Raw genomic sequence first — 144,179 nt, forward strand, 5'->3', positions numbered from 1 at the left:
TTTATTTAGATACATCTAAAAACATAATTGTTTTTTAAAACAACACACATTTTTTAAATTTAAAGACAGACTAAGTAGAGTCTAATTTTACAGTGAGAGAGGGCAGAGTCTCAGCGGCAAAAACTGGGACTTAACTGTTCATTTACATCCTTTAATTTACATTTGGTGCACTGACTTGCTGCCCTTTCTATTGTCTCCCATTGGAAAAAAACAGTCATTCCTTTGCATTTCTTTTGTGTAGCATCTCAAAGGCTACCCTGACACCCCAGTGTATGTTTGAGAAAACATCATGTTTAGCTGCTGTTTGGCTCCTGGAGCCCAAAACAGAGAGACAGACTTGACTCCCTTGTAACCATATAGTATCTCAAGTACAGGGCAGCTTTAATGCAGAAGTGTAAGCATGCATCGGATACAAAAGAACGCAAGAGCAAAGCTTAACAAATTGCCAGATGCATGAAAGAAAAGTCAATTTAATAAGGTCAGTTGGTTTCTGTACAACAATGTTTTTTTTTTTCCTAGCATCGGGGAAGCGGCGAGAGTAGCTCCGCCCCCCCCAACGCATCAGCAGTAGGCGCCGGGCCCCTGTGAGCCGACGGTCCGCCACTGCACAGGGAGCCAGGCGGAGAGAGGGCAGTTAAGCGCAGTGCCTGCGCGGAAGGATGCAGCTCGGGCGACTTCGTTGTGTGAAATGAAGTTCGTTGTGGGAAGCAAGACCTGAAGTTCGTTGTGCGCAGCGTTCGCTGTGCGAGGCGTCCGTTATGCGAGGCACCACTGTAGTTTAAATGTTCAGAGAATGCCACAAAATGTTATTAAAGATCAAACGAGCCATGCAGGGACATTTTCAAAAATAATATTAGTCCAAAACAAAACATCCTGCTCATAATATCCATAAAACTGGCCAACTCACAGCCATAATACTATGTAACATAATTTTATTTTGCTGTTCTTGGTAATAAGTGCTTTTTCTTAATTGCCTATGCAACAAAAGTATAGAAAATGGCTATCATTCCCCTCAAACATAGAAACATGATGGCAGATAAAGGCCAAATGGCCCATCTAGTCTGTCCATCCGTTGCAACCATTATCTCTTCCTTCCTCTAAGAGATCTCACGTGCCTATCCCACGCTTTCTTGAATTCAGCCACAGTCTTTGTCTCCACCACCTCTTCTGGGAGACTGTTCCATGTATCTACCACCCTTTCTGTAAAAAAGTATTTCCTTAGATTACTTCTGAGCCTATCACCTCTTAATTTTAGCCTATGTCCTCTCATTTCAGAGCTTCCTTTCAAATGAAAGAGACTCAACTCATGCACGTTTACGCCATGTAGGTATTTAAATGTCTCTATCATATCTCCCCTCTCCCTCCTTTCCTCCAAAGTATACAGATTGAGATCTTTAAGTTTATGATGCCTTATGATGAAGACCACGTACCATTTTAGTAGCCTTCCTCTAGACCAGTGGTCTCAAACTCGTGGCCTGCCAGATACTATTTTGAGGCCCTCGGTATGTTTATCATAATCACAGAAGTAAAATAAAATGGTTTCTTGATCATATGTGTCTTTAGCTATAAATGACAATATTATTATTAAGACTTGGCTAAAAGGAAAGATTTATAAACTACAAAGAGTTTTATCTCATACAAAATGGTCATTTCTTAAGTAAGATATTAACTGTTTTTTTTCTGAGGCCCTCCAAGTACCTACAAATCCATAATGTGGCCCTGCAAAGGGTTTGAGTTTGAGATAACTGCTCTAGACTGACTCATAAGAAACGCCTTCACCGGATCAGACCCTAGGTCCATCTAGTCCGGCGGCCCACACACGCGGAGGCCAAGCTAGGTGCTCCCTGATGGAAACCTTGATTACCCGTATCCCTCAATGTGATTTGCAAGAAGGTGTGCATCCAACTTGCGCTTGAATCCCAGAATGGTAGTCTCCATCACAACCTCCTCCGGGAGAGCATTCCAAGCGTCCACCACTCGATATGCGAAACAGAACTTCCTGACATTTGTCCTGGACCTGCCGCCCCTCAGTTTCAGTCCATGACTTCTTGTTCTTGTCACATTTGACAATGTGAATAACGATGTTTCTTGCTCTATTTTGTTGAATCCTTTTAGTATTTTAAAAGTCTCTATCATATCCCCTCGCAGTCTCCTCTTTTCGAGGGCGAACAGTCCCAGTTTTCCGAGGCGCTCTTTGTAGCTCAAATTTTCCATTCCTTTTACTAGTTTTGTGGCTCGTCTCTACACCCTCTCCAGCAGGGTTATATCCTTCTTTAGGTATGGAGACCAGTGTTGGATACAGTATTCCAAGTGTGATCTGACCATTGCTCTGTAAAGCGGCATTAGGACGCCCGCTGATCTACTCGTAATCCCCTTCTTTATCATGCCCAACATCCTGTTTGCTTTCTTTGCCACCACCGCACATTGAGCTGAAGGCTTCAGGGTCCTGTCTATCAGTACCCCCAGGTCCCTTTCTTGTTCGCTTTTGCCCAATGGTACACCTAACATTTTATATTCATATTCCATGTTTTTCCTACCCAGGTGCATCACTTTGCATTTTTCTATGTTAAACTTCATCTGCCACTTTTCCGCCCATTTCTCCAGCTGGTTCAGATCCTTCTGGAGATCCTCGCTGTCCTTTTGTGACCCAACTGCCCGACATAGTTTTATATCATCTGCAAACTTGATTATATTACTTGTTGTTTCCTCTTCCAGGTCATTAATAAGATATTGAAGAAGATGGGCCCAAGAACCTGGGGCACGCTGCTTGTTACCAGTCCGAGAAATTCCCATTTATGCTTACCCTCTGCAATCTATTCTCTAGCCATTTGCCTATCCATCTGAGTACGTCCCCTTCAATTCCGTGGCTTAGAAGTTTCCTCATAAGCCTTGCGTGCGGGACCTTGTCGAACGCTTTTTGGAAGTCCAAGTAAATTATATCCACCGGGTCTCCGCTATCGATTTGTTTGTTCACCTTCTCAAAAAATTGAAGTAAATTCGTCAAACATGACTTCCCCTTCCTGAAGCCATGTTGACTTGCTCTCATCAGATCATGATTTTCCAGGTGTTGCACTATGCTATCCTTGATTAGTGCTTCAATCATCTTCCCAGGAACCGATGGAAGACTCACAGGTCTATAATTGCCCGGTTCTCCTCTAGATCCTTTTTTGAAGATTGGGATGACATTCGCTATCTTCCAGTCATCTGGTATTTGCCCGGTTCTAATTGACATGTTAGCTAGGGTTTGTAATAGTTCTCCAATTTCAACCTTAAGCTCCTTTAATACTCAATCCTTTTTATATCTTTTTGAAGGTGTGATCTCCAGAATTGCACACAATATTCTAAATGAGGTCTCACCAGAGTCTTATACAAAGACTTTAATACCTCCTTTTTGCTACTGACCATACCTCTCTCTATGCACCTTCTAGCTTTCACATCACCTTTTCAACCTGTTTAGCCACCTTAAGATCATTACATACAATCACACCCAAGTCCCGCTCTTCTATCATGCATATAAGTTCTTCACCCCTCAGATTTTTAAAGTCCAAATGCATGATCTTGCATTTCAGAGCATTAAATTTTAGCTGCCAAATTTCAGATCATTCTTCAAGTTTTGCTAGGTCTTTCTTCATGTTATTCACACCAGCTGGGTTGTCTACTCTATTGCAGATTATGGTACCATCCTCAGAGAGGCAAATCTTACCCAACAGCCCTTTAGTAATATCACTTATAAAAATGTTAAAAAGAACAGGCCCAAAAACAAAACCTTTAAAAAGGGATGGTTAACAAGACTAAGAATGTCATAATGCTTCTGTATCGCTCCATGGTGCAACCTCATTTGGAGTATTGCATTCAATTCTGGTCTCCTTATCTCAAAAAAGATATTGTGGCGCTAGAAAAAGTTCAAAGAAGAGCTACCAAGATGGTAAAGAGGATGGGGAAAGACTAAAATGGTTAGGGCTCTTCAGCTTGGAAAAGAGGTGAAATGAGTGAAGTCTACAAAATCCTGAGTGGAGTAGAATGGGTACAAGTGGATCGATTTTTCGCTCTGTCAAAAATTACAAAGACTAGCGGACACTCGATGAAGTTACACGGAAATACTTTTAAAACCAATAGGAGGAAAACATCTGAAAACTTGGCTATTCTCAAAAATGTAAATTTTGCTGTTCTCTTTATAATCACTGATTCTTATTATTTTTTTTTTCCTTACTTTAAAGTACATGTAAACCGTGCTGAGCTCTATCTTTATAGAGAGGATGCGGTATATAAGCTTAAGGTTTAGTTTAGTGTAGTTAAGCTCTGGAATGCGTTGCCAGAAGTTGTGTTAAGAGCGGATAGGGTAGCTAGTTTTAAGAAAGGTTTGGACAATTTCCTGGAGGAAAAGTCCATAGTCTGTTATTGAAAAAGACATGGGGGAAGCCACTGCTTGCCCTGGATCGGTAGCATGGAATATTGCTACTCCTTGGATTTTGGCCAAGTACTAGTGACCTGGATTGGCCACCGTGAGAACGGGCTACTGGGCTTGATGGACCATTGGTCTGACCCAGTAAGGCTATTATTTTCTTAATTATGGCTGTGAGATGGATGCTTTTGCACTGAAAACAGCCAAAATGAAAAGCCATTTTCCAAAGTGAAACATCCAGCTTTTTAATGACAAAAGATCCAGGGACATGAACATCTGTCTGGTATAATTTTCAATACTAAGGCCAAGTACAGTAGATGGCACTGCAGAATAGAGGAGTAACCTAGTTAGTTAGAATAGTGGTCTGTAAACTAAGAGACACTGGTTCAAACTAATCTAATCTAATGTAATCTTTTTTTTTGTAAATGTGATCCCTTCTGGATGTGAAAAATACCTACTGTATCTGATTGTCTGAAAGTACATCACTTCAATAACCTGAAGACTTGTAGGTGTCATATATTTAGGTATGGTAGGTATTTTTTTGTTTCTGGAAGGCTCCAAATTATATAAATAATTTAAAAAAAGAGCTGAAGTGGGTTTGAACCTGGATCCTTTGTTTCATAGGCTACCACACTAACCGCTAGGCTATTCCTCTGACCCGCTTGTTACTTTGTCCAGAATGGCCATAATACCAGCTGACATAGAGCCTGATTCTCCAGTATCATGTTCAGGGGAGAGTGAAGAGAATAGCAACCACCAGGAGCTATAAGAGGGTAACATGTGGTGCAGTGGTAAAAGCTACAGCCTCAGCACCTTGAAGTTGTGGGTTCAAGCCCACACTGCTCCTTGTGACCCTGGGCAAGGCCCTTAATCCCCCATTGCCCCAGGTACATTTAATAGATTGTGAGCCCACCAGGACAGATGGGGAAAAATGTTTGAGTACCTGAATAAATTCATGTAAACTATTCTTAGCTCCCCTGGGAGACCAGTATAGAAAACTGGATAAATAAATGCCTTAATCCCTCCATGGTCAGCTGCTCAATTAGAGCAGCTATTTGTGACTGTAATGGTGTTGCAAGAGAAGGAGGCACCTGGCATTGCCATGTTGTGTACCCCCACCCCCTTTTTTCAGCTGCAGCATCTCTTACACCAGTGTTTTTCAACCGCTGTTCCGCGGCACACTAGTGTGCCGCGAGATGTTGCCTGGTGTGCCGCAGGGCCGCCGGGCCCGGAGCTGACAGGGGGCCCGAGGCAGGGGCGCCAGTAGCTCGCCAAGGCAAAGTGAGTCGATCACCCAGGACTCACTTTGTCTTGGCGATCTAATCTATCGAGCCGATAAGTCTTCTTCTCCCCGACGTCAATTCTGCAGTCGGAGAGGAAGTTCGGGCCAGCCAATCGCTGCCTGGCTGGGCGGAACTTCCTCTCCGATTGCAGAATTGACGTCAGGGAGAGCATGCGTCGGCTTTGGGGCCTGTTATCCATTGGTGGGTCCTGTTCCCCGATGGCAGCGGCAGTGGCAGTGGCTTGGGGAACGGCAGGGAGAAAGAAAGAAAGGGGGTAGGCAGGGAAACAGAAGGAAAGAAGAGAAACAGAAAAAAAGAAAGAAAGGTCAGGGAGAGAGGAAGAAAAAGTTGGGGGAGGGAATGAGGTGTGGAGGAGAGAAAGCATACAGGCTGATAGAAGGGAAGAAAGATTGGATGCACAGTCAGAAGAAGAAAGTGCAACCAGAAATCACCAGACAAGGTAGGAAAAATGATTTTATTTTAAATTTAGCAAAGTGGAGGCAGTATTACCACAGTTTTCAAAGGAATTTGCCCAAATAACTTAATAGTTAACTGGGTAAATTCCCAGAGATGAAAACTTCCCTTCACTTACTATGCACAGTTCTGAATTTATATCTGCTGTCTATATTTTACAATATGGTCACCTTTTACTAAACCGCAATAGTGTTTTTTAGCGCAGGGAGCCTATGAGCGTCAAGAGCAGCGCTGGGCATTCAGCGCAGCTCCCTGCGCTAAAAACTGTTATTGTGGTTTAATAAAAAGGATGGAGGGTATATTTGTCTATTTTTGTATGCTATAAAAACCAAATACAGAGAGAGACTGAGAGCTGTTGACGAAGAGCTACGTGTGTGTCTTTCTTCGATTCCAGCCAGAATATCAGCTTTGTGTTCAGCCAAACAGGCCCAGGTTTCGCACTGAATAAAGTATTTTATAATTTTTATAATTTTTATTTCGTAATAAAGTAATTATAAAATACTTTCTTTGTGTTTATTTGATTCCTATTCAAGAGAACTACTTTATATATACTCAATATAGGCAGAGAGTTAAATTTTTTAACATTTTCTAATGGTGGTGTGCCTCGTGATTTTTTTCATGAAACAAGTGTGCCTTTGCCCAAAAAGGTTGAAAAACACTGTCTTACACATTGCCCATGCCAGCCTTATCCTTCCCTCTGATTTCACTTCCTGATCTCCACAAATAGGAACTGATGTCAGAGAGAAGGATGATGCTGGCGTGAGCAGGGGCTCAGAGATGCTACTCATAGCCAGCAAAAATTTGAAGAGTGACATAGTAGATGACGGCAGATAAAGACCTGAATGATCCATCCAGTCTGCCCAACCTGGTTCAATTTAAATTTTTTTTAATGTTTTCTTCTTAGCTATTTCTGGGCAAGAATCCAAAGCTCTACCTGGTACTGTACTTGGGTTCCAACTGCCATTAAAACCTACTCCAGCCCATCTACACCCTCCCAGCCATTGAAGCCCTCTCCAGCCCATCCGAAAGGGGAGAAGAAGAGAGATGCCGGTGCCCCTGTCAAGGCAGCACCTGGAGCGGACCACCCTCCCTTACTACACCAGTGTGTGACTGAAGCAGGTCTAGATAGAAAAAGCACATCTCTTTTAGACAGATGATGTTTCTTCCCATTTGAAAATCCATGTTGGACGTCCTAACTTTTGGGCCCTCCCTAGTCCCTCCTTAAACATATCCACAGCATATTCCCTTGCTATTTGGACAAACTGCAGTGTAAAACGTCCAAATTCTGACTTTCCAAAATCAGGATCTGGACATTTTTAGCAGATGGACATTTAAGGCATTTTAAGGCATTCACCTGCTTCAGTCTTTTGGCGACCAGTCAAGATTGGTCTTTTGAAAATTACTCTTATTGAGGACTATGACTCCTTGTAGTAGAACCCCAAGTGCTATTGCATATACTTATAAGTACACAGGTCGATGTGGTTACTGGGATAGAGATATGTGCCCACTGAGCGGAAAGGTACCAGAAGTGGGGTTACAAATAACAGAAATAAAGGCTATAAAATCTTGGATCAATTTGGGCAACTTTCATTTTTTAAATTTGATCACAGTCTATTCAAATACATGGTCAAAACTTTATCCATAACTTCCTATAGATTATTACAGAGAATAGATGATTTAAGTTTGCTATGTTTCAAATGCATTTTTAACACAATTTTTTGATAAGCATTTCTCACTTTGTAAAGATGTAATTAGTCCATACCTGAAGTTGAAATTTGGCAGGATTATGCAGTTGATATCCCTCTATTTTGTGATATAATTAAGTCACGATGCCACTTTTTGCTCAGTAGGTCTCATATGGACATTATGGAGAGTGCCTGCACTCCTGAATTAGCTATACTATGGGCTCCTTTTACAAAGGTGCGTTAGGACCTTAACGCGCGGAATAGCACGTGCTAGCCGCTACCACCTCCTATTGAGCCGGCGGTAGTTTTTTGGCTAGTGCACGTTAATCCGGTGCGTGCACTAAAAACACTAGCGCACCTTTGTAAAAGGAGCCCTACGTGGGTCCCTTATTCAGATATCAGAGTCAATGGAAGAGCAGTGCCTGCCTTATTTCCCAGATACTTATTTGACACCTTTTTTATGTCAGTCCTTTCGTAATTTGCTCACTGCCCTGCTGACTCTTCTGAAAGGCAGTCAGAAAGAATCAACATTAAACACTACATTAAAAAGCCTGAAGCTCTTCTGAGAACAACCATCCTTTCCAGAGTACCACAGCTGAGTTTAGGAAAATACTTTAACCAGCTCTGTAGAAGCTGGGAACCAGGATGTTTTAAAATAGTCTAAATTCAAGAGCAAAATATTTCATATTTAGAGTCCAAGAGTTTGACTTATGAAATAATTTTCCCTTGGGCACAGTCTGGCTCCAATTACTCTACTTTCCTTTATAAAATGACTGAGGCTGTATGTCACATCACTGGACACAGGAAATCATGTGATGGTATGGGCTCATACACATAGACCAGCCACTAAATCGTCCATCTTTATACCAAATTTCCATCCAACTTTCCGTCCAAGTCCAAAACGCCTAGAACAAGCCCTGTTGGACATGGGAGGGGTCTGCAAAGTGATGGACTGCACACCCAGACATGCCACCTAAATAGTGGGGTACCTTACAGGGCACTGCTGTGAACTTCAAAAAAAGGGTGCCTGGCTTCTCACTACAGCTCCCTTATAGGTGGCGGTGAGCCCCCCAAACCACCTTCAGAATCCCCTAGACCCACTAATCTACCACCCCAATAGCCCTTATGGCTTCAGGATTCGGGGGTGTATAGGGCAGTACACATGTTTAAGTATCAATGCAGTGATTACAGGGGCTTATGGGCATGGGTCCTCCTCTCTATGGGTCCACCCCCAAGATGACTTAAGCTGCCTCTGGGCTGGACGACTAGGCTTTCCTATGCCAGGCGGCCAGGTGATGATGGTCTGGAGGCTGAAATTTAAAGTTGTGAATAAAATTTTTATGGGGGCGGGGGGTTAGTGATCACTGGCGTAGTGTGTAGGGGTCTGTGTTATGTGTTTGCAGTGCTTATCTGGTGAGTTTAGGTGAGTTTTTGTGACTTAGACCATGTTTTACATGGTCTAAGTCACAACGCCCAAGTTCCGTCGATCCTGGGCTGTATAACTTTCGGTTATACATGCTGTACGACTAAGTCTAAGCCAGCCCACGTCCCGCCCAACTCCCGCCCTCGACACGCCTCCCAAAACGCCCCATTTAGCTTTGGACATTGAGCGGCACTATGAAGGCCTTGGTCGTTTAGAAATACATCCAAAACCCATTTTTATTTTCGGCGCTTGGATGTTTTTGAGAAATGTTCATCCAAGTGCCGACTTAGGCCGGTTTTTGGACACTTTTCTCTTTCGATTATGAGCCCCATTGTCTTTAGAACATAAGAGTAACCTTACTGGGTTAGACCAATGGTTCATCAAGCCCAGTAGCTTGTTCTCATGGTGGCCAATCCAGGTCACTAGTACCTGGCCAAGACCCAAAGATTTGCAACATTCCATGCTACCAAGAAAAAATGATTTGGTCTATTTCCCTTGCAGGAAAGCAAAATTAGCCTTCTTGTTCTTCAGTGACATTAAATATATTGCTGCATGAATCAGCAAAAAAAAGCCAATGCCTATTATAAATATAAATTACATCCATGACTGGGACCCCGTAATGTAGGATGGTGGACTATCACCAATGTCTCTGTGAATAATTAAAAGTTTAAAATACATTTTATAAATCAACTTAGAGGGGCATTTTCAATAGGATGTCTGTCTGAGTTTGGACGTTTTGGGAAAGATGTCCAAAAATCCAGTAGAGAAAATGGCTGTTTTTGAAACTGCACATCTATCTTTTTTTTTTTTTTTTAATGACCTATTTAGACATTTTGGCCCCTAGTGTGTCTAGCTTTTTAGACTATTTTCGTATATGAAAATATCCAAATGAAAAATGCACAAAACAAGTCATTGGAACATCCAAGCAGCCAGCATTCTTAGCAAACTGGCCACACAGACGTCTGAGCAGAGCAAAGGAGCACTCTAGGGGGTATTGCAGTGAACATCACACTAAAAAGTCCCAGGTACACGTCACCATAACCTGCTTATATTGTATGGTGAGCTCTCTAAAACCCACCCAAAACTTACTGTACTCATCTGTACACCACCATAGTCCTTATACCTGCAGGTATCATCTATATGTAGGTACAGTATGGTTTATGGTTTATTAATTTATATTCTGCCTTTTATCCAAAGCAGATAATTTTAAAAACAGACAAAACATTATACATAAACCAGCATAATATAAAGAAGTCCAACTGCTGAAGCCTCAGTAGGCTTTGGGTTGGTTTGGGAGGGTTATGGTTATGGTGACATGTGTACCTGAGACTTTTTAATGTGATGTTCGCTGCTGTACCCCTTAGAGTGCCCCTCTACTCTGCTGAACTATGTCTGTGTGACCATCTGAAGTTGTAATACAGACTGGAATGCACTGTTTCTTTCATATCTTTGGATCTGCTCAGAATTATAATACCAAAGTTCTTGTAGTTGTCGGAGACAGCTAGCCCCCTATTTCTATAGGCTTATCAAGAAAAGGGATCTTAGAGAGAGGTCAATGGTTTTCTGACTTGGAGGCTTCAAAGGTTAGGCTTTTCATTTGAAGGTACACAACTATCTTTTTCAGCAGAGTTGAAAGGTAGCCTTTCTGTAAATAAATGGATCAATCAAAAACGGATCTTTTAACAACCATGTACTGTAGGTCAAAGATCAAATATAAAGATGGGGGGGGGGGCACCCAGCAAAAATCTATCTGAGAGGACATTCAAAGAAACAGTAAGAGACGCCTCTCCACAGGAAACATCAGGCAGGATATATTCAATCGAGGGAGTACCCAGATCTTAATATATATATATCTTAATATATATCTTCAATGCTATCAATAAAAATAATGTGCAGATTTATCACACAGTCATCTGAACACAATACTACTGCTATTTCTGATGATAAAGCTGCTTAGATTCAGTGGCTTCTAAAGTGCTATCCTTGCTGTTTTGAATGCCTTAGTTCAGCCATGGAACAACATTATTAGAAATAATAAATTATGTTAAACAGGGACTATAGAATTGAGAGCTCTGGAGATTTCAGCATGTCGTTTATTTGTTGGCTCAGCTAGCTGATGATTCTGAACCACATTTCCACTGGATATCTTGTAATGAGCTGATAAAGTTTTCTATGTAAAGTTTACCATGAGAATGAAGTCTCGGAAGGGATTTGATTTGGATCAAAGCGACTCTGTTGCATTCCAAAGTAAACGTCAGAAGAAAGCGATTTGCCCCACAGGACTGAGTCAATTTTATATTTGACATTTGCAGATTAGAATAAAATCAGATTTCAGCTTTGGAGAGTGAGTGGAAACATTAATTACTTCAGCCAAACTCAAATAATTATTTGCATTACCAAAAGCATCAGCAGGCCCATCCAGAGATGTATCATAGCAATACAGTATGAAGAAAGGCTAAAGCGGTTAGAGCTCTTCAACTTGGACAAGAGACAGCTCAGGGGGGATATGGTAGAGATCTATAAAATAATGAGTGGAAAGGGTAGATGTGAATTGCTTGTTCACTCTCCAAAACTACCAGTACTAGGGGACATGCAATGAAGCTACTACGTAGAAGATTTAAAACAAACCGGAGAAAATATTTCTTCACACAACGTGTAATTAAACTCTGGAATTTGTTGCTGGAGAATGTGGTGAAATCAGTTAGTGAAATTTTTAAAAAGTTTGGATAATTTCCTAAAGGAGAAGTCCATAAGCCATTATTGAGATGGTTTGGGGAAATCCACTGTTTATTCCTAGGATAAGCAGCATAAAATCTGTTTTACTACTTGGGATCTAGCTAGGTACTTGGGACCTGGATTGGCCACTGTTGGAAACAGGATACTGGGCTTGATGGACCTTCGGTCTGTCCCAGTATGACAATTCTTATGTTCTTATGACAGCGGATAAAGACCTGCATGATAAAGACCAGTCTGCTCAACAGTCTCACACTCATCATCTAGCAATTGTTAATTTTACTTACTAAGTTCCTCTATAAGAAGTCCTCCCCCCTCCCTCCGCAATAAGCAAGACCTGAACTCTGATGATATGAATGTGGTTTGCAATATGCATACTTTGCTCCTGATCTGTCTTGGCAAATAGAGGACACAGATCCTAGAAGTCCGTCTGGCATTGGCCACATTGCCTCAGTGCTGGAGTCGCTGTCAAAGCAATACACGGGACAAAGACCTTAGAAGTCTGTCCAGCAAAGACCTTAGAAGTCTGTCCAGCATCAGCTTCACTTCCCCACTACGGGGGCTGCATTTAAGCATCATTCCTGCACATCATAAACAAAGTTATAGTTGTTGATCTGATGATCTTTTGAGTTTTATATCGATACTATCCTTTCTATTTAGGGATCCTTTGTGTCTATCCCATGCATTTTTGGAACCTGTTCACTGTTTTTGCCTCCACCACCTCTGAAAGGAGGGCATTCCAGACATCCACCACCCTCTCCATGAAAAAGTATTTCCTTGCATTAGTCCTAAGTATCTATATCAGAAGGTCTCAACCTTTTTTATGTGGTGAAACATCTGGCAGGCAATACCCAAGCATATGCAGCACCACAGGAGGGAATGGGAAGAACCTTCCAGAGACAAGGCAGGCCAGTCCTCTCTCATTCACACTGTCAGTCTCTCAAATACACTTTTGAGCTCACCAACTTTATCTCTCCCTAGTCTCTCTCATTTGCTCTAGAGTCTAGACTTCTCCCAAGCTAATTCCTGCCTTGCCCTCCCCTCCACCCCCAACAATCACTACCAGCATAATAACTTTCCTTTTCTCTCCCCTGTCAAATTTCCCCTGCTTGTCCAATTCTTAAAATTATGCCGCCTCTACAGCATGGGAGATAAAACATGATCCAAATTTGTCATCCAGATCAATGGGGAAGCAGTGATAAGAAGTGGCAACAGAGATGAAGGATCTGGTTCCCTGCTTTGTACTCTTTTGTCAATAAGCACTTGTGGCTGTTAAGAAAGACACACATGACACTTCCCACCTCCCAGCTTTTGGTGACATACTAGTGTATTGCAATACCTTGGCTGAGAACCACTCATCAAAATGTAGGTTAAAACCTATAACTATGTAAGAGTTTAGAAAAGAAAAGTAGCAGTGATAAAATTAGTCATTACTGATAAGAGTTAATATGGTCACATGGTGCTCAATAGATTACTAGAATTCCAATAGGCTCAGTTTCATGAAACTTCATAAGCAAACATTCGAATCCATCAGTTTGGTGAATATTTCATTATTAAGCAGGCAAGTTCTCTCGGAAGATAAGAACTTTATCCACCGCCTGGCATTACAAGACTGTAGAACTATAGTAAAGCAAGGCGCAGGAATTGTGGACTAAAACCCTCAACTAACTGGTCAGTCAAGTATGATACTAAAAGATCAATACACTCACCCCTAAGTATATTATCAAACACTCATAACGTTGCCCCAAATTTATCACGAAAGTGGATCGCCCATTACATATCACATCTCTGTTTGTTTTCCCTCCTGTTCAAGGCTGCACTTATAAGAAGTTTCTGCAACGTTTGCTCACCTAGTTGGAGTTACTTAATCTGTTTGCGAGGTCGCGCTCATACATATATTTCAGAAAGCTATTAAAATCGCCTTTATTTGTGAGATTTCTAGAAAATTAAATAGGGCTAATGATTATTTTGTAGGTCACGGGGGTTATCCAGTCTCTTATTTTTGTGAACCGCATCAATCCAAAAGGTTTTGCAATCTAGAAATAAATGTAATGTAATAATGTAATGTAATGGTGTTGTTTCCCTCATGGACTGTGCACCAATTTTCAAAGGGCAAGACCTTCTCTTTGAAAATTGTACAACAAAATGTACTTCCAACGATTTGCACCTGCTTTTGTTGTGAGTACTTATTCCATGAAAAATAAGGTGCAGAGCTCTGAAAATGCAAAACTACACATGATATTGTCTTCCCAGACCTATTCCTGCCTTAAGTCCACCTTCTCTTTCATGAACATATGCTTTTCAACTCCACGTGTACTTTTATCTGTGGAAAAGGTAAGCAATCTTCAAACAACCCATTTATCCATGTAAACAGCATTTGAAAATTATAGGAGTAATTTAATAAATAACAATGTTACTCTTGCCTTGGAACCAGTGTAACTTTGTGAGGTACAACATGTGGCTACTGATAGGGTGACAATTACCCAAACATCCAGCCTCAAAGTCAGAGCAAGGGAGCTGGGCACCTTAAGTAAACCTTCAGTCTTACACTCCCCTCAACTAACTTTCAGAACTCTAGGCTGCAACACCCCTCCAAGATTTTGACAATTAATCTTAATTTTGAGCATTACACAAACGTCCTATAAAAATATGGGTTATGTATGCATTGATGGCTCTTTGACTTTATTGGGTTGTCTGGAGGATCTATTATTTTGCTTTGACTGCAGCTGCTCTTTGCTGCCAACCGCCCCCCCCCCCCCCAGTTGCTGCAATAGGCAACTGCCTAGTCATGTCTAATGGTTAGGCCAGCCCCCCTTAATTCTCTACATAACTGTTTCTGCTTCAACTTCTAACATTCCATATTACCCTCTGCCACTCTTTCAGGAAACTGCAAAGCTGATCTACTCATAGAAACATAGAAACATAGAAGATGACGGCAGAAAAAGGCTACAGCCCATCAAGTCTGCCCACTCTGCTTACCCACCCCCTGTCTATGCCCTAATGACCCAATTTCCTTATCTTGACCCTCGTAGGGATCCCACATGGGTATCCCATTTATTCTTAAAGTCTGGCACGCTGTCTGCCTCGATCACCTGCACTGGAAGCTTGTTCCAATGATCAACCACTCTCTCTGTGAAGAAATACTTTCTGGTGTCGCCATGAAATTTTCCGCCCCTGAGTTTGAGCGGGTGCCCTCTTGGGCCGAGGGTCCCTTGAGAAAGAAAATATCATCTTCCACTTCGACACGTCCCATGAGGTACTTAAATGTTTCGATCATGTCTCCCCTCTCCCTATGTTCCTCGAGAGTGTAGAGCTGCAATTTGTTCAGTCTCTCTTCGTACGAGAGACCCTTGAGCCCCGAGATCATCCTGGTGGCCGTCCGCTGAACCGATTCAATTCTGCGCACATCTTTACTGTAATGTGGCCTCCAGAATTGCACACAGTACTCCAGATGAGGTCTCACCATGGCCCTGTACAACGGCATTATGACTTCAGGCTTTCGGCTGACGAAACTTCTATTGATACAACCCAATATCTGCCTTGCCTTAGATGAAGCCTTCTCCATTTGATTGGCAGTTTTCATGTCTGCACTGATGATTACTCCTAAATCTCGTTCTGCTGAAGTCCTAGTTAAAGTTTCTCCGTTCAAGAAGTACGTCCTGCATGGATTTCCGCTTCCGAGGTGCATGACCTTACATTTCTTAGCATTGAAGCCTAGCTGCCAGGTTGAGGACCAACTTTCCAATGTAAGCAGGTCCTGCGCCATATAATTCTGTAAACTGCATTCACTTACTATATTACATAGTTTGGCGTCATCGGCGAATAGTGTTATTTTACCTTAAAGCCCTTGAGTCAGATCCCCTATGAATATGTTGAAAAGGAGTGGACCCAGGACTGAGCCCTGCGGCATTCCACTGATCACCTCCGATGTTTTAGAGAGGGTACCATTAACCACCACCCTCTGAAGTCTGCCAATCATTGACCCGTGCAGTTAGTGTCTCTCCTAACCCCATCGATTCCATCTTGCTTAGCAGCCTGCGGTGTGGGACACTGTCAAAAGCTTTACTGAAGTCCAGGTACACGACGTCCAAAGACTCTCCCAAGTCCAACTTTCTTGTTACCCAGTCAAAGAAGCTGATGAGATTGGATTGGCAGGACCTACCCTTGGTGAATCCATGCTGACTGGGATCCCGAAGATTCCCTTCATTCAAGATTGTGTCCAATTTGCTTTTAATTAGTGTTTCCATGAGTTTGCACACTATTGATGTGAGACTCACCGGTCTATAATTTGCAGCCTCTGCCCTGCAACCCTTTTTTATGCAGAGGAACGACATTAGCTAATTTCCAGTCCAGGGGAACTTTCCCCTTACTTAGGGAGAGATTGAATAGCTCAGCCAAGTAAGTAAGGTTATCTTGAAACACTTACACATGTGCCACTGGTTTGGGCTGGTATTGTGTATTCACTTCATTGCAGTAGTTAGGACTGAGTGGAGATCTGGTGGAGAAACCAAGATGGGCCGCCATAGAAAAAATGTTACCCACGGTAGTGGGGGCTGGGAGGGTCCCCCTCAAACTCCAGGAAGCAAGTGGGGGAGTGGAGATTTGGGAGTTTATGTATGAGTGAAATGATGTAGTTGCCATGTTAGTCCACTCTTCAAGGTAATATGTAGAAATAAAAAAAAAAAAAACATACAGGAAAAAATAATACCTTTTTTATTGAACTAACTTAATGTAGTTTATGATTAGCTTTCGAAGGTAGCCCCTTCTTCTTCACATCAGAAACTGAGGGATGTCTAGGGCAGAGAGTATGTGAGTGTACATTGGGACAGGGATGGCATCTGGGTGGGTGTCTGGTGTAATAGTATGTGGGGGAACTGGGGGCACAGTATGAGTGTGGGGGGGGGTACATGTAGAACAGTGTTTGTCAAATAAAACTATGCCAGAAGTGAAGAATAATAATGCACTTATGAAAAGACCACCTAAGTTGTGACACCAGATGTGGGTTCTGTGCCCACTTGGGGTTCCAACCCACAGTTTAGGAAGCTCTAGTGTAGGGTTTGTATAGGGCGTGTGTGGCACAGTAGTTAGAGCTACAGCTTCAGCTCCCTGAGGTTGTGGGTTTAAATCCTGTGCTGCTCCTTGTGACCCTAGGCAAATCACTTAATTACATTACATTACATTAGGGATTTCTATTCCACCCTTACCTTGCGGTTCAAGGCGGCTTACAAAAGATTAATCCCCCATTGCCCCAGGTACATTAGATAGAGTGTGAACCCACCAGGACAGATAGGGGAAAAATGCTTGAGTACCTGAATGTAAACTACTTAAGCTATAAGTGGTATATAAATGCTTAAATAAAAAAAAAATATGTAGGGGGTATCTGGGATGGATAGGCTGTGAGTGAAATATCTAAGGTAACAGAGTAGAGGCGACAAGAGTATGTATTTGTGAGTGTATGAACGTGAGAGTTCTGAATTATAGGTGTAGTGCATGGGGGAGTGGTGCAACAGAGGTGACTGAGGTGGGGTAATTGGGTATGTCGGGTATGAAGGATAGGAGTGTCAAGGGCACAGCAAGTATGTGAGTAGATGGGGTCTGCTCTGGGAAAGCTTACTGAGGCAGTAATGCAGATGGGGATGCCTGAGGGTGTTAGGGGTGCAGAGAAGCATTCAGGGAAATACTCCCTTCCCCTTCCTCCAAGGGCAGATAAAGTCTTAGTCAGTTTGGGGCAGTGGGATGAGGTGAGCATGGGAGACACTATACTTAGCTCTAACAATGTTGCTATGCCACTTCTGATCCACTTGTTCAATAACCCATGCAGCCTGGCAGCAGGAAGAGTGTTTAAGCACCATCTCCTGCTGCTGCAGGGCCAAGTCTCATGCTATAAAAGGGGATGCTGAAAAGTTCTCAACCCAACCAACTTCCTAAATTTTAAGTGGTATTTTGCCACTGTAGCTGAAAAGAGTGTTCTTTTATTTTGCAAAGTGACAATTTGCAGAATCGTAATGTTATGTTTTGACATTATTTCAGATCATTAATTGAACTATGTCAATAAAAAGTGTGGAACTCCGAGCCATCATGAAGCCTATTCCTGAAGAAGAAAACTCCAAAGGTGTGCAAACTTTCAGTGTGGAGATTTTGAGACCAAAGATTCAGCAAGGTCTGGGAGGCCTCAAACGGCGTCAACTCCTGAAACTGTTGACCATGTCCATGACCTGATTTGGGCAGATCAGTGAATATCGGCTACAACAATTGCTAAGATACTACAGATATCCAGGGAATGTGTTGGGTGTATAATTCACGAGCAGCTGGGTATGCAGAAGCTGTCAGCCAAGTGAGTGCCCAAATGTTTGAATGCTGATGAGAAACGACGTCAAGCGGACACTTCCAAGTTGATTTTGCAGCATTTTCAGTCGAGCTGGTGCCAACTTTTTGAACTGTTAGTTACTGTTGATGAAACATGGTTACACCACTATGATCCTAAGACAAAAGAACGGTCCATGCAATGGCGGCACTCAGGTTCTCCAAGGCCAAAGAAATTCAAGACCCAAAGTCAGTAGGAAAGGTCATGGCAACAGTGTTTTGGGATCAGGAAGGTGTTGTAATGACTATCTTCCAAGGGGCCAAACAGATAATGTAGAATACTACTGTAACTTGCTGTGCCTTGAAAGAAAAACAGAGAAGGAAGATGCAGAAAGGAGTTCTCTTTTTGCAAGACAATGTAACCACTCACAAGGCTAGCATAACGATGGATGTTTTTATTTATTTAATTTGTTTTCTATCCTGTTCTCCTCAGAGAGATCACTATGGGTTACAGGTTAACATACATAATACCAAAACAAAAAATAGGAACTTTGACTATTTCAGCCTTTGTAACCAAAGCGGTGCTCAGAACCGTGTAACGGTGAGAAAATCACGAGTCGGGGAACGTTCCCCTGTGAGTGTTTTCAGTCCTGGCTCTTGCAGACACTCAACTTGTAACTAACTTGTAAGTTTCATGGCTCCACTTCATTCCCTTCTTGGTTGGACTGAGAACTTTCAAGCACCCCCTTGTAAGCCGCAGAATCACACAGATCGGCACAGTAGCACTCTGGGAGTAATGTGTAAGCATGGAAGTATGAGACCCATGTCTCAATCCGTCCTCCTTTTTCTGGAGCCATATGATAACCCTAAGCATGGCACTCCCAATTAGTGTCAGCACAACCCCACCCTCCCCCCACTATGCTAACCTTGATTAATGTGTTCTGCTGACCTTGACACTCCTTAACCATTTACTATGTGCAGTATTTTGATCAGCAGCTCAGAGGATGCACATTGATCCTTCTTGTTGACTGCTGGAGGTGAGAAAGAGCAAGACCTGAGCAGGAGGAGCACCTTTCCCTCTGATCCACTGGAGAGACTCTTTCCCCTTATATGTAGTGGAATGGGGTGGGCCACTGGACCAGCAGGGGGGTGACTAGCAAAACTGTATGCGTACATGAAATACTAGGATCCTGGCTCTTGCCTTCCTCATACTTGACTTTATTCAGGTTTCTACTTCTTTCCATTTGCCGAGTTCAAAAATTCCAGAAAACCAAACCAAAGTCAGACAGAGAATGAAAAAGGAAGAAAAGCAGTTTCTTAGCAACCCTGGCCCCTGTTTTTTTCTCTCTCTCTCTCGCTCTCTCTCTGTCTGATTGAATTCTGATTCCTCTTCTAGAGCAGTTTTTATGTATATCGGTATGATGTGATTTCTTTATCACAAGGGGAAAGAAAAGCTTTCAAGAATTTATTTATTTTACTTTTACTTTATTCCACATTGTGAAACATTACTTGGAAAGCAGAAAACACGGTTTGAGCCCCTCCCCCAGCACCAAGATAGCTGAGACTCTCCATATTCCAAAAAACAGAATGAGTCTCCCCCCCCCCAATCCACCTCAACTTGAGTCTTTGTCTGCCTTCTCCCCAAGTGAATCTTCCTCCACCTTCTACCTCCCCCAGCATACAAGAAAGGCTGCTATGACTATTTAAACTTTTATAGCACTGAAGGGCATACGCAACGCTGTACATTTTGACATTAAATGCTGAGTCTCTTTTGGCCCCTACCAGGCAAGACAAGAGAGCCTCTCTCTGCCTGCTCCAAACCCTGAAGAAGAATGATTCTCTCTCTGCTTTCCTTCACATGACAAGCAGGCTAAACAATTTTCTGATCTCCATTCCCCCACCCCCAAACAAGAGAACTTTTCTCTGTTCCCCACATGCCCTCTCCGTGGAATGAATTATTCTTTATCTATGTCATACTCCACCTTCTTAAACAGCCTGACCCTCTCCCTGCCTCCTTTACACTCCAGAAAGGCTGGACTTCATCATACCCCCTCCCAGACTCCAGAAAGTGTGGTCCTCTCCATGCCCTTTCCCAAACTCCAAATAGGCTGAGCTTTTCCTTGCTCTACCCCCCCCCCCCCATACAAACACATAAGCTGAATCTTCCCCTGTTCCTTCTCCTTAACCCCTTCCCCAAAGCCTGTCCCTGACATCTGCATATGCTTAAGATAAGGGGAATGGTGGTTGTGCCTCCTGTCACCCCTGCTGTGACTGTGGTGGCGGCAAGAGGACTCCCCCAGGGAGATCGAGAGGCATCTCTATGCCATTTGATGCCCATATGTGGCTGACTATCCTGCTGTCCACGGAGAACCTACGTAACCTACGTAATTACACTTTCTCCTCCCCATAAGACAAGTTGAACCTCTCTCTGCTTCCTCCTCCAAACAGAATAAACCTCATTGTTCTCCTCTTGAGATAGTCTGGGCCTCTTTTCGTCCTTGTCCTCCCCACCTTATCCCTTCCTTCCTTTCACCAGACAGGGTAAGTCTCTCCCCACCTTATCCCTTCCTTCCTTTCACCAGACAGGGTAAGTCTCTCTTTTCCCTCCCCATCCCCACCCTCACCAAAAAAATCTGAACCCCTCTTTTATTACTATCCTCCTCAACAGACAAACTGAGCCTCTCTCTTTCTCTGAAATCTATTTTGTTTCAATCAGATGGTTTTTCCCCCCTCTTTTCGTTCTCAATCTCTGCTTCCAGTACTTTTACTTTCCCCTACTCCTTTCTCCCTCTCTCTCCTATTATCTCTATATTTCCCTCTTCTCTATTTCTCTCTCTGCCCCCTCTTTCTCCCTCTCTGTCCTTCCCTTCCCTCTCCCTGCCCTCTCCCTCCCCCTCCTTAAGACATCCCTTCTGCTGTCAGGGAGAGAGCATCCTCCTCCTTTTTAGAGAGGCAGCAGAAAGAGAAAGGAGAGACTGACGAGGAGGACGGCAGAGCCGCTGAGCGTTCAGTGGAGATCGGAGCTCAGGGGGCTCGGGGCAGGTGTATCGCATCCATGCACACAATGTGCCAGCAAAAAGCTCGGAGGTGAGTGCGTACAACTGCTTCAGCAATCAGGAATGCCCTAGTGACAGTTTCTGCATTTCAAAGATATAAAGGAGGGGTGAGCTAAAGAAAATCACCACCATCAAAAAGAAATCTAACCTGCAATAGGTAGGGGTGGGGGGAGAGAACAATCTGCTGAAATGCTTCTTTCACTCAAACTCAAGAGAGCTGTGCAGAGTGCAGTGCATGAGGCTTTCTACTCTCCCCTGGATTCCTGAGAGAGATTTGTGGAGCCATCAGAAGACAGCTGGACACCATGCACTTCTGGTCTTTTTAGTCTGAACCAAAGCTGTGCACTGAAAATGTCTGCACGCATGTATGGACCTACTCAGGTGTGCAGAGAGCTTTCCACACAGGTTCTTATGTATATGTGTGTATGTGACTTCATGTTTACAAATGTATTTCTGTGCTTATGTATGTGATCTCACATGTTCATGTGTTCTGGTAACTATGCTGAACACATATTGGTGCATCTATGTTATGTTCATATCTATCTATATATATTTGTGTTCATTTGTATTTATGAGTGCATATCTGTGCACCTGTTCTTATGTGTGCTTGTGTCTACATGTGGATATATTATCATGTATGTGCACATGCTCACAGTTGTACATAAGTGCTTGCATTTGCATATGGGGGAATGGATTCTGTGTGTGAGAGGGTGCAAGTCAGATTTTTACATTTCTAATAACTTGGGTTTGGACTGGATTTGTTAATAGTGGAAGGAGAGGTGCAGGGAGATGCTCTGTTTACATAAAGGTGTTGTAGTGAGCAGCTGAGTGGCGGCAGCCGGATTCCTGAATATCTGTGTACATGTACCTGAAACCTGATGTATTCAGGGTATCTATGCCAGCAGTAAAAGCAGTGGAGAGCACAACTGCTCCGTGCAGACTTAGCAGAGAAACTGGGAGGCTTCAGAGCACTGCAAGAATGGGAATGCAATTGTATAAAAGCAACAGGACAACAGCAACAAAAAAATCTATTTTTCTCCTTGGGATCTAGCTAGGTGCTTGGGACCTGGGTTGGCCACTGTTGGAAACAGAATACAGGGCTTGATAGAACTTTGGTCTGTCCCAGTAAGGCAATTCTTATGTTCTTATGACATGCAAACACATTGTGGAAACCTAGAATACTGTATGCTGCCATATGAAAACTGTCTGGGAATACTGTGTCCCATCCTAAAAAAATTAAAGGGAATAGAGTTTCACAGCCTTCTCTGGGAATGCCTGGCCCAATCCTACAGAGACTCTGTGGATAGTGTACCACACTTAGAAGACTCTCTGGGAATAATTTGCCCCTCCTAAAAAGACTTTGGGGACTAGTGTGAGGACTCTGGTAATATGGGGTCCCAGGCTAGTGTGTCCCAATCCAAGAGAACTCTGACAATAGAGTGAGTGCCCTGGGATAATACTGTGTTCCATCCTAGAGGACTTGGGATAGTGTGTCCAATTTTCGGGTATCTCTCTGGGACTTGTGCATTCCATCTGAGAGACAGAATTTTGGGAAATACTGCAGACACTGGGAACAGTCTGCCCTATCCTAGAAAGATTTTGTGAATACTATGTCCCATGCTAAGAGAATTTTCTGAGAATGCGGTATTAAGTCCTAGATAGATTTTATGAATAATGTGATCCACTCCATGGGGACTCTTTTATCTTAGAAAGATGTTAACAATAGTGTGTCCTTTTCTAGAGAAAATATTGGTATCTTAATAGGTTATAATAGTGATATAATAATAGGTTATAATAGTGATATAATAATAATAATAATAATAATAAATGTTATATCTTATAAGCTTTGTCTTTGCATGAGCTATCTTCTACAGAGGAGGCTCGAATCTTAGAGACTGTGAAAGTAATCTGTTTTTATCACTACACAAACCTGTCCTCAGGGGCCCATATCCACAATGTTCCTGATGATAGGATGTGTTTACGAAATAAGTGCTGAAGTGTAAGAGGTGTTTGTGTGTGTGGAACATAGAAAGGGTGTGAGTGCAGTAATTTATGTAGTAAAGAAATAAACTTTATGTCAGAGTGCTATAAATTGTCACTATGATATCCTAGAATCCCGCAGACACATTATGCTATGGATGTGTACGGTGTAAAAGAATATAACATGTTACAGTTAAATAAAGGACACGAGGGCTCAAATTAGATTAAACGTAAGAATCACCATACTGGGTCAGACCAAAGGTCCATCAAGCTGAATATTCTTTTTTTCAGCAGTGGCTAATCCTGGCAGGATCCCAAAAGATATCAAGATTCCATGATACTTAACGTACAGTGTAGTAACTTCATGACATGCCTCCTCATCTTTGTACTTTTTGAAGAAGTGAAAAATTGATTCATGTTTACCCATTCCACCCATTCTAGATTTTATACCCCTCAGTCATGTCTCCCCTCAACTGTCTGTGCTCCAAACTGAAAAGCTCTAGCCTTCCTATGAGAATTGTTCCATCCCTCTTATTATTTTAGTTGCCCTTCTCTGTACCTGTTCTAATTTCACTATTTCTTTATTGTGATGTAGCAGTCAGAAATTTGCACAGTACTCAAGGTGCAGTTGCACCATAGACCAATATAAAGACATTATGATTTTTTTAAAAAAATGTTATTCCCTGTTCCATTCAATGAAGTTATGGGGAAATACTTTTAAAACCAATAGGAGGAAATATTTTTTTCAGTCAGAGAATAGTTAAACTCTGGAATGCATTGCCAGAGGTTGTGGTAAGAACGGATAGCCTAGCTGGGTATTTTTTTTTTTTTTTAATTTCTTTATTCATTTTAAAACTTTCAACAAGTAATTCATTATACAATCATATACACTATAATAATACTTATTAATCATACATTCACTTTGCCTTCCCATCCTTCTTCCAATATAATCATATAATTTTATACATATAAAATCCTCCCACCCCACCCCCCCTTATACTTTAATAATTAAAAGGAGAGAAATAAATTATTAATTACTCAATTATAATTAATCCTTACAATAATTTGTTAATGGCTCCCAGACCTCCATAAATTTTTTATAACTTCCTCGTTGAACAGCTATTATTTTCTCCATTTTAAAATATGGCACAATGAATTCCACCAAAAACTATAACTTAATCTATCATAATTTTTCCAATTCCTTGTAATTTGCTGAATAGCAACTCCTGTCATTATGAGTAAAAACTTATTGTTTTTATTAGATAGTTGACTTTTTTTCCTCATTGAAGTTCCAAATAATATTGTATCATATGAAAGTGCCACCGGATTCTCAAGTAAATTATTAATTTGACTCCAAATAGATTTCCAAAAATTATATATTAAAGGGCAAAAAAACAATAAATGATCCAATGTTCCAGCTTCAAGATGACAGTGCCAACATCTATTAGACTTAGAGCTATCTAATTTTTGCAAATGCACCGGGTTCCAGAATGCTCTATGTAATAGAAAAAACCAAGTCTGTCTCATAGATGCAGACACTGTGCACCTCATCCTCCAAGACCAAATTTGTGGCCATTGAGACGTAGTAATTTGATGCTTGATCTCAATGTTCCAAATGTCCCAAAGACCATTTTTTGGTTTTTTATTTATAAATCCAGATATTAATTTATACCACTGAGCAGCCTGGTGCCCCAGGAAGTCCACCTGAAAACACAAGAAAGGCAAACTGTACTTATTATTGAGATTTTTCCATTCAGGGAACCCTGCCTGAATGGCTTGCTTCAATTGCAACCATTTATAATTTTGTAATTTATTAAGATCATATTTGTGTTGCAATTGTGAAAAATCAAGCAACTTTCCATTCGAAATAACATCATCTAAAGTACGTATGCCTGCCTTCATCCAATATTTCCAGATGATCTTATATCCGCCAATTGTAATCTTGGAGTTTAGCCATATAGTCTGATATGTTGATTTGAGGATTGAAGCCTAGCTGGTTTTAAGAAAGGTTTGGACAATTTGCTGGAGGAAAAGTCCATAGTCTGTTATTGAGAAAGACATGGGGGAAACCACTGCTTGCCCTGGATCGGTAGCATGGAATGTTGCTACTCCTTGGGTTCTGGCCAGGTACTAGTGACCTGGATTGACCACCGTGAGAATGGGCTACTGGGCTTGATGAACCATTGGTCTGACCCAGTAAGGCTATTCTTATGTTCATATTCCTAATAATTCCTAGCATTTTCTTTGCTTTTTTGGTCATTACTGCAATATATTGTTCACAATGATGCCTGGATTCTTTTCCTGGCTGGTGACTCCTAACATGGAACTTAGCATTGTGTACTTGTAATTTGCGTTATTCTTCCCAATGTGTTTCACTTTGCACTAATCCACATTAAATTTCATCTACCATCTGGATGCCTCTCAACAGTGGTGTACCAAGGAGGGGGTCCACCTTGGGTGCAAGCTCTAAGAGGGTGCATAGCTGACACACCAGGTCCTGGATCTCCTGTCATACTCTACTGCTTTGCCGAACCAGCAGCAGTGGCAGTAAACTTAAAATTCAGCCATCACGAGACCTTCCTGCACCTCCCTGTTGTGCCAGTTCACCCCCTTCTGATATTACTTCCTTGCTCTGGAACAGAGCCGGCAGCCACAGGGAGGTGCAAAAAGATCTCACAATGGCTGCATTTAAGTTTACAGCCGCTGCTGCTGATTCAAGAAGCATACAGCAGGGGTGGAGAGGTGAGGGGGTAGGATACTGGATGACATTGAGATATAGGGAGAGAAAAGAGAGCAGGATACTGGTATGGAAGAGTGGTGGAAGGAGAGGAAAGTGGGGTGGAGGGAGAGAGAGGGGGCAGATGCTGATGGAATTGGGGTGCAGGGAGAGGGAGAAAGAGAAAGGGAGACAGAAGGAGGAAGTATACTAGATGGAATTTGGTTGGAGAGAGGGAGGGAGGAGATGCTGATGGAAGTGGGGTGAAGGGAGAGAGAAGGGGCATATGCTGATGGAAGAGGGGTGGATAGAGAGAGAGAGAAAGGGCAGACATTGGATGTTGGTATGGAGGGGAGAGAGGGAGCCTATGCTGGATGGAAGTGGGGATGGGAGAGAGAAGGGATCAGATGCTGGATGAAAGTGGAGATGGGAGAGAAAGAGGGGAGAAGATACAGGAAGGAAGTTGGGAGGAGAGAAAGGAAAACAGACACTGATTAGAAGTAGAGAGTGGGGGCAGATGCTGGATGGAAGTGGAGAGGACAGAGAGAGGTGAAGATGCTGGATGGAAGGGGTAGAGAAAGAGGGCACACGATTGGAAGGAAGGAATAAATAAAAAGGGTACATTTTGGATGGGGAAAAAGGATAAAGTTAGTGAGATGCTGGAGGGGGTAAGGGAAAGAGGTGGCAAGCTGTAAGTACACACAGTAAAAGAGGGAAATCGAGGGCTGTATAATAAGAAAGAATTTAATCTAGACAGATGCAGAAAATAAATTGAGAAGGAGGATGAGAGAAGGGGAGGGGGAGGAGAAGGGAAGGGAGAGAAGAAGGGAAGGGAGAGGAGAGAGTGAAATGCCAGATCGGGGGGGGGAGAGGGAGAGAGAGAGGAAAGGAGAGGATAGAGATGCCAGACCATTGGGGAGGGGAGGGAAGGGAAGAATATGGATGCCAAACCAATGAGGGTGAAGAGAGAGATGGAAGGGGGAAGCAGACAGTTTCTGGAAGGGGCATAGAAGGAGATACGATGCTATATGGATGGGGCAAAGAGAGGCAGACAGTGGATGGAAGGAAGAGAGTGATGAGGAAAGCATAAACTAGAGAAAACAAAGGTAGAACAAAATTTTCTATTTCTTTTTTTGCTTTAAGATAAAGTAGAATTGTAGCTGTATTGATAAACGTGTATAAATAGAAAATGAAAATAAGGTAATCCTTTTATTGGACTAATTTTAATATCATGTGGATTATTACTAAAAATCATGTTTTCATATAAAGGAGAGGGATGTTAAAAAATGATGGGCCCCAGATGTCACATATGCTAGGTATGTCATGCCTCCCAGTCTTACAAGGTCCTTCTTCAATTTCTCACAATCAACATATGATTTAACAACTTTGGATTATTTGGTGTCATCTTCAGATTTCATGACCTCACTCACTGTTCTATTTTCAGCTATGTTCAAAAGAGATGGCATGCATACCGTGAATGAAAGTCTAATTATCGAGGTTTTAAAAAGATGAGTACAACAGTCCTTAGCAGGAAAAATAGCAGATATCATGTAAAAGAGGCTTTTACATGCATAGGTTAATAAATATTTTAAGGGTGTTATAACAGGGGCTCCCAACAGTTCTTGGGTCACATCAAGCCAGTAGGATTTTCAAGACACTTACAATGAATATGCATGACAGAGATCTGCATACAATGGAGGCAGTGCATGCAAATATATTTCATGCATATTCATTGTGAATATCATGAAAACTGGACTGGTTTGTTGTGTCCCAAGGACTGGGTTGAAAACCCCTGTGTTAGAGTGAAACAGGTCAATAGTGAGAAGAATTTATCTGCATGGCAACCCTTGCTATCCAAATAGGTGGAACTGTCAAAGGCCAAGTTCCACCTATTTGGAGAGCCAAGTTTCATTGATTTTCAGAAGCACTATCTAGACCAGAGTTTCCCAAGTTGATCCTGGAGTATCCCTTTGCCAGTCAGGTTTTCAGGGTATCCACAATGAATATGCATGAGATTAAGAATATATGAATAGCCTTACTGGGTCAGACCAATGGTCCATCAAGCCCAGTAGCCCGTTCTCATGGTGGCCAATCCAGGTCCCTAGTACCTGGCCAAAACCCAAGGAGTAGCAACATTCCATGCTACTGATCCAGGGCAAGCAGTGACTTCCCCCATGTCTTTCTCAATAACAGACTAAGGACATCAGAACAAGGGAAGGCCACAGGGGCCATGGCCTCCCCAAAAATTGGTGGTCACAGTTACTTATGGCTCTACTTGGTGGTCAGATTTAATTGTGGCTCTACTTCTCCTCTCACCTCCTCCCAGCCGCTGTAATTTTAAATCTTCTGGCAACCACTGCACAGCATTGCTACAAAATGAAGACTTCCAAGGCAGGCCTGCTCGTTGATGTTGTGTGGCAGCTGCCAAAATATTTAAAATTACAGCAACTGTGGAAAGCAAGGGGGGGATTTGGGAGCTGGAGAGAGGTTGTGCCACAGGATCCTTCTGGGGCTAGGACAGAGCCTTTGGACCCCACCAAAGGAAAAAGCGTTCTGCTGCCTGTGATTGTAGATATCCTGAAAACCTGTCTGGCAAGGGAATCCTCCAGAACCAACTTGGAAAACACTGATCTAAACCAGTGATCTTAACTAATTTTTAAGTTGAGTCTACTTTGAATCCAGATGAGCTGACAGAGAGCCGCAAATTATCTTTCCATGTGAGGCCGTGACACTGCTTACTAACAAGTGACAATGACATCCTCTTCTTCTATTAAGAAATTACTTGTCCTTCAAGCATCCAGTCCTTTCCCCCATCCACTTCCTGCTTTCTGTCACCAGCTTGGTAAGAGAAAAAGAGAGTGGTGAAGAAAAAACGGAATGATGATTGAATCTGCCAGTAGCCCCCAGCCTTGCATTGAAGAACACTAATCTAGACAGTGCCACTAAAAATCATTATTGGCTATCCCAGCACTATCTGCCAGTGCTGTGGTGGTGCATGAACGGAACTGTTATCTGGTTAAAGGGAGTAATTCTCAAAAAGTTGTCTAACATTAGATGCTGGGATGATCCATGCTAAGCACAAATTTTAGAAAGGCAATTATGCACGTAATTGCCATTATAGAATATGGGTCATTCCATGACAAGTGGCCCAGAACTCCTCACTCAACCATCTCAGAAATTGCTGAAATTTTTTCAGGGAATACATAGGGACATCTGATGAATATATCCAAAGTTTTGGAGCATGATCTCAACTAGGTCCAGAGTTAGGGGCCCCTTTATTTAGGTCTTTTTTTGTATCTGTGGAAGATGTCAAGTGGACCAGTTGACACAGAATTACCTGAATACTAGTGTAAGTCTGCTTTCCGTGAGCACTTAAGCAAGCTCAAAGGCTGGTGTAAATGCTCGTGTCTAACAGTTAAATGTGAACCAATTCTATTCTATAACCCACACATGTGTTAGGCATGCCCCTGACTCCCCCTTGCCTTCTCACATCCACACACCCTCTTGTAGTTGCACACTACGGAATTTGCATGCATAATTTGTAGAATCCCAACTAAGGGTTGTTATGTGAATAACTGATAATTATTTCCAATTAGCACCAATTAAGACTAAATATAGCCAATAATTGGTTGATGCCTCTTTTACAATTCTCAAAGTCTTTTGTTAGCCTTGTTGAAAAATTGCAGAATATAAGACCTATATAGTATAGTTATGCACATAATTGACCCTAGTCTATAACCTGCATGAGCAACTTTGCACACTAAGCGCAAAATTGAGTACACAGGTTTATAGAATTAGGTGGTTACATAGAAAAACATAAAAAATTAAGGCAGTTAAAGACTGTATGTGGTTGTAAAACTACAAAAAGGCGGTTTACAAGTCCCAATTCCTTTCCCTTTATATGGCCTATCCAGTCTGGCCATCCATGCCATCTAATCTCCCTTTCACTCCCTTAGAGATCCTATGTACATGTCCCAAGCTTTCTTAAATTCAGGTTAGTGGCTATATTCAGACTGCTAATCCACTCTACAGACTGGGGGTATAATGTCTACCATCCTTGAATGTCTCTGAGGGAATAATATATCTCACTATACAGACTTGGGGCATAATGTCCACCATCCTTAGAGGTCTCTCAGAGAATAATGCATCTCACTTTTACAGTCTCAGGTTATAATTCCCACCTTCCTTGAGGTCTCAGGTATAATGTCCTCTATCCTTGAAGGTCTCCCAGTATATCCCATCCTAAATCTCAAGGCATAATGTCCACCATCAAAGAGCATTCTCATGAAATAGTATCCCAAATCCTAAAAGGTCTCTCAGAGAATAATATGCCCTATTCTATAGCTTCAGAGAATAATGGGTCCCATCCTAGGAGGTCTCTCCATGAACACCGTCTCTGGGTATAATGCCTGTTCTATAACTGCACTGCTTAACTGTATTAGAATCCCTGTGAGTTTTCTTGGTAAGGCTGTGTTGCAGCTTGTCAGTGATAGTCCCTCTTGCACATTTGTCTGAGATAAAATATTGATCCAAGGAGCCAAATGTCAGGAAATCTCCTGGGTTCTAATCCCAGTTACTGTATATTAGAGCTTCTGACTTTGGCTAAGACATTGTGGGCTGTAATTGCGGATGCCTAGTGACACCTAACCTAAATCCATACGTAACTTATTTTTTTCTAATTGGTTAAATGGCGTGGTAATGACCACATTAGTACAAAACAAGAGAACAGATTAACCACTGTCGACAAGATCCACAGCCCGGATTGCTATATGGTATCACCCGTTTGCCTTGTATTACCCTGAGGAAGCCGCATGAGTGCGGCGAAACGGGTCCCCGTTGGTTGGATACACGGGTCTCTTACGGCTAGATGAATCTGCCGTCATTTACTGCATCATGTTTAAAAGATAAGTGCCAGTTTAAGGCCTGTTCATGATGTTCCATCTTTGCTATTTTGCACAGCCTATTTAAATCTTTATCTTTGCTATTTTGCACAGCCTATTTAAATTGATAAGCTGGATTTGCACTAGCCACTTTAAGAAATGTTTGCACTTTAGGCTTTTTTTGCACAGTAAAAAAAGATCGAAAAAATATAAAAAATAATACTAGATAAGTACTCCTCAAATATAATGAGATAACTAGTTTAGAGTGGTAGTATCTACAACAATTTTTTTAAAATTTGAATATTTAACATAACATAAGAATCAAAAATGAAGGTTTTTTTGATCAATGAAAGAAACCACATGCCACAATTCCCTTTTGGACAATAACAATATTATCCTGGGAGTGGCAACTCTGAGATCTTTTCCTTCATTTAATAATTAATGTATTACCATTAGAATTAATGGTTTGTTGTCTCCAGTAGATTAACCTTTTTTGTGGATCGTGGTAATGACCACACCATAAAAACTGATTGTAATTGTTTTTTAAATTGATAATTAGAGTTATGTGCAGATAAGTGTGCAGTGCTTACCTGACAAGTAGGGGTGGTTAGGAGTGGAGAATAGGCGTGGTAAACATAGGTGTTGCTAGGCAAGTGAGATAGACACTGGTAAAATTAGGCCAGGTTAAACCAGGCCGAATATACCAGTGCCTAACGATACCTATAAAGGTGCTGTTTATAGAATCAGGCTCTTTGTCTTTTTGTACCTCATTTATCAGCTTGTAATTATGTAATGTTAACAATGGCCTTATTGTTTTGCTCTGTATGTTCAGAATTTGTCATGTGATATACCCAGTTATGTACCCCGACACACATGAATTTTTGATGTCCTATGATAGTGCTTTCTCAACCTGTAGGCACACCTAGCAATGAATATGCATGAAATAGTCTACATGCTATGGATGTCCATTATACACAAATGTATTTCATGTACATTCATTAATATTGCACAGTTACAAGCAGATAATCCTAAAAAACAAATGAATTAGGTGTGTCTCCAGGAGAAGACTGAGAAGAATTGTTCTGTGACTTTGTAAAATGTGTTGAGATCCTCATCTAGGACAGGACTTCCCAAACCTGCCCTAGGATCTATTTGCATATCCTGAACCTTCAGAGGATATAAATGGATTTCATGCATATTCATTGTGAAAACTCAGTTAACTGTGGGATCCCCAGGGCAGGTTTGGAAAGACCCGATTTAAGGGAATATTAGTTTCTGTATCAGTGATTAAACTAAGTTGTGCTACTGGGTGATCTTTCATGTTAGCAAGGCACAAGATTCATTCGACTAAGTAGTACCACACTATTTAACATCATTCTCTGGTATTTTATTATACCAATATTTTTTCAGACTTTGGTTAGACCCCCTGAGACAGGCCTATTGACCAAAACATGGCCCATGTTGGGTCTGTTAATAAAATTCTTATGAGCATGTGTTGGTTTCACCGCCACTGTCTTTTCTTTTTTTTCTTTTAATAATTTATATTCCGCATATTCTACAATTCTATGCGGATTACAAATTATTCAGGTACTCAAGCATTTTTCCCTAACTGTCCCGGTGGGCTCCCACTCCATCTAACGTACCTGGGGCAATGGGGATTAAGTGACTTGCCCAGGGTCACAAGGAACAGTGCGGGATTTTCTATTTTTGGCAAGGAAATGCCCTCACTTAGAAAAAAAGAAACCTCCATCAACAAGGAGATGCTTGCTGGAATGTAACCATCTTGTCAAGGTCATTTTCCAGAATGTGACACAAAACCAAGGAATTGGTGATTGATGACACTGGGCTTTTTGCAAGGAAGGAGGAGTTCCTAGGACAATAACTCTGAGTTATCCTGTCTCTCTTTAATAGCAGAAAGCTGGCAGGGAAGTCTTCTCTCAAACTAAACCATCGAACATTGTTTTGCTGTAGAGTTGCCAGATATAGGATAATTATATTTGAATAATAATTTTATCCCATGCACAATATATGGTCAATAATGACAGTGGGAAAAATATATAATAAATTTTCTTTTTCTATTTGTAAGTCATCTTGTTGAAATTCAAAAAGGAAATAGCTATCCAACATTTCTCCCTCTCATCCTTCTATTCCCCATGCATCTCTACCTCACTCCTATCTCTCTATGCCTAATTTTCCTTTCTTCCTTTCCCCGTGTGCACCATCTCTCACTCACACACTCATGTCTATTAATTCTCACTTTCTATTCTCTCCCTCCTATGTCCCAAGTTAGTGACTATATACTACTGATTATACAATTAAAATCACCATACACTAAACTTAAAAAAAGTAAAAGCAACTTTAGTGGGAGGAGAATGAAGGGGGGAAAGGAGGAGGTGATCACTATTTCGAAGTGTACACTTGGATCCCGACCACAGCACAAATATGAACAGATCCTATCGGACTCTGGTGCACGGGGCCGGGGCTCGGGCAGGCTCCCGGCTGCTACAGCAGCGGAAGGCAGGAGCTGGGACAAAAGCAAGAGCGTGGACACCAGCGAGGAAGAGGAGGAGCAGGAAAAGTCCAGCCCACACACCCCTCTCCCCCGACGCCGACCCTGTTACTTTGTTGGAGCCAGACTCACTCCATCTTCCCCCAGCAGCAACTCCGTGCAGGGAATCGCTGCATATGGCTGGCCCACAAGCCTTCCCTCTGACGTCAATTCTGACGTCAGATAGAAGGTTCCAGGATAGCTACGCAGTGTGTTAGTTGCTGCCTGCATCCCTGCATGGAGTGCTACTGGGGGAGGAGGGAGCCAATCCGGCTCCAACGAAGTAACAAGGTCAGCTTTGGGGGGGAGGGGTGCAGCGGGCGAGCAGGCAGAGAGATATTCCCAGCAGTGGCTTTAGCAGAGAGTGGGCAGGGAGGGATCCCTGGTGACCAGGCCATGTACCCCTAACAAGCGGCCCTTGTACCCCCATAGGTACACATACCGCGTGTTGAGAAACACTGGTTTAGGTCATATCCTCATAAACAACAACTATAGCCAAACGTGTCTTCAAAGACCTGATGCTAGCATTCAAATCCTTGCACGACAGGGCACCAGGCCATGGCATATATGCCAAACTGGTCCCTCCACTCCCAGGATGAAATATGCCTCAAAACGCCCCCTGGTCGTGCCCTTCAACTGCAAACCACCAAACAATATTCCTACTCCCACTTCATACCAAGCCATTGGAATCAGATCAGGTCCCTTGAAGGTCTCCTCAACATACCTCTTTACCTAACTACCCTGCCTACAGCCGATGGATTACAATGAAATGTATATTAGTACTAGATCCTCGGTATATGTTGCATTAGGAAATATGCTTGTATTGATAAATCTTGCACCATAATTATGGCAAATTTAACCTGTAAACTGTATATTATGTATACTGATATTAGATCCCTAGTATGGAAGCTAAAATTTAATGCTAAGAAATGCAAGGTCTTGCATTTGGGCTGCAAAAACCTGAGGCAACGGTACAGTTTAGGGGGTGAAGAACTTATGTGCATGACAGAAAAGCGGGACTCGGGTGTGATTGTATGTAATGATCTTAAGGTGGCCAAACAGGTTGAAAAGGTGACAGCGAAAGCTAGAAGGATGCTAGGTTGTATAGGGAGAGGTATGGCTAGTAGGAAAAAGGAGGTATTGATGCCCCTGTATAAGATTTTGGTGAGACCTCATTTAGAATATTGTGTACAATTCTGGAGGCCGCACCTTGAAAAAGATATAAAAAGGATGGAGTCTGTCCAGAGGAAGGCTACTAAAATGGTGTGTGGTCTTCATCATAAGACGTATGGGGACAGACTTAAAGATCTCAATCTGTATACTTTGGAGGAAAGGTGGGAGAGCGGAGATATGATAGAGACGTTTAAATACCTATGTAATGTAAATGCGCATGAGTCGAGTCTTTTTCATTTGAAAGGAAACTCTGCAATGAGAGGGTATAGGATGAAGTTAAGAGGTGATAGGCTCCGGAGTAATCTAGGGAAATTCTTTTTTACAGAAAGGGTGGTAGATGCATGGAACAATCTCCCAGAAGAGGTAGTGGAGACAGAGACTGTGTCTGAATTCAAAAGGGCCTGGACTAGGCACGTGCGATCTCTCGGAGAGAGAAAGAGATAATGGTTACTGCGGATAGGCAGACTAGATGGGCCATTTGGCTTTTATCTGCCATTATGTTTCCATGTTCTATATTTTTATATATCAAGTATTGAGTACTGAAAATACCCTGAACTGTAACTATGACAAATTGTAAACTGTTAACTGTATATTACAGTATATATGTTAACCTGTAGCCTGATCTAAGCTCTTTGGGGAGAACGGGATAGAATTAAATAAATAAATAAATAAATGTGAACAGTCCCAGACACATGCATATGCACATGCTGCTGTTACGTTTTGAGGGGGCCAGTTTCAAGTGAATTGCTTTCTGCATATTGTGCAATCTAACAACACTTGATTCTTGGAGCGCTTATGTCATGGCAAAAAAATGTCTAGGTGGCGGTCCAACAAAAATGACCAGTCCCTGCTCTGACTCTCCAGAAAGAAAATATGTTTCCTATGAGCCTCAGGGTAATAACACAAACATCAGCCGTCAGGAATTCAGGGGATCTGGGGGGGGGAAAGAGGCTGGTGAGATGCATATCAACAAGACTATAAAACAATTTCTTGGCAAAAGAAATGTGGCAAGAGTGTTCATGACCCTAGAAAAGTAGTGAGAAGCCTACCTCACCCTTATTACTTCTCATCCAGCTCTCATCAGGAGCCATCACAAACAGCCTCTTACTGTTGTTATCCTGCTCTCTCAGCCATTGAATGTAGTGAAAGGGCCACAGGGGCCACACCCAGGACTCCTTATCCCATTGCAACCATTAAACCTCTCACAGTGCCCAAAATATTATTCACACTTGCCAGACATGCCTAACACGCATCCCACACACATCTGTCCCAAGTCTGGGCCCAGGAATCACCCAATACCCTTTTCTCTCTGAAAATAGCCTCTTTTATTTCCAGAAGCATAAATATACCACATACATACTTAAAAAGAAAAGAAAATATATGAAAACTACACAAGCAAGCATAAACATACCACATACATATGGTGTTGTAACCCAGCCACATGAGCCCCAGACAGACAGGAAACTCTGTCCCGAATCTCCTATCACATAGAGCTGTGAGTCCAGAGTAGAGAGTTGCACGGGGACAGAAATCCCACCCATCCCCGCCCGTGCCCGTCAGGATCCTCTCCGTCCCCACTCATCCCCACAAGGAATTACCTCCATCCCTACCCTTCCCCATAAAAAGCAGCAATTACTTCTGACAGGATCATCAATTCCAGTTTCTTTTGTGTTTGCGCTGCTGTTTTCCTTGTGGAATCTCTTTGGTGGAACCCTTTTTTTGTTTTCTGTTCAGGTAATTAACTCATAAACCTCTTCTTTTACTAAGGCTGACATGTCCATTATATTATATGAACGAACCCTGCTTCCAAAGCCTTCCATCCCCGTGGGAGTCCCGTTGGCTAGAGAAGGGTCCCCATGGGAGTCCCGTGGGTTAGGGGGGATTCCCGCGGGACCCACGGGATTCCTGCGATCCCCGTTCCCGTGCAGACCTCTAGTCCAGAGACTTTAGCAGAGATGTCCTGGAATGCAATACTGTATCTGAGCTGCAGGAAAGTCCTGACAGTAACTGACAATAAGTAGAATGGTTTTATTAAGTCTCTCATAAGACTACTGTTATAAGCACAGACTAAATGTAATTTAACTGAAGAAGATATATTGTGAGCCTCCCCAGGACAGATGGAAAAATGCTTGAGTACCTGAATAAATTCATGTAAACCATTCTGAGCTCCGCTGGGAGAATGGTATAGAACATTGAATTAATAAATATTTGCGGCAATATTTTCATTATACAAAAAAAAAAGGATTTCAGAGGGACTTCACAGCTGAATTCCACAAGTGCCCATAGGTTTTATTTTCTAATTTTTTAAAAAGGAACTGAAAACGTGTACCTCCCTGTTCTCATCCAGACAAACATACACAAGCAAGCACAAACATACCACATGCATACAAAGAAAAGAAAATATATGAAAAATACACAAGCAAGCAAAATCCTATAAGGCCAACATTTGTATTACAACTGCAGTATAACTACTGATTACAAGAGAGAGAGAAAGATACTTGCACAAATAAAATAAAAGCAAGAATTTTCTCTAACAATCCAAAAGCTTTCTAATGGCTGTCCCTAATTCACAGTATGCTGCAACACACACTAGCAAGAAAAGAAAAATTTGATAGGTCTCAGAAGGCAGGGAAGAGTCTGAAAGAATGCCTTTCTCTAAGGACCAAATCAAACACACAAACGGGGATGAACCTGAAGTAGCACACTGGTGAAGGGAACTACTGTATCAATTGTGTTAATTAGCAAAAAATACTGAACTCCCTTACACACTCATTTTGTATGTTTAAAAAAAAATTCTCATAAGATATATATCCATGCAAAAATATTTTATGCTGAGAGACCTGGAGGCCACTTGGAGACTGTGCCCTGGATTTGACCTCATCACCCAATCATCGCATATGTTGTAAATAAATATTACCGTATTTTCCCATATATAGGCCATGGCCTATACATAGATTTTGCAATACATCATCCCCCCTCCCTTAAATACCTCCCTTGCCGGTAAATGCCATCATCACTTTTTGTTATATTTATATGGCTATATTTAGATGGTTATTTTTATATGTCGCGAGAACTGACAGCAGCCAATCAGGAAGGGCGTGGGGCGAGGCTTGAGATTGCAAACGTCGCTCCTGCCCTGCACAGCGTGTTTGGAGGAGGCAGGCGTGGCCATCCAGGAGGTATTTAAGGGAGGGAATGATGTATAGGCCACCCCATTGTATAGGTCGATGTAGGTTTTAAAACTCTTACATAAGCTATGTAAATTTGACCATGTCTCCCCACTCCTGGCCAAGCTCCACTGGCTTCCGATAATCGCCAGGGTCCACTATAAATGCGCCTGTTTAGCTTTCAAAATCCTATATGGTATCCTCCCTCCCTTTATCCCTCTTTCTTGGAATTCCTCAAACCCTAATACCACCAGATCCTCCCACAAATTAAAACTATCCTTCCCCTCGCTAAAAGGCATTTCCCACACAGGAAAGCTAGGGACCTCCCTCCACTTCAAAATCACTGAGCTCTGGAAAAACCTTGCCTCCCCTCTTCGGAACTTGAGCTCTCTCCAAGTTTTCAGCAAACATCTGAAAACCTGGCTTTTCTCAAAAAATGTAAGTCTCCCTCCAACTTAGGAATCAAGGAAACTCTTATATCTTGGCATCCCAAGTCCTCTAAATTTTCTTCACACTTCTACCTCTAACCCTCTGTTGTAGTTCCTTCCTATTTCTCCTACTGTAAACCGCGTCGAGCTCTACGAACGTGGAGATGATGCGGTATACAAACCTAAGGATTAGATTAGATTAGATTAGATAAATTGCGGCTAGTAACATGGAGCAGCTTATCTAAGAGTTTTAAAACCTACATTGGCATTTCCTGCGGACTATACATGGGGGCGGCCTATTTATGGGGAAATACGGTACATGCACAGCTTTGCGTGGTGAATTTCAGCAAACTTCAATGTTTAAAATAAACTCTTAAGCTCAAACTTAACACTGTGCACATAAATACTCATTAATGTCAATTAGTGCTAATAATTGCTTGTTAGTGGCCAATTATTGGCACTGATTGGCTCATTAAACAATTACGTTGTGTGCGCAATTTAGTTGCCATATATAGAATCCAGGGATTAATGCCTCCTATTTTAGAAGCTAGTAAGTGGTCCCATGTTAACTCCATGTTAGGCAGTTACCGCATAGTAAGTACAACATGTTAACTGCCAAATACTTTCCATACCCGCTCTCCACCTATGCCAGTGGTTCCCAATTGGGGTGCTACCGCCCACCGGTGGGCACTGAGAAGTCTAAGGAGGGCATTTTGTGTCCAAGTCATGTTGAGGGGGTTGAGGACCAGCCGCCGCCCCCTTGAGCAATTGACAAATCCAATGGCCACTGATGGCAGCACTGCCCCAAAGCTTCTCCTCTGATGCAAGCTGCCCAGGCGGAAACAGGAAGTGCATCAGATGAGAAGCTTTAGGGTAGTCGCGCGGGACTTGGTGAGAACGTTGCCGTGTCCGGACATCTCAGAAAGAGAAAACTACAAAGAGCGCCCGCAAAGGTGAGGGGAAGGGAGGAAGGTGGCCCGATAAGGGGAAGAGGTTGAGTGGCACTGAAGGGAAGTGGAGGTGGGAGGGAAGGGTAACAAACGCTGAAGGGAAGTGAGGAGGGGGAGAGAGAGGGAAGCAGACACTGAAGGGAACTATGTACAATATAGTTTACCCAAAGGGGGGCGCTATCGAATCATTCCCTAAAAAAGTGGGCTCTGATTCAAAAAAGATTGGAAACCTATGACCTATGCCATGCCCCATGACACACAAAAAACAATGCATGGTTTGCTGCATGCTGACTGCAAAAATTCTGCAAAGCCCTTTAAATGTTATATATTATGCTATGTTATGTTAATCAGGTTTCCTATTCCGCCTTTACCTTTTCAGTTCAAGGTCAGATTGCACTAGAAGAGGTTGGGTCAGTGACCCAGGAAGTTACAAAGGACAGTTTGACACAGATGATCAATATAGTTGCTGGTACAGGTAGATCAGTACAACTATTAATACAATCAGGTTGTAGTCATAAATACATAGCTACAAGTACAAGTAGGCTCTTCATGTTGTCCCAGGAGTTGCATTAAACAGTTTAGAAATGGGCTTTTACAATTGCCAGTTACTTCAGGGCTGGCTCCCTGTCTTGATACAGAAATGCTTTTAAAAGTTTTCTAAACCTGAGATAGCATTTTGCTAATTGATATTGAATGGATAAAGTAATTTGCCTGGTGTACTTTATATTGTTGCATGCTGGGAATTTTAAGTGGAAAAGATTTCTGGTGGAATATTTGTTGGAGGCACCCTGGAGTAGGATGGCCAACTCTATCAGATAGTTGGGGCATTGCCTGTCAGGATCTTAAAGGCAATGATGCCTAATTTAAACTTGATCCTTGTGATTATGGGCAGCCAATGTAGTTTTTATTTAGTAGGGCTGTAGGTTCTGATTTCCATAGTCCTTATATGAGTCTTTCCGCTGCATTTTGAAAATGCGATAGTAAAGTCTGATTTCCATAGTCCGTATATGAGTCTTACTGCTGCATAGTTGAAGATATGATAGTAACATTTTAGCGCAGAGATGTGGCTTCCACACAATAAAATACGTATTAAGTACTTACAGCAAAGGATTTGATAAAATAGACCAAGAAGCAGCATTATTAACTTTTTCGGATGTGACACGGACAAGAGGTCATAGACTGAAAATGAGTGGCAGCAGGTTCAGGACGGATATCAGGAAGTAATTTTTCACACAGCGCGTGGTGGGAATTTGGAATGCTCTCCCGGAGGATGTTGTGACAGAGATTACTGTTCTGGGATTCAAGCGCAAGTTGGATGCACACCTTCTTGCAAATCATATTGAGGGCTACGGTATATCTGGGTCTCCATTCGGCAGTACCTAAAGGGGCCGCCACGTGTGTGGATCACCGGACTGGATGGACCTCGGTCTGATCTGGTGAAGGCTTTTCTTATGTTCTTATGTTCATGGAAGAGCTTGTTTGTGTGAAACTGGGTTGCAAATCCGAAGACGGAGCTGCCAAGTTACCCAGTTCTGAGAGGGAGATTGTAGGCCGGTCCAGAATTTGAATAACTCTATTCTGATGCATTCTTGGACCTGCAGCACTGATTCCATTGGGTAGAGTCAGAGACTACAAACACCACTCTGCTTTGGGATGTGAGTTCTAAACCAGGATTGGCCAAAACATCTCCCTGCTGGAACTTGTAACAAGGCAGCTCTGAGAAGATGCACAGTAAGGATGCATAATATACATGTTTGGTCCTTTCAATCCTTGCACTTTCAGAGGCAGACAGCCAGCCTGTCTTGGTGCCTCCTTAAAGAAGTTAGCTGCAAGCTGCTTGGTTTTCTGCAGGCAGATGGAAAGCCTGAGCGAGTAGAGACACACTAGGAGCAGGAGAGACCTGTAAAGAGATGCACAGGAAGGAGGGAAGACAGAACAGAGACAAACATGGCTAGTGAGGAAAGAAGAGGCATGGAGGAAATAGTGCAGTAGTTAAAGTACTGTATTTGGCTGAAAACTGGTGAAGTTGTTTCAAATCCTGCTTCTTCCAGAGACTCTCCTTCTGAATTTGGGCTAATTCCATCACCTTCCATTAGTTCAGATACAAACAGGGCAGGAGTTATTAACACTAGGGTTGCCAACTGGATCTAGATTTGTTTAATAGGGTTGATCCAGTCCTATCTAGTTCTGATTTCTCCACTGCACTCCCTATGGGAAGCAAAACTACAAATCCCTGCATGCAATGGGGTAAACCCAGAACTGGATCAATCCTGTCAAGCAAATCTGCATCCAACAGGCAACCTTAGCTAACACTGTTAAAGCATATAATTACTAAATAGGCCCCACTGAATAAAATGGAATCTGTGGTAAATAATAAAGTATGCCTCTGCCTTAACTAGCATTAACTCTAATCTTTAATTTGTAAGCTCTCTGAGGAAGGGACTTAACAAATGTATCTGAATTTATAACTCTCTTTAGCTTTGTTTTGGAAAGGTAAGTAAGTAAATCCAAGGACAAAGATACCTAAGAGGGGAAGGAAGAGACATACAGAAAGGGTAAAAGGTTGCCAAAGATGGGCTGATTTCTACTGCTTACACTAACCTGGAACCTTTTTGAACTTTCTTCTTTTTCCCATTGTAGCAGGAATGAAAAGTGTGTGTTGGAAGAGGGGGTGGTGGAGGACTACTGGCTTGGATCTAATACCGTTTCATTTTTCTAGAAAATTACCAGTGACAAAAAATAAAATGTAAAAATGTGTTCTTTTCCTTTAATAAGATTGCTTTGCTTACTGCCTGGTACAATGGAAGTAAGGAGGATAGATTGACCAGGTTTTACTTCCAACAATGGAAGTAAAACCCAGATGTCTCAATCCGTCCTCTTTTTTCTGGAGCAATATGGTAACCCTAGCCCAGATGGCATGTGCACACTGCACAGGACTGACAAACAAGAGCACTTAGAACAGGGAACGTCAAAAAGGAAAACGCTGGGGCTGGCATGAGGAAGCAGGCAGGAAGTCATCTGCGCCTGAGGTGGCAGCAGTGGTGAATATTCCCTTTGTAAATTACACTTCTCCCTCCATATTCGCTGTGATAGGGGATTAACAGAACTGCAAATACAGAAAAACCGCAAATAACTTTTTCATATGTTATTCGCTGTTTTCTATTAAAAACATCATGAATATGGTGAAACCATGAATAACATGGTGGGAGACCTGGCCTGTTCCTGAAGGAGAGGTAAAACACGGTGAAGAAAGTGCTGGGAATCGGCGATTTTCTCTGTAAACTCTTAGAATCAGCGATTTCTCTATGCAAGCTGATGTAATTTGGAGGGAGGAGCCAGCAAGCTAAAAAACGTAAATAATCGAAACCACGATTGCTGAAACTGCGAATACGGAGGGAGAAGTGTATTACAACTCCATTGGAGGGTGGGGGGAGGAGAACAAGCAGAAGGCACTCAAACCCAAAACTCTCAAGACAGATTCTGAAGGTTCTAAACCTGATCTGAAAAGAATGCGTGAGAGATTATTTTACTCTCATGGTTAAAGCTGAAAAGAACTTTCATTCCCTTTGGATAACAGCAGCAGCAATTATACAGAGTGGTGAAAGAGCTTTCTGCTAATCCTGAGGATTCTTTTGCTGAATCCTCCAATCTCAATGGCCAGATTGTGAATTGCTTGCTATTTTTTGTGCGTCCAAGGCATCAGAGCTGATTTGGCAAAGAACGTTTTGTTAAAACCACCCTCCTCCAGCAATATTGTGGTACTGAGTTCTGACATGGGATTAGAACTGAAGAATTTTGGATATTTGAAGAAGTGTTTTCCATTCTGGGGAAACTGAAGATTATTTTATTTATTTAAAAAATTTCTTAAATTTCTCACCCACTTATTTATTTAAAAAATTTCTCACCCACTTAAACTTAAGTGGTTTTCAAAATACAATCATAAATATGACATGATTATATTCTGTGACTCCGAACCCTGCCCTGCTTCCCTTGTATAAGCATTAAAGGCCCTGTTACAGTTAGCAAACTTCATCATCCTCTCTCTTTTTGAAGGTTATCTGCTTAGTCCTGACATTCCTTGAGTAGGCAACTTAACCCTCTTGTAAGGGGTCCCCTTATTTTCTGGACATCACGTAGAATGCTCCAAAAAGCAAGAAAAACAAACCCCACGGCAAATATGCAATGAAGAAAAAGTGGGGAAGGAACCGAGCACATCAACCAGAGATAATGAAATATTTGTTCAAACAGATAACGCATTAAAAACATGTTATATCATCATAAGGCAGTATATGAAATCCAATCTATCTTGCAGATGGAGACCTGACAGTCCATGTTTTAGCGTTGCTGGGAAGCCTTCCTCAGGGGTACAGATGATAATCCGATGAATGGTAGGCAGTCCCCTCTTGCGGGAAAATATATAGTGTTTCTGGAAAGATGTAGTGTTTCGCTGAAAAACTACGTGACTAAGTACACAGTGTCGGGTTCCCATCTGCAAACTAGATTGGCTTTCATATACTGCCTTATGATGATATAGCATGTTCATGGTTTTAATGTGTTATCTGTTTGAACAAATGTTTCATTATCTCTGGTTGACGTGCTCTGTTCCTTCCCCACTTTTCCACCATGTAGAATGCGCCATACTGTCCAGGAGGTCATCTCTTGCTGAACCCATTCAAAGTTTAGACAAGCTTCAGTTGTTTTCAGTGTGGAAGTGACAGGCATGCAAATCTGCTCCGTGCATATTCATTAGGGCTAGCCTGAAAACCCAATTGGCCTGGTGGTCCTCCAGGACAGGGTTGGGAACCACTGATCTAGACGGTTTACATTAGGTTAATACAATAAAAGAATAAAAGTATAATCTAATACATAAAGGGGTGGGAGACATGACTTGACTAACATAATCCAGGAGGGAAGTAGGGGGAGGGAGGTAAAGTTGCAATAAAATTTGCAGTAGAAAAAGGAATATGGAAGGAAGAGTACAGTAGGTGACGAAAAGCATATCTGAGAAATGACCATTTTTGAAACAAAAAGACGTTTTTCTGTTTTGAAAATGGTCATTTTTGCTACTGGATTTTTGTGTGTGTTCCACAAAATGTCCAAACTTGAATTTGGACATCATATCGAAAATGCTCTTTATAACCAAATTATGTAAGCTTAATAATTCACTATTTGTGATCAGAGCTTTATAAGAATAAAAAAAGGAATTCAGAGGACAGACACTACCCTCCTTCTATTGTGGCTTATTGTCCTGTATTGTTGTTTTCTGTACAAATCTAGTTTGCTGATAGGCCGGTGATTGCACTGGAAAGTTTTGCTCCATTTGTTTCTCCCCTTTAGAGATGCAGTCTCTTCCTTGCTCACTGCTTATATTTATTTAAGTATTTTATTGATTTCAATATAATATCAAGTAAAACTTGTACAGAAAGCAAATTTAACCAAACATACTACAATCATATAAATCCATACTTAACAAATTAAGTAATTTACAAGAAAAAAACTATTGTGGTGAAATTAGCTTAAGTCCTCTTTAGATCCAAGAATTAATTTGCGAGAAAAAACAAGAAGTAAAAGTGTGCCTATAGATCGGGTTGGGAGTTACTATTTTCTTTAGAGCTCAAGTTGAATTTTCTCCTTGTCCAGAGGAGACATAGCCAGAAAATTAATCAAATGTAGAGGCTCAAAGAATACATATTTAATGGAATGATAACAGACAATGCACTTACAAGGATGTCTTAAATAAAAGGTAGCTCCCAACGAGGTGACCCCCCAGTTTCAAAAGAAGAAAATTACGTCTACGTTTTTGAGTTTCCCTTGAAACATCAGGGAACATTTGAATTTTACAACCAAGAAATTCCTTCTGTTTATTCTTAAAGAATAGTCTCAATAACCAAGATTTATCTATAGAAAGAGTTAAAGTAGCTACTAATGTTGCAGGTGTTAACACTTCTTTGTCTGATTTCTCCAATATCTCAGAAATATTCAATGTTTCTCCTTCAGTAGGAACAGGTTGCTGTTGATGCGACTTTTTACTGGAAAGATAATAGACTTGAGAAAATGGTGGAAGATTATCTTCCGGAACTCCCAATATTTCTGTTAGATATCTCTTAAGCATATCTCTAGGTGTAATCATAGTTATTCTTGGAAAATTTATCAGTTGCAAGTTATTACTACGCGCCTGATTCTCTAATAGCTCCACTTTTCTTCTAAGATTTAAGTTATCTTTAATTATGGTTTCCTGGAGTTGTTTTGCTGAAACCATATCCTGCTGAGTCTTTTGAAGCAAATTTTTTGAAGTCATGTCCACTTTTAATTTTTCCAATTCTTCTGAATGGCAAATAAGTTTATTTTCAATCTTTTGGAAATTAGGACTAATTAGTTTCCCAAAATTTGCCACCGAGTCCCAAAGGGCTACTAGGGTCACCTGAGGAGGCTTATCCCAGAAAGAAGCTTGCACAGGAGTGCAGAGTCTCTCACCTTCCTTAAGGTATTTTGGTTTCTGTTCTCTCTGTTTCAATCCTCCTCCAGCTGTTAAATTCCCCACAGTGTCTTCTCCGGAGATAATCCGAACCGGGATCTCCGTTTTCAGGCTCTCCGATGTTAAATCTCCTGCCTCCGGGGAGAGTACTACTCCTTCTTCTGGGGTTTCCTGACCCCTGGGAGAGCTAGCCAACTGTGGTGGAGGAGGCAGTGCTCTGACATCCGGGCTCAGAGTGGTATCTGGCCCAAGAGGTATCCCGTCGGTCTCGCTCACTCGCAGGATCCTCAGCAGGCTGGCTTCCGGACTCTGCGACGCAGCTCCCTGCATCCTCCTTAGCAGCTCCTCGATGTTGCCAAGGGAGGGACCCTCGGAGTGCCGCAAGGCACCAGCAACGCTCCTGCCTCTCCTTTTCGGCATCGCTCCAAAGAAAAAAGTGAAACCCTGCTGAAAACAACCGTCTCCCGCAATAAAGCCAGGTACTCAGGAGCGCTTCAGTTGGAGCATTAACCCGATCGTTCAGGCAGAAGCCATCTTGGATCCTCCTGCTCACTGCTTATAAGCTGGGTTCCCACCCGGGCATGAATCCAGAGGAAAGTCTGACCCTGGCCTTTTTTAGGTCCCTCCTGACTTGGCCACGGTGAGTTCAGCTGTTTGAAGGGCTGGTACATCTGGTGGATCACATCAGTGCACCTGTCTTCTGCACATAAATATCAACCTTACAAAAATTTCTTGCACATAAAATTTTGCATAGAAGAACAGATACTGATGTGTGCTGAAGCTTTTGGATTTTTTTCACATCATGTGCATGAGCTCTGTTACCTCCTGTCAGTATTTAAACTTGTATGCACTTCTGATGGCAGACGACGACAAAACGGGCAGTTACAAACTAGCATTAAATCGTCTCCACTGGCCCTGACTTGGTGAAAAATTTCTCATGTTATCTGGAGAGCAAAAACCAGTTTCCTTCTGTGCTTTGTCCAGAATACTTAATGGCCTCGTTACCATACATTTAATGCAAATTGTGGCCGTATCTTCCACATGAGCCACACTGCTCTAGTCAGTCGTTAAATTTCGCACACAACCTGCAGTAATTGCTTCGCTAGGCTTTCTGCATGGGATCCTCTTTCTCTCTTCTCTGGCATCAGCTTCTGGGACCTGGGAATTGAATTAAACTATGGTGTTTTCCATGATCCGTGACTTTTCTGCTTTCCCATCATCTCTGGCCACCAAATCTATGGTAGTTAGGTATGAATAAATTCCAACATCAGAATTTGATAATGTAGACATTTGAAGGGGGGGGCTGTCAGGTATTGGATATTGTTATCTGGTATCATGCCAGGTGAAAGTGGTTGTAGTTTAAATTTTGTCAGGAATAAGTAAACAGATTACCTAATGGTTGGAAAATGGGGGGGGGGGAAGGAGAGTTGGGTAATTTTATCTGGATGTGGAATGATAACGATGTATATTTTCAATGTTAATTGCAATAAAAACAAAAGCTGCAAAAAAAAAAAAAAAGAATATGTCAGTCTGGGTTATTACCTCCTTTTTGTAATCCTCTTTGGGTTTGCTAGTTTTATAGATATGTTGCAATTTAAATCCCATTTGCATGAGCTATGCAAACGTGTCATATGGTTTCATGTGATTTAATGTTTGATATTTTTTACTGTACAACTCCATGCTGTAATTGTGTTAGGAAAGGCAATTCATAAATAACTAAATTCAATTCAGCTCATTCTGTTAAAGCGTAGTTAGCAATGCATTAAACTGGCAAAGTGAACAAGAGGGAGAAAGCAAATAAGCATGAAAAATGTATAAGGATACCTTTGTGTTGGACTAACAATATAATTCTTAATAGTTTCTGGAATCTAACTCTCTTGCTCAGGTCCAAACTGTGGGAGTGTGACGTTCCGAGAACTGCCATATATACTTGAATATAAACCGTCTCGAATATAAACTGAGGGAGCCTTTTTCCCCCAAAAAGGAAGAAAAAAAAAAAAAGGTTGACTCGAATATAAACCAGGGGGTTTACTTTCAACTGCCCTGCCTTGCACCCAGCCCACCTTTCTTCCCTTCCTTTCCCTTCCAACCCAGCCCCCAATGTCCACTACAGGCCTGCTTGAAGCTCTGGTGATCCAGCAGTGAGCTGGGACAGGAGCAATCCTTCCCATGTCTTGTCCCGGCCAACTCTAAACCACCTTACCTCCCTCTCATCTCCCTGACCCCTGCAGACTTTACCTTTAAAGCCCTGGTGAAGCAAGGTAGGAGTGATCTTCCTACACTCCTGCCCCATGAGAGCCATGAATAAAAATGCCTGCTGCAAATTCCTGCTGATGTCTCACGAGTTCCCAATCTCGTGAGACTGCAGTGGGAACTCGCAGAAGGCATTTTTGATCAAGTCTCTCAAGGAGCAGGAGCGTTGAAAGATTGTTCCTGCCCCACTTCACCACTAGATGACTAGGGCTTTAAAGGTAAAGTCTACAGAGGTCAAGGAGGGGATGGGGTGATTTAGAGTTGGCCGGATGCCGGAAGAATCGCTCTAGTCCTGGCTCACTGCTGGACCACCAGGGCTTCAGGCAGGCCCACGGGAGGCCTGCAACAGGAGCGGGCAGGGGTGGAGGGGGGGCACAGACCAGAGAACTCTAATATAAATTGAGACCCCCATTTTTGGGCCATTTTTTTTTGGCCCCAAAATCTCTGTGTATATTTGAGTATATACTGTACTCAAGAAATGTATTAAGTTAGTCCAAAACTAAGGTATCATCTTTTGTTTTCTTTCATCTTTTTGTTTGGCTAGCAATTATAGCAAAAAACAACTTCAACATCAAAGTCCTAGCCAAGCACTCCACCCCCCATTTAGACCTTCTAGCCTGCCAACTCTCTGACACCACCCTTACAGGAAATCTAAACTGCCTTCTATGCTACATCACCCCAGGAAAATGGAACAACACTAAACACGAGCTAGAAGAGTTCATCCTCCAGAATTCTCTTTCCTCTACAAACAATCTGATCCTTGGTGATTTAAACCTCCATCTAGAAGACCACACCTCAAAACAAGTAGTAGATATTATATCTTACCTCAGTACTCTATCGTACCAGATCCTCAATCCGGAACCAACACATGAAAAAGGTCATCAGCTCGATATTGCAGCATACTCATCCCCAAACCTCAATTCACAAAACATCCAAATCACCAACGGCACCTGGCAACCCACCCTATGGTCAGACCACTTTAAATACAACTTCACTATCAACTGGGTACATAACAAAAATAAACCCACTCCCCTCAAAACAAGCTCCATGACCAGACAGAAAATCGAACCGAACACATTCTGGAACGCAGTGGACCCAGAAATAGACTCCAGCAACCCTAGTGAATTCATAAACACCTGGCGTTCTCTCAGCGAATCGACCTTGAACAAACTAGCACCACTAAAAGAAAAAAACAAAATACACAGACAATCAGATAAATGGTTTGACACTGAACTCCTACAACTAAAAAGGAAATGTAGACAACTAGAAAGGGCATGGATAAAACAAAAACAAGAAATTACTAAAACAGAATGGAAAATCCAAATCAAACAATACAAAATCAAATTGAAGGAAAAACGCAAAGACTATTACTCCAACCTCATAGGCACCGACAAACCAGACACAAAAAAACTGTTCAACCTAGTAAGAAACCTTACCGACACTAAACCTTTTCTAGCCACCCAGGAAAACCTAACACCTACAGCCTCTCAGTTAGCAGACCACTTCAAAAATAAAATCATCTCAATTAGAACAACATTCAACAACTCACAAAACAACACAGACAAGATTCTAACAAAACCCACATCAGATGAAGCAATATCAGCGGACAGGTTCTGGACCGACTTCCCTACAACCCAGTGGACTGAACTGGACAGACTATACAAAAAATATTGCAAATCATCATGTGACCTGAATAACTGCCCACCATACCTACTAGCAACAGCTTCCATAAACTTCAAAGCTAGCTATACATTATGGCTACAAACCACACTCAGGGAAGGCCAGTTCCCACCAGAGCTCGGAGAAATTATAATCACGCCTATACTGAAGGATCCCAAAGGTCTAACAAATAACCCATCAAATTACAGACCAATCGCTTCTATCCCAACATACGTCAAAATAATAGAAGGACTAGTTGCACAACAAATGTCCACTTACCTTGAAGCCCACAATATCCTACATCCATCCCAATCCGGATTCAGAACCAACTACAGTACAGAAACTCTCCTGGTATCTCTACTAGATATAGCTCGAAGTCACCTCAGCCAAGGAAATAGACTGCTAATCATCCAATTTGATCTCTCAGCTGCATTCGATCTAGTGGACCACTCCATTCTTCTCCAAAAACTAGACGCAATAGGAATTTCAGGTAAAGTTCATAACTGGTTCCAAGGCTTCCTTAAAACTAGAACATACAGAGTCAAATCTAAAGACATTCTATCAGAACCATGGTCCAATCCATGTGGAGTACCACAAGGCTCTCCCCTCTCTCCCACACTTTTCAACCTATTCATATCCTCCCTAGGCACCACCCTAGACACCCAAAATATTACTTCTTTCAGCTACGCAGACGACATAACCATCCTCCTTCCATTCGACATACACAACCCAATCTCCACAGAACGCTTGAAAACTACATTAGAAACAGTGGATAAATGGATGACAGATCACAAGTTGAAGTTGAACTCTGACAAAACCAAATTCTTATTACTAGAGAAGGACAAAAAACCATCCCTAACAGAACTGGAAGTAAACTCAATCAAGTACCCTATACAGAACTCCCTTAAAATCCTAGGAATACATTTAGACAGATGTTGCACAATGCAAACACAAATCCTAAAAGTCACCCAAAAAGCATTCTTCACAATGCGAAATTTAAGAAAAATCAGGAAATTCTTTAACAAAGACCAATTCAGGATCATTGTCCAATCCCTTGTGCTAAGTATTGTCGACTATTGCAACAGCCTCTACTTACCTTGCCCGACCAACACAATAAAAAAACTACAGACCATCCAGAACACAGCCCTCAGACTCATATACTCACTCAGCAAATACGACCACATTACCAATGCATACCTAGAATCTCACTGGCTACCAATAAAAGCAAGAACACAATTCAAACTCTACTGTCTCATTTTCAAAGTAACCCATGGCACGGCACCCAATTACCTAATTAATCGTTTCCATCACTATCAACCACCAAGAAGAAGGAGAACACAGAACCTTTTCACCTATCCACCACTCAACGGAACTTGTCGTTAAGAAACTATACGACAACCTCCTGGGGACACAGGCAGCTAAAATAGACTCTGACATCTCAAAATTACTGACCAAAACAACAGACATAAAAGAGTTCCGCAAAGAAATAAAAACACTACTGTTCAAAAAATATCTCCCATCACTCTAACCACCACCCAATGAGTTCCCAACCAACGACTTCGGAAACACCCATCTATACTATCTCTTTGTCTGTGACCTAAAATGTAATGTAACTCTTCTACTTTACACCAGATTTAAAAGATCGAGTTGCCATGTATTACCTCTGCAAAATACACTATCTTCTGTTATATGTAATAACTTATGTGACAAGTATTATCTTCTGTGAACTTGAAGTATCATAACTCTTTACTGTTACTGTAATATACTCCTATCCTGAAATGTAATTCTACTGGAAATGTCCAGATATCTTCTACAATGTAATCCGCCTAGAACCGCAAGGCACAGGCGGAATAGAAATCCCTAATGTAATGTAATGTAATATTTCACCCTCTCCCCATTAGGTCCAAGGTGGATCATGTACAAAAAAAAAAAGGCTGGGAAATTGCACAATACTTAAAACAATTCTTATGATATTTCTAAATGTGTAATAAATATTTTACATTACCTAATTTTCATCTTAGATTGCCAAATGTTTCACAAATAAATTTTAAATTGTCGATGAAAAGACATATAAGACTGTAACCTAATATAAGATGGTAAGCTGGTTGAAATCTTAGGTGCCTGAGATAAAAGAGAAGTCTCCAGAACCCGTTTATATGGACCTTTACTTCTGTCCATTCACCAGACTAGCTCTGTGAAGAGATTTTCCCAGAAGCTCTAGCCACAGGATGGCCAGATTGTATGTTTGGTACCAGATTATATTTCATTTTAGTTGTGGCTCTGTATTGCCACCTATGGGCCAAACGCATTACCAGCAGGAAGCAACATAAGCAGTAAAGTTCTCGGCAAACATTGAGGTGGGAAGCAGAAAGTTTTGTGCTTCTTGCTCCTCTCTTTGCCTTCTGAACCATATTCTATTCTCATAGATTTTTCTTTTCCAGCAGTTTCCTCCTTTTGTTTCCAGCTCAATCAAAGCCAGGGCTGAAGTCCTATGAGCCTAGAGATTTTTGCCCCTAGTTTAATAAACTCTCCCACTGAGAAAAGTTTCTGAGGCTGGGAAGTTGTGCCCAGGGATTTCTTGTAGAACTCCAAATCCATGTGGGCCATCGATAAAAGCCCTGAGTCTCAAGATGCAACAACTCAGGAACCAAGTCAAAGTTTATTAAAAAAAAAAAAAAAAAACTTTTTGAAGTTAGGAAATGGTATTATTCCTCATTAATAGGTACATCAAGAACAAATCATCAGGTTTTATTCCAGGTAGTTAAATATCTAATTTTTGCTAAAGGTGATGTTTCAAATGCTGTTCAACTCAATGTTACTAATTTATCAACTTATTTTCAAGATAAAGTACTGACTCTTTGTGATAGGATGGAGTTCCTGTCACTGGCCAGCAGAGGAAACCTGAGCAGTAGAAAGAAGGAGCTAATCAGTATAATATCCTGCAAAGGCCGCTGGGAGCTGTCCATTCACCCTGAGGGAACAGTGGATCATGCTGAAAAGGACAGGTTCAGAGAAGAAAGCTGGGAAAATTGAGAAGCTCCTTTGTGAGCTAGGTGACCCTTGAGGGAGGGGAAAAAAGAATAAGAATGTTGATTTCTGACATAATTCTCAGCATGACAGACCAGCTTGCCCAGTAGATCTTGGGAGTGACCAGGAGGATACCCCAGGGTTGATGACCAGCAGGGGACCCAGGTGGATGTGTGTGTGTGTGTGTGTCTTGAGAACTCTCACAAAGGCAGTGGCTGAAGAACTGGAAGAAGTCCTCAAGAAGAGGCCTTAGAGAGAGACTAGCTGGGAAACCATGGAAGAGTCCCCAGGGTATGCATCCAGGAAAAGATACCTAAGTGACTGAAAGGGCCTGGAAGAAGGAGTAGTCAGAGGGCCCAGTAGAGCCTGGAGCCCAGGCTTGACAACCAGCATTGGGACCAGTGAAATATCTGGGCCCCTTGGAAACCCAAGAGGCTGGGGAGTGTAGGGACCAGCAGTGGCCTCACAAGAAGAGCCAGTCCAAGGCCCAAGATTGATGGGGGTCTGGCAAGCAACTGGCAGAGGAACCAGTGGAACTGGTGGTGACCGGTGGAGAGAGCAGTAATGGCACCAGAAGATGCCAAAGGAGCCCAGGGAAGCAGCCCAATAGACCTGAGTGAACATTGGTCAAAAGTCTGGTGAGCAACCAACAGACCAGCAAAGAGACCGGTAATGACACTGGAAGCTGGAGGGCCAATGAAGAGTTGGAAGAGGACTGGAAGACCGTGGAATCCAGGGAGGACCCAGAGATGATCAGAAGGAGCCTGGAGGGACCTGGTCAGGGAGTTTTAAGAGTGTATAAATGATGTGATGTTTAACTATTGTGTTTTAACAGAGTCTCAGCAAGAGGAAGACCCGAGAGGCCTGGGGACAGATATGTGATTGGTATTTAAAGCTTGGCCTGATCACATGATCACACCCTTCATAATTCCTTTAAAGGAAAATCTAGTTCTGGTCCAGATAGAAAATTTGCTACTTTCTATTTTTGTCCAGCTGATAGATTTTGTATTTCTTTTAAGGAGGTTTATTTGGATAAAATTAAGACTGTCTTGTCCAAATCAGCAAACTCGTCTTGTGCATTAGATAACTGTTCAAATAGTTTGATAACAACCTCCTTTGGACGTATTACTATGGATTACTGGTCTTGTGAATTTGATCCTGCAACATAGTTTATATTCTACATCTTTAGACAAGATAATACTTACTCCAATTTTGAAATCAATGAATTTAATAACATCAGAACCTGCCTTATACCGGCCAATTGCAAGTATTCCGCTTTTTGTAAAAGTTGTAGAATCACTGGTTGCCATTCAGTTGAAAGATTATTTAGAAAAATCTGCTATTTTAGCATCTTTTCAGCTTGGCTTTAGAAGTATGCCCAGTAACGAGGCATGGCTCTTTCTATACTAACTTCAGTAAAGAAAATCTTAAGTCAAGAAAGCCAAGTGGTTTTGCTACAATTCGATCTGCCAGTTGCATTTGATATGATCGACTATGATTTACTTGTATAAAGATTTAGTATGGAATTGAAGGTGTAGTACTAGAATGATTTCAAAACTTTTTGAGGAATAGATCATATGTGGTAAAGAAAGTTGGAGCTCTATCTAGCTTTTGGACTCCTCGTGGAGTTCCATAGGGCTTCCCGCATTACCTATTCTGTTTAACGTCTTTGTGTTTAAGAGCTGTGACTTTGGACAGGGGAGCACCTGTATTCGTATGCAGATGGCATATTTTTATTACTTACGTTACCTACTGACTACCTGTTATGGCAAGCTAAGATTGTGCCTTGTATTAAAAAGACTGAGTATTGGCCCAATATCAACAGGCTTAAACTTAATACGAAAACTAAGGTCATTTGGTTGGGACATACTCCCTCCCCTTTTACCTCTATTACCTGAAATGGGAAGAGTTTGGATATAATGACTTCATCTAAGGTCTTTGGTGTCATAGTAGACTCTAGCTTGTCTTTTGAAATGCAAGTGAATCATGTGTATAAGAAGTGTCTTGCTCTTTTGAGCAGGCACTGTCTTCTTTGTGACTCTGTATGGCGCTGCATACATCTGGTAGCACTATAGAAATAATTAATAATAGTAGTAGCAGTGTCTTTTTAGGATGAAACAATTTCGGATCATTCATCATTATTTTTTATGATTCATTTTGGGGGTCTTTTACAAAGCCACAGTAGCAATGCTGCTACGGTAAATGCACTGAAGCCCATTCAATTCTTATGGATTTTGGTGCATTTACCTTAGCAGCATTGTAAAGGAGCCCTTTATCATTTTAATTCAAGCTTTGGTTCTGTCACATTTAGACTATGCTAATTCACTTTATTCGGGAATATCAGCTAAGCTATTGAAAAAACTACAGCTTTTACAAAATACAGCAATTAGGTTAATGTTTAAGAAATAACATTTTGAACATGTAACTCCATTGCTAATTGCTGTACATTGGCATCCTATACAAACTTGGATCATGTTTAAATTATAGCATCTACAGGCAGTCCCCATGTTAAAAACATCCAACTTATGTCGGACTCGTATTTACGAACGGGGGTCCTGCTTCTTCCTTCCTGTGCCAACACACCCCTCTTTGCCTCTTCCTCCTGTCCCAATGCGCCCTCGTCATCCTTCCCTCCCTCTGTTCTGTGTCCCAAATTCGTGCCTCCCTCCTGCGGGTGTTTACCTCATCTGGCCGGCTCCCTCCTCCCAGCTACACTTCTCTTCATAAAGCTATGAGTAGCGACTCCTGCATGCTCTTCATGGCTGGCCTGGAAACCTTCCCTCTGATATTAAAGGGAAGGCTTCTGGGTCAGCCACATCTTTGAAGGGTGGGAGGGGGTTATGCCTTTAAACCTCCAGTGGTCATCTAGTCAGTTTATGCACCTTTTTGGCACTTGTTCATTATTAAAACAAGTCTAGCCCCAGACATCCAAATTGTGCTCTGAATGTATTCTTATATGTTCGATTATGGCAGAAAAATGGAGTTCAAAAGCTAGATAGAGTTCCATCCAAGTCATAAGCCTGTCCTAGTCCCACCCACACCTCTAACATGCCCCCTTGAGATTTAGACAAACTACTGATTAACAGCATAGATATCTGTGTAGAATATAAGTTTCAAAAATAGCGAATTGGAAGGGGTTGACAAGAAAAATGTCTAACTGCCCCTTCATGCCATTTTTTGGATATTTTTCTTGTTTTGAAAATGAGCCCCATAGTGATGTAACTGTAAATAGGCAAACAAGTCCTGAGATGGCACCTGGAATTCTTGTAGGGATTGAAAAGATTTGAGGAACCCATACTGTTTTAACACATGAAAAAGATAAACAATACCTTTTCATTCTCGTTTGAGAAATGTTGGATTATCACTGCCGGGATAAATTTCCATTGTGTTGAATAAGCAAAAGCAGAGTGCTCCTTGGATTGATATTGTGAAATTTGCAGATCTATATCCAGATGTGTTACAAAAGCTTAAAGATGACATAATTCCCAGTTATTGAGGGGACTGAAGGTACCACTGCATGTAAAAAGGCACTAAAGTGCTCGTCTTGTAAAAGGGTTAACTCCAATCTGGTATAAGAAAATTATTGAGTGTTGCAAAACCAATCATTTATGATCAACATACAACGCAAGCTCAAAAGGACAATATCCCCCTTCTTCACAAGCAGTGAGATAGTCTTAAGGGAAAGCCTTGACTGCTTCCCCTGCCAAAGACAGTTTTGAAGCAACTTAGAAATAATTTTTTTCATCCTTATCTCTAAAGTAAAAGGGTAACATTTGGAAAATATAAAGCCGGAGAATAAACAAAAACTGCAGACAATGTACACGATGCAGGCAAAAATTTATTATCCCAAAATAAAATGCAGTAATATAAAAACCTTATTACCAACCAAGGGACCCAACACGGTCCGTGTTTCGGACAAACACCTTCATCAGGGGTCCTAATAAATAAAATACAATACTGAAATAATATAAACAATACTGGCAATATTTAAAAACTTATAAACACTAAAAGAATATATGGTGATCAAAAAATAATGAAAAAAATTATATAAAATAAACTAAAAGGATGGTGTTGTCATGCCATGCCTAAAAGAAGTGTGATGATGTGACAAAGAGAAGAGAAGATAAATACTTGAAAAACATATTGAAAGTAATAGACATAAGTTAATAGAACAAAATGATTTACTAAACACAAGGAAAGAAACATGCAGTGAAACAAGGTTGATGAGAAATAAAAGTGAAAGCTAAAAGAACAGAAAAGCAGAAAAACAGAAAGATGTGACACAGAGGCGAACAAATGAGTAAAAGGGTAACATTTGGAAAATATAAAGCCAACATGGAATCAAAGGTTCTGTTCTTGGGCCTGTTCTTTTTAACATTTTTATAAACAATATTGCCAAAGGGCTGTCAGGTAAGATTTTCCTCTCTGCAGATTATACCAAAATCTGCAAAGAGTAGACACCCAAGATGGTGTAAATAACAAGAAGAAAGACTTGGCGAAGCTTGAAGAATGGTCTGAAATTTGACTGCTAAAATTTAATGCTAAGAAATGCAAGGTCATGCATTTGGGCTGCAAAAACCCAAGGGAACGGTACAGTTTAGGGTGAAAAACTTATGTGATGATCTTAAGGTGGCCAAACAGGTTTGGTTTATTTATTTATATCTCGCCCTTACCCAGGGCAGGTTACAAAATTACATACAAAATTGACAATAAATTACATAATTACAAAATTATATACAGAAATACATACAAAATTGACAATAAATACACACACAATACAAAAAACTATAACACAGAGAAAAAATACAAACAATAAAATACATAGGCGACCAGCATCTTACTGTCATCATCTCTTCCTTATTAACAACACAGTCTCATACCCTGTACTTCATCTGACAAAAAAGATGCCGTTTAAGCAGTCTTTTAAAATTCTGTATATTCTATTGCCAATGAATGTACTCGGAGATTGTCCCATTCCCTAGGCCCTATACAATGGAATATACTATCCCTACACATTGTTAGCTTCAGATCATTTACAGATGGAATTTGCAGCTCTAATTGTTCTGCAGATTGAAGTAGACGAGACGGAATATGTGGCAGTATGCTCTCAACAAGATGTTTAGGAGACAAGTTGTGCAACCACAAATAGAATGTTAGTAATAGCTTAAAGCGAATCCTATCCATCAACTTCAACCAACACAAACTCACATAATATTCTGTCACGTGTTCTCACCTCCCCAACCTAAACAGAATTCTGATCACTGAATTTTGGGCTACCTGAAGCGCACACAATGCTGATCCCGGTACACCCAGAATTACTAAAGTATAGGTTGAAAAGGTGGCAGCGAAAGCTAGAAGGATGCTAGGGTAAATAGGGAGAGGTATGGACAGTAGGAAAAAGGAGGTATTGATGCCCCTGAATAAGACTCTGGTGAGACCTCATTTAGAATATTGTGTACAATTCAAAAAGATATAAAAAAGATGGAGTCGGTCCAGAAGAAGGCTACTAAAATGGTATGTGGTCCTTATCATAAGGCGTGTATAGGGACAGACTTTTACTCCTTTTCTCTTTCTATTCCTAATTTCCTTGTGTCTTTGTCAATATAATTCACAACATAGTTCTTATATTATAAATATGGTCACCAACCTTACCTCAACAGAGGCTTTTTTATTGTACTCTGCGTTTTGCATTGATTTCACCTCATTTTTCACCTTCATTGAGCTTCTTTTATAGTTACCTTTATTATTTTTCATTTATTTACTTTAGTTTTATTAACTCATCACTGCACTAGCTCAATTTGATTCATTTCTTGCACCAATTTGATTCATTTCTTCCACCATATTATATTTTGTGCATGATGTCACACACATCTTTAGATCCACCATAAAAGATATTCTATCTTTTTGTTTACATATTATTTCATTGTACCCTTTTATTCATAGGACCCCTGAGGAAGACATTTTGTCAAAATGCGGACCGTGTTGGGTCCTGTGCTACCAGTGGACTAGGTCCTTTAGGTTTTTATGTGCATTATTTCATTTTTATGTGGATTGTTTTATTGTACAATTGGAACTTTGATTCTTCTATTCAAGTCCATTTCAGGATCATCGTCACTTCACAGTGTTTTCTTGGTTTTTCTTGAACTTTCTTCTCTGTGGATTTCCTGGGGTCAATTCTCTCTGGTTTGATTATATAAATGATGCCAAAACTGAGGTGATAAAAACGATAACTCCTGCACTGGTGAGATGCACTCACTTTCGCTACTGAGTGCATCTCACCAGTGCAGGAGTTATCGTTATTTAATCCACAAGCCTATTTATAGGATCTACAGGGACCCCTAAGGAAGACAGTAGTGTCGAAACACAGACCGTGTTGGGTCCAGATGTTTCCAGTGGTTTAGGCCCTAGACATTTTTATTTGGATTATCTATTTGCTCTAATAAAGCCTTCATCTTGGACATCATCTCTCCACAAGTTTTTTGTTTCTGGTTGCGTCCTCTTTGTGGAGAGAAAAGGGTTAACTTTCTTGTTCCACAAGGAGAGACTCACGCTGGTCATCTGTTCCAAAAGATGCGTCAATTGCAGTTCAAGGGCTTGTATGATCACTGATATTCAAGTTTATTAGGTTTTTATATACCGCCTATCAAGGTTATCTAAGCGGTTTTACAATCAGGTACTCAAGTATTTTCCCTATCTGTCCTGGCAGGCTCACAATCTATCTAATGTGTGCTACGGTCAGTGGGCCCCTTCACCATTTTGTCTTCTCCTGCCTTGCTTTAGACCAGGGGTGCCCACACTTTTTGGGCTTGCGAGCTACTTTTTAAATGACCAAGTCAAAATGATCTACCAACAATAAAATAAAAAAAAAAACCACAAAGCACACTGTATGCATAGAAAATGTTAATCATCATTCCTATTCCAGGGTTTTTCAAAGAGGTCAAAGCAGATGACTCTAAGCACTATCACCTCGGTAACAACCATACAAAAATAGACAAATATACCCCCTCCCTTTTTACTAAACCACGATAGCAGTTTTTAAGCGCAGGGAGCTGCGCTGAATGCCCAGCGCTGCTCTCGACACTCATAGGCTCCCTGCGCTAAAAACCTCTATTGCGGTTTAGTAAAAGGGGACCTTAGTGTAAAATATAGACAGCAGATATAAATTCAGACACATTTTGATCACTAAATTTAAAATAAAATAATTTTCCTTACCTTGTCTGGTGATTTCATGAGTCTCTGATTGCACTTTCTTCTTCTGACTGTGCATACAATCTTTCTTCCCTTCTTTTAGCCTGTATGCTTCTTCTCCTCCAGACCTCATTCCTTCCCCCCAACTTTTCCTTCCTCTTCCCTGCCCTTTCTTTCTCTCTGCCCTCCCCCAAGCCACTGCCACTGCCATTACCATCGGGGACCAGGACCCAAACGCCACCAATAACAGGCCCCAAGCTCTCCCTGCTTCGGCCAACCAGCATTCCTCTCCCCGACGTCAATTCTGCCGTCGGGAAGAGGAAGGCTGATCAGCCCAAGATCGTGATCAACCTATTGGGGGAAATGCTGCCGGGTCCTGCCTTCGCGGAAACAGAAAGTAGGCAGGACCCGACAGGAACAAGAACAAATGCTTCACTAACCTGTCTCCCGCATTAGCCCGTAGCGAACGCTTGCTTCAGGGCTCTCAACATGTGCGTGCAGGCTTCCCTTCTCCCCCCCTTCCCCCCTCCCCGGACATAACTTCCGGTTTCGGAGGGAAGAGAAGAGAAGCCTGCACGTACACGTTAGAGCCCGGAGCGTTCGCTAGGGGCTGAAATCTCCAAGCCGTTTTTTGGGGGGGTTTTTTTAATGTTCAGCAGCGGCAGATGACAGCTGGGCAGACCGCTCAGCTAAAAGGCCCTAGGGAGAACACTGGAGAGGAAGGCTGATCGGCCCGTAGATCAGGACGGCAACACGAGTGCGATCGACTCGAGTTGCCTTCCTGAGCTACTGGTCGATCGCGATCGACGCGTTGGGCAACCCTGCTTTAGACCCTATCTGCTCTCCACATTTACAAATATATTTGTCCATATAAAATCAAAAAATGTTCCAGTAATTAGACAGCGATTTCAAATAGTACCATGGTACCAATGCTGTTGAGTAAGTTTCCAAGGCCCAGAGCAGAATTAAAGCACATCTAGCTCACTCAACACATCACATAAACCCTCCATTGGGGCAATTGTATAACTGAGGACTGAATATTTGCATATCCATTATGCATGTGAATGCTTAGAATAATGGCCTTTAAGCACACAAATGCCAAATTCCCCTTAGCACTGTAAATATGCACTTAACTTACATAGCATACATTTGCAAGGGGAGTGCACACAGGCTGAGCATAGGCAGGGCTCAAGGGCATGAACGTAACTTAAAGTAGGGTATTTGCCGCATTTACAGGCTAACACTGAGTAAAAGAATTTTTAAAAGCATGGGATAAACACAGAGGATCTCTATATGGGAAGAGGTTGTAATAAAAGTATAGTATATTTTCAGTCAATGTAAAATAGAAAAAAAGAGACTGGCAGGCACACCCTGACCACCTTTCTGAGCAGACTGGATGGACCACACTGCTCTTTATCTGCCGTCACTTACTGTGTTAATATCTGTGTATGCAGTGGCATAGTAAGGGGGGGAGGGGGCCCTGGGTGCCATCTTTGCAGGGGGTGCCAGCATCTCTCCTCTTCTCCATGCCCCTACATACCTCTCTAAATGTGCGCCAGCTCGAGCAGCATCTTCCACTTGATGCTCATGCCGGCGTTGGCTCCCTTATAACATCACTTTCTGGTTGCGGAACCAGGACCCTGATCAAAGGGAGCCGACGTCAGCGCGAGCAGCAGGTGGAAGATGCTGCTCATGCTGACAAACATTTCAAGAGGTATGCATGGGGGGGAGGGGCACTCAAGCAGCAGGGAAGAGTGAGGGGGTGGGAAAGAGTGTGTGAGGGGAGGGGGGTGCACAGGACAGCAATGCCGGGCGTCAACCTCCCTCACTACACCACTGCATGGATGTCGGTCTTAAGTATCTGTCAGAATACTTTCACTATCCTTACAGTAAGTGCCTCCATTTCTCTGGCTCCAAAAAAAAGGAAAAATAAGGCAAAATGCAATGGGTACAACAGTGGGTGCATTTTAGCTGTGTGTGTAAGCAACATTTTAGAGATGGTGGTTGGAAATATAGGACTAAATTCAAGAAATATTGTGTTTTCAATTGCTAGGGACAGGCAGGTTTCCTGGAAACCAGCAAAGCTTGCCTGTCAATCATTGTTGAAATGTGATAGTGAAACAGCACCCCCCACTGGCAGGACTGTAAGTGGAAGACTCCTGTTCAGTTTAAAGGGAATAGAGGGTTTTATAGGGGTAATTTTATAAAGGATTTTTTATTTGTAAAGGCCAATTTATGCATGTGTAAGGGTGTTTATAAAATTATCCAAGGGATTATGGGTGTAAAATTAAGTGTGCTTATAAAGTGGTGCATACTTTTATACATCCCACGAGTAGGCATGTTCAGAGGAGTGAGGCAGAGTCACGATTCAGGGCTTTCAGGGGATTCAGTGAATCCCCAGTTCTACAGCCCTGCTTTTTTTGTTTGTTTACTTTTTGTTTCGTGCAGTTTGATTTGTTGAGCAGACAGCCTGCTCAATCAGTCAAACTACATGAAGCAAAAAGTAAACAAAAAAAAAAGCAGGGCTCTAGGGCTAGGGCAGGTGTGTCAAATTCAATCACATAAGGGGCCGAAATCTAAGACACAGGCTAAGTCAAGGGCTGAATTTTCTATTAAGATACTTAGTCTTAGTAGAAGTATAGATCCTTCCTCGCCCTGAGACACCTGTGGCGCAGTCAGGCACTTCTGTGGACCGCCCTGCTCTAACCTAGCTTTTACACTGGGACTGGTCCTTCTGCCTGCAAATGGGTACTGAGGCAGCATGGTGAGGAGTTTGGAGTGCCACTGGGAACAGGGCTGCACAATCAGGCACTTAGATGTGACACAGTCACAGCCAGGTGGGCCGGATTTGGCCCCCGGGCCTTGTGTTTGACATGTATGGGCTAGGGAGTCACCCAACCCTCTGAAGATCCTGAAAGTACTGATCTGAATTTGATTGGTTAAACAACTTCTGTCTGCTGCCTGCTCAACCAATCAAATTCAGAGTAGTGCCCTCGGGGCCTTCAGAGGGTTGAGTGAATCCCCTGAAGACCCTGACTGCATGCCATTGTATATGATATGCATGAATATTTACATAGAAATATGACTGCAGATAAAGGCCAATCCAGCAACATCCACTATCTCCTCCTCTCCCTAAGAGATCCCACTTGCATGTCCTATGCTTTCTTGAATTCAGACACAGTCTTTGTCCCCACCATCTCTACCAGGAGACTATTCTGGTTATCTACCACCCTTTCTGTAAAAAAAGTATTTCCTTAGATTACTCCTGAGCTTATCACCTCTTAACTTTATCCCATGCCCTCTCACTCTGGAGTTTCCTTTCAATTGAAAGAGACTAGTCTCATGCATATTTATGCCATGTAAGTTTTTATCATATCTCTCCTCTTCCACCTTTCCTCCAAAGTATACATATTGAGATTTTTAAGTCTGTCCCAGTACACCTTATGACTTAGACCACTGACCATTTTAGTAGCCTTCCTCTCGACCGACTCCATCCTGTTTATATCTTTTTGAAAGTGCGGTCTAAATGAGGTCTCACCAGAGTCTTATACGGGGCATCAATACCTCTTTTTTTCCTACTGGCCATTCCTCTTCCTATGCACCCAAGCATCCTTCAAGCTTTCGCCGTCGCCTTTTCAACTTGTTTGGCCACCTTAAGGTTATCACATACTACCACACCATAAACTGTACAGTTCCCTTGGGTTTTTGTAGCCCAAATGTATGACCTTGCATTTCTAAGCATTAAATCTTAGCTGCCAAATTTCAGACCATTTTTCAAGTTTCACCAGGTCCTTCCTCATGTTATCCACACCATCAGGGTGTCTACCTATGTTCTCTCTAAGCTGAACATGTGAGCAATAGCTCTTATGTTCTAGGGGTGTCACTCACAAATTTTACATGGTCGCTCACAAAAGTACTTGCAAATCTGAAAAATTGTTTGATTTTAGAACTTGTTCACATGAAAAAGATTTTTAGAACTTGTTGCTCACATGAGAAAAAGTTTGCACACACCTGGCCAATCTTTAGAGGGATTATTGGTCTCTAATCTATTTGCAAATTTTGGTATCATCCACAAAGAGGCAAATCTTACCAGACATCCCTTCAGCAATATCATTTACAAAAGAACAGGCCCAAGAACCGAACCTTGAGGCACACCACTGATAACAACTCCTTCCTCAGATCCTATTCCTTTTAATCTAGGTGCAATTACTGCCGCTTTTCTTCTTATATCTAATAAAGACACAAATTCCTGTGTGACTTTATAATGTAGTCTCTAAATAAGTGCCTACTTAGCCTTCCATGTAAGCTCCCTGTTATTTAATTGCCCTCATAAATGGAAATTCTATAACTGGGTGCCTGATTTGCACATTCTTTGTGTGCGTAAATTTACACTTGTGTGTGTAAATGTGCACTTACCCTGTAAAACCACTAGAAAGGCACCTAAGCACTATTCTGTAACAGCAGCCATATGTGGCACAATACAGAAATGCAAGGGGACATGCATAGAGTTGGGTTACGACATCCGGATTTACCCGGACATGTCCTCTTTTTAGAGGATTTGTCCGGGTGTCTAGATGGCTTTTCAAAACCCAGCACTTTGTCTGGGTTTTGAAAAGCTTCCAGCTCGGGACCATATGAACAGGTTGAGGGGGCAGGGCTGGGGACAAGGTTGGGGCCGAACGGGATGTGACTTTGGAAGAACGGGGTGGGCTGGGTGGAAATGGGCGGGCCTGGGACAGGGCCAAGGGTCTGGATTTTACAATAGTAGAGTCTGGTAACCCTAGGCATGCACATAGGCAGAACATGGATGATGGGTGGGACAGCCATTTACACATGTAACTTAGAGAATACTCCAGGTCTATGGCTGGTGTAACAAGTAAGGTTCTCCGATATTATATAAAGAATTAAATAAAGGATCTGGGTGCCCAGATGTGATTATAAAATAAGCTGTCACCATACTTCCTTGAGTCACCTACATGGAGGCGCCTTGTTATAGAATTGCCTACATAATCACCGAATTTTGAGCACAGGAAATTAGACATTTTAAACCCCCTTGAATATCAGATGAATTGAAAGAGATCCTTCTCCTGTGCATTTATTCCACAGGGGTATTTAAATGTCTCTATATCTCCCCTTTCCTGACTTTCTTCCCTCTCTGAACCCGCTCCATCAGGTTGTTTTTTTTCTAAATTATTATTTATTTCTTTTAAGATGCGTTCATCAGAACTGTACACAGTGCTCCAAATGAGATCTGACCAGAGACTTACGGTATATAGAAACACTATTTAAGGCAGTGTCTTGGTAGTGCCAAACTATTCTTGCTTTACAGTGACAGATCAAACTGTGTCCCAAGGGATAGTCAAACAGATTGAAATTTTCTTATAACTTCCTTCCCATTTGTACCTTTTGAATAACTTTATCCCAGAGTTTTTTCAGCAGCTCTATAATTGAAGTGTTTAGAGTAGGCCTTTGCTTTAAATTTTAATTAAATTTAATTTAGAATTTATATTTCATTTGTATCCTATAAGAGGTTCAAGATGCATTATAATTTAAGCAGATAATAACATAAACTTTAATTAAAACAACATAATTGCAGGAAATTACAAAACAGATAAAAGAAAAAACAGCAGTAAGCTTGATTCTTTCTCCACCTACTGTGATTAGACATAGATGGTCTCTCTTGAGCTTATCATAGACCTTGTTAAGACAATTTCTAGAAATTGAGCTTACTTGGTTTAATATGACAAAGGGTGTGAAGGCTTATGGAATCAAGATTTTGTGGTTTCTTTTTTGTAATTACTTCTTGAATATTTCACATTGAAAGTGTGGTGTATATTGTGTAGATCAGTTAAATAATTTCCTATCTTAATGCACTTTGAATTTTTTTTTTTTTCTTTTAGACACGAGAATATGAAAAACGTACAATAGAGTAAAGACTTTCACAAGGCCCTGTGGCATAAATATATTGGACAGGATTACTACTCTATCAAATACTGTATTTAGATTTCTAATATACTGAAAATTAACTCAGCACAACCATTGTAAGGCCATGACTCTAAACTGACAGTTCTCATGGGCATCTAACTTTGAGTACTTAACTGTGTTAACCTAGATCACTGTTTTATTTCTCCATACAGGTCTTGAGAATTAAGAATTTCACACCTCTTCAAGCTGGGTTCAGGCACTTCCTGCAACTTTGCTGACATAGGTAAAGAAGCAGTATCTGAGATACTCTCAAGATAATGGATGAGTTCCTGAAGCTGTTGTACATGAACATTTCCAACCGTCTCAATGCGCCCTGGGAAGAGGACAGTTTCTGCACTGACTCAGTGAGCAACATCACCTTCCTGATCATGGCTTACAGTGCAGTGATTGCTGTGGGGCTGATTGGCAACATTTGCCTGGTCTTTGTGATCATGCGGCAGAAGGAGATGAGGAATGTCACCAATATCCTCATTGCCAACCTCTCCTGCTCTGATGTCCTCATGTGCCTGGTATGCCTACCAGTCACAGTGATCTATACTTTGATGAACCGGTGGATTCTGGGAGAAACTCTCTGCAAGATAACTCCCTTTGTCCAATGCATATCTGTCACTGTCTCCATTCTCTCCTTGGTTCTAATAGCTTTAGAGAGGCATCAGTTGATCATCAACCCAACTGGCTGGAAGCCAATTCCTTGGCATGCATACTTGGCTGTGGCTGTCACTTGGATAGTGGCTTGCTTCATCTCCTTACCATTTCTATCCTTTAGCATCTTAACCAAGCTCCCATTCCAGAATCTCTCCTTGCCTTTTGACCCTTTTGTTAACCACTTTGTATGCATGGACCACTGGCCTTCAGAGAATCACCGACTGGCTTATACAACATGTCTTCTCATTTTTCAGTATTGTTTGCCTCTGCTTCTCATCTTGGTCTGCTATCTCCGAATCTTCCTGCGGTTGCGTCGTCGGAAGGACATGTTGGAGAGGTCCAAAGATGGCTGCCGCAAAGCTACTCACAAGAAAATTAACATCATGCTGGCAAGCATTGTGGTGGCTTTTGCCTTTTGTTGGCTGCCACTGACTGTTTTCAATGCCCTTTATGATTGGGACCATGAGAAAATTTCTGTTTGCTATCATAACCTCATCTTCTCCTTTTGCCACCTGACCGCCATGGCTTCCACTTGTGTTAACCCTATCATGTATGGCTTCCTCAATAATAATTTCCAAAAGGAGGTGAAGGCCTTGATTTATCGTTGCCGCTGCAATGGGGAACAGGATAAATATGAGAATTTTCCCTTATCCACAGTTAGCACTGAATTATCCAAGGCCTCATCATTACAAAGCAGTGGTTTCAATAACAATGGTTAATTGTAGAATGGTCTCTTGCTCAAGAAATCTCTTTTTCTGGTCAGTAGCTCATTGAGGACAATGACTTTAACTAAGAGCAAACAGAGAAGCTTCATCTAAATGTCCTGCAAATGATGGACTTTGATATGGTGTGCTCTTTCAGATAGTCCCTCAAGGCTTCTTTGTTTCATCCACAAAGACTGCTCCCCATGTCCTCAGTCTCGTGTGTCACGAGTTGACTAATCTGCTATAGGGCTCATTTTTTAAAAAAAAGATGTCCAAAAGACAGCATAAACTGGCATTTGGAAGTCTCACTAGTCAAAACGTCCAAGTGGCCATTTTCAAAACTGACTTTCTAGACATCTTTCTGGTCATTTTGTCTCCAGTGCATCTAAATCTTAAGGTGTCTTGTTAGAGGCATATTTTGGGTAGGCATAGGGAATGCTTAGGACTTGAATAGTCTGCAGGGATAATCAAATTTTTAACAAAATGTCCAGGGCACTATTTAAATATGTGGGGCTAGACCTGTTTTAAAAATGAATAAGGATCAAGAAGGTGCCCAAACTGACGATGACAACTGGAGGAATTAAGGCATGACCCTCCTTACTCCCCCAGTAGTCAATGACCCCCTCCCACCACCCAAAGATGTGATAGAAACAGTTCATTATTAGAACTTCAGATGGCCACACAGACAGCTAGGCATAGCAGAGGGGCATTCTAAGGGACACTGCACTGAATGTCACATAAAAAGTCTCAGGTACATGTCTCTATAACCTGCTTATATTGTATGGTGAGCCCTCCAAAACCCACTGAAAACCTAATGCACCTACATAAAGATGGCACCTGCAAGCATAAGGGCTATTGTTATGGTGTACAGGTGGGTAAAGTAAGTTTTTGGTGGGTTTTGGAGGGCTCACCATACAATATAAGCAGATTATAGTGGCATGTGTACCTGGGACTTTTTAATACCCCCTTTTTAGTGCCCCTCTGCTCTGTTCAGCTATCTGTGTGGCCAGTTTGCTAAGAATACTGCTGCTTGGACGTTGCTCTGCTCAGCTCAGCTGTTTGTGTGGCTAGTTTGCTAAGAACGCTGCTGCTTGGCCGTTCCAATGGCTTGTTTTTGTCTTTAATTTGGATATCTTCGTATTAAAAAATGGCCAAAAAAGATAGAAGCACTAAGGACCAAAATGTCTAGATAGGTCATTAAAAAAAAAAAAAAAAGATGTCCTGCGATTTCAAAAATTGATGTTTTCTTTACTGGATTTCTGGATGTCTTTCCCAAAACATCCAAACTCAGACTTAAACATCCTATTGAAAATGCCCCTCTGTGTCTCTAGCCATTTATATTCCACAGCAGAAGGATCTAAAGAAAACCCAGGTTAGGGCTCTTCAACTCAAAGAGGAGATATGATAGAGATGTATAAAATCATAAGTGGGGTAAAATAGGTACATAGAAAATGGGTGTTTTCCCTTTCAAACAGTACTAAAACTAGAGGGCATTCCATGAAGCTAGAATAAATTGAAAGGAAATATTTATTTATTTAAAAAATTTAGGCATAGCGAGGGTAGGAGGCGCCTGAGGTGGAGGTGCCCCCCCCGCGCCCTCCACTCTGCCCCCTGTTCCTTCCCCGTCCCCCTTGCCATACTCACATCCTCCCTTCCCTCCATACCTCTTTAAATATTTGCCATTGCATGCAGCTTCTGTGGCCTGCTGCTCGTGGTAGCGTTGACTTTCCCTCTGATGTCACTTCCTGGCCCTGCAACCTGGAAGTGATTTCAGAGGGAAGATAGCTTGGCGTGAGCAGCAAGCCTAAGAAGTTGCTTGCACTGGTGAATATTTAAAGAGATATGAGGAGAAGGGAAGGAAAGGCGTAAGCATTGCATGAGGGAGTGGAGAGGTGCCAGTGCCCCCACCAAGACAGCATCCAGATGGATCGCCCCACCCCAGCACCCCCTTACTATGACACTGCTTTCAGGGTCATCCCATATAACTCCTACCGTATGACAACAATATGACTTCTTGAACAGCAAGACAATTTTTTAGTCACCCTTTTTTTAACTCCCACCCTGAGGTATTCTGGAGACTATAGTCTTATGACCTTAATAGGAAAAAGAGGTCTACGTACATACTCCAAATTCTTTAGGGTAAGGTTTTTTTGTTATATGTCCAATTTTTGTTACCTTCCAATTATCATATTATTCACCTACCACTGCCCAGCCTCTTAACAGCCTAATACAGGAATAACCCTCTTCTGAATGCAACTCTCACAGGAGCTATTTCCAGTGCTGTTCCTAGATCAATAGGTGTCGAGCTTGGTTTACGCCTCTTGTGAGTGCACACTTTCTCTTCTCATGAACAAGTTTTCACTGCTGCTTGTTTTGCGACTACAGGAGGGATGAGATTCTTGTGCTAAAAACATATTACATTACATACTCATTTCCTTAAACTAATAGAGAGCAAGAGTGGTACAGGTAAGGTGGCCCTCACTCGGATCCTACAGCCCTGTTACATTCTGGCTCCTGTAGTTTTTTGCAAAGAAAAACATGTACTAAATCAACTCAAGAACAGACTATAGCATGAAGTGCACTGCAGTCCGATGTACATTGCAATCAAAGCCAACTTGTAAATGAAGTTTTGAAAGTAATCCATATAGAGCTTACTTAGCTTTAGAATGTTACAAAGAGACTCTTGAAATCATTACACTTATTACAGATGGCACATACAGTATAACTTTTCTTGTAGCCAATTTTTTTGTGCACTAAAAGGCACCACATGAAGGTGAAAGACACAGTGATGAAGTCCACTGAGGTGAATCAAACTCCAACCCTCATCGGTTGCCTGTGCCGGGGTCCCCCAGCCTTTGCATAACACTTCTGCTAGTAACTTAATTCTGCTGTGCTTCTTACAGACATATCCAGAAATAGTAGATAAACATGGTTCCCACCTCTGCTAAGATCAGGAAGGCTGCCTTCCTCTGTCTCATCAGTAGATCAAGACCACCCTTCTCATACTCAACTGATAGAGCTCCCATAATATAATAAAGGGAGCTGTGGCTGCAGAGTATAGGATCTGTGCAGTGTACTCATCATATTTCGTTTGGACTAGAATCTTTAATATTTTATAGTATTATTCTACCAAGTCTGAAAAATCCCAGATTTGAAAGAGTTGACTGGGTTATTTAGCTATGTATTTATTGTATTGAATCTCTCTTGTAGATTTGATCAGACATAGGTGTATAGCATTGTACCCATATCTTACAGTGCCAGTAAGCAAGTGCCAAACAGGCAAGATTTTCATTCATAAGAACATAAGAATTGCCGCTGCTGGGTCAGACCAGTGGTCCATCGTGCCCAGCAGTCCGCTCACACGGCAGCCCTCTGGTCAAAGACCAATGCCCTGAGACTAGCCCTACCTGCGTACGTTCCGGTTCAGCAGGAACTTGTCTAACTTTGTCTTGAATCCCTGGAGGGTGTTTTTCCCTATGACTGTCTCCGGAAGAGCGCTTCAGTTTTCTACCACTCTCTGGGTGAAGAAGAACTTCCTTACGTTTGTACAGAATCTATCCCCTTTCAATTTTAGAGAGTGCCCTCTTGTTCTTCCTACCTTAGAGAAGGTGAACAACCTGTCCTTATCTACTAAGTCTATTCCCTTCAGTACCTTGAATGTTTCGATCATGTCTCCTCTCAATCTCCTCTGCTCAAGGGAGAAGAGGCCCAGTTTCTCTAATCTTTCGCTATACGGCAGCTCCTCCAGCCCCTTAACCACCTTAGTCGCTCTTCTCTGGACCCTCTCGAGTAGTACCGTGTCCTTCTTCATGTACGGCGACCAGTGCTGGACGCAGTACTCCAGTTGAAGGCGCACCATGGCCCGGTACAGTGGCATGATAACCTTCTCCGATCTGTTCATGATCCCCTTCTTTATCATTCCTAGCATTCTGTTCGCCCTTTTCGCCACCACCACCACACATTGCGTGGACGGCTTCATCAACTTATCGATCAGAACTCCCAAGTCTCTTTCCTGGGAGGTCTCTCCAAGTACCGCCCCAGACATCCTGTATTCGTGCATGAGATTTTTGTTACCGACATGCATCACCTTGCACTTATCCACGTTGAACCTCATCTGCCATGTTGATGCCCATTCCTCGAGCCTCATTATGTCACTTTGCAGATCTTCGCAATACCCCTGCGTCTTCACTACTATGAATAACTTTGTATCGTCCGCAAATTTAATCACCTCACTTTTCGTACCTATGTCCAGATCGTTTATAAAGATGTTGAAGAGCACGGGTCCAAGCACCGAGCCCTGCGGCACCCCACTGGTGACGTTCTTCCAGTTCGAGTATTGTCCATTTACCCCCACTCTCTGTTTCCTATGCTCCAGCCAGTTTTTAATCCATGTGATAAGAACACATTCACTTTGTTCAATCATGCTATGCATGCTTTTTCAACAGTACAATGAATGTGTAAAGCCAGGAGGCTAAGCAGGGAAGGTTCTGTACCACCAGCCACCACACTGCTATACATCGGGTTACCATATGGCTCCAGAAAAAGGAAGATGGATTGAGACATCTGGGTTTTACTTCCATTTAAAGCAATGGAAGAACAACCCAGATGTCTCAATCCATCCTCCTTTTTCTGGAGCCATTTGGTAACCTTAGATAAATACACATTACCTAGGACAGTCATTTCACCTAGATCACCTCAAAGGCACTGATCCATCCTAGTTTTGTCCCTGTTGCATGCACAGAAGAAATCAGAGGAACAAAAATTCCCTGTTCCTTGGAACACAATCTTAACTGGACAGGGCTGGGGTTAAACATTCAGAGGCCCAGGGCAGAAACTGGGGAAGGGGAATGCAAGGCCTACCAGCTTGGGCCCTGCTGTGGCATGGGGACCCAGGGCAATTGCCCAATTTGCACCACTTTGGATTAACCTAGATCACTTGGCAATGCTAATATTACCTGAGAGTCTAATTACCCTGATGTTTATTCCTAACTGATTTTCTTTTCCCACTCTTGGAACTTTATTTTTGTCAATTCTCATTTTTTTGCACTGTATATACACATGAGGTTTTTGGAAATGTATTTATTATAAAAGCAGGGTTAAAACTGAAAAGACTAATCAGACAAGATCAAGGTTAAGATATAAAAGCAGTCTCAACATGATAGCTGGTCAATATCCAAAAGTAGTGCTTTTTTTTTTTTTTTTAAATCCTGCTGGGCGGAGGAGGGGCTAGGGGCATTCAAGATAAAGAGCTAAAACTTATGAACAAGATAAAGAGCTAAAACTTATGAGGTGCCTACTACTATTAATTATTTCTATAGCGCTACCAGACATACACAGCACTGTACAGAGTCAAAAAGAAGACAGTCCCTGCTCAAAAGAGCTTACAATCTAAATAGATAATACAGACAAACAGGATGTCATGAATACAGTTAAAGGAAATGGTTAATCTGCTGGCTAGGTTGGTGGGCATTAGATATATTGAAGATGCATAGCGACACCTAACTTAAATCCGTGCCTAAGTTAATTGTTTTTTAATGGGTCAAATGGTGGTCAAATTATGCCATTAAAAAACAATTATTTTAATTGTTAATGTGGGTTGCATGCAGAATACCAAGCAGTGCCTAGCAACACCTATGTCAAGGTACCCTGCAACACCTAACAATGCCTACCTGAAAAGTAGGCATGGTTAGGGGTGGAGAATAAGTCCAAAACTGAGCTGCTCCTCTTTCCTCCTAAACTCTCCGCTCCTCCTCCTCCTTTCTCCATCTCGGTAAATAATACTGACATTGCTTCAGTCTCCTCTGCTCGCAATCTTGGAGTGGTCTTCGATTCTGACCTATCATTTTCTACGCATATCCAACAAGCTGCTAAGACCTGTCGCTTCTATCTCTTCAATATCACCAAAATTCGTCCCTTCCTCTCTGAGCACACTACCCGGACCCTTGTCCAAGCTCTCGTAAACTCACGCTTAGATTACTGCAATCTACTCCTAACTAGTATCTCGCAGTGTCGCCTCTCCCCCTTGCAATCTCTGCAAAACTCTTCTACCAAGCTCGCTACGCTCATGTCACCCCTCTCCTTAGTCACTTCACTAGCTCCCTATCTGCCATCGCATATAGTTCAAGATCTTATTGCTGACCTACAAGTGTGTTAATTCTGCTGCCCCTCAATATCTCTCCTCGCTTCTCTCTCCTTATACACCTCCCAGAGAACTCCGTTCCTCAGATAAGCCTCTCTTAGCTGTACCCTTCTCCTCCACTGCCAATTCCAGACTTTGTTCTTTTCATCTAGCTGCCTCCTATGCCTGGAATAAATTACCCGAGCTTGTGTGTCAAGTCCCTTCCCTTGTTTAAAAACAGACTAAAACCCCATCTTTTTGATATAGCTTTCAATCTTTAACCCTATTCCTCTGCCCTCCAACCCAGCCCACTGATTAACCGTTCCCCTTAACTGTATCCATGACATCCTGTTTGTCTGTCTTGCCTGTTTAGATTGTAAGCTCTTTTGAGCAGGGACTGTTTTCTTATTCTTTGTGACTCTGTGCAGCGCTGTGTGCGTCTGGTAGCGCTATAGAAATAATTAATAGTAGTAGTAGAATAAATGTGGTTGACTTGGGTGTCACTAGGCATCTGAGATAGGCACCAGGAAAATAGGCTGGGTAAAACCTTCCTAATATACCAGCATAGGGTTAGGGACTTCCCTGGACATGTCTGGACAGCTTTTCAAAACCCAGCACTTTGTTCGACATTGGGACAGCATCTGCAAACACGCAGATGCAACACAGTGATGTCATTGCATCGCATGCGCGAATGCCGTCCCAACGCATGAACAGGTTAAGGGGGTGGGGCTGGGGGCGGGTTGTGGGCAGGATGTGGGCGGAACTGGGCGGGCCTGGGGGCATGATCATGGGTCCATATTTTCCTTCGGGAAAATCTGGTAACTCTATATCAGCGCCTACCTCTGGGACACCTAGCAATGCCTAAACCTGCTTAGGTGCCACTAGGTGTGTTTCTATAAACAGTGCCATGTTGTTGACTGACAAACATGCCAACCTGCACCTACAAATTAGACGCCATTTATAGGATCAAGCTCATATTCAGTGCTAGATTTAGACTTGGTGAAACCCTAAGCTATATAAAGCTTGAAGGCCCCTTCTTAATTAGTTACACCATATCGTATACCCTAGAAACAATTCGTAAAAGGAATTTTTAAAATAATTTTAGCAAACACTGATATATAATAGGGAGTTAATTCTTTCACACATGCTTTTTGGACAAGCCCAAAGGTTAATCACTTTTGGCAGGCGGTGGTCCGCTATTTGAAGCAGATAATACAGTGCCCTATTCCATTTTCAGTGGTGGGCCTTATTTTGGACAAATTTGAAGCCTTTAGAATATGTAACTGGGGATATCAAAGGGTGGGCTGTGGGAAAGCAGATTATACAATTGGTGTGAATGGATCCTGTCACCCATCATATTGGGCTTGGAGAAATTGTTTATATAACTTAATGTTACTAGACCTTAGCTATGCTACGTTCACTCCAAAATGGAAAAAAAAACACATTTTTTTCAAATTTGGGAAGTTTATATATTCATTAAATTCATTCATTAACCCCTAAAGCTAGAAGTGCTATCTTGAACTCATTATGAGGAGATGGTTTGGGAGGATTGATCTCTAGTATCCCATAAATTAGCATCAAATAGGGGAAGAGGGAGGAGGAAGGGGTAACAGGCTTGGGGGACAGGGAATGGGTGACTGAGTACCAAATCTGGACAGGCCAAAAAAAAACCCCAGAGGCTGTCAGAGTTTTTGATTGATAAGTGGGGGTTGGGGGGGGGTCAAGGGATTCCCACTCAGCTATACATCGCACAGGGTCTGTTTAGTTAAAATAATGTTTGAATTCTGTTTATTGGTCATGAACAGAGACCTGCTGGAGTATGTTGGCAGTACAGTACCCTTAGATTGGATATTAATTGTGAATTGTATGAAACACACTGTGCTATTGGAACTTGGTTGTTCATTATACTGTTTTTTTCATTCCAATAAAAAAGATTTAACATAAATAAGTTTGATTTTAAAAAAACAAAAAAAAATTTCAGCCCCCCCCCAAAAAAAAAAAAATTTAAAAAAAATCTGAACTTTTGTGAGGCCCCTGCAGATTGTGATGCTTATACAGTAGGTAAATTCAGCACAGCCGATAGTGGCGATAATAGCCCTTCATTATTATGCAAGATAACTTTATCCATTTAAATGGACTGCACAAATAGTATTCCTAACTTTGAATGATAACTTTATCCATTTACAATTAGTGCTGTATATTCAGTGAATAACTAAGCTTTTTTCCAGGGCCATACGAGGATCGAGGAAGAAGTTATCCAAAGAGTGACAATATTCAACCTGGCATAAAGATAACTAGTTGATAACTTTAGAACAGCATAAAAGCTGATTTGCAGAGAGCAAACTCAATATCACTGTTATCGGAAGATCATGGTCACTTGCCGCTCTGTCTGGATATTCTGAACTGCTTACAATTCAGAAAGCAGCGCTGAATATCTGGAATATTTTCAAATGCCGCAGCCAGTATTAAAAAAAAAAAATGCCGACCATGGTGTTTTAATGTTGGTCTATAGGTCTTTAGGCAAGACCAGAATATAAACATTTGGTTTATAGCAATCTATTTTTACTATTGATATTATCAGTTTTCCATTTCTATAATCTCCTCTAAAAGCCTAGATATCAATGTATGTAAATATATAAAGGTGTATATATAGACTTTATAAAAATGTATTTTCCTGTGGCGTTGTTTTTTCTCTCTGCTTTGCTCTAGCTGTAAGAATTTGAAAGCTTTGGGAATTTTCATATAAAGTTCTGGGAACTGTGGTTTTCTATAGGCCGGTGATAAATAAAAGCATAGGTCCATTCCACCAAATAAAAATTCTCTGTGGTCTGAAGAATGCTGCCTGGTGGGGGGGGTTTCTAAACTGAAATTAAGGGGAAAGGGAAGAAATCTGTATACGGAGCAAATGGTGAGTTTCTCTGGAACATGGAAAATTTGTTGACTTCAGATTCAGAAATTTCCCAAAATAAAGGGCCCGGTGTTAAAAAAAGACTGAAGGGTTGATATTTAGCAAGATTTAACAGGATAGGAGGACTTCTACCCAGTTAAATCCTGCTGAACAGCTCTGTTACTGAGATGTATATGCATATAATGGAAGCAGTACTGTACATGCAAATTTAATCTTATGCATATTCATTGTGGAGATCTTGAAAAGCCGACTGGGGGCTAGATGCACAAAACATAGTCGTTAAGACCGTATGAGTTGCTGTTGGACGATTTTTTGGCCGACTCTGGAACAGCGATTGATATTCCAACAAGTTTCCATGCAAATGATTTGCACGTAGGTTCACCCTAATCCCATCCAACCAGTCATGCTGAAAGTGACTTCGACACATGTGCAGAGCTGGTATAGGGAAGCCCAAACAGCTGAGTGGCAGGGAAAACCCCAAAGCAGCTTCAGGCCACTCAGCTGCTGGGGTATTTTTCTTTTTTTTTCTTTTTTTAATGGCACAGATTTACATGTGTTACACACGCACATCTATCTCGTTAAAAATTTTTTATTTATTTATTCAACTTTTTAGCCCTTTCTCTCAAAGGACCCCAGAACGGGTTACAAAGTACATCCACAATAATTGAGACAGGACAGAGATGACATAATTTACATAAATTACAATATAGACATGACAATAATTTACAATATAGACATGACAATAAAACATATATACTAAGTAGCATTTGGTGAGATTAGGTGCCGTAGGTGCGTTGACTGAGTGGCGGTTCTGGGTGCATGACTTTAAGGCGCTGGATTTGTAAAGAGGAAGGTTTTTACAGCTTTCCTGAAGCTCCAAAATCTATCTAGTGATCTAACAGATGGGGGGATGGTGTGCCAAGTCTGGGTATGAAATGTGAGTAGGAGCGTTTGCAGGCTGTTTCAGTTTTGAGGGAGTGGTCGGGAAGTATGGTCAGTCGTTTTTCTCCTTGGGACCTTGGGTCGCTTTGGGAAGTAGATTTGTAGTTTAGTTTTCATGTAATACGGAATTGTTTCATGGAAGGTTTTGAAAGCGAGAACCAGGGCCTTGAAGGTCCAGTGTTTTTGAATGGGCAGCCAGTGCATGGAAGCTAACGCAGGGGTAACATGGTTGTGGATGCCTAGGTTTTTCAGAAGGCAGATTGCAGCATTTTGCACCCTTTGAAGGCAAGAGAGAGTTTTGGTGGGTAGGCCCACTAGTAGAGTGTTACAATAGTCTACACGGGATAGTACAAAAGCATAGAGTAGTTGGGCAAATTCAGGTTCTGAGAAGTATGCACCTATGGTTTTTAGCTGGCAAAGGCAGTAGAAGGAGGATGATACTAGTTTGGATACGTGATCTGTCATTGATAAGTTAGAGTCAAGAGTTACTCCTAGGCTGCGGAGGTTGTCTTTGGGTGGAAGGGTGTTTGCGCCCCAGGAAAAGGATGGACAGAGGTATATACATAGATCTTTTTGGATCCAGAGAAGTTCTGTCTTGGATTCATTTAACTGTAACTTGTTCCCGGTCATCCAGGTCTTTTTTTCAGTTAAATAAGATTGGAGATTATAGATTTGTGTGTCTCTGTGTTGGCCTAGGGGAAGGTAGAGTTGTAGGTTGTCAACGGAGTGGATTTTGATTCAGTGTTTTCCTGCTATGTCCAGTACTGGTTTGACATAGAGGTTGAAGAGGAGAGGTGATAGTAAGGCTCCCTGAGGCACTCCATAGTGGAGTGGTATGGGTTCAGATAAAGATTTTCCTAGTAGAACTCTCTGTGATCTGTTGTTCAGGAATGAAGAGAATCATTGAAGTGCGTTGTCACAGATTCCGATGGACTTTAACCTGGACAAGAGGAGAGAGTGGTCGATGGTGTCGAAGGTGGCACTAAGGTCTGATATTCTAGGATTTTCCAGCAGTCATCTAGAATGTCCAAAAGCACTGTTTCTGTGCTGTGGCATTTCCTGAAACACGATTGGAAGTTGGAGAGGGTGATGTTTGTCTCCATGAAGTCTTGCAATTGCACAAGTACTGTCTTATACAATATTTTTGAGATGAATGGGAGGTTGGAGACAGGTCTGAAGTTGCTTGGGTTGTCTGGGTCCATGGTTGGATTTTTCAGGAGTGGTTTTACTATGGCAGATTTCCAGCTCCTTGGAATTACACCTGTCGTAAGGGACTCATTTATTAGGGGTAGGATGGATTCCAGGAATACCTAGTTTGTATCCAGGAGTATAGTGGAGGGACATGGGTCCAGGATCGAGGTCGCGGAGCGTATGGAGTTGATTATGGTTTTGAAGTCGTTGTGGGAGATCAGTTTGAAACTGTTCAATGTTTCCATCTTGAGAAGATTGTCATCTTGGGTGGTCTCTGGGATGTATGAGAGTGCTTTGGCCTCCGAGTTCAGATTTGCGCATATCTTTGATATTTTGTCATGGAAGAAGGTGGAGAGGGATTCGCAATCTAGGTTCATTTGCTGGGAATGCATTGGACCTTGGGACGAGGAGAATAGGTTTTTCATTATCAAGAAGATGGCCTTCGATCTTTTTGGGACCTTGGATGGTAGAGCAGTGAAATGTGCTTTCTTTGCTTCATGTGTGGCTAATTTGTAGTTTTGCAGCAGGTTTTTCCAGGAGGATTTGTCCTCGTCACTGAGAGTTTTGCACCAAGTATTTTCTAATTTTCTGACTCTCCTTTTTTGTATTCTCAGATCTTCTGTAAACCAGGGTGAAGAGAATGGTCATGAGTTAGGTTTGATCACCTTGACATTTGCTAGGTTCTCATAGAGTGTTTTAATGCCTGAATGCCTGGTCAGTGCCTTCTCTTCTAGGGAATATGATGTAGAGTTTGTGCTTAGTTGTAGTTTGGAGATGCCGAAGGAAAATGTGGTTCGGTTTACTGACTTTGGGTCGAACGTAATTGTTTCCTGGGAATTTGTTTGGTCTGCTGCCTCTTTAACTCTGGTGTGCAGGCCAAATGTGATTATATGTTGGTCAGTCCAGGGGACCACAATGTTGGTCAGCGAGGATGTTTTCTGGTCAATTTGTGGACCAGAAGATCTGGGAGAAAGATTAGGTCCCGGGGGTTTGAGCCAATGATTGAGATATTGACCTGCAACAAACATCAGCAGTCAACTGCCTGAATATAGGTCTCTGAGGTCCATCTCCATTGTTAAAAGTTAGCACTCTTTATGTGCTAATTATTTGGGTGTTTTTTGATATCTTTCAGTCTGTCCCCATATGCCTTATGATAAAGACCACATACCATTTTAGTAGCCTTCCTCTGGACCAACTCCATCCTTGTTATATCTTTTTGAAGGTGTGGTCTCCAGAATTGTACACAATATTCTAAATGAGGTCTCACCAAAGTCTTATACAGAGGCATCAATACCTCCTTATTCCTACTGGCCATACCTCTCCCTATGCAATCTAGCATCCTTCTAGCTTTCGCTGTCACCTTTTTAACTTTAGTTCATCACATACAATCACACCTACGTCCCGCTCTTCTGTCATACAACATAAGTTCTTTACCCCCTAAACTGTACCATTCCATCGGGTTTTTGAAGCTCAAATGCATGACCTTGCATTTCTTAACATTAAATTTTAGCTGCCAAATTTCAGACCATTCTTCAAGCTTTGTCAGGTCTTTCTTCATATTATTCATACCATCCGGCATGTCTATTGAAGATTTTGGTATCATCTGCAAAGAGGCAAATCTTACCCAACAACCCTTAAGCAATATCGGTTATAAAAATGTTTTAAAAAACACGCCCAAGAACAGAACCTTGAGGCACACCACTGGTAACATCCCTTTCCTCAGAGCGATCTCCATTGATCACTATCCTCTGTCGTCTTCTATTCAACCAGTTCTTGACCCAGCTGTAACTTTGGGATGCATCCTGAAGGCACTCAGTTTATTTATTAGACGTAGAGGTGGAACACTGTCAAATGCTTTGCTAAAATCTAAATACACCACATCTAGCGCACATCCTTTATCCAATTCTCTGGTTATCCAGTCAAAGAAATGGATCAGATTTGTGTGACAAAACCTACCTCTAGTGAATCCAAGTTGCCTGCAGACCTGTAATCTACAGGATTCCAGAAACTTGACCATTTTCTGTTTTAAAAGTGTTTCCATTAATTTGCTTACCACAGAAGTCAGACTTACTGGCATGTAATTCTCTATTTCTTCCTTACTTCCACTTTTGTGGAGAGGGACCACATCCGCCCTTCTCAGTCCTCTGATATCACTCCCGACTCTAGAAACTGGTTGAAAAGGTTAGTTAGCGAAACTACCAGAACCCTGGTTGTTTCTGGGGGTCATTCCAAGAGGAAAACACATTTGTATTGAAGATTTTTTGTGGATGGGAGATTTAGTAGTATCCTTTTGAGAGTTCTGCTAGAGCTGGACCATGCCGTTGAGAATAGCTGGATGAGGGGAGCTGCTGAGTTTCCATGAAGTATGTGATGCATGATATTTTGAATGTTATTCGTGATGGGATTGGTAGCCAATGTAGTTGATTGGTGAGAGCTGAGACCAAGTCGTATTTTCTAAGGTTGAAGATTAGTCTTACAGCAGTGTTTTGGATGAGTTGCATTTTATGGACCAGAGCAGTGTCGATTCCCATGTAAATGGAGTTGCAATAGTCTAGTTGAGGTAGAATCATCTGTTTTACTATTAAGGCAAAGTGTTGTTGGTGAAAGTACAGTCCAATTAGCCTCAGTTGTCTCAGGGTGAAGAGGGATTTCTTCCAGAGATTGGAGATTTGAGGTTCCCTGGTTAAGTGTTGAGTCTAGAATGCAGCCTAGGATTTTGGAGGATTCATCTACAGAAAGGGTTTTGCCTGATTGAAGGGTGCCATCTGTTGGGCTGTGTGGTTTTAGTTGTGTTTAATTTTAGTTTATTGATTGTTGCCCAATTCTGGATTCTTTCAATATTGAGTGTGACTTTGTTGGTGATGTCCAATTGATTGTTGGTTGTAGGAATAAGGAAAAAGATGTTATCTGTGTAAGATATTATGCTCTCGTCTTCAAATTTCATGTTTCCCAGGGAACTCTTGAAAAGGATGGGGGAGAGTGGGGAGCCTAGTGGCATGTCACAGAAGGCATTCCAGGGGTTGGAGGTTTCTCCATTCTTTTTGACTATGTATTCTATGTAAACTATGTGAACTGAGAGCCCTCGGGATGGGTCCCAAAGTGACAGGCAGGGTCAAGAACTGGTTGAGTGGAAGACAACAGAGGGTAGCTATCAATGGAGAGTGCTCTGAGGAAAAGGATATTACCAGTGGTGTGCCTCAAGGTTCTGTTCTTGAGCCTATTCTTTTTAACATTTTTTATAAACGATATTGCTGAAGGGTTGTCGGGTAAGAATTGCCTCTTTGCAGATGAAACGAAAATCTGCAATAGAGTAAACACGCCGGATGGTATGAAAAACATGAAGAAAGACCTGGAAAAGCTTGAAGAATGGTCTGAAATTTGGCAGCTAAAATTTAATGCTAAGAAATGCAAGGTCATACATTTGGGCTGCAAAAACCAGAGGGAATGGTACAGTTTAGGGGGTAAAGAACTTATGTGCATGACAGAAGAGCAGGACTTGGGTCTGATTGTATGTGATGATCTTAAAGTAGTCAAACAGGTTGAAAAGGTGACAGCAAAAGCTAGAAGGATGCAAGGTTGCATAAGGAGAGGTATGGCCAGTAGGAAAAAGGAGGTATTGATGCCCCTGTATAAGACTTTGGTGGTAAGCAAATTAATGGAAACTCATTTAGAATATTGTGTACAATTCTGGAGGCCGCACCTTCAAAAAGATATAAAAAGGATGGAGTTGGTCCAGAGGAATTCATGTAATTCAGAATTATTTAAAGAACATTCTAAATTTTATAAATCAAAAATAAATCAAGCTAAAACAAAATTTTATTCAGGATTGATTCAGAAAGCTACTAATTCTTCTTCTCTCTATCGCATACTAAATTCTATCACATACTCTAATAAATGGAAAAATCATGAAGGTGAACTTAACCTCTCTGCTCAGGAACTAGCTATTTATTTTACTGAGAAAATTGATAAGATCAGATCTACTTTTACTTTAAATTCCCCTAGTCAAGTGCAAATTGATTCTAATGTACTATCCTCAAAATGTTCCACTTTTAACATTCCTAATCTAACAGAGTTAAAAGTCATTATTAACTCTATTAACATAAAAGGTTCTCAAAACGACCCAGTTCCTCCTTTTTTTCTTAAACGATTTTTTACGATCTTTGGCCCTGCAATACTTACCTTGGTTAGTGAAAGTCTAAAACAAGGCATCGTTCCCAAAACTTGGAAACATTCTATCATCTACCCTATTATCAAAAACCACAAAACTAGCGTAGAAGACATGTCAAATTACAGACCTATTGCCAACTTACCATTTTTGTCAAAATTAACCGAGAAGATAGTATTTAATCAGATTTCAGACTTCATTGAAAAAACTAACATTCTTCACCCAAACCAAACTGGCTTCAGGCAACATCACTCTACCGAACACTCGCTAATAGGCATGTCTACTATAATTCATTATTTTTTAGACCATCACCAGTCTGTTCTGTTAATCTCATTGGATCTTTCATCTGCTTTCGACACGATCGATCATGAATTATTATTACATAGACTTCAATCAATAGGAATCACAGACCAAGTGCTCTCCTGGTTTCAATCATACTTTTCAGATCGTTCCTCTTCAGTTTGTTTTAATAACACTACTTCTAATACTTTTACTTCCGTAAATGGCGTCCCACAAGGCTCAATACTGTCTCCGCTATTATTTAATATATTTCTTGCCCCATTATTAACTCTATGTCAATCAATCGGATTTAATGTCTTCGCTTACGCGGACGACATTCAACTTTTACACCCCATAGACATTGATAACCCTTTAATTACTTCTGAGATTAATGCTAAATTAGAGAAAATACATCTTTGGCTAAATAATAACAGGCTCTCATTAAACATTAATAAATCCAATGTACTACTGTTTCCTTGGAAAGATAATCCAAAGCTTAAATTTCCGATTACTATCAAGGACCATCCCTTACAAGAGGTAGACAATATTAAAATATTAGGCGTCATCTTTGACCATAAACTTTCTTTTCATACTCATATCAGTCATGTCATAAGGTCATCTTTCTTTAGGCTTCGTCAAATCCGTTCTGTTGCACAATTCCTTAACAATAACTCTCTTAATATTCTTATTCACTCTCTCATTATTTCAAAGATTGATTACTGTAATGCACTTTTAAAAGGCATAGCTCAAAAGGAAATCAAACGCTTACAAATCATACAAAATACTTCTATCAAGCTCATTTTCAAAGCCAAAAAATTCGACCACGTTACTCCACTTCTTAAGGAAGCTCATTGGCTTCCTGTTGCTCATAGAATCATATATAAACTTAGTTTGCTCACTTTCAAATCTCTTTCTTTTAAAACTCCGGCCTTCATCTATAAATTACTTATCCCTTACACAACGAATAGAACACTAAGATCTACTGAACAACATTTGTTAACAATTCCATCACTTAAAATCATAAATACACGACGCCAATACATTTTTTCTGTTACTGCACCCCAAACCTGGAATTCCTTACCCTACCATTTGAGACAAGAAACCAACTTAGAAAAATTTAAAAGTAATCTGAAATCTTTTTTATTCATTGATGCCTTCATAAGTCAACAATAATTTAATTATAAAATAATTCCAAGACTTTGTTCTTTTCCCTACCTCATGTACTTTCCCTAAATGTTTTCCCCATCTTTATATTATAATGTAACTTCTTGCCCCTCTCTTTCCTAAGTGTTTCCAGTATTGTTAAATGTGTCATTAGTTTTGTCAATACTCTTTAATGTATTACTTTATTAAATTGTAATTTTATTATGTACATCGCTTTGAATTACGATAAAGCGATTAATCAAATCTGAATAAACTTGAAACTTGAGGAAGGCTACTAAAATGGTATGTGGTATTCATCATAAGGCATATGAGTCTTAAAGATCTCAATCTGTATAGTTTGGAAAAAAGGCAGGAGAGGGGAAATATGATAGAGACATTTAAATACCTATGTAATATAAATGCGCATGAGTCGAGTCTCTTTCATTTGAAAGGACACTCTGCAATGAGAGGGCTTAGGATGAAGTTAAGAGGTGATAGACTCCGGAATAATCTAAAGAAATACTTTTTTACACAAAGGGTGGTAGATGCATGGAACAGTCTCCCAGAAGAGGTGGTGGAGACAGAGACTATGTCTGAATTCCAAAGGGCCTGGGATAGATATGTGGAATCTCTCAGAAAGAGATAATAGTTATTGCAGATAGGCCATTTGCACTTTATCTGCCATATGTTTCTGTTTCTAAGTGTCCCAGATTACCACAATGATAGCACTCTATGGATATTGTATATCTAGGTGGCCCCCATAACTGCCCCTGACTATATTCCCTGCCAGCACTATCTCCCCTGTTCACCCATTTTCCCCTCCCTCTGCCTCTGTTCTACCCTCCTTCTGCATTCTGCTTGTTTACTACTTCACCTCTCTTTTTAATCACCTTGTCTACTGCAGAAATCATCAATTTCACCTTCTGTCTTTGCTTCTCTTCCTCCCTTTTTACAAATGCCTTCTGTGCCTCCCTCAATAACTCTTATAATGGTTTCTCACTTCAGCCTTCTAATTTCTGCACCTTTTTCCTGATATTGGCCATGCCCTAGTAACAAAGTTTACTTTGAGTAAATCCTGTACTGTTGGGTCATCTGGATTCATACCTGAATATTTTTTCATTTGTTCCCGTAACCTCTGTAAAAAGGCTGGAGTCTCTTCCTTTTCTTGCTGGACCTCAAATGCCTTGATAAAGTTTTGGGATTTAGGTGCTGCCTCTTTAATTCCTGTGATTATGAGGTACCTTAAATCTTTCATATTGGCTCTAAGGGCTGCATTTTGATTGCTCCAATTGGGATCTATATTAGGAAATTTTTCTTCTCCCATGGTTCCTTCTTGTCCCACAGTATGATTATTCTGCCACTGTATCAGAGCCGCTCTTCTAATCATTCCCCACTCAACAAAATACCCAGGAACGACATCATCTCTTACCAGGTATAAAAATTAGGTCCTAAGAACTGATCAAACTGTTCCGCTAACCCAATTGGATCCTCAATTAAGGATTTCATTTTTTTCTTGAAACTCCACACCTCCAAACTAGTTAACAGGGAACTTACATATCCTACTCTTCCATCTCCTATGGGACTTTCCTTAATGGGTAACTCTGCACCACTCCCTCCTCTTTCTTTCGGGGGAGCGCACCAGAGGCCAAAGGGTAATTGGCCAGGTCTGCTTGGCACTGCAGTAGTTCCCTTCTTAATTTGGGAAAGGATCGACTCCTCTGGAGTCGTGGACAGGGCCATCGGGTCATCCCATAAATGGTGTATATTTTCCTCCCCCCCTGTGCTTCCTGCACCCCATGACCCCCATGAGGATTATATGGGGGGGGGTGCAAATGCTGCAAAGGATCCCATGGACAGGTTTCTGTCTCTGCTTGTTACATTACATTACATTACATTAGGGATTTCTATTCCGCCATTACCTTGCGGTTCAAGGCGGATTACAAAAGGTTAGTTTAAGGACAGAATTACAATGAATAAAAGAATTACAGAATTACAATGAATAAAAGAATTACAATGAATAAAAGAATTACAGAGTTACAGAATTACAGAATTATATGAATTGTAGAGAATAGCTGGAGAGGTAGTGAAGATCTTGAGGGCTTTTAGTGGTCGTGTTGTTATATCTATTTTAGGAATTTCTTGAAAAGTGTGGTTTTTATTTCTTTTCTGAACGTCTTATAGTCTTGGGTGGTCATCAGGAGGTTGGAGATTTGGTTGTCTAGTCTTGCAGCTTGTGTGGCTAGGAGGCCGTCATGTAGTTTTGTTTCTTTTTACTTCTTTGGATGGGGGGGGTATGAATGGGGAGTGCGTTTTTCTGTGTCTGGTGGTTGGTTGCTTGGATGAGGCGATTGTTCAGGTATGATGGACTGTCTCCGTGTAGTGTTTTAAATAATATGCAGTAGAATTTGAATTGGATTCTTTCTTGGATTGGGAGCCAATGTGATTTGATGAAGGCTTCAGTGATGTGGTCGTGTTTTTTCAATGAATATACGAGTCTTAAGGCTGTATTTTGGATTGTTTGGAGTTGTCGTATCGTAGTTGCCGGACATGGGAGGAAGAGAATGTTACAGTAGTCCAGTATTCCTAGTATTAGGGATTGTACTATAAGTAGGAATTGTGTGTTTTCAAAGTATTTTCGGACTTGTCTCAGGTTTCTCATGATTGCGAATGTTTTTTGAGTTGTTTTTGTTTATTTGCGACTGCATTGTGCAGCATCTGTCTATGGTCATGCCTAGTAGTTTTATGGTTGTTTGGATGGGATATTTGGTGCATTTATGTCTAGGATGGTTGTGGTTTGGATCCTGTCGTTTTCTAGGAGGATGAAATTTGGTTTTGTCTTGGTTGAGTTTAAGTTTGTGATTTTCCATCCAGGTTGTGACTGTCTTCCAGTGTTTGGTGAAGTTCTTCTGTCATGGTAGGTTTGGAATGAACGTATGGGATGAGGATGGTGATGTCATCCGCGTAGCTATAGGATGTTATGCCTAGATTATCCAAATGGGTTCCTAGAGAGGCAGTGTATAGATTGAAGAGTGTGGGGGATAGTGGAGATCCTTGTGGTACGCCGCAGGGGTTTTGACCAGGATTCTGATTTTTCTTTGTTTGATTTTACACTGTAGGTTCTGAGTTTTAGGAATCCTTCGAACCAGGAGTATACTTTATCTGAGATGCCTATTGCATCTAGGATTTGTAAAAGGATGTTGTGGTCTACTAGGTCGAATGCCGCCGATAGGTCCAGTTGTATGAGTAGCATTTTTTTCCCTATACTAAGTTGTTGTCTGACGGTATCCATGAGGGAGCCTAGTAAGGTCTCTGTGCTGAAATTTGCTCTGAATCCTGATTGCATGGGGTGTAGTAGGTTGTGGTCTTCTATGTAATTGGTGAGGAGTTTGGCTACTAGGCCTTCTGTAATTTTGACATATAGCGGAATTGAGGCTATAGGTCTATAGTTGGAGGGGAGGTTTTGTGGTGCCTTTGGGTCTTTTTGGATTGGGGTGATGACAATTTCGCTGAGGTTGTCAGGGAATGTGCCCTCTGTGAGCGTGAATTGGATCCATTGTAGAGTTATGGTGCGGAACTTTATACTAGAGGTGGTTAGGAGATATGAGGGGCAATGGTTGAGGTCACAGGAGGCATGGCTGTATTTTTTGTATAATTTGTTAAATTCTGGCCATTGTATGTTTGGGAATTGTGACCAAGTTCTGTCTGCTGCGATTGCCTCTTTTCCTGTAGGTTGGATTGTGATTGAGTTTTGATTTGATGGGTTGAGTATGAGTGTGGCTCTGGTGTTGGTGATTTTATTCTTGAAATGTTCTGCTAAAATGGTGGGTGATGGTGGAGGTGTGTTGGTGGTGGTAGTGTATGGTTTGGTGTCTGTTAATTCTTTTAGTATTTGGAAAATTTTTTTGGAGTCTTGTGTTTCTGTGCCTATGATCTTGGTGTAGTAACTTTTCCTCTTGTCTTTTAGTAGATTTTTGTATTGTTTGTTGATTTTTTTTCCAGTCGGTTTTTTTGTTTGTTCTTGATTCTTTTTTCTCCATTTTCTTTCTAATCTTCTGCACTGTCTTTTGAGTTGGAGTAGTTCATTGTCAAAACCATTGGTCTGATTTCCTTCTGATTCTGGTTTTGGTTTGTAGGGGTGCCAGATTATCAAGTAATGTTGGTGGATACATTTTTTCCAGTGGGAAATGAAATTTTTTGGGTCGCAGTCTTGGATGGTTTTCGTCTACCTTTGACCAGAAAATGGTTGGGTCGATATGTTTGCGTGAGGTGTATGTGGTTTTTTTTGTTTGAGGTATGTGTTTGGTTTTGGTCCAGTTGATGTTGAAGTAAAGATGTAGTGGTCTGACCATAGGGATGGGGGACCATGTTCCGTTAAGGAGTTTTGGATTTCTTGATTGGATGGTTGGTGAGTCATGAATGCTGCAATGTCCAGTTGATGACCTTTTTTCATGAGTGGTTTGTGGGATTTAGGATCTGGAAGGATAATGCATTGAGGAAGGATAGACAGTTGTTTGCTGGTGTGGAGGTTGGGTCTTCTAGGTGTAGGTTTAGGTCTCCTAGTATGAGGGTTGTAGTCAGCTGTTAGTGAGTTTTGGTAGATGAAGTATTTCAAATTCGGGTTTCACTGTGGTCCAGTTTTCCTGGTGTTATGTAGCAGAGCAGGCAGTTTAGAGAGTTTTTTAGTGTTGTGTTTGTGAGTTGGCATGCTAGGAAATCCAATTGTGGAGTGGAAACTTTCTCGAGTATGTTTAGAGTTATGTTGTTCTTGAATATTATTGCTAGACCTCCTCCTCTTTTTTTCTCTCTGCAGGGTTACTGTTATTTTGTATCCCGGCGGGCATACTTCTTTTATTCTTGGGTCTGTGTCTGAGGTTAGCCAGGTTTCAGTGAGGAATAAGCAGTCAAGTTTTTCTGTTGTTATCCAGTTTTTTATGTTTTCTGTTTTGGGTCCTAGAGATCTGATGTTGACATAGGCACATGTAAGGGAGGTCGTGTTGTTCTGTGGAATGTAAGTTGTTTCTCGGGTATATGAGTGTTGTGGTGGTTGTTTGAGGTTTTGTTTTCGGGGGTGTTGATCTTCTTCTCCGGATAACAGTGATGGGGTTTTGATTGTTGGTGTGGTGGTTTGGGTAACTTGGAGTGAGTATTCTTCTGTTGGGGATTTGGAAGTTGGTTGTGCTTGCGGTTGAGGTTGTGGTTGGTAGGTTGTTAGCTGTTGTATTCCAGCTGAAAATGAGGAGGATTATCAGGATGGTGGCTATTTTGTGTGTATTTCGGGAGGGCTTCATGTTTGATGTCTGGTTTGAAGTGTTAGGGTTGTTAGGTAGAGGGAGTGGTTCTCTCTTAGAGACCTGGCTGGAGGGGGAGGAGCGGGGATTCTTTCGCTCCTTACCTTATAGTGGAGGTAGGCAGGAGGTCTGGTGGAGTGGTCTCCGAGGTGTAGGTGTTCGCGTCTCTAAGGTCCGCTGGTGTTTCTCTCAGGTCTCCCTCTCAGGTGCTCCACGAAGGGCGCCCACTAAGGCGCATGCGCCTTTGTCGTGCGCCTTCGTCGCACGCCGAACGGCGGCGCGCCGTTGCGCTGTGTCCTTTTATGTGAGTAGTCCTCCTGCGGGATCGGGGGGGGCGGAGCAGGGCTCCCACGCCGGCCCGGTCTTGCTGGAAATGGCGGCGCTGTGTCCTTTTATGTGAGTAGTCCTCCTGCGGGATCGGGGGGGGCGGAGCAGGGCTCCCACGCCGGCCCGGTCTTGCTGGAGAAATGGCGGGCGCTGTGTCTTTTATGTGAGTAGGTCCTCCTGCGGATCGGGGGGGGGCGGAGCAGGGCTCCCACGCCGGCCCGGTCTTTGCTGAAATGGCGGCGCTGTGTCTTTATGTGAGTAGTCCTCCTGCGGGATCGGGGGGGCGAGCAGGGCTTCCCACGCCGGCCCGGTCTTGCTGGAAATGGCGCGCTGTGTCTTTTATGTGAGGTAGTCCTCCTGCGGGATCGGGGGGGCGGAGCAGGGCTCCCACGCCGGCCCGGTCTTGCTGGAAATGGCGGCGCTGTGTCTTTTATGTGAGTAGTCCTCCTGCGGGATCGGGGGGCGGAGCAAGGGCTCCCACGCCGGCCCGGTCTTGCTGGAAATGGCGGCGCTGTGTCTTTTATGTGAGTAGTCCTCCTGCGGGATCGGGGGGGGCGGAGCAGGGCTCCCACGCCGGCCCGGTCTTGCTGGAAATGGCGGCGCTGTGTCTTTTTGTGTGAGTAGTCCTCCTGCGGTATCGGGGGGGCGGAGCAGGGCTCCCACGCCGGCCCGGTCTTGCTGGAAATGGCGGCGCTGTGTCTTTTATGTGAGTAGTCCTCCTGCGGTATCGGGGGGGCGGAGCAGGGCTCCCACGCCGGCCCGGTCTTGCTGGAAATGGCGGCGCTGTGTCTTTTATGTGAGTAGTCCTCCTGCGGTATCGGGGGGGCGGAGCAGGGCTCCCACGCCGGCCCGGTCCTTGCTGGAAATGGCGGCGCTGTGTCCTTTTATGTGAGTAGTCCTCCTGCGGGATCGGGGGGGCGGAGCAGGGCTCCCACGCCGGCCCGGTCTTGCTGGAAATGGCGGCGCTGTGTCTTTTATGTGAGTAGTCCTCCTGCGGGATCGGGGGGGCGGAGCAGGGCTCCACGCCGGCCCGGTCTTGCTGGAAATGGCGGCGCTGTGTCTTTTATGTGAGTAGTCCTCCTGCGGGATCGGGGGGGCGGAGCAGGGCTCCCACGCTGGCCCGGTCTTGCTGGAAATGGCGGCGCTGTGTCTTTTATGTGAGTAGTCCTCCTGCGGGATCGGGGGGCGGAGCAGGGCTCCCACGCGGCCCGGTCTTGCTGTTCATGTTCTTTTTTTTTTTGGTTTGACTAGGGAAAAAATTTTCAACCCCCTCTCCTATCCAACAGGAAGCATACTCCACTTCCTCTCATGAATAGGGATTCTTGCTATTTACATAAGAACTTAAAATTTCACAAAAACAATCTTCCTCCATACCATACTTTGGTCAAAAGATTGCTGGAAGTCTAATATTTTCTTTGGTCCAACCAAAACAGCAGTAAGTAATCATCTGTTTCTTATTTTTCCCTTTAGTACTGGGCGTATCGTCCCAGCACTTCAGCATCTACACTTGCTTTGTGCCGTAGGCACGTCTCACTCACACACTTACAAGGTGCTCACAGAATTTCCCTCAACCACCAAGGTAATATTATATAGCCCAAAACGTCTTACCTTGGTCAGAGTGCATAGAGTTGCCTGGTTGGTCATGTGCCTACTTCTTCCCTTCTGCTTTACCCAACCTTTCGTTCAAATATGGCTCAGGATACTTGTCAGTATATTGTGAGACCCCCATTGGGAAATTGCGAGACCGCTAAAACTCAACGGACACGTCCTTCCTGCTGCTCATGACGCCAGTCCCAGCCAATAAAGATGATGTAATTTTGGACGAGCCCCCAAACTGTATGAAACGATGACACAGCTCACTAAAACTCAGAAACTCTTGTGTTAAAGCAGAATATCTTTTATTTTCTTCCTGGCCAGAAAGGGTCCAAATTGCATTAAAAAATATGACAAAGTAGGCACCCAGAGTTCATTACATCCATTCATTATCTAGTTAGTTCAAACATGTCTTAGTTCCTCTTACCTGCCTGCTCCATTGGATGGAGCGATGGCAGTTCACAACCTATCAAATACTTTCCTGACTACTTCCTTTCTCTCCACCCTTAATTACTTCTCCCATTAATCCTATTCCCAAGACCTCCGACCCTATTTACAATTGCCCATATTTGGACACTTACTCCTCCTCTCACATGCTCACCCCTCATGCTACGTCTTAGATTTGTCACTTGAACAAAAGCCCTTGTGGTTTGTAATGCTGATATATCAGATTCCACGATCACTGGCTGCAGGCATTGTGTTCATATAGTTACAAATACTATCCCAGGAATGTCTCCCCTCCCTCCTCCTGATTCAGCAATAATTCTTGCTACTATATGCAAATTGTGTTAAGACAAATTCCCTCTATTGGAATTTATAGGTTATTACACTCTGCAACAATTAACATTATACATTAATTCATTATTATTCTGTTATTGCTTATTTCATTTCTCACAGGTCATTCAGCCTTTATCTGCTATCATGTTTGTATGTTTCTATGAGTCTGAAGTAGTATGTAGCAGATTTATATGAGCCTTACAAATGGCCTGATACTCTTCTAGCTTCTTGCATAGCACCCCAGCTCCCTGGAGGTCTCTTCTTTTAGCTTCACTACTTCTACAAGGCCCAAGGATACAGCTGGTTGCTAGGCAACCGGGACTATCAGAATCAGGAAATGTAAAGAGGAGGAAGAGGATAGAGGAGATACAGAAACATTTTATATCACAGCTGTTAGAAAGCAAGAATACAATGCAACTGAAAATAAACATTCCTGTCAGATGATAAACCAGGAATTTGGGATTTTACTGACTCCACTGAAGTAATTTCATAATCTGGTCCTGCAAAGCTGTTTTTCCACAAATGAATCATAGGAAAATATTAGGCAGGAAGATTTGAATTGCATGCTAGAGAAAATCCCTCATGCACCTAGCTCCTCCAACAAGGATATCTTATCCACTTCCTAAAGGAATAGTGTACCTCCTAAAACCTCCATGCTGTTTTATTGCTGACGTTATAGAAGCAGCCAGCATGTCAACAATATACTTTAAATTTCATGACAGTTACATTGGGACACTTAATTCTTCTACTAAGCTAGCTGTTTCACAGGAGATGTTTTGTATGTTCTGCAGTTTCAATAAAGAACTTTAAAATAAAAAAAATAGAACTAAGAAAATACCATTTTATTGGACTAATACATTTTCAATTAACTTTCAGAGGCCAAAACTTTCCTCAGGTCACGTATCTAGCATATGTGACACCTGGGGCACATCATTTTTGACACCTCCCTAATCTATATGAAAAACATAATTTTTAGTAACAATCCACACATCCATAACAAAAGTGTACCTAGGAAAAAGCAGCATCTTACATACTGCTATGAGCAGTAGAACATCAGTATACCCATTGTAAAAGTAAATGAACCAGACTTGGTAAAGATTGATCCTGCACAGTCAACGCTAACAGAGAGCCATGTCTTTCGTACACACAGAACACAGAAAACACCTTCGCCCAGTATGGAATAAGCAATCACAAACTACACCCTTCCCCCTTTTACAAAACCGTAGCATGGTTTTTAGCACCAGCCAGGGCAGTAACAGCTCCAACGCTCATAGAATGCCTATGAGCGTCGGAGCTGTTACCACGCAGCCAGCGCTAAAAGCCGTGCTACGGTTTTATAAAAGATAGTAGATGTAAATTTGAAAAAAAACTGAGAAATAGCAATCATCACTTTACAAATTAACAAATAACAACCCCCCCCCCCTTTATGAATTTGTGTTAGGGTTTTTATTACAGGCCATTGGCAGTAAAATTTCCGACGCTCATATGAATTCTGAGAGCATCAGAGCTTTTACTGCCACAGCTGACAATAAAAAACCTAACGTGGTTTCATAAACCCCCCCCTTTTATAAAACCATTTTAGGCTTTTTTATTACCGGCCGTGACAATAAAAGTTCTGCTGCTCATAGAATTCCTATGAGCATCAGGGTTAATATTGCCATGACCAGCGATAAAAAAGCCTAATGCAGTTTCATAAAAGGGAGCAAAAAAAGGGGGGGGGGAATAAAACAAAAATGGAAAATAAGATACCACCATTTTATTGGCCTAATACATTTTCAATTAGCTTCCAGAGGCCACAACCTCTTTTCTCAGGTCAATAAAGTATACTGCTGTTACAGTATCCTGTCTTGACCTGAAGAAAAGGGTTTTGGTCTCTGAATTAGTCAAAAATGTATTACAATTAGTCCAGTAAAATGATCACCTTATTTTCATTTTCTATTTATGAATATTTATCAACACAGCTACGATACTACTTTATCCTAAAGCAACAAATAGAGAATTTTTTTTTCTACCTTTGTTTTCTCTGGTTTCTGCTTTCCTTATATTCTTATCATTCTTTTCCTTTCATCCACTGTCTGCCCTCTCTCTGCCCCTTCTATATGGCATCTTCTCTCCTTCTATGCCCCTTCCAGAAACTGTCTGCCTCTCCCTTCCATTTCTCTCTCCACCCCCATTGGTCTGGCACCCATCTTCTTCCCTTCCCTCCTCACCCCCAATGGTCTGGCATCTCTCTCCTCTCCTTTCCTTCCCTCTCCCACATCCCCCATGGTCTAGCATTTCACTCTCTCCTTTCCTTTACTTCCCTCTCCACACCCCACACCCATCATCTGGCATTTCACTCTCTGCTCTCCTTTCCCTTTTCTTCCTTCTCAATTTATTTTCTGCATCTCTCTAGATTAAATACTTACAACCAGTCCTCAACTTTCCTTTTCACTGTGTCTACCTACAGCTTGCCACCTCTTTCCCTCACCACATCCAGTATTTCACTAACTCTATCCTCTTCCCCCCTATCTAGCATGTGCCCTTTTATTTATCCCCTCCTTCCATTATGTGCCTTCTTTACTCCTTCCATCCAGCATCTTCTTCTCTCTCTGTTCACTTCCATCCAGTATCTGCCCCCTCTCTCCATTTCCATTCACTATCTGCTCCCCTCTTTCTCTCCTTCCCACTTATTTCCTGCCTCTGCTCCCCCCTCTCTCTCTCCTCCCACTTCCATCCAGCATCTGCTCCCTTCTCTCTCTCATGCCCACTGTCTTCCCTTTCTCTTTCTCCATCCACCCCTCTTCCATCAGCATCTGTTTCTTCTCTCTCCCTTCACTCCACTTCCATTAGCATCTGCCCCCTTTATCTCTGTCCACTACCCTTCCATACCAGTATCCTCTCCCTCCACCCCAATGCCATTGAGTATCTTACCCCCTCACCTCCCCACCACTGATGTGTGCTTCTCAAACCAGCAGCATCAACTGTAGACTTAAATGCAGTCATTGCGGGACCTTGCTGCACCTCCCCGTGGCTGCTAGCTCTGCTTTGGAACAAGGAAATGACATCGGGAGTGAACCAGCAGCTATGGGAAGTGCAGGAAGGTCCTGCGATGACTGAATTTACTGCCGCTGCTGCTGGACTAGTTCAGGAAAGCAGCAGTAGCAGAGTAGTGTGGGAGGTTCCAGACCCAGTGTGCCCCTTAGAGTGTGCACCTGGGGCGGACTCCCCCCCTCTCCCCTTTGGTATGCCACTGCAGTACAGTATACTGCTATTATCATATCATGTCCTGTCCTGAGGAAGGGGATTTTGATCTCCACAAGCTAGTAAAAGTGTATTAAAAATATTCCAATAAAAAGATTACCTTATTTTCCACTTTCTATTTATAAACGTTTATCAATACAGCTAAAATACAACTTTATTTTAAAGCAACATAAAAATAATCTTTTTTCTACCTTTTGTCGTCTCTGGTTTCTGCTTTCCTCATCTTCGCTTTATTCTCTTCTTTCCATCTAATGTTTGCCCTCTTTCTCTGCTGCTTCCATCCACTGTATGCCCTCTTTCTTTGTCTCTTCCATACTATCTACCCTCTCCTCTTCCATCCAGCCTGTACCCCTTCTTTCCTTTATAAGATTCATTTCAGCTTCACCCCCTCTCCATTTTTCTCTCTCTTCTGTCTCCACCCTTCCCCTAATGGTCTGGCATTACTCTCTTCTCCTTTCCTTCCTTCTACCCTGCCCCGCTCCATGGTCTGGCATCTATCTCCTTCCCTTCCACCCATGCCCTGGCATCTCTCTCCTCTCCTTTCAACTCTCTCCCCCCCTCCATGCATTGGTATCTACAATCTTTCCTTTCCCTGCCTCCCTCCTTCCCTATGGTCTGGCATCTCTCTCTCTTCTCTCCTCTTCCCCCCCCCCCCGATAAATATCCCACCTATTTCTCTGTCTCCCCACCACCAAAAACTTGGTTTCCATCATTGGCAGTGGCAGTCTTTACAACTCACTGCTCTGGCTGGTGTCAGGCCTTCCTCTTTGCTTCCATGAAAGTATGACCCGGTAGAAAGGAAGACCCATCGCTGACCAAACCAGGCGCCATCTTTGACCTGTTAAGCACGGGTCTAGCTGTGCCCACCTGAATAGCCTGACCCTTGATAAAGCCTTAACCGGCGAAACGGGTCCCGTCGGGTTCTTTGTGTAACAGCTGAGTGTCCCTTATACACAAGCGACCAACCAAAGATAAGTGTCGCTAGTCATTTTAATTGCTAAGTTGCATATAATACAGTGCATTTAGACAAAAGAACGCTGAAAGAGATTAAAAAATTATTAAAAAACATAAAAAACGTTAAAGTAAAACAAAAAATATGAATACCCAATGAAAGATAACTGCTCACCTGCCATTAGCTGATTCAGCGATTATACAGAACAGCGCAGGACTCTGAGGGTTTCATATATAAAATAACATTACTTGACTTGGATAGATTTCTTCCTCTTTGCTTCCATGAAAGTATGACCCGGTAGAAAGGAAGACCCATCGCTGGCCAAACCAGTGAGTTGTGAAGGCTACTGCAGCTGCCACAAAAGCAGAATAGGTTTCCAGACCATGGAGGCCCAGGGTAGCAACTCTGGGCGCACCCCCTTATGGTCTGCACCTGAGGTGGACCACCCCCTCCTCTTGTTATACCACTGTTTAAATGCACATTTACTTGCATACATGTGAGTATAAGTATACTCAGATATGAGTATACTATAAATATGCAAATCATGCTTCTGTTTAGGTGTCAAGTTATAGAATGAGAGGGATACTGTGCAGAGGAGTAGATAAGTGGTTAGAGCACTGGGCTTGATGTCTAGGGGTACTTGGTTTAAACCCCAGTGCTGCTCCTTGTGACCTTGGACAGGTCACATAACCCTCCACTGCCTCTGCTATAACATTAGATTGTAAGTCCTCCAGGGACAAAGAAATACCTAGTAGACCTGAATGCAACGCACCCTGAGCTACTGCTCAGAAAGGTGCAAGTGAAAAGCCACAAACATTTATTCATGGAACAGCCTCCCAGTGGAGCCAAACACTGTATCTGAATTCAAGAAAGCTTGGGACAAGTTCACAGAATCGCTAAAGGAAAAAGGATAGTAGATGGCATGGATAAGCTATATCATAGGAGGCTATGCATGAGCACCCCCAAAATTGAGCAAATTCATTGGCTGTGTCCAGAGATGGAGTAATTTCTATTGGGTTTAGCACTCCTGTAAGACCATATGGCATTTATCTCCCTTAATTTTTCTGTGTGTATGTGTAGGGTTACCAGATTTTTGCTCGGAAAAAAAGAAGATACATGGCTCCACCCCATTCCACCCCCAACCCTGGCCCCACACAAACCACATTTCTTTAGGACATCTGGAGGTCATCTATGCATGTGCGGATGCGATGCGATGATATCACACACATCCACATGCCCTACAGATGAGGCCCCAATCTCAGACAAAGTGCCAGATTTTGAGAAGCCATATGAACACCTGGACAGTCCTCTAAAAAGAAGACATATATGGGTAAATCCAGAAGTCTGGTAACCCTATGTATGTGTGCATATTTGAAGGATCATATTGGGTGGGAGGGGGGGACTGAGAGAACTGCAGCTCACTGGGGGCTGCAGGGTACAACCACGTATCTGGTAGCACTTTATTAATAATAATAGTAATATCTCCCCCACCCCCTTAATGTGGTCTACATGGCTAGCTGGAGATTCTTCTCTTTCAAAAGTTGGCAACTGTGAGAAACAAGAAACAGCTCACAAGGATACTCTGGAAAGGCTTTGAATAAAGCAGATGATTTTATTTTCTCTCTGGCCAGACAGGGTGTCTCTCACTGCAAAAATCGTAAAGTAGGCACACAAAGCTCAGTATGATTATTCATTATATAGTTAATCTACAAATTTCTTAGTCCCTCCTGCCTGTCTGCTCATTGGTTAGAGCAGTAACAGTTCACAACCTATCAAATGTTTCCTTCTATACTTCCATTTTCTCTGCCTCTGTTATTTCTCCCATCACTCTTATTTCTGGAACCACCATCTATATTTTCTATTTCCCATATATGATTACTTGATCCTTCTATCATGTGCTTACCCCCTCATCCTACATGCTGTGCCCTTCGATTTGTTATTTTAACAAAGCCCTTATGTCTTATTGCTGGATCATCATATTTCACAGTTACTGGAGGCATTGTTCCCTTCAGGAATGTCTCATCACCCTCCCCTCTTCCTTTCTCAGCAGTTTACTAGTTCTGTACTTTTTCTGCAGACCTCTACAGTTTTAGCATTACCACACATTATTAATATATCAATGTTTTTATGTATATGTGTTAGGTTATCTATTTCCTAAGTCTTACTGTCTCTATATATTATTACATCCTGCAATAATTAACACTATTAGAAATATATTAGTAATTCATTATATTATGAATTTCATTTCTCACAGCAGCACTGGAAGATTATAAATCAAGTAAAGCCTGACTGTAAAGCAGGCAGGTACAACTGGGTAGACTGAGTGACCAAATTGTCTTTTTATATCAACACTAGTGTTTAAGCCCGTTACATTAAAGGGTGCTAGAGTAGATGTCTGTCTGTCTGGGTTTTTTCTTTGTCTCTCTTCTTGAACGCTGTCTGTCTGTCATTCTTTCCATCTGTCTCCCTGGCCCCCTGCCTGTCTGTATTTCTTTGTTGTGCCATGCCTGCCTGTCTCTCCGTGGCCCCCTTCCTATGTCCTTAGTGCCCTCAGTGCCTCCTTCCTATGTCCTTAGTGCCCTCAGTGCCTATGTCCTTAGTGCCTCCTTCCTATGTCCTTAGTGCCTCCTTCCTATGTCCTTAATGGCCCGTCTCCTTCCCATGTCCATAGTGCCCCAGTGTCTCCTTCCCATGTCCATAGTGCCCCTGTGCCTCCTTCCCGTGTCCTTATTGCCCCCAATGCCTCCATCCCGTGTCCTTAGTGCCCCCTTCCCATGTCCTTAGTGCCTTCCAGACTCTGTCTCAACCCCACGCTCTGAAGCTATCCTGCCTGCCTCCCTCCCCCCTTTGCAGTACAACTCTTGAGAAGCATGTTTCCATCTTCCCCCCCCCACCACTGTGCAGCCTGAAAACGAACCGAGTCCTTTTCTTGGTCCCAAAACTGCCCTGCACACACTCTTGTCATCTGTTCAGACATCTGGAGGCATTCCCCTTAGAAAGGAAGGATACGCAGACAGTGTCCTAAAGAGATTGCCTAATCTTTTATTAGTTTACATCCAGCTTTATACCTTTTTTTGTACAAGGGTTAGTGGTAACCAACACAGGAAAAGGGGGTTGGACAAGAGAGGGGAGTGGGTGGACGAGCAGGATATGTGCTTCATTGTTTAAATCTAAAGGTGTTAAAACTTCCCTTATCTCTCTCAACCGGTACATGGCAGTGGGGGGGTCGAGCCCCCATTGTCTCAAACAGTTAACTTCATTAACAAGATTAAATGGCCTTTTCCCAGAACATCAAGAGAATAAACACACTCTGTCTGTGTTTGAGCACCTCCAGCACAGACAGAGACAGAAGACTTATCCTTTCAAATGTGTCCTTTCAATCCCCTCTTACGTCATGAAAATGGCATCATAAATGCACAGCATGAGCGTGGAGGGAGAGATATTCTAGATATGTCTCTTGAGGAGGGGTTTTAGGAGCTGTAATATGAGTCAAACAGCGCAGGAACAGTCTAAAAATTACATAAGCAACAAAAGTGCAGATAATAATAAAGATTATAACAATAATAAGGTCTTTCATCCACCCCTGCATCCAACTAAAATACAGATCCCAAGGATTAGATAGACCAGAATTACGTTTAAGTTCAGCAGAGAAGTCTTCAAATTTTTTAATGGCCATAGTAACCTTACCCATGGGACCTGTATTGTCAGGAATAAAGGTGCAACAGGATAAAGAACTGAGGAGAATTTTACAGACACCCCCCTTCTCTGCAAGGGTCATATCCAGGGCCATGCAATTTTGGAAAGCCATCTGAGGAGTGGGGACTAACTGATCAGCAATACCTTGCAAGGCGTTCCTAGAGTAATTCACGAAGCGTTGCTGATTATAATAAATGTAATTAATCCAATCAACATTCTTATTGATAGTAATAAGGGGAATAAGGGACTCCCTTATTCCCCTTATTATAGCCTTGTCTCGGGCCTTGAATTCATCTGGGACCCCTCTTGGGCCTCCTATAGCATCTATGTATACATGCGGATCAAAACTACCAAGGAGATCACGTTTATGTCGAGGCAAAGGGGAGGAGGAACCATGCAAATAGGAAGGGTGTCCTTCAGAAAGGATATAGAGGGGCATGATAACCTTAGCTAAAGCGCACTGGCCTATCCACTGGCTGGGTAGTTTAACACGGAGCTGAAGGTCTCCACAGAGCCAGTAAATATCACCTAAAGCAAAAATCTGATGCTGCAAAAGTGAGACATACCTATAATTCCAAGACAGAACAATAGGTTGCAGTTAAATGTAATTTCCAGTATGCCTCTGACAATAGTTTCTGATTAATCTTAGTTATCCGTGCATCTGGACCCACCATACATCCCAAGCTGTCCATTCCAAGCATCAGACATCAACATATTAACACCTTTTAGCTAAGCACTCAGGGTCTATCTGCATCTACATGCCAGAGGCCCTTGCCGACATTAGCTATGCCAACCGAGAATGCTGATTGCTGGCAATAGCTATGCTGACATCTCCCATACTTTGTTTATTTTTATTCTTATTCTTTGAAATGAAGGCAAGCTTGTGGTACCCTTCTATAAACAAACAAAAATTTGTAGGAACACTTGTAATATATATAATGTGTATTAATAATCAAAGGAAAAAAGACCTCAAAATACCCCTAATATGTGATCAATGCAGCCACAATATATTTGGGGTGGGTATCATCACTGGTCAAAAACCTTTGAAATTTGTTTTATATTTTTAAATTACAACTTTTTTTTATATATTTTAATCATTTATTTTTATTAATTATTTTCTCCTTAATTTGAAAATTTTTTCTTTTCTTTCACTTTCTTTCCTATTACTTATTGAAATGAGCATAAATATAACCAGCATCTTTTGAAAAAGTATTCACATCATTTTTTGTATTGTGATATAGAATACTAAAAAAGCACTTATCTTATGAACCCGACGGAGGCCCAGCCCGTTTCGCACCGATGGGCTTCTTCAAGGATGATGATAAGATTTATAATAGTGCCAGTAACATGTTCATTTTTTGCTCATGATTTCTTAAACATAGAGAGAAAGAAAAAAGAAAACAAACCACATTATATTTGTGTTATACTAGATAAGTGTTTGGAATTTCAGCATTCAAATGTTCAAATATTGAACATATAGTGACATAAAGCACCCTGATAGTTCTCAAATGAAATTTATGTAACTGTTATAATATAAAAATAGTTACTTGCCATTCAAAATATAATCGGTAATTCAGTCTGTTTGATATCTGAACAATATCTATATTCAAACAAACGGAAGCAAACCCTTACTAACTCCCGATATCTTAAACGGTGTCCATGACAACAGCGTGTTTCCTGACTTATATTTAAATTTAAACAATGAACTACCTTTTAAGTGCAAAGAAAACTATACACAAAAGTGAAATTGTACTTGCCATTCAAAATGCAGCTTGGTAATTTCGCCCAGGAAAATATAAATCAAAATGGCGTCTCTATTTAAACAGGACGCCGACAATTTTTTAACCAATGATATTTGTGATGACGTCAATCTCAATGACGTTACTCAATTCGGCGATCGCCATTTTAAATGTTTTTCATGCCGGTGTCTTTCACTTAAAGATATCCCAATGAGATTTAATAACATTTGCTGCTGTAGTTCATTGTTATAAGTGAAATCTTATAATTTGAAAACAACATGTTGAAAGAAAACTCTCAAAAGATTTTATATTTTAAATCATGTCTATTGTCAAACATGATAGAAATGTGAAGTTTGCATTGTTTGAAAAAATTCAATTTTGAACTATTGAAAAATGATATTTGAAAATGTGTATGTTTGAATTTAAATGACATTATAAAGAATTTAACATCAGTGACATTTTTACTATGTTTAATTAAAAGAAAATATGCCAGTCTATCTGGTTATTTAAACCATTGGGTTCTAATGAGCACAATTTTGAAATCCACAGTTGTTCTCTTCTCATTAAAAGCTTATTCCGATCTCCTCCTCTTGATGATTTCATGATTAGATCAATGACCCAACATTTTAGCTGATGGAATCCATGCTTGTATTCAATACAATGGGCTACCAATGGTGCTTCCATTTTTTTGCGTTTTAAATTTGAACGGTGTTCATTCAATCTGATCTTAAGACTTCTGATTGTCTTCCCCACGTAAAGCTTACCGCATGGGCATATCAAAAGATAAACTACATATGTGCTGTTACAATTGCTGAAAAAGTTTGTATGATATTGTCTCTTATCTCGTGGATTAATGAAGTTATCCGATTGTATCATGATTTCACAATTGATACATTTTCCACATCTGTAATGTCCTTTTAAAATAGGTTGTTTTGTTGTAGTCTGTTTCAATTCAGATGGGCTTAATAACTCTTTTAAATTTTTCCCACGCGAGTATGCATTTCTCAAATTCATATTTTTGAAGATGTCCATGGTTTGCATGATTTTCCAATGTTTTTTAACTATATATGAAATCCTCGGACTAGCGTTGGTGTATTGAGAAACAAAGGTACAGATGTCTTCTTGTTGATTTTCTTTAGAAATAGGATTCAATAATAGTTCTCTATTACTGAATCTTGCTCTTTTATATGCTGTATTTAATTTTCTCCTATTGTAACCCCTTTGTAAAAATTTTTGTTTCAAAATTTTAGACTGTGTCTTAAACTCCAGATTGGTACTGCAGATACGTTTGTATCTTAAAAACTGTGAATAAGGTACACTGGTTTTACAACCATATGGATGACAACTGGATGAATGCAAAAGAGTATTGCGATCAGTATTTTTATAATGGACTTTTGTCTGGAATCCATCTCTGGTTTGAGTGATATTCACATCCAAAAAATTAATGTTGTTGTATGAATGTGTTTGTGTGAATTGAATGTTAACATTGCAAGAGTTCAACCAATTGAAAAAGATTTTAAATTCGTCCTCAGTACCTGACCATAGTAGGAAAATATCATCTATAAATCTATGCCAAGATTTTATTCTGTCTATGAACGGAGATGACCTTATCCATTCATTTTCAAAATCATTCATAAAAAGACAAGCTATGGATGGGGCAAAGGTAGACCCCATTGCAACCCCTGATAACTGAACATAAAGTTTGTCTAAAAAAGAAAAATAATTTTCTTGCATTGCTATTCTCGACAATTGAATTATAAAATCTGTAGGTACAAGTTGAGGACATGGTCTTGAATTTAAAACTCGCTTGATGACTTCTAGTGCTTCAAATTGAGGAATTGATGTATATAGTAATAAGGTCTTTCATCCACCCCTGCATCCAACTAAAATACAGATCCCAAGGATTAGATAGACCAGAATTACGTTTAAGTTCAGCAGAGAAGTCTTCAAATTTTTTAATGGCCATAGTAACCTTACCCATGGGACCTGTATTGTCAGGAATAAAGGTGCAACAGGATAAAGAACTGAGGAGAATTTTACAGACACCCCCCTTCTCTGCAAGGGTCATATCCAGGGCCATGCAATTTTGGAAAGCCATCTGAGGAGTGGGGACTAACTGATCAGCAATACCTTGCAAGGCGTTCCTAGAGTAATTCACGAAGCGTTGCTGATTATAATAAATGTAATTAATCCAATCAACATTCTTATTGATAGTAATAAGGGGAATAAGGGAGTCCCTTATTCCCCTTATTATAGCCTTGTCTCGGGCCTTGAATTCATCTGGGACCCCTCTTGGGCCTCCTATAGCATCTATGTATACATGCGGATCAAAACTACCAAGGAGATCACGTTTATGTCGAGGCAAAGGGGAGGAGGAACCATGCAAATAGGAAGGGTGTCCTTCAGAAAGGATATAGGAGGGGCATGATAACCTTAGCTAAAGCGCACTGGCCTATCCATTGGCTGGGTAGTTTAACACGGAGCTGAAGGTCTCCACAGAGCCAGTAAATATCACCTAAAGCAAAAATCTGATGCTGCAAAAGTGAGACATACCTATAATTCCAAGACAGAACAATAGGTTGCAGTTAAATGTAATTTCCAGTATGCCTCTGACAATAGTTTCTGATTAATCTTAGTTATCCGTGCATCTGGACCCACCATACATCCCAAGCTGTCCATTCCAAGCATCAGACATCAACATATTAACACCTTTTAGCTAAGCACTCAGGGTCTATCTGCATCTACATGCCAGAGGCCCTTGCCGACATTAGCTATGCCAACCGAGAATGCTGATTGCTGGCAATAGCTATGCTGACATCTCCCATACTTTGTTTATTTTTATTCTTATTCTTTGAAATGAAGGCAAGCTTGTGGTACCCTTCTATAAACAGCCAGTCTGCATTTCGCAGATGCCTCGCTTACCTCCAACATTATAGCAGCACGTCCCCTGTCCTGCAGAATGTCCAAGCTATGAAGATAAACAGTTCCCATTATGAGTTCAAACCTGTCTTAAGTTGTATAGGCCGTATGCTATATTTTACCCGTCGTTGAGTGAATGAACGGTGCATAAGGGATGCAGGAAACTTTTCTCTGGAGGCTCAGGCATAAAGGTACAAAGATGTCATGAGAGAGTATGCAAGTATGAGGTAATTATGTCTGACCCTGGTATGCAATGCAATATGCTACATTAAAACCAAATTAGCAAGTGTCAGAAAAGATACTGGAAATTCATGTATAACTGCCTTAAAAGCTAGAAGGAAGCTTGTGAGATAAAGAAAAGTACATGTGTTTCACTTTACAGCACAGGAGAATCATAACAATACATAGCAAAATTTGTAGAATAATTAAGATAATGGTTGGGTGAATTAAAACATTAAATACGTGGTTTGCAGTGGACGAATACTCAAAGAAAAGTTCCCAAACTGAGACATGAGCGTCTCGTAGCAAATTTTCTACAATTCGTGCAATCTGTCCATTTTCAAAAGTGATATCATAATTCACTTCTTTGGAGGTTTTCTTAAGTTGTTCAATATAAGTATGGAGTTCAGTAAAGTTCAGCAGCTTGTGGAATGTCTCGTTCCCCATACCAAGAGGTAGTGGATGCACAGCATATGAAATAAAGTCTGGAATGTCCATAGCAGTGAATAAGTTGAACTGTACACCAAAGCATTCTTAGGAAGGTGGCTGTCATGAATCCGGGGATCCAACAAACAGGAAACATTTTGTGGAAAGAATAGGTGAAAACAAAAATGTCCAGCTCCAAGGTAGTACAACGTGTGTGAAGAAGTAGGAGATCTTTGTGGACAGGGATCAGGAAGTCCAGAAGGAACTGCCAGTCTCCCCAAACTGGTAAGATGCACACTTGGGATGAAATGATATTTGCACAGGATCTGTCAGTCACTGGAAACTAGTGGTGTTCACCCTTGGGATGAAATGATGTCTGTGCATACAGGGAGGGATACACCGGCTTGAAAAGAGTTCAGATATCACTCAGCAGCTGTACTCCAGTGTGATCCAAATAAGAGATAGAAAACGAGAGAGAAACCATGTTGCCTGTACTGAATATATATATAGTTATGGCAAAAGAGAGACAATATTCAGGTACTTAAGGTTCTTAATCGGACATTCCAAAAAGATATGTTTTTGTGTGCTGCATATAACTATTATGGCACTTCAGAGAGACCATAATTCTGTACTGAATGTATTTGGAAATGTATACTGAATGGTTCATATCTAGTGAGCACCATAGAATAAACATTGTATAACCTTTTCTTAAACATATAACCCCTAACTAAGCTACATTTAGAATATGAAAACTATAAGTAAAAAGAACATTGCGCAATTAGGCTAGTAAAAAGTGGGAAAAGAGCTCTAGACATGGCCAATGTTATGTATCCTGGGGTACCCACTAAACTAAAACAAGTGGACAAAACACAGACCACATGACACAGACAAAACATAAAACACAAAGTATTAGGCGTGAAGCTATTTTTCCATCTGTCAAGTGTGCAGGGCTGAATTTAACTCTGCAAATAAACACATTGTTATAGAGAACCAAAATAAAGATGAAGTAATACAAATAATGCTTATCATAACCATCTCATATTCTGAAAAGCTAATGTCTCTTTGGATCGTCTTTATCTCTGCAGTGATAAAGAGGATCCTTGGAAAACACTAGAAATATATTTGTGCCAAAACTGGTCTGGGATGGCTATCCGAACTGCTGCTAAGAAAAAGAAAAACATTTTAAGTTGGCAACATCCTAATTTCAGCTAAAACAATTGGAAGGAATTTTTTCCAATTCACAAACGTGCCAGCTGTGGCTTTCCTGATTTTGTCTTTAATAATCCTGTTCATGCGTTCGACAATACCGGAGCTCTGTGGGCGATATGGGAGATGAAATTTCCACTCAATGCGGAGTACGTTAGCTAAATCTTTGCATACTCTGGCAGTGAAAGCAGGACCATTATCTGAGTTGATGTGTGTGGGACATTCCCACCTAGGGATGATTTCGCGAAGTAAAATGTTCACCACAGTCTGAGCAGTTTCATTTGTAGTGGGAAAAAACTTCAGGTCATCGGGAGAACATGTCAACAATAACAAGGGCATAATCCTGGCGAGTCCCGGTGGCATGAGGGATATGAGTAAAGTCAATATGTAAGTGTATAAAAGGAGAAGTGGGGTAAGTAAGGTGTCGAGCTATATATGTCTGTATCAGGGAGCGAAGGTCATGAATGAAAAAATCACTGGCAAGAAGTTGAAATGTCGAGCGAGCACTGCGGTGACCAATGCCATGATATTAGGCAATGAATAAGGGGGAGCTAGCAGCTGGTATACAGGGTTTCCCCTCTTTGCACCAAAGTCCGTCCGAAGGGCGGCTTTGGGCACCAGCCAGATGGGCATTGATTAAGAAAATGACCAGGGTCCCCACAATTAAAACATCCAGTACTTCTGGATGGATTATTACCACCTCGATCGGAGGCAGGGGCCTGCCCCCTACGAAACCCGCGACACCCTCTTCCGCGAGGAGCGGACAGACGCGGTCCCCAGGTGGGTAGCTGGCCCTGATAATGCAGGATTTTCCGAGGCTTAGAGATCTCAAAGCAACCTGTGGCTTCTTTTTCCAATAATTTATTCTGAAATTCTGCACGAGAATTAGTGGGCTATTCTGAAATCATTGTTTGACCAAAATTTGCAAGGGAGAACGGAAGTTAGAAAGGAAAGTCTGAATAAGTAGGGAATCCATATTTGCATGGGCACTAAGACCTGCCTCTTAGGTCCAGATTTCATTAAACCTCTTCAACACCTATCAAGCTCTGACTGCAATCCTGATTGAATCACATTGGATTCTGGCCCGCCGGACTCCTCCCCCCAATCAGGTCAGCGCATGTGCTACTTAACAGGACCCTTTGCGGCGCACGCCTTGATTTTTACACTGCTACTCACTTCACCTCCTGGCTGCACGAAGAATTATTTTATTAATCTATTGATTTTGCTCTATCTGTTTTACCTGTTTTAAGTTTTATTCATTGTTTTAATTTGTCTTGTAGTTTGCTTGCTCTCCTCACCTCTGCCGCCGCGAAGCCGCCGGACTCCTCCCCCCAATCAGGTCAGCGCATGTGCTACTTAACAGGACCCTTTGCGGCGCACGCCAAAGGAGCGCGCATAAGGAGCAGGGTTTGCTCCTTTGTTCGCTCCTTCGGTCGCCTCCCGAGGGCGCCTCCAAAAATCATCGTTCTAATACCTCTTCACTACGACCAACTCTTAATCTCACACGAATTATTTATACAACTCTGATACTTCTTTTTCTCTCTTCACATGCTTTAAAGCTTCTCGGTCAAACAAATGAACTCATAGATATGGATCATCAACAAATTCAAGTTCAACTAAATAATAGACCTACTTTTTATAAACCCCCCAGATCAATCCCATGTACACTCTTACCTATTCCTACCCTTCATTCTCAATCAACTGATTTAACACTACAAACTACCCTATCTCCTCAAACATTCAACTACACCAAATCCTTAAAATTAAAATTAGGCTTAATCAACTCAAGATCACTCAAAACCAAATATCACCTCATAAAAGACGCCATTCTCCAACAAAACCTACACATTCTCTGAATTACTGAAACTTGGCTATCTGATGGAGAGGAAGCCTATCTTTCCTTTTGCTGTCCCCCTAATTATGATTTTATATGGAACCACCGCCATAACCGTAAAGGCGGTGGACTAGCCATAATCTTCCTCAAAGATCTAATTAAACCTCAGGATCAATCCGTCAATAATTCCATTATTGAATACCTCCATTTCAAAATTAATTCTACAAATAAAACTGACCTTCTTTTATTATATATCCCCCCTCCGATAGACTACTCAAAACTATCATTATTTCATAACTTACTCTTCGAATTTTGCTCAACCGCCAATTGTCCAATCATATTGGGTGATTTTAATATCCATTTTGATAATCTTAATAACCCACATACCTTAGATACTATCAAGCTTTTCAAAGATCTAGACCTGCAAACATTGATACATGAACCTACTCACCAAGCCCAACATATACTAGATATGATTTTGATTCCTTCTTCCCAATCGATCTCCCACTCTACCCCGAATATTTTCTCAGTTCCTTGGTCTGATCATAATCTGATCTCTCTAAATCTTTATTTCACCCAGCAACTGATATCAAACCATTCTTCCAAAACTAAAACATTCTCATACAGGGATTTTTCTCAATTAGAAAGTTCTGATATCTCGCCTAAATTTAGCCCTTTTATCACTATTCCACCATTCGAAACCATTGACGATCAACTTCAATACTGGAACTCAAACCTAGAATCCATATTAAATACTAAAATACCATTAATCACTAAAACAGTAATCAACAGAAAACTTAAAAACCCATGGTACTCTAAAAAACTATCTCAAATAAAAACTCAACTTCGTGCTACAGAAAGGAAATGGCGCTCTTCCAAAACCCCCACTAACCTCCAAAAATTTAAAGATACTTCTCTCTATTATAAACGTGAAATTACCCAGGCAAAAAAATCTTACTATAATAATAAAATCCAAAAAGCCAAAAATACTGCCGTCCTCTTTAATATTCTAAAATCAGTAAACCCGGAAAAAAAAAAATATATATCTAATCAAAAATCAATATTAAAAGCACAAGAACTAACAGATTACTTCTGCCAAAAGATAGCCAAAATAAGACAAAAATTCTCAAATAATACAACAATCTCACCTGCATTTGAAAACTCAACCACAAATAACTTTATTCCAACAGCCAAATGTACAAACTTCAGAATTCCAACCATAAACGACATCGAAAGACATCTTAAATCAATCAATCTAAAAGGCTCTCCTATAGAACTTATTCCGCCGTTCTATCTAAAGAAATTTTTTCCTTATTTTGGTCCTTTTATTCTATCGCTCATACAAAATAGTTTCTCCTCTGCTACCGTCCCTACCACTTGGAAAACCTCTATTGTCACACCAATAATAAAAAACTTCAAATCCAGTCAAGATGATTCATCCAATTACCGCCCCATTTCAAATTTACCATTCTTAATGAAACTGTCCGAAAAACTAGTTTTTGAACAGCTTTCAGAATTCATCGAATCCTTGAACGCGTTACATCCCAACCAAACTGGCTTTCGAAAACATCACAGCACTGAATATTCTATGATCGGTCTCGTTACAAATATACACTACTTTCTCGATCGTCATAAATCTGTAGCACTCTTTTCTCTAGACCTATCCGCAGCTTTCGATACTATAGATCATGAACTTCTTCTCAATCGTCTGCAATCATTAGGGATAGAAGGCCAAGTCTTAAAATGGTTAACATCTTTTTTATCGGATCGTATCTCGAGAGTCAAATTCAATGAAACCTATTCTGAAAACTTCTCATCATCGTTTGGCGTTCCACAAGGATCAATATTATCTCCTCTTCTATTTAACATTTTTCTATCCCCGCTTATCACCATCTCACAGTCACTAGGTTTTACAACCTTTTCATACGCTGATGACATTCAACTCATGCACCCTCTCAACCCAGAAAATACAGAAGAAATAAAAATTATCAATGACAAATTAGAACTAATAAAAAACTGGCTAAACAATAACAAACTGGTTTTAAATACTCAAAAAACAAAAACAATGCTTTTCATTTGGAAAGGAGACATATTTCAAAAAATACCATTCATACTTGATAACACTCCTATAGAATCGGTCTCTAAGCTGAAAATCCTCGGTGTAATAATCGATGTAGATCTTTCATTTCATAACCATATTAGCGAAATACTTAAATCATGCTTTTACAGATTACGGCTCCTACGTTCAATTTCTACTTTTTTAGATTCTAAATCACTTAATATCTTAGTTCATTCTCTTATTATCTCTAAATTGGACTATTGTAATTCTCTTCTAATCAACATAACCCAGAAAGAAAATAGACGTCTCCAAATCATTCAAAACACATCAGTTAAATTAATTCACAATGCAAAAAAATTCGACCATGTTACCCCTTTACTTATTAAATCACATTGGCTCCCCATAACTCATCAAATTACTTTCAAAATTGTATTTTTGGTATACAAAACATTGAGCTTCAACGAACCCCAATTTATAGCAAAAATGATTGTCCCATACAAATCTTCTCGTTCTTTAAGATCTTCCTCATCACAATTGCTCTCAATCCCTTCGCTGAGAATCATAGGCACAAGACGTAATGATATGTTCTCCGTGAAAGCCCCTACATTGTGGAACTCCCTTCCAAATTTTATTAAAAACGAAACAGACCTCGTCTCTTTTAAGAAAATTTTAAAAACATATTTATTTCAAGATGCATTTGATTCATGAAACGTAACATTTCAGGTTCCCGCATTCTTCTTATCTTATCTTAACCCATTACTACCCAATGTGCTTTCCTTTTGATGTTAAATTCTAATATATAACAAAATTGTAACTTTCCCCCTCCTCCCCACCCATTCCTGTTGGTCCAATTTTGTCTGTCTTTTGTTTAACGTTCGTAAACTAAATGTATTACCACATTCTGATGGTTTTTAAATTGTACATCGCTTAGATATTGTTATAAGCGATTCATCAAATGAATATTAAACTTGAAACTTGAAACTGTTGCTCATCGCATTACCTTTAAAATCCTACTTTTAGGTTTTATTAAAACACTGTCTTCGAACAAACCCCAATTAATTAATAAACTACTTATTCCCCATAGTATATCACATTCTTTAGGGTCCATTAATCAAAAACTCTTAACAATTCCATCAGTTATCGGAACTCGTCGTCATATCTTCTCTGTAATGGCCCCACAATTATGGAACACCTTAACTCAGCATTTAAGAGAAGAAAATGACCTAAACCATTTTAAAGGCAATCTGAAGAGCTTCCTTTTTAAAGACGCCTAGTTTGTATGTCAATATGTCAAACTCATGTAATTTACTATAAATAAGCTTATGTATACATCTTTTGTTTTTATTGGTAAATCGCTTAGCAAATTAAATTAAGCGATTCAATAAGTTAAAAATAAACTTGAAACTTGAATCTCACAAATTTCCATATTTTTCTGATCTCCAGTAGGAGGCGCTCTATCTTTAAAACTGATTCTGGCCCCTCTATTAATCAAATTTAATTTATCCTGACCCTCTATGGTAGTATTAACATTGGGGCAGTCGGAAGTGTCCAATACCAAAGGTGCCACATACCTCAAGCTGAATTCTGAGTCTGACTTCCTTCCCTTATCCTGCGTCTCCAAAAGCGAGTCCACAGGTAAGTGAAAGGAGTCCGGCTGGGCTGTGAAGGCCTGAGTCACCTTGGTATTTGGACACAGAGAGTCAGGACACCCCTATGTACTAACACTGTTTTACCTGGCTGTCAAATCACTTTTTACTTTTTCCAATTCTATCTGCATTGTATCTCGATCCTGTTGCAATCTCTTTTTCTAATGCTTCTGTCTATGCTCTGAGTTCATGGAAAGGAATGTAAATGGAGGCATTTCTGTAACTACCTCTGCCATGCTCTCTATTTCCTGTGTGTGGTTTTTTTTCTTGTATTGGGGTGCTCCCTCAGCACACCACCTCCTAGCTTCTGATACTGAAATAATTTGAGCTGGCTGGGTCTTCCACACAGACCCAATCCTGAGCAGTAAAGTGTAAAAAAGGATAGCTTTAGGGTCCTCCAAAAACAACAGAAGGTGTTTAGTAATCTCGGGGGATAATAATTAAATACTCTTATTCATTCGCTAGTCATTTCATGTCTAGGCTATAGCAATGCATTATATAAAGGCATCACTAAGAAAGAAAAATAACGCCTCCAAATTATTCAATACACTGCCATTAAAATCATTTCAACTTAAAAGCTCAAAAATTTGATCATGTCACACCACTTTTGATTAGCTCCCATTGGCTTCCCATAGATCATCGAATTACTTATAAAATAATGTTACTGATACATAAAACCATAGCTTCCGGTCTACCTGATTTCATCAACAGGTTATTAATCCCCCAAAACCCCCATCGCACATTACGTTCTTCTTATCAAAACCTGTTATCCATTCCCTCTTTAAGAAACATTGGCACCATGCATACTAATATCTTTTCCGTGACGGCCCCTACCATCTGGAACTCAGCACCAAATTATATAAGAGAAATTTCATCATTTGATAATTTTAAAAGTAGCTTGAAGGCCTTTCTTTTTAAAGACGCATTTGGAGTATAATAGTCCTTTTAAGGACTGTAATGGAACTTTGCTCCTTGCTTTTCTTATTCATTTTAATCTTTTCTACAAAGTGCTAGATTATTTATTTTTTGTTCCCTCCCTTTTTCATTACACAAATGTATTTCTACCCTTTTTCATTTTGTTTCAGTAAGTTAATGTTTGTCTACGTGTCTGACTGTCTGTTTTAATAATTATAATTTGTTTTTTTAATGTATGCCTTTTTACTCTTTGTTTTTATATATTATGTAAAACCGCTCTGAACCTTGACAAGGTGGTATATCAAATCACCAAACAAACCTGAAGCGGAATTTTTTCTTTCCGGAAACACAGCACAAGAAACGGCAGAAGTTTCCTTCTTCGGCAAAAGGGTAGCAGCCGAAGAAGGAACTCAAAACATGAGTCAAACTATTGTACGTTCGAGAGAGAGACAAGAAACAGTTCTTGTGTACAAGCTGCGAAGAAAAAATCTTAAACTGAATACAGCTATCAAAATTCAGGACTGGTGACACAGAGAGATGTTAGCTGGAGGGAGAGTGTCACATACACGGGCAACATAAGCTTTACAAGTCTCATCTGTCTAGGAGGGGGGGAATCCTAAGTGTCATTATGACCCATAAAAAGAACAATATAACAATGCAGAAATTTTCGCTTACCTTACCTTATAAGCGAGGTACATTAATAATATACAATAAAATCTTATACTCTATAAAATCTTATCTAAGCGATAGAAAAGAAAAAGCACATGCAAAAGACACAGGCGACAGAGTGGGCAGGCGTTTCTATAAATCCATAATAGAAAGACTTCCCAAAAGTCTTTACTTAATTTTGTTCTTTCCGAAAGAACGGCAGCTGCTTATTTTCACGGCGAGAGCTTCCGAAAAACTCCGCGCAATAGAAATAGGCTTCCCAAAAGCCTTACTTAATAAATAAAGAGTTGGAACAGGACGCCAATACCAGTGAGTATTAAAGAACAGGAAAAAATTCAGAAATACTCACAAGATATTGGTGATGTCCAGTCCATCCCGGACACAAGCCCCCAAATGAAAACGAACCGAGTCCGTTTCTTGGTCCCGAAACTGCCCTGCACACACTCTGTCATCTGTTCAGACATCTGGAGGCATTCCCCTTAGAAAGGAAGGATACGCAGACAGTGTCCTAAAGAGATTGCCTAATCTTTTATAATCTTTTATTAGTTTACATCCAGCTTTATACCTTTTTTTTGTACAAGGGTTAGTGGTAACCAACACAGGAAAAGGGGGTTGGACAAGAGAGGGGAGTGGGTGGACGATCAGGATATGTGCTTCATTGTTTAAATCTAAAGGTGTTAAAGCTTCCCTTATCTCTCTCAACCAGTACATGGCAGTGGGGGGGGGGGGGGGTGTCGAACCTCCATTGTCTCAAACAGTTAACTTCATTAACAAGATTAAATGGCCTTTTCCCACAACATCAAAAGAACAAACACACACTCTGTCTGTGTTTGAGCACCTCCAGCACAGACAGAGACAGAAGACTTATCCTTTCAAATGTGTCCTTTCACAGCCGACCCCACTGACCCTCCCATTGCAAGTCGACCGACGGGCCTCCCGGCTGTGGGCGCGCTGCTTTGCAGCCTTCTGCTGCCCTGATTTCCTCTGCCGCATCTCTGATGATGCTATCATGGACATGGAAGAGGAAATCAGGGTGGTGGAGGGCTGTAAGGCAGCGTGTTTGTAGTGCTGCGGACACTGCTGGAGGTTTCTGGTTGTCTCGCGGTGGGAGGGTCAACAGGGCTTTGGGTGCGCAACGATGACGAACTGGCTTACTGGAAAACAGAACCCTAGGCGTGCATGCGCTCTTCTACCTGCCAGGGACCTAGTGATCACGGAACACGCAAGTGGGAGTGCGCATGCACGGTTAGGGTTTTATTATTATAGATCTTTATTTCTTTGAAAGAATCAAGGAGATTAAGGGGAAGGGTGATGCCCAGTCATAAAGAATAATTACAGTTTGATGATCACGTCTTTGATTTATAATAAAACCATAAAAGTATTCCTTCCTAAGAGTTTTCTAAAAACGTTCCCTGGGCCTATCTGTATCTTTGTGCATCCAGTCTGGAAGAGAATAACTTTATCACACCTTTTTGCTGCAGTTACTTGGAATTTAGTAAAACACTTGTTTACCAAACTGTTAGATGGAGGCCTGTGTCATATGCTGTGAGAAATGTTAAGCAACTACTCTATCTGCATTACATTGCCATCTGGTGGCCATTTTCAAACATGGTAGAGAATTTTTTTGTAAGCAAAGCAGCCTTAGCTGTCAAAATTTGCAGTGTCTGGTGTTATAGCACCCTCTCTGTAAAGAAGAATTTCATTACATTACTTTTGAGTCTACCACTCAACCTCAAATTATGTCCTCTGGTTTTACCATTTTCCTTTCTCTGGAAAAGATTTTATCATCTACTATAATAAAATGCTAAGCACGCATGCGCACTCTTACCTGCGTGATCCGTGATCCCTGATCCGTAGGTCCGTGGCCAGCAGGAGTGTGCATGTGTGCAAACGGTCCCTCTTTCGCAGACCCCAAGGTGATGTGCGGTCTTGCCGGCTCCCTTACACTTCACGCCCAGCCGAAGTTTATTTTTAAGTTTAAAAGCCGCCACAGTGGCTCCTCTCACGAGCAGCACCTGCGTCGGAGAAGGCTTCCGACACAGGTGGCGATCATGAAAGGAGCTGCCGCGGCACCTTTAAACTTAAAAATAAACTCCAGCAAGGGACTAAGGGAGCCATCCAGACCGCGGGAAGGGAAGGGGGCGACAATGGACTAAAAGAGCAGGCCAGACCATGAGAAGGGAAGGGAGGTAGGGGAAAATGCTGCTGCTAATGCACAGGGACTTGGAGGGAGAGGGAAATACCGCTGCTGCCTTCAGCTTCTGCACAGGGTAGTGGGGGGTAGGGAAATGCTGCTGCTGCACAGAGAAGTGGAGGGGGAGGGAAATGCTGCTGCTACACAGGGAAGAGGGTTGGGGGGAGGGAAATGCTGCTGCTGCACAGGGAAGTGGGTTGGGGGAAATGCTGCTGCATAGGGAAATGGAAGGGGAGGGAATGCTGCTGTGGCTGCTGCACAGGGAAATGGGTTGGGGGGAAATGCTGCTGCACAGAGAAATGGAAGGGGAGGGAATGCTGCTGTGGCTGCTGCACAGGGAAATGGGTTGGGGGGAAATGCTGCTGCACAGAGAAATAGAAGGGGAGGGAATGCTGCTGTGGCTGCTGCACAGGGAAGTGGGTTGGGGGGAAATGCTGCTGCACAGGGAAATGGAAGGGGAAGGAATGCTGCTGTGGCTGCTGCACAGGGAAGTGAGGGGGGGAGAGAAATGCTGTTGCTGCTGCATAGGGGGCAGGGAGATAAATAGACAGACAGACAGACAGACAGAGGGAGGGAGAGAGACAAAGAAAGGAAGAAAGCCACAGGGGCAGGGAGAGAGACAGAAAGAAAGACAGACATATATTCTAGCACCCATTAATGTAACAGGCTAAAAGACTAGTAAGCTTGTGTTCTTATTAAAATAGCCTTACTGGGTCAGACCAATGGTCCATCAAGCCCAGTAGCTCATTTTCATGGTGGCCAATCCAGGTCCACTAGTACCTGGCCAAAACTTAAGGAGTAGCAATATTCCATACTACCAATCCAGGGCAAGCAGTGGCTTCTCCCATGTCTTTCTCAATAATAGACAATGGACTTTTCCTCCAGGAACTTGTCCAAACCTTTCTTAAAACCAGCTATGCTATCCGCTCTTATGACAACCTCTGGCAATGCATTCCAGAGTTAACTATTCCGAGTGAAAAAAAATCTCCTCCTATTGGTTTTAAAAGTATTTCCCTGGAACTTCGAGTGTCCCCCTAGTTTCTTGTCATTTTTGACAGTGAAAAATCGATCCACTTGTACCCGTTTCTACACCACTCAGGATTTTGTAGACTTCAATCATATCTCCCCTCAGCCGTCTCTTTTCCAAGCTGAAGAACCCTAACCATTTTAGTCTTTCCTCATACAAGAGGAGTTCCATCCCCTTTATTATCTTGGTCACTCTTCTTTAAACCTTTTAAGTATTTGAACGTCTGAATCATACCTCCCCTGTCCCTCCTTTGCTCTCTAGGTTATACATAGTCAGGACTTCCAGTCTCTCCTCATACGTCTTTTGGTGCAATCCTACCATTTTCGTCGCCCTCCTTTGGACTACTTCAAGTTGTCTTATGTCCTTCGCCAGATACAGTCTCCAAAACTGAACACAATATTCCAAGTGCGGCCTCACCAACAACCTGTACAGGGACATCAACACCTTCTTTCTTCTACTGGTTATGCCTCTCTTTATGAACAGCCACCGCCTTGTCACACTGTTTCTTTGCCTTAAGATCTTCAAACAATATCACCCCAAGGTCCCTCTCCCCATCCATGCATATCAGCCTCTCATCTCCCAGCACATACGGCTCCTTCCGATTACTAATCCCCAAATGCATTACTCTGCATTTTTTTGCATTGAATTTTAGTAGAGGTTTCTACTAAGGGCCGGTAAGGTAAGTGCTCAGATGTTCATAGAATTCGTATGAGAACTGGAGCATTTACCTCACCGGCCTGCAGTAGAAACCACTACTGTGGCTTTGTAAAAGGAGCCCTTAGTGCGATAGTAACCTTTGGAAAATCACATTGTAATAGTCTCTTTTTTAAAATTATTTTTGTTTATAGATTTCAAAATTACAATAAGCAATTTTAAATTTGTACAGCAAAGCATCCCTAAAACAGAACATCCCAATTCACTTCACATGGAGAATATACAAATTTAAGGAGGAAAAGACCCCTAAGAGCAAAAGAAGAAATAAAAATACTACCCATATCCTGGAGAGGCACACAGGAGCTTCCCCCACCCCTCCCCTTAGTAGCCAAAAAAGCAGCTGAACAGATCGGATCGGCAGGGTGAGGTGGTCGCCGGGGCAGAAGGACCTGGGATCCCTCCTGCCCCGATCATGTCGCGGGTGGGGGTTTTGATGGAGCAGGAGGGGTTGGGCTCCCTCCTGCCCCAAACTTGTCGGGGGAGGGGGGAGTGTGGATCACGGCAGGAAAGATTGGGCATCTCTCCTGCCGAGATGGCGATCCTCACCCCAAAGTGCCGCAGTTCAGGGGGGGGGGGGGGCTGATCACCGTCGCAGCAGGGGAGATGAGCCATCTCTCCCGACGCGATGGTTGCGGTGGGCAGGTTGCCGGGGCCGCTGAGCTCATCGCGGCAGCCGCAATCAGCTCAGCGACCCCTTTTTTGGCACTTGTACCTGTTTTGACTTGGTCTAAGTCAAAACATATTTAAGTGCCGACTAGGCAACCTGCCTAAACTTTTGGTTATACCTGCTGTATGCCTATGTATAGGTCAGCCCACCTCCTGCCCTTTCCCCTCCTCTAAAAACGTTTCTTTTAGCTCTATGCATTTAGAGGTAGGGGAAAGACAAGCTGGTTTTAGAGAAACTAATATCAATAAAAATCATAAGATAAAAGGAAAAGGCTTATCAGAGATTCTTGTTACATTAGCCTTACTCTTAACCCTGGTTAAGTTCTGCATTAAAAGTTCTGTGGTGCCTTGGAGCTTTTCTGAAAGGATATTTACAGTACTCACAAGCGTTGCAATTTCTTGAGAAGATTTGTTCACTTTAGAGTTGATCTTCATGAGAGCTTCCCAAATGCTCTCTAATGACACAGCTGATGGTTTTCTACTTTGAGAAGAAACCTCCCTGGTTTCTCCTGCCTCCGGAGGTTCTACCGTGGCTACAACCCCTGCTGCAGGTGTCTCCCTCAGAGAAAGCATAATGGGAGATACTTCCTGCTCAGCCGCAATAGTCTCCGGGCGGGTGGTGGAACGAGCCTCGGGGGGGGGGGGGGGAGTGAAACCTCCCAGTCCAAGGCCCCAACCTCTCTTCCAGTCAGGGAACTACCAGACATTCCTCTGATGTCACCACGGGAACCGGCTCCGATGAAATCCAGCATGGAGCGCTGTGTAGGGGTAGAAGTTCGAGCTGCAGGGGGCTCGGCTTGAACAGTTTCCTTCCATTTAGAATGTGGCATACCGCTGCAAAAGGTAAGAGCTAAGGCAATAAAGAATAGCTCCTGCAGCAGATAGAATGGAAACTCTGAAGTTAAGCTGCCACCATCTTGGATCCCTCTCAATTCCACCTCATCGGCGTTGTCTTCACTTTTTTAGTCTCTCTAGATACATCTGGAAAAACAGACTTTTCTCCTCGAACAAATTATCTCTTATGTTGAAAAATATTTTCAATATCCTTTGAGATACATTAGCCAAAGTCACCAATACATGATGGCGATCATGTGTCTCAGTACTGTCTCTTGAATTATCCAATGAATCAGCTGAAATATCCCCATCAACTCTCCTTGAACTGGTATTGATTCTTCAGATAACTTCAAAGATTCTCTCAAAAGTTTTTAAACATTTCTTTTGTTGATATTAGTCTCCGTAGGAAAGTTTAATACTGTATCCTGAAATTAGCATTCCTCAAGACATTTTCATTACTTTCCAGTTTATCACAAATAAGACATTTTTCACCTAAACAGATTGACCTCATCCTTAACGGATTAAGGGGGCCTGCAAGAGGGGTAGAAGTGGGAGGACCACTAGGCAACAGCGATCACAACGCAATCAGATTCACATTAGAAAGAGGGACATCCATAGTGAGGAGGACCACATCGACTGCGCTCAACTTCAGGAAAGGGAACTATGTTGCCATGAGGGAAATGGTGGGGAGGAAGCTCAAGAACAGCTTTAGGATGGAGACTGTAGGAAGTGCCTGGACCCTATTCAGGGACACCCTGCAGGAAGCACAAAACCTGTACATCCCCAGTTTCAGGAAAGGCTGTAAAAACAAGCGGTCAAAAAGCCCGGTTTGGATGACAACTGAAGTAAAGAGGGCAATAAGTGAAAAGAAAGTGTCCTTCCGGAGATGGAAAAAGGACCCAACGGAGGAAAATCACCAGAAGCACAAGAATTGCCAAAAGGAATGTCAACGAGATGTTAGAAAAGCAAAAAGGGAACACGAGGAGGGGCTGGCCAGGGAGGCGAAAAACTTCAAGGCATTCTTCAGTTACGTAAAAGGGAAGCAACCAGCGAGAGAGGAGGTGGGGCCGTTGGATGATGGGGATAGGAAAGGAGTGATTAAGGAGGACAAAGAGGTAGCTGAGAGGTTGAACACGTTCTTCTCGTCGGTCTTCACGTGCGAAGACACATCCAATATACCGGTCTCAGAGGAGCTCATGAGGGGGGAACAGGCCGAAAAATTGGAGCATATAGAGGTAAGTCAGGAGGATGTCCTCAAACAGATAGACAGGCTAAAAAGTGGCAAATCACCGGGACCGGACGGGATCCACCCAAGGGTTCTAAAGGAACTAAGACAGGAAATAGCGGGCACAATCCAGCATGTTTGCAACCTATCCCTGAGAACAGGAGAGGTGCCAGAGGACTGGAAACTGGCAAATGTCACACCTATCTTTAAGAAGGGATCGAGGGGTGACCCCGGGAACTACAGGCCGGTGAGCCTGACTTCAGTTATAGGGAAGATGGTGGAAGCGATGATCAAGGACAACATTTGCGAACACATCGAGAAAAATGACTTACTGCGAACAAGCCAGCACGGATTCTGTAAGGGAAGGTCATGCCTTACGAACCTACTGTACTTCTTTGAGGGAATAAGCAGTCAGGTGGACAAAGGGGAACCCATGGACATCATTTACCACGATTTTCAAAAGGCTTTTGACAAGGTGCCACATGAAAGGCTGCTTAAGAAGCTGTGGAACCACGGGGTGGGCGGGGATGTACACAGATGGATCAAGCACTGGCTGTCGGGTAGACTGCAGAGGGTCGGAGTGAAGGGCCAATTTTCTGACTGGCGGGGAGTCACGAACGGTGTGCCGCAGGGATCGGTGCTGGGGCCGCTACTCTTCAACATATTTATCAATGACCTGGAAACGGAGGCAAAATGCGAGGTTATAAAATTTGCGGACGATACCAAACTCTGCGGCAGAGTTAGGACCAGGGAGGAGTGTGAGGACCTGCAAAGGGACCTGTACAAGCTGGAAGACTGGGCAAACAAATGGCAAATGCGCTTTAACGTAGAGAAATGCAAGGTCATGCATATAGGAAATAAGAACCCGTTGTTCAACTACATAATGGGGGGGGCACTGCTGGGAGACAGCGGACTTGAGAGAGACTTGGGTGTGCTAGTGGATGCATCAATGAAGCCATCCACACAGTGTGCAGCAGCAGCAAAAAAAGCTAACAGGATGCTGGGCATCATAAAGAAGGGTATCACAACCAGGACGCGGGAAGTCATCATGCCACTGTATCGGGCGATGGTGCGCCCGCATCTGGAATACTGCGTTCAGTATTGGTCGCCGCACCTCAAGAAGGACATGGCGGTACTTGAGAGAGTCCAAAGGAGAGCAACGAAGCTGGTAAGAGGGCTGGAAAACTGCCCATACGCCGAGAGGCTGGATAAGCTGGGTCTCTTCTCTCTGGAAAAGAGGAGGCTCAGGGGAGATATGATAGAGACCTTCAAAATCTTGAGAGGCATAGAGAGGGTGGATAGGGACAGGTTCTTCAGACTGAGAGGGACAACGGGTACGAGGGGGCACTCGGAGAAACTGAAGGGGGATAGGTTCAAGACAAATGCAAGGAAGTTTTTCTTCACCCAAAGGGTCGTGGACACATGGAATGCGCTCCCGGAGGAAGTGATCAGGCAGAATACAGTACAGGGATTCAAACAGGGATTGGACGGATTCCTGAGGGACAAAGGGATCGTAGGGTACTGAAAGGGGTGCGGGGACAAAGGGTCAAGAATTGGATGGGAAGATAGGACTTCGAGGAGAAACCAAGGGGTGATTCAGACAGGTCATGACCTGTTGGGCCGCCGCGGGAGCGGACTGCTGGGCGTGATGGACCTGTGGTCTGACCCAGCAGAGGCACTACTTATGTTCTTATGAATCTGAGCAACTGATGGTTCAATATTTCCCATATTACCAACAGAAATATCTGTATATTTGCTCGGTGGTTCTTCTTGGGTTTTAAACCCACCCCCACCCCTTTTACAAAACTATAGCAATTTTTAGTGTCGGCCACAGTGGTAACAGCTCCAATGCTCATAGGAATTCTATAAGCATCTGAGCTGTTACCGCCACAGCCAGCGCTAAACACCACACTGCACACTACGGTATTAGGGGGTGGGGTGGGGGGGCGGTAAGTATTTAAATCAATTTTCCAAAGCACTAACACAAGGTTTCAAGTAGTTTACCAGCAGTGAAATATTTCCTCAAGAACAGTAGTTTAAGCATGGATTTATCAAGGTCTGGATTACAGTCCTGAGACTTTCTTCAATCAATGGTCCCAACTGGTGTGAGACTTCCATCTTCTAACCATTCTGTTAATTTGTCCCAGTTATGGAAAGACATCTATGGGGGGCGGGGTCTTTTACTAAGGCGCGCTAGCCGATTTAGCGCTCGCTAAATGCTAATGCATCCACAGAATATAATTGGCACGTTAGCACTTAGTACGCACTAAATTGGCAAGTGCACCTTAGTAAAAGACCCCCTATATGAGCTGGGATGGGCTTTGATACAACTCCAGCAGTAGGAAAGGCCAGTGTTATATGTAAAAATGTCACCATATATTTTAACTACCTTTCTACCTTAAGAAGTTGGTGCAGTGATAGATTCTGAAAATCTCTTTTAGGGGTTTGTCCCCTGTTTTGAGAATTTCTGTTCCATTCGTGGAATCTGAGCACCGTCTAGGTTTAAAGGCAATTAAATAAGATTCACTGTCCCTTGTTTTGTTTTTACCATATATCAGAGAACATAAATAGAATAATGTTATGTTACAAAAAAATTTTTTCAAAGAGTTAATGGTGCATAAAGTGCTCAGATCTACCACTAATGTGCTCAATGGGTTCGAACAAACGTAGCAATAGGACCATCATAGCACTGTATTAGGTTCCATGCTGCCAAGAAAATACTAAACAGAAAACCATTTTTTTTTTTTAAACTTATCTTGATACTCATCTGTCCATAGAACACTATTCAGAAGTCCTGGTGTTTGTCTACATTCTCTCTGGCAAACTTCAGTCTAGCCCTATGATGACATTTCAGGGTTTTTGGAGACTTCTTTAAGCATCTTGAGGCCTGCTCTGGTGGTCAAATTGCTTGGACGGCCAGACCTGGGCATGTTGCCAGTTCTTTGGAAAGTCCTCCACTTGTACACTATTTTCCGGACTGTGGAATGGCTAATGTCAAATTCTTTCAAGATCTTTTTAAATCCCTTACCAGACTGGTTCTAAGAGAGACGTTGTAGACAGGGCCGGATTAATGGGTAGGGCACAGTAAGCACATACCTAGGGCCCAAACTCGCCAGGGGGGCCCGCTGAAGAAACAAGACAATTCAGCTTTTTTAAAATTTGAAACAGCGACAGGCTCCCGGGAAAGATCGGCATCTCCCCCCTCCCCCAGCATCCATTCTGTTGCAAGAATTTAATTTAGAAAATAGAAAAGGAAGACCAGAGAAGAAAAAGAAAGGTGAGAGAGATGCCAGAGAACAGGGAAGGAGACAGAGATATCAGATCTGAATGAAGAAAATGAGAAGAGAGCGATGCTAAAAACCACAGGGGGGAGGGAAGGAGAGATGGAAGGAGAGAGATGCCAGACCATGAGGGGAACAGAGGGAAGATGATGGATGCCAGACCAAAAGAGGTGGGGGAGGGGCAGGAGGAGAGATGGCAGGGGGAGACAGACTGCAGATGGAAGGAAGAGAATGACAAGATGAGGAAAGCAGAAACCACATAAAGGTAGAAAAAATTTTTTATATTTTTTATTTTATTGCTTTAGGATAAAGTAGTATTGTAGCTGTTTTGATAAATGGTTAGAAAAAGAAATGTGATCCTTTTATTGGACTAATTTTAATTTTTGACTAACTTTCAGAAAACAGGTAAATAAATGAGGACGGGGCGGGGGCGGTGCATGGCAGGGTGAGGCTAGGAGGTCCAGTGTACTTGTGTGCCTAGGAGCACTTGAAGAATTAATCCTGCCCTGGTTATAGAGGATCAGCAGGCCCACCCCAGCTCATTTCTTTACTTATAGCAACCTGTGAACTACTGTCTGCCTTTGGAACAGGGCATTAATTTGGTAGGATTTTTCTGTTCTTTCTTCCAGGTATAAGTTCTTCTGCACCACAGTATGACTGGGAAACATCGTATCACCACAGCTGCTGCTCAGGTTACAACTTCTGTCTCTTTGCAGACAGAAAATATTACCCAGGCAGTGGGAGTGGTTCCATATACAAGTTGACTTTACCTTGAATCCCTCATGAAGGAAAGTAAAAGAACAGAGAGGCAGTGGTAAGATTGAGAAGCATCTGTGAAAATGAGATGTACATTGATGAAATGGTTCATGAGGTGTCAAAGATTTCCAGTAGTGGGGAAGAAGCAGCTGTGCTGAGGGAAGACAGCTGGACTCAGATTACAGAACACTGCAAGATTGGTACTGTGACTACCCCCGCCCTTGAACTGAAGAACCGGTATGCTGTCCTGGAAATATAGGAGATGAGAGCATCCCAAGGAGAGGAAGGACCAGAGCTTGAAATCCCAAACAGTACTGGATCCATAACCACTAGGGGGCATAAGAACATACATAGAAACATAGAAAGATGATGGCAGAAAAGGGCTATAGCCCATCAAGTCTGCCCACTCTACTGACCCACCCCACTAAGTCAGAGTGTTGCTCGACCCACGTAGAGATCCCACGTGGATGTCCCATTTATTCTTAAAGTCGAGCACGCTAGTGGCCTTGATCACCTGCACCGGTAGTTTGTTCCAGTGATCCACCACCCTTTCTGTGAAGAAATACTTCATGGTGTCACCACCAAATCTCCCTCCTCTGAGTTTGAGCGGGTGCCCCCTTGTGACTGAAGGTCCCTTAGGAAAGAATATGTCGCGTTTTTCCACCTCGACACGACCTGTGACGTACTTAAATGTCTCAATCATGTCACCCCTCTCCCTGCGCTCCTCTAGAGAGTAGAGCTGCAACATGCCCAGTCTTTCCTCGTATGAGAGACCCTTGAGTCAACCATCTCCGGATTAGAGAGTTGAGCGGGGACAGAAATCCCACCCGTCCCTGCCAAAATCACACCCGTCCCCACGAGGAATCCCACCCGTCCCCACGAGGAATCCCACCCGTCCCCGCGAGGAATCTCTCTGTCCCCACCCGTCCCCGCGAGGAATCCCCTCCGTCCCCACCCGTCTCTATAAACTTCAGAAATAGTTATTTCATTTAATTATGCTACTGAATTAAAGGCTCTGGTAGAAACCCATTTACAAATAAGCAAAGAGACTTTATTAATTTGGAAATATTAATTGGGAAGAATACATACTTTGTAAATGGGTATCTACCAGAGCCTCTAATGTAAATATAAAATATAAATATTCAGCTGATGAGAAACCCCAAGATGTCAGCTGAGGACTTCCTTTGCAGTTGGCCGGGGGTCCGTTTTGCCAACCTTGGCAGGCAGCAGTAGCGTCCATGAGTCACAGATACTGGCACCTCAGTGGCTCATGGATGTTGCCAGCGACTGCTGTGCTTGGTGGAGGGGAGTTCTGGCCGTCTCTAGAGGAGGTTGTCTGCTGACGGTGCTTGGGGATCCCCACCAGTCACAGCAAGGGTCAGCAAGTACTTCAACACTGTAGAAATAAAACCAGAAATGCTTTTCCTTTTCTTTTGAACACAATACAAAGACATCTGCTATATACATTTCCCAAAGCTAACATTTTAGTCAATAAATTCCGTTTTTTACTTTTGTTGTCTGGAGACTTATTTTTCCATAAAGTTGGTCCCAGTTTCTTTTTTCCACTTTCCCATCTTCTGTAAATTCTTCTGTTGCTGTCCATTGGTTCCTCCTACCATGGTCCAGCATTTATCCCTTTCTCATCTTTCGTGCCTGCCCACCAGCCCCATGCTCAACATTTCTGGTCTGACCCAGCTGAGGCAAATTCTTATGTTCTCCTTCTATCACCCCTCTCCAGCACCATGCCACATCTCTCCCTCCATTCCCTTCACCACTATGTCCAACAATCCTCCATCTTGCATCCATTTCAATCTGTCCCACTGTTCCCTTTCCACCACAATATTTTTCCCTCTCATCTGTACCTCACTCCCTCCCTATGACCAAAAATTTTCCTTTCTTCCATTCCCTTGTACACAACCATCTCTTTCCCTCCCTTCCTCTCTCCCAAGTTCATGCCTTCTGTGTCCAAAAACACATTCCCTCCCACACCTCAGCATCTCTTTCCCTCCCTTCCTCTCTCCCAAGTACATGCCTTCTGTGTCCAAACACACATCCCCTCCCCCACCTCAACATCTCTTTCCCAAGTTCATGCCTTGTGTCCAAAAACACACTCCCTGCCCCACCTCAGCATCTCTTTCCCAAGTTCATGCCTTGCTTAAGCCCTCCCGACGTCAGCTCTGACATCGTGGAAGACCTCCGGTCGGCTGTGTGCTGTGGCAGAGCAGGTAGGGAAAAAAAGATGAGCCTCGTGGCTCGAGTGCATCGAACCCCGCAGGATCCCTGCGACCCTAGGGGGCATCCCCAAGGGATCCCCATGACCCAAAGGGGGAACTCGCGGGATCCCTGTGGGTCCCGCAGGATTCCTGTCGTCCCCATTCCCGTGCAGCTCTCTACTCCGAATCCGACCCTCGGTCCATCAAGTCTGGTGATCTGCACACGTGGAGCCCCGCCAGGTGTACACCTGGCATAATTTTTAGTCACCCATATCCTTCTATGCCTCTTGTAAGAGATGTGCATCTAGTTTGCTTTTGAAATCTAGGACGGTCGATTCCGCAATAAGGTAGTGGTCGTTGGCGAGTACCTTCTGAAGGGTATAGAGGCGTCCATCTACAGACCAGACATGATGTCACAAAAGATATGCTATCTGCCTGGAGCCAAAATCCAAGATGTTACGGAAAGCTTTCCAAGACTCATCAAGCCTGATGACTACTATCTGATGCTGCTCATCCACACTGGCACTAACAATACTGCCAGGTACCCCTGCGAACGTGTCAAAAGTGACTTTGTGGCTCTAGGCGAGAAGGTGAAGCAGCCAGGTGCTCAGGTGGTATTCTTATCCATCCTCCCTGTTGAGGGTATAGGTTAGGGCAGAGAAGCTTGCATCCTGGAGATGAATGCTTGGCTACGTGGATGGTGTCGTTGAGAGTGTTTTGGCTTCCTGGACCATGGGATGAACCTCCGAGTGCTGCTGAGTAGGGATGGTGTGCAACTATAAAAGAAGGGAAGAAGCATCTTTGCCAGCAGGCTGGCTAGTAGTCTACTAAAGTGGGCTTTAAACTATAAGTGATGGGGCAGGATGATCAAAGCTCCCGGGTGAGTATAAGCCCTTAGGTAAGTAAATCACTTAATACCTCTACATGGATGGGAAAAAGGGGCAATGTCTGGAAAGCAGTATATACTAATGCTCGAAGTATGGGAAACAAGATTCTGTATCTAGAAGCTGTGATGAAAGAGGAGGAGTTGGATATAGTGGTGATCAGAGACATGGTTCACAGAGAACCATGACTGGGATGTAGTTATACCGGGCTATAATCTGTTCAGGAAAGACAGGGTAGGAAGAAAAAGAGGAAGAGGAGGCGTTATATATTAAAGCCACACAAATGCAGGTTCTGCAGGGCAAGGAAGAGACACTGTGGACCAATTTGGAAAGAGGGAATGGTGAATATATTTACATTGGTATGATATACAGGCCTCCTTCACAGACGGAAGAAGTAGATAGAGATTTAATAGTAGACATTCAGAATATATCTAAAAAAAGGGAAGTCTTGCTAATGTGATTTTAACATGCTGGATGTTAATTGGGGTATTCCTATTGGGGGGTCTTCTAGAAGTAGGGAGATTCTGGATTCTCTACAAGGAGATTATTCCAGCAGTTGATAATGGAACCCACACGAGATGGGGGTCATACTGGAATTAATGCTTACAAATGGGGAAAGTGTTTCTGATGTTACCGTGGGTGATCATCTGGCATCTAGTGATAATAATAATAATAATAACTTTATTTTTCTATACCGCCATAGTCAGACGACTTCTAGGCGGTTCACATCGAAAGAAGGCTGGACATTCAGCAAATTACAAATGCATGAGGGGGAATGTTATGGAAGAAAAGGGTAGTAAGGGGAGGAAAAGTAAGAGGGGTTGTAATGGGAGGAAAGTGAGAGGAGTTGCCTGAGAGATTGCTTCGGGTTTGTAGGGGGAAAAGTGTGGTGAGCGAAGGTCGGTCTGTTTAGGTGATGAATTTGTCAAACAGAGTGGTTTTGATTGATTTTCGGAATGCGTTGTAGGTCTGTCTGGTTTTATTTATGTAGTTTCCCAGCCAGGATTGTTGTTTGTTAGCTTGGAACATGAAAGTTCTGTCAAGGAAGGATTTGTATTTGAAGCCAGTGATTTTAGGATAGACGAAGATGTTTTTGGTTGTTCGTGTGGGGTTGTGTAGAGTGAAGTGTGTTTGCAGGTAGGAAGGTGCTAGGCCCCGGGTTTGTTTGAAGCAGATGCATGCAAATTTGAACTGTATTCGCGCTTCTATTGGTAGCCAGTGCAGTTTTTTGTAGTATGGGCTAATGTGGTCATTTTTTTCTCTGTCCGAAGATTAGGCGAACTGCAGTGTTTTGCACTAACCTCAGTTTCTTTGTTGTTTTTTGTGGGATACCCAGGTAGACGATGTTGCAGTAGTCCAGGGTGGATAGGATCAGCGATTGTACCAGTAACCTGAAGGATGTTATGTCAAAGTATTTTTTAATAGTCCTTAGCTTCTATAGTGTATAAAAACACTTCCTCACTGTTAAGTTTGTGTGGTCAGCCATGGTCAAGTGCGTGTCTAGTGTGATACACAGAATTTTTATGTTTTTGGAAATCAGATAGTCGTGTTCGTTTATTTTTAGTGATGTTCTTGTTATTTTGTCATTGGGGCTTGCCAAGAAGACTTGTTTTCTCTGTGTTTAGTTTCAGTTTGAAGTTGGTGGTCCATTTTTTGATTTCTATCATAATGTGTGAGATGTTGTCTATAATTTCAGTTGAGATGTCATTTAAGGGGATTAGGATGGATATATTGTCTGCGTATATGTAGTGCTTTAAGTTTTAATTTTTGTAGTCGGTGACCTAAGGATGCTATGTAGATGTTGAATAATGTAGGTGATAGAGGGGAGCCTTGGAGTACCCCCCGACGGGTTTTTTCCACAGGTTGGAGTGATTTCCGTTGCTGGCTATTCAGTAGGATCTGTTTGTTAGGAATTCTTGAAACCATTTCTTTACCTTTCCCGAGATTCCCATTGCATCAAGGCATAGTAGCATGATTTTGTGGTCTACTAGGTCGAACGCACTGCTAAGGTCTAGTTGCAGAATCAGTGCACTTTTGCCTTTGCTGAATAGATCATAGAGGTGGTTTAGTATGAAAGCTATGACCGTTTCTGTGCTATACCCTTTCCTGAAATCTGATTGATGTTTGCCGAGGATGTTAAATTTGTCTAGGTAGTTTACTAGTTGGAGGTTGACCAATCCTTCTAGTAGTTTAGTGAAGAGGGGAATGCTTGCTATGGGTCTGTAGTTGGATGTCAGTGCTGTAGAGGTTTTCTGATATTTGGGGATAGGTGTAATCAATATGTGCCCCATGTCTTTGTTTAGTGTTCTGTTTGTAAGGGCCGTTGTTAACCAAGTGAATAGTTCCATTTTGAATTCTGGAGGGGCAATTGTCACGATTTTAGAGGGACATTCATTGAGTAGGCAATTTAATTTGTTGTATTTGTTGAATAAATTTAGGAACTGATGCCAATTTGGGAATTCGAAGTGGTCCCAGATCATGTCTGCTCTGGTGGGGTTTGAGATAGTGGAGGATATCGTTTGTGGGTGTGGGTAGAGTTGCTCTTAGGCCTGTGATTTGTTTTTAATAAAATTGGCTAGGGCTTGGGCTGATGGGGTGCTCTCGTTGTCCTTTTTCAGGATTCTTGTTGTGCCTGTTAGTGTTTTTACTAGTTTGAACAATTCTTTGCTGTTTATTTTTTCTGTACCTATTTTTTGTGCGTTTTTTTCTCTGATCATATTTTTGTATGTTTTCATTTTTTGTTTCCAGGTTGTCTTATCTGTTTCTTTGTTCATTTTTTTCCAGATTCTCTCCAGCTTTCTTAATTCCTGTTTATTGGTTAGTAATTCTGAGTCAAACCATTCATTTGGTGATCTATCTTTCTTTTTGTATGTTTGGTAAGGAGCTATTTGGTCTAAGAGTTCTTTACTGAACTTTTTCCATCTTGTAGGGAATTCCTGTATTTCATCAGTTATAGGGCGAAGCTCATAATGGACCCAGAATTCAGTTGGGTTTATAGTACCTCGGCTGGTTATTGTTTTCGTGTTTTTGCTTTTGTGTTTCGGCAGGGAATTCTGTTTTTTCCAGTGTAAGTGGAAATTGCCAATATAGTGGTCCGACCAGATACATTTTTCCCAGGGCCCTGTATAGTAATCGTATTTTGGGGTCTAGGATTTCTTTTTGAGAGAAGGTAAACTATGTCAAATTTGTGGCCTTTTTCATGGGTTATCTCTGTGTCTGGAATAGGGAAGTCAAATGACATTAGGAAGTTGGCAATTTCGGTTACTTCTGGCTTTCCCTTTTGTTCTAAGTGAATGTTTATGTCCCCTAGTAGTAGGTTGTATGGGCCTTTTAGGGTATTAACGGTTAGGAATTCAAATAATTCTTCATTTGTCCACTTTTTGGGTGGGATATAAAATAGAGTTGTTGTCAGTGAATCTTCTAATTGAACATTAGTGATTTTGCAAGTTAGTATTTCTAGGTTTCTGAAGTTTTGGAATCTGTCCTTGGTGTAGTTAAAGGGTTCTTTTAGTATAATCGCTGGGCCACCTCCTTTTTTCAGCTTCTTGATAGTGGGAGTATTTTGTATCCCTGTGGTAGGATTTTTTTAATGATAACGTCTGTGTCAGAGACCAACCATGTTTCTGTCAGAAATAGAAAGTCCGGTTGTGTTTGTAATATCCAGTCATATATTATGTGTGCTTTGTTTCTCATGGAGCGGGTATTCAGATAGTATCCTTTAATATTATCGTAGCTGGTTGGGGGTTGGAGTTTCAAAGTATGTTTCAGAGAGTTTTTTTTAGGTTTCTGTTATTGGTCTTGTTTCTGAGTGGTTTACGGTGTTTTGCAGGTGGTGTTTTATCACTGGGATTAGAAGTGGGTCTTGTTCTGGAAGGTTTTTTTTGGTGTTGTGGAGAGTTTGTTGCTTTGGTTAATTTGACTGGTCCGTGCCAAGAGGGATAAGTGTGAATAGGTTGAGGGGATTTGTCTTCGTTGCCCCAGCATCTAGGGCAGATTAAGTACAATATTCCTAGGAGTAGTTGGTGTTTGTTAAAAATTGCCATGTTGTGTGAGGTGTAGAGGGAAGTAAGTCGTATCGGGTAGAGGAGCATAGTATTGGTAAAATGTGTGAGTGGCGGGCTACACATGCAGGTTTCACAGGCTGTACATACGGATAGTAATTATAGGCTACATATGCAGATTTCACAGGCTAAACGTGCAGACTATAGATATAGCACAGTTACTTACCGTAACAGGTGTTATCCAGGGACAGCAGGCAGCTATTCTCACATATAGGTGACATCATCCGAAGGAGCCCCGATGCAGATGCCTCACAAGTAGACTTGCTTGAAGAAACTAGAAGTTTTGAGTCGCCCGCACCATGCATGCACGAGTGCCTTCCCGCCAGCACAGAGCGCGTCTCAGTTCAGATAGCTAGCAGAGAAGCCAACCAGGGGAGGTGGGTGGGTTGTGAGAATAGCTGCCTGCTGTCCCTGGATAACACCTGTTACGGTAAGTAACTGTGCTTTATCCCAGGACAAGCAGGCAGGTATTCTCACATATGGGTGACCTCCAAGCTAACCAGAATGGGATGGTGGGAGTGTTGGCAATTTAGGAGAATAAATTTTGTAATACTATTTGGCCAAACTGTCCATCCCGCCTGGAGAAAGTATCCAGACAATAGTGAGAAGTGAAGGTATGAACCGAGGACCGAGTAGCAGCCTTGCAAATTTCCTCAATAGGTGTAGATCTGAGGAAAGCTATGAAGCTGCCATTGCTCTGACTTTATGGGCTGTGACTTTACTGTGAAGGGGTAATCCAGCCTGGGCATAGCAGAATGAGATACAAGCCGCCATCCAGTTGGAAATGGTGCGCTTAGAAATTGGATGTCCTAACTTATTGGGGTCGAAAGAAACAAAAAGTTGAGGAGCAGTTCTGTGTGGTTTGGTGCGATCCAAGTAGAAGGCCAAAGCACGTTTACAGTCCAGAGTATGAAGAGCTGATTCTCCATGGTGAGAATGAGGCTTAGTAAAAAAAATACAGGAAGGACGATGGATTGGTTGAGATGAAATTCTGAAACCACTTTAGGTAGGAATTTCGGATGAGTAGGAAGAACCACTTTGTCATGATGGAACACCGTGAATGGTGGGTCAGTGACTAAAGCTTGCAACTCACTGACTCGTCGAGCAGAAGTGAGAGCAATGAGAAATACCACCTTCCAAGTGAGATACTTTAGATGAGCCTTATCCATTGGTTCAAATGGAGGCTTCATGAGTTGAGTAAGGACAACATTGAGATCCCAAACCACAGGAGGCAGTTTGAGAGGAGGTTTGACATTGAAAAGTCCTTTCATGAATCTGGAAACCACCAGATGAGCAGAGAGGGGTTTCCCTTCAATAGGCTGATGGAAAGCCGCAATTGCACCGAGATGGACTCGGATAGATGTAGACTTGAGGCCAGAATTGGATAAGTGCAACGGGTAGTCCAAAACAGACGATAAGCAGGAATGCTGAGGCTCCTTATGATGAGAAAAACACCATGTAGAAAATCTAGTCCATTTTTGGTGATAGCATTGTCTAGTTGTAAGCTTTCTAGAAGCTTCTAAAAATCTCTTACAGATTGAGAAAACTGAAGAGAGGTTATGTTGAGAGATACCAGGCTGTCAGGTGTAGAGACTACAGGTTGGGATGAAGCAGAGGTCCCTGACTCTGAGTAAGCAGAGAAGGAAAATCTGGTAGAAGGTATGGCTCCCTGCTGCTGAGTTGAAGTAGAAGGGAGTACCAGGGTTGCCTCGGCCACCGAGGAGCGATGAGAATCATGGTGGCATGATCATTCTTCAACTTGACCAGAGTCTTGAGAATGAGAGGGAATGCGTAGAGGAAGAGATTCATCCATTCCAGAAGAAAAGCATCTGCTTCGAGGTGGTGAGGGGAGTATATCCTGGAGCAGAACTGAGGCAGTTTGTAGTTGTGGGGAGCTGCAAAGAGATCTATCCGAGGGGTTCCCCACTGTGAAAAAAATGTGAAGAGGCGAGGAATGGAGTGTCCATTCGTGAGGTTGCAGGAGACGACTCAAGTTGTCCGCCAAGCAATTCTTCGCCCCTTGAATGTAGACTGCTTTGAGGAAGGTGTTGTGGCTGATTGCCCAAGCCCAAACTTCCAGAGCTTTTTGACAAAGGGAGGCAGACCCTGCCCCTCCCTGTTTGTTGACATAATACATGGCGACCTGGTTGTCCGTACGGACGAGTACCACTGTGTCGTGAAGGAGATGTTGAAAAGCATGGAGAGCTTTGAGGATCGCTCTGAGTTCCAACTGATTGATATGACATTGACGATCCGTACTGGTCCAGAGGCCTTGAGTACGGAGACCATCGAGATGAGCACCCCAAGCGTAGGTCAAAGAGTCTGTCGTGAGAACCTTCTGATGAGGGAGCGTTTGAAAAAGCAAGCCTCTGGAAAGATTGGAAGAGAGCATCCACCAACAGAGAGACTGCTTCAAAGAAGGAGTGACTGTGATGTGTTGAGAAAAAGGATCGCAAACCTGCATCCATTGAGATGCCAGGGTCCACTGAAGGATTCTGAGGTAAAGTCTGGCAAAAGGAGTCAAGTGTACTGTGGAGGCCATGTGACCCAGAAGTACCATCATGTGTCTCGCTGAGATGGAAGAGCGGAAAGACACTTTGTAACAGAGTTGAAGAAAAGTTTCCAGACGTTGTTGTGGAAGGAATGCTCTGAGTTGGACAGTGTCCAGAACAGCTCCAATGAATTGTAGATTCTGAGAGGGCTGAAGTTGAGATTTGGGAAAGTTGATTTCGAATCCCAAACTTTGTAAGAACCAGGTAGTCCGTTGGGTCGCTACAATAACCCCTTAAGATTTGGAATCTTTGATGAGCCAGTCGTCGAGGTAAGGAAATACCTGAAGACCATGATTCCTTAGAGCTGCCGCTCCACTACCAAGCACTTGGTGAAAACTCTGGGAGACGAGGCCAGGCCGAAAGGTAGCATTACTAATGCAGATTCCCCACCCGAAATCCGAGGTATTGACGGGAGGCCGGATGAATGGGAATATGAGTGTAGGCGTCCTTAAGATCCAGAGAGCATAACCAGTCGTTCTGCTCGAGAAGGGGATAAAGGGATGCCAGGGACAACATGGGAAACTTTTCTTTTGACTAGAAATTTGTTGAGAGCCCTGAGATCCAGAATGGGACGCAGATCGCCAGCCTTCTTAGAAACAAGGAAGTAACGGGAGTAAAAACCCCTGTTCTGCTGTTCCAAGGGAACTGGTTCGATGGCATGGAGATGAAGCAGAGCTTGGGCGTCCTGAAGAAGGGCGTTCTGGAATGGATTGGAAGGATACTCTCTTGGAGGAAGCTCTGGTGGAACCTGAGTGAAAAGGAGAGAGTATCCTTCCCTGATGATGGTAAGCACCCAGAGGTCAGATGTAATTAACATCCATCGGTTGTAAAAATGATGGAGACGACTTCCTATAGGGGGAAAGGGAGACAGAGACAGAACGGTGGAAGTTATGCTCTGTTGCAAACAGTCAAAAAGACTGAGAAGCATTAGGTGCAGCAGAAGGTTGGGATTTCTGTTGCTTCCGAGGTTGTTTTTTCAGAAGAGAGTGAGTATAAGGAGCCGGCTTCGGAGCAAAACGCCTTTGATAGATAACAGCAGGGCGTGCAGGCTTGGCAGGAGCTGGCTTTGGTTTAGGTCTGACGATTGAAGCAAATGATTTTTCATGGTCTGATAATTTTTTAGTGGCTTCCTCTATCGACTCGTCAAAGAGGTCATTGCCTTGAAGGTTAGAGTCCATGTCAATGGTACGAAGCCATTCAAGACGAAGCATAGCCACAGAGCAAGCAGCCGATCGGGCAGACAACTCAAAGGCATTGTAAGAAGATTGTAGGAGATGGAGACATAACTGAGAGAAAGAAGCAATGACTTCTTGAAACTCAAAATGCATGTGGTTATCCATAAGCACCAAAAACTTCGGTAGAAGAGAAAGAAGAAATTCAAAATAAGTGATGAAATAAAAATTATAATTGAGGACTTTAGAAGACATCATAGCATTCTGGTAGATGCGACGTCCAAATTTGTCCATAGTTTTCCCCTCCCTTCCAGGAGGAACTGTGGCATAGACCTTGGAAGGATGGGATCTCTTCAAGGAAGATTCAACAAGCAGGGATTGATGAGATAACTGTGAGTTGTCAAATCCCTTGTGATGCACAGTCTTATACCTAGAGTCCAATTTTCCTGGAACTGCTGGTATGAAAAAGGGAGTCTCCATGCATCGAGCAAAAGTCTGGTTCAAAAGCTTTTGAAGCGGAAGCTTGAGACACTCTGCCGGAGGCTGAGGAAGACGCATGACTTCTAGATATTCCTTAGAATATTTGGAGCCAGTATCTAATTGTACATCCAAGTCTACAGCCATCTGTCGCAGGAAAGATGAGAAAGATAGCTGATCTGGCAATGCTTTGCCTCGAGAAGGACTCGAGGATGTCGAGGCAGCTTGTGTCGAAGAAGAAGTTTCAGCATGGAAAAAAGCATCAAAGGAACCTAGTGACTTGGACAAGGCAATCGAGACCGGAACATCCTTGAGGTCCGGCAATGGAGACCTCGAACAAGAAGTCGATGGTCTGGTCGAGGTTGGAGTAGAGCGAGGCTTCGAGGAAGATGGTTTATCCTGCTAAGAACGATGCCTGGAAGAATGCCTCAATGAAGGCCTCGAACTGTGGTGAGAACTGTGTCTAGAGCCAGATCTCGAGGATCGAGATTTCGCCTCGGAGACGTAAGCAGCGGATGCCAATGTATGAATAGGGCTAGAGGCTGTAGATCGAAGCCCCAGAGGCTTGGAGGAGGAACCTTGATGCACTCGCAAAGACTCTGCTCCTTGCTGAGAGTGTGAGGATTCTCGTCGATGTACTTGCAAAGAATCTACTCCTTGCTTTTCGTGCTTGGATGGCAGACCAGACACTCGCAGAGACTCTGCTCCCTGCAAAGTGTGGAAGCTCCGACTGGGACATAGGAAGCGGCTCGACCTCACGGGAGTCTGCTGAATGCCCAGGCAGGATAATAGGAAGCAGTTTAGGACCCATAATAGTAAGGTACTGAAGAAACTGCTTCTCTAATATGGTCTGGAAAGAAGCCGGCAAGGATGGATCCACGTCTGAAACCGGACCACCTGCCTTGTCTGGAGGTTCCTTTGAGGCAGTGTGAGTGTGTTTCGACTTAGTAGTCTTGGACATTTTAATCACCACCGGTGGAACCAACTGCTGAGCTATCTGACCTGAGGAAACAGGGGAAGATACAGCGGAAGATACAGCAGATGACGTCTAAGCAAGAGCCGCTGCAATCGATGAAGGTTTGATGAGGCTCGAGGTGGAAGCAGAATTGATCTTGTATATCATTTCAAAATGTTATAAATAAATTTTTAAAAAAAAGTTTGATTTTTTTCTCATTTGTTCTACTATCTCTGACAGCTAAGAAAAATCAAGATGATACTTCTTGGAACAGTACTTTTCTCAATTACTTTATGCCAGTGTATCGCAAACTGTGTGCCTCCTGAGATTTCTGGTGTGCTGCGACACACTGGCGAGGAGAGTCAGCTACGCCGGCTGCCTGCCTACAGGACGTGCCTCTCGCAGCGAGAGGCACGTCCTGTAGGAAGTCAGGCGGTGCAGCCGACTCTCCTCCTGGATGGCATCTCTCCTCTTTTCTCCATACCTCCCAGATCCCTGTAACGGTGGGGTCACGGCTAGATAGGATTCTATGCATGTGCAGACGTTTACTCAACATCACGCATGCCTATGACATCATTGCGTCAACTTCTGGGTGCCTCTGGCTTTAGTGTGCTGCCAGTTTGAAAAGTTTCCGAGATACTGCTCTATGCTTTCGTCCGTTCCCCTATGGACTACTGCAACGCATTCCTAAATGGGATTACTGCAAAAAAAATTCAACTGTAATGAGCACAAAATGCCGCCATCCAACTCCTAAAAAATCTCCACATATGAAACCCAATTAACCTGGTGTTGTGCGCTACCCACTGGCTGCCGATCAACACATGATGTATATTCAAAGGCTTAGGATGACCTACATAACTCTTCCAAGACATGTACTTGCCTATATGGCTTCCAAACATCCGCTCTATGCCCCGAATCACACCTTACAGTGGCAGAACATTGGAAGTTGCAGAGACATTAGGTAGGTGACATACAACTCAACGCCAGCAGGGGGTTGCAATTTTACTCCATAAGGCCCTGGCCTTCATAAAGCATAAAACTATCAGGACCCTCAGGCCATTTGTATGGGAACTTGCAGGGCAGGCGTGTTCTTGGTAGCCCTAACTTCCCGCTAGGGGTGGGGAACCCCAGCAGATTGGAGGACTGGTATGGGTGGGGTCATTATCTAGGCAATTGTATGGAGCCCCCTCTTTGGGGCTTCTTTTCCTATGGTGGCAGCCCTTCAACACCACTGGGGGGTCTCAAACCAACCCTTTTTTACACTTACAATTGTGACACATACCATAGCAAGTGGGCCAGGGTGGCATGCGAAGGACCGTTTAAAAAATTGATTGGTTCTTCCTTCATCTTCCCCCCCCCTGCAAATTCCTTATCTACCTGTATAGACTGGGCAGACGAATGGGCCATATCTTTTTTGACCTCTCTTGCACAGGTCTAGTCTGATGACATGGGGGAAGATGTTTCTGTGCAATTTTTGCAGGAGTTTCTTGTTTGCTGCCCAGAGGTCCCGCAAAGCAATGATACTTACCGTAACAGTTGTTATCCAGGGACAGCAGGCAGCTATTCTCACTAGTGGGTGATATCATCCGACAGAGCCATGATGCGGACGTCTCACAAGCATACTTGCTTGAAGAAACTTCAGAAGTTTTGAGATGCCCGCACCGCACATGCGCGAGTGCCTTCCCACCCGATGCACCGGGCATGTCTCCTCAGTTCAGATAGCTAGCAGAGAAGCCAATCCAGGGGAGGTGGGTGGGACGTGAGAATAGCTGCCTGCTGTCCCTGGATAACAACTATTATGGTAAGTAACATTGCTTTATCCCACGACAAGCAGGCAGGTATTCTCACTAGGGGTGACCTCCAAGCTAACCCCAATGGGATGGTGGGAGAGTTGGCAACTTAGGAGAATAAATTTTGCAATACTGTTTGGCCAAACCGTCCATCCCGTCTGGAGAAAGTATCCAGACAATAATGAGAAGTGAAGGTATGAACCGAGGACCAAGTGGCAGCCTTACAAATCTCCTCAATCGGTGTCGATCTGAGGAAGGCTACAGAGGCCGCCATTGCTCTGACCTTATGGGCTGTGACTTTACAGGGAAGGGGTAATCCAGCCTGGGCATAGCAGAAAGAGATGCAAGCCGCCATCCAGTTGGAGATGGTACGCTTCGAGACAGGGCGTCCCAACTTGTTCGGATCAAAGGAGACGAAAAGTTGAGGAGCAGTTCTGTGTGGTTTGGTGCGATCCAGGTAGAAAGCCAAAGCACGTTTACAGTCCAGAGTGTGAAGAGCTGATTCTCCAGGATGAGAATGAGGCTTTGGAAAAATCACAGGAAGAACTATGGATTGGTTGAGATGAAATTCAGAGACCACTTTAGGCAGGAATTTTGGATGAGTGCGGAGGACCACCTTGTCATGATGGAATACTGTGAAAGGCGGATCCGCCACTAAGGCCTGAAGCTCACTGACTCGGCGAGCAGAAGTGAGGGCAACAAGAAAAACCACTTTCCAAGTGAGAAACTTCAGTGGAGCCTTGTTGAGAGGCTCAAAAGGAGGCTTCATAAGGTGAGAAAGGACAACATTGAGGTCCCAAACCACTGGAGGAGGTTTGAGAGGAGGATTGACATGGAAAAGTCCTGTCATAAATCTGGAAACCACAGGATGAGCAGAGAGAGGTTTCCCTTGCAGAGGCTGATGGAAAGCCGCAATAGCACACAGGTGGACTCGTATCGATGTAGACTTGAGGCCAGAATGAGATAGGTGCAGAAGATAGTCCAACACAGAAGATAGGGAGGCTCGTTGAGGCTACTTACGATTAGAAACACACCAGGTAGAAAATCTAGTCCATTGTTGGGAGTAGCATTGTCTAGTAGCAGGCTTCCGGGAAGCCTCCAACACATCCCTCACCGCTCTGGAAAACTGGAGAGGAGTTACGTTGAGAGGAACCAAGCTGTCAGGTGGAGAGACTGCAGGTTGGGATGGAGCAGAGATCCTTGATACTGAGTAAGCAGTGAAGGAAACACTGGAAGAAGGAATGGCTCCCTGCTGCTGAGTTGAAGTAGAAGGGAGTACCAAGGCTGTCTGGGCCACCGAGGAGCTATCAGAATCATGGTGGCATGGTCGGACTTCAGCTTGACCAGAGTCTTTTGAATGAGAGGAAACGGAGGAAACGCATATAGAAAGAGATTCCTCCAGTCCAGAAGAAAGGCATCTGCCTCGAGGCGATGAGGAGTGTAGATCCTGGAGCAGAATTGAGGCAGTTTGAAGTTGTGGGGAGCCGCAAAGAGGTCTATCTGAGGCGTCCCCCACTGAGCGAAAATCTGATGAAGGGGCTTGGAATGGAGGGTCCATTCGTGAGGCCGGAGGAGACAACTTAAGTTGTCCGCCAAGGTATTGTCCGCTCCCTGAATGTAGACAGCTTTGAGGAAGGTGTTGTGGCGAATCGCCCAATCCCAGACTCTGAGAGCTTCCTGGCAGAGGGAGGCAGATCCCGTGCCCCCCTGCTTGTTGACATAATACATGGCGACCTGGTTGTCTGTGCGAATGAGGACCACCAGGTCGTGAAGCAGATGTTGAAAAGCTTGAAGAGCATTGAAAATCGCCCTGAGTTCCAGAAGATTGATATGACACAGCCGGTCCGCACTGGTCCAGAAGCCCTGAGTGCGAAGACCGTCCAGATGAGCCCCCCATGCATAGGTCAAGGAATCGGTCGTGAGAACCTTCTGGTGGGGAGGAGTGTGAAACAGCAAACCTCTGGATAGATTGGAAGAGATCATCCACCAACATAGAGACTGCTGAAGAGCAGGAGTGACCAGAATGTGACGAGTCAAAGGATCTGACACCTGTGTCCATTGAGAAGCCAGGGTCCACTGAGGAATTCTGAGGTGAAGTCTGGCAAAAGGAGTCACATGAACCGTAGAGGCCATGTGGCCCAGGAGAACCATCATGTGTCTCGCTGAGATGGACTGGCGAGAAGACACTGACTGACAGAGATGAAGAAGAGTTTCCAGGCGCTGTGGAGGAAGGAATGCTGAGTTGGATAGTATCCAGAATCGCCCCGATGAAGGGGAGAGACTGGGTAGGTTGCAGATGAGATTTTGGGAAGTTGATCTCGAACCTCAGACTCTGCAGGAACCAAATAGTCCTTTGGGTCGCCGAGATGACCCCTGGAGCCGAGACAGCTTTGATGAGCCAGTCGTCGAGGTAGGGAAACACTTGAAGACCATGGTTCCGGAGTGCAGCGGCCACCACCACCAGACACTTGGTGAAAACTCTGGGAGACGAGGACAGGCCGAAAGGGAGCACTCGATATTGCAGATGAAGATGTCCCACCCAAAATCTGAAGAATTTACAAGAGGCCGGATGAATGGGAATGTGAGTGTAGGCCTCTTTTAGATCCAGAGAGCATAACCAGTCGTTCTGCTCGAGGAGGGGGTAGAGAGAAGCTAGGGTCAGCATGCGAAATCTCTCCTTGACCAGGAACTTGTTGAGTACCCTGAGGTCCAGAATAGGACGCAGGTCGCCCGTCTTCTTCGGAACAAGGAAGTACCGGGAATAGAACCCCCGGTTGTGTTGGTCCACAGGGACCGGCTCGATGGCCCGAAGCCGGAGGAAAGCCTGAGCTTCCTGAAGAAGAAGGGCGGTCTGGGTCAAGTTGGAAGGATACTCTCTTGGAGGATGGTCCGGGGGGACCCGATGGAACTGAAGAGAATATCCTTCCCTGATGATGATAAGGACCCAAAGGTCGGTGGTTATAGCCATCCATCGATGGTAAAAATGATGGAGGCGACCCACAATTGGAAAGACAGGGGATAGCAGAACGGTGTTGGTTATGCTCCCAACAAGAGAGTCAAAAAGGCTGAGGAGCCTTGGGAACAGCAGAAGGCTGAGGTTTTTGTTGAGACTTCTGCGGAGGCTGTCTCTTTGCCGGTTGCCTCGCAGCAGGAGCCTGCCTGGGAGTGTAACGCCGTTGGTATATCAAGGGTGGTCGAGAAGGTCAAGACTGAGTAGGTTTAGGCTTCGGACGAAGGATGGACTGGAATGACTTCTCATGGTCCAACAGCTTCTTCGTCACCGTCTCGATGGACTCATCAAACAAATCCGCACCTGCATACGGGACGTTGGCAAGCCTGTCCTGGAGGTTCGGGTCCATATCAATGGTCCGAAGCCATGCCAAGCAACGCATGGCCACAGAACAGGCAGCAGCCCGTGCCGAGAGCTGGAACAACAACTGTGGACTCCCCCAAGGCTCCCAGCTCTCACCGACCCTCTTCAATATCTACCTCATCTCATTGGGACACCTATTACAGAGCTTAAATCTCACCTTCCACATTTACGCTGACGATATCACCATCGTACTTCCATTATCCGATATTTCGCCAAATTTCATCATTCACCTATCCAATATCCTAAACCAAATAGAACTCTGGATGAAGGCCTACAAACTGAAACTGAACACAGAAAAAAACAAATTTTTCCTAGCCTCTCCCAACGAGCAGATAAAAGACAAGATCCACGTGAATGGCAGATTACGAAATTGATCAATCTATTAAAATACTAGGGGTTACCCTTGACAGACACCTAACACTAGAAAAACACACTGATCTAATGTTCAAACAATGTATCTCTACCCTTTGCAAACTTCGCACCATCAAAAAATTCTTCGACGAATCATCCTTTCGTCTACTAGTACAAACCTCCATCTTGAGTACTCTGGACTACTGCAACATCATATTTTTGGGAGCATACAAAAAGTCCCTCCAAAAGCTAAGATTAATCCAAAACACTGCCGTCCGTCTCATCTTCGGACTCAAGAAATGGGAACATATCTCTCCATATCTCCAAATACTCCACTGGTTACCAGTAGAATCCAGAATACTTTTCAAGTTTGCCTGCATCAGCTTCAAAGCGATCTTCGGGATGCTACCAACTTACCTAGCTTCCCAATTCCTCACCTACTGCCCAAAAAAGACCTCCCGCAGAACAAACCTCTTTACTTACCCATCCCTGAAATCATGTCACTACAAGAAGTACCTAAACAGAATGCTTTCTTTCCAGGCAGCCCAACTGAACACATGGCTAGCAAAACCAATACTCGAAGCCACATCATACGCGGACTTCAGAAAATCTCTGAAGACCAGCCTCTTCAACACCACCTAAACTCTCCCCCCTACCAGTTTTAAACCGCCTCGAAAGTCCTCCCCCTTCCTTTTCCCTTCCCCCAACGCTTAATGCTGTACACCTCTCTTACGCACATTATATATTTCTAGCTGTAAACAGCATTGATCCCTTGTAACTGTTCGTATTGTATCATCCTATAACTTAGTATAACATCCTGTATGATTGTAAACATCCTGTAACTGTTCTCTTGTTAATATCTTGTACCTTATTGTAAACACCCCAGTACCCTGTATCTTATTGTAAACATCCTGTAACTGTTTTCGTGTTAATATCTTGTACCTTATTGTAAACACCCCAGTACCCTGTATCTTATTGTAAACATCCTGTAACTGTTTTCGTGTTAATATCTTGTACCTTATTGTAAACACCCCAGTACCCTGTATCTTATTGTAAACATCCTGTAACTGTTTTCGTGTTAATATCTTGTACCTTATTGTAAACACCCCAGTACCCTGTATCTTATTGTAAACATCCTGTAACTGTTTTCGTGTTAATATCTTGTACCTTATTGTAAACACCCCAGTACCCTGTATCTTATTGTAAACATCCTGTAACTGTTTTCGTGTTAATATCTTGTACCTTATTGTAAACACCCCAGTACCCTGTATCTTATTGTAAACATCCTGTAACTGTTTTCGTGTTAATATCTTGTACCTTATTGTAAACACCCCAGTACCCTGTGTCTTATTGTAAACATCCTGTAACTGTTTTCGTGTTAATATCTTGTACCTTATTGTAAACACCCCAGTACCCTGTATCTTATTGTAAACATCCTGTAACTGTTTTCGTGTTAATATCTTGTACCTTATTGTAAACACCCCAGTACCCTGTATCTTATTGTAAACATCCTGTAACTGTTTTTGTGTTAATATCTTGTACCTTATTGTAATCACCCTAGTACCTGCTCACTTTGTATTATCCTGTATCCTACTGTTAACACTGTACTCTCTCTAGACAAGACTTCACTGTAAACCGCTTCGAACTTAGGGTATAGCGGTATATAAGAAATAAAATTATTATTATGAGGATTGCATCAATTGAAGACGCAGCTGGGACAGCGAGGCGATGACCTCCTCGTATTCAAAATGAGCTTGAGAGTCTATGTAAGGCATAAACTTCCGAAGCACTGGAAGGAAGAACTCCAAATAGGTGGCAAAATGGAAGGTGTAATTGAGAACTCGGGAAGTCATCATCGAGTTCTGGTAGATGTGCCTTCCGAACTTATCCATGGTCCTCCCCTCTTGACCTGGGGGCACCGAGGCATATACCTGGGACGGATGAGATCGCTTGAGGGAGGATTCGACCAACAGGGATTGATGGGAGAGTTGGGAGCCCTCAAACCCCTTATGGTGCACTGTGCGATACCTGGCATCCAGTTTGCCAGGAATGGCAGGAATGGAGTACAGTGTTTCAAAACAGCGCATGAACGTCTGGTCGAGGAGCTTGTGAAGAGGCAGGCGAAGAGACTCAGCAGGAGGATGAGGCAGATGCATGGTATCCAGGTACTCCTTGGAGTAGCAGAAACCCGAGTCCAAGGTGATGTCGAGATCATCTGCCATCTGCCGCAGAAAAGATGAAAAAGACAGCTGGTCCGCCAACA

At 42.4% G+C, this 144,179-nt stretch overlaps 1 protein-coding gene across 1 annotated transcript; it reads left to right on the plus strand.

The window, feature by feature from the left end:
* The first annotated feature begins 20,769 nt into the window (after positions 1 to 20,769).
* LOC117363196 (neuropeptide Y receptor type 1-like) lies at positions 20,770 to 68,453 on the plus strand. Its single transcript, XM_033950605.1, has 2 exons — positions 20,770 to 21,390; positions 65,941 to 68,453. Exon 2 carries the CDS (start codon positions 66,046 to 66,048, stop codon positions 67,150 to 67,152), a length of 1,107 nt encoding a protein of 368 aa, XP_033806496.1. The 5' UTR covers positions 20,770 to 21,390; positions 65,941 to 66,045; the 3' UTR covers positions 67,153 to 68,453.
* Positions 68,454 to 144,179: the final 75,726 nt, after the last annotated feature.

The sequence above is a fragment of the Geotrypetes seraphini genome, chromosome 6 (assembly GCF_902459505.1).
Source record: "Geotrypetes seraphini chromosome 6, aGeoSer1.1, whole genome shotgun sequence".
NCBI lineage: Eukaryota > Metazoa > Chordata > Amphibia > Gymnophiona > Dermophiidae > Geotrypetes > Geotrypetes seraphini.

Excerpts from the sequence above, each read along its gene's own strand:
- LOC117363196 (XM_033950605.1), top strand. The coding sequence starts at position 66,046 with ATGGATGAGTTCCTGAAGCTGTTGTACATGAACATTTCCAACCGTCTC.